Consider the following 144,179-nt stretch of genomic DNA (forward strand, 5'->3'; position numbering starts at 1 on the left):
CAACGTTTTTCAAACATCCGTTGCTCTGGCATGCTTTCACCTAGAGACATGATTCAAACTCTAAAACGTAGGAAAACTTCTCCTCTGTGGATCTGGCATTCAACTTTTCTGCTAGGTTTTACACTTTCGGATCAGGCCCGGTTCAAACGCCATGTGGTTTCTGGGAGAAAATCCGGCTTTTGAATGGGTGTCTATTGCGTTACACACCAGTGAGGGTCGTTACGCTTAGAGTGTAGGCGGCTTCAAAAAAAAGCTCAAACTTTCTCGCTTAAACCGTGTTTTCAGCCACAAATTTCACTCTACAGACATGATTTTCTCAAAAGTAGTAGGAAAACTTGTCCTGATTCACACAATGTGTCTACCTAAACGATAGGATTTACGGTTTTTGAATGACAAGCCTCAAAGTGAGGAGAGCACAGGTGAGCGGCCTCATTGACTCCCAGTATAAACGTTGCTGAAAAGTCACTCGTTTTTAACTCCCTGTAGCGTCCTCATTTTTAACAATACAAACAAAAAAATACATCATTTTATTCAGGAGACCCTTCTAGCGCTCACTGTGAAAGAATTTTGTGAATAGCTGCTTCCGTTGTCGAGTTATTTGTCATTGTTCGAGGCCTGGTCCTTCATAAAAAAAACAGTAGAAAACTCCAGCCCTTGTGTGTCAGCCTCACCTTAGCCGCCCACTTTATTAGGAACACTTCTGTTCGTACATTCAAACTACAAACACTCTTCTTAGAGTTTAGAGTTTATTTTATTTTTAAAAGGGACAGTGCACAAATTAAACATTATCCTTGTGTTAAGGACAGATGTCTGTCCCAGGTTATAGCAGTACATGCTAATTTCCGCCTGTAGGCACTTTGTTCATACTCTTGAATAGGTCTTCTTCATGACGGCTGCTGTCTCGAGCACACACACAATCATTGCATTGAAACATCATTGCGGGTCACACATTCACGGCCAGCAAACATGCGTGACCGAATTGCTTCACGCACTGCATCCTCTCACAATTTCCCCCGGGGAATTGTCCGGTCTAGTTAGGATGCAGTGCTGCAGCACAGCAACCTATGGGCTCCCCTAGGGGAGCCCATAGGTTGCAGTGCAAAGCACTGCAACTATTGTTCTTCTACGTGTTTCTTCTTATTATTAGGATGCAGTGCTGCAGCACAGCAACCTATGGGCTCCCCTAGGGGAGCCCATAGGTTGCAGTGCAAAGCACTGCAACTATTGTTCTTCTACGTATTTCTTCTTCTTCTTCTTATTATTATTATTCCTACGCAAATTTTGATTTCGAATACCTCAATAACCGTACGTCGCACACAGACAAACAATACATCAAAATGTGCGGCTCGATCGGATTCGCTATGCTATTACTTTTCTCTACAGTTTACGATTTTTTCGCGACGTAGTCGCGAAAAAATCGCCCCAAAAAACCCCATTCATTTCTATGGAATTAATTGAAAAAAAATCACTTTTTCAACGTTTTTCAAACATCCGCTGCTCTGGCATGCTTTCACCTAGAGACATGATTCAAACTCTAAAACGTAGGAAAACTTCTCCTCTGTGGATCTGGCATTCAACTTTTCTGCTAGGTTTTACACTTTCGGATCAGGCCCGGTTCAAACGCCATGTGGTTTCTGGGAGAAAATCCGGCTTTTGAATGGGTGTCTATTGCGTTACACACCAGTGAGGGTCATTAAAATTAGAGTGCAGACAGTTTGAAATAAAAGCTCAAACTTTCTCGCTTAAACCGTGTTTTCAGCCACAAATTTCACTCTACAGACATGATTTTCTCAAAAGTAGTAGGAAAACTTGTCCTGATTCACACAATGTGTCAACCTAAACGATAGGATTTACGGTTTTTGAATGACAAGCCTCAAAGTGAGGAGAGCACAGGTGAGCGGCCTCATTGACTCCCAGTATAAACGTTGCTGAAAAGTCACTCGTTTTTAACTCCCTGTAGCGTCCTCATTTTTAACAATACAAACAAAAAAATACATCATTTTATTCAGGAGACCCTTCTAGCGCTCACTGTGAAAGAATTTTGTGAATAGCTGCTTCCGTTGTCGAGTTATTTGTCATTGTTCGAGGCCTGGTCCTTCATAAAAAAAACAGTAGAAAACTCCAGCCCTTGTGTGTCAGCCTCACCTTAGCCGCCCACTTTATTAGGAACACTTCTGTTCGTACATACAAACTACAAACACTCTTCTTAGAGTTTAGATTTTATTTTATTTTTAAAAGGGACAGTGCACAAATTAAACATTATCCTTGTAGGAAAACTTGTCCTGATTCACACAATGTGTCTACCTAAACGATAGGATTTACGGTTTTTGAATGACAAGCGTCAAACTGAGGACAGGGCAGCTGACAGGCTTCATTGAAACCCATTGTAAACATGAGAGAAAAGTCACTCGTTTTTAAATCGCTCTATTGTCGTTATTTTTAAGAGTACAAACAAAAAAATACATCATTTTATTCAGGAGACCCTTCTAGCGCTCACTGTGAAAGAATTTTCTGAATAGAAGCTTTCGTTGTCGAGTTATTTGTGATTGTTCGAGGCCTACTTCTTAGCAAAACACAGCAGAAACCTGACATAATCTTGTGTGTGTCTCTTAACTCTCCTGTTCAGGCCCGTCACCATGCCGATTGGGGCCAGTGACGGGGCAGAGGGAAAAGCTGTCTCAAGCACACACACATCATGCTCAAAATTTCAAACTTAAACTGTTTTCAGCCACAAATTTCACACTACAGACATAATTTTCTCAAAAGTAGTAGTCACACTTGTCCCAAAAAAAACCCATTCATTTCTATGGAATTAATTGGAAAAAAAAAGCACTTTTTCAAACATCCGCTGCTCTGAGAAACTGAGAAGAGATCAGCCGACAGGCCTCACCTTAGCCGCCCACTTTATTAGGAACACTTCTGTTCGTACATACAAACTACAAACACTCTTCTTAGAGTTTATTTTATTTTTAAAAGGGACAGTGCACAAATTAAACATTATCCTTGTGGTAAGGACAGATGTCTGTCCCAGGTTAAAGCAGTACATGCTAATTTCCGCCTGTAGTCACTTTGTTCATACTGTTGAATAGCTCTTCTTCATGATGGCTGCTGTCTCAAGCACACACACAATCATTGCATTGAAACGTCATTGCAGGTCACACGTTCACGGCCAGCGAACATGCGTGACCGAATTGCTTCGCGCACTGCATCCTCTCACAATTTCCCCCGGGGAATTGTCCGGTCTAGTTATTATTTTTATTATTTTTATTATTCCTACGCAAATTTTGATTTCGAATAACTCAATAACCGTACGTTGCACACAGACAAACAATACATCAAAACGTGCGGCTCGATCGGACTCGCTATGCTATTACTTTTCTCTATAGATTGCGATTTTTTCGCGACGTAGTCGCGAAAAAATCGCCCAAAATAACCCCATTCATTTCTATGGAATTAATTGAAAAAAAAGCACTTTTTCAACGTTTTTCAAACATCCGCTGCTCTGGCATGCTTTCACCTAGAGACGTGATTCAAACTCTAAAACGTAGGAAAACTTCTCCTCTGTGGATCTGGCATTAAACTTTTCTGCTAGGTTCTACACTTTCGGATCAGTCCCGGCTCAACCGCCATGTGGTTTCTGGGAGAAAATCCGGCTTTTGAATGGGTGTCTATTGCGTTACACACCAGTGAAGGTCGTTATCTTAGAGTGTAGACAGTTTGAAAAAAAAGGTCAAACTTTCTCGCTTAAACTCTGTTTTCAGCCACAAATTTCACTCTACAGACATGATTTTCTCAAAAGTAGTAGGAAAACTTGTCCTGATTCACACAATGTGTCTACCTAAACGATAGGATTTACGGTTTTTGAATGACAAGCCTCAAAGTGAGGAGAGCACAGGTGAGCGGCCTCATTGACTCCCATTGTAAACGTTGCTGAAAAGTCACTCGTTTTTAACTCCCTGTAGCGTCCTCATTTTTAACAATACAAACAAAAAAATACATCATTTTATTCAGGAGACCCTTCTAGCGCTCACTGTGAAAGAATTTTGTGAATAGCTGCTTTCGTTGTCGAGTTATTTGTCATTGTTTGAGGTCTGGTCCGTAGTAAAAAACAGCACAAAATTCAAGACCTTGTGTGTGTTAGCTCATTGACATGCATTATAAACGGGATAGAAAAGTCACTCGTTTTTAACTCCCTGTAGCGTCCTCATTTTTAACAATACAAACAAAAAAATACATCATTTTATTCAGGAGACCCTTCTAGCGCTCACTGTGAAAGAATTTTGTGAATAGCTGCTTCCGTTGTCGAGTTATTTGTCATTGTTCGAGGCCTGGTCCTTCATAAAAAAAACAGTAGAAAACTCCAGCCCTTGTGTGTCAGCCTCACCTTAGCCGCCCATTTTATTAGGAACACTTCTGTTCGTACATACAAACTACAAACACTCTTCTTAGAGTTTAGAGTTTATTTTATTTTTAAACCGTGTTTTCAGCCACAAATTTCACTCTACAGACATGATTTTCTCAAAAGTAGTAGGAAAACTTGTCCTGATTCACACAATGTGTCTACCTAAACGATAGGATTTACGGTTTTTGAATGACAAGCCTCAAAGTGAGGAGAGCACAGGTGAGCGGCCTCATTGACTCCCAGTATAAACGTTGCTGAAAAGTCACTCGTTTTTAACTCCCTGTAGCGTCCTCATTTTTAACAATACAAACAAAAAAATACATCATTTTATTCAGGAAACCCTTCTAGCGCTCACTGTGAAAGAATTTTGTGAATAGCTGCTTCCGTTGTCGAGTTATTTGTCATTGTTCGAGGCCTGGTCCTTCATAAAAAAACCAGTAGAAAACTCCAGCCCTTGTGTGTCAGCCTCACCTTAGCCGCCCACTTTATTAGGAACACTTCTGTTCGTACATACAAACTACAAACACTCTTCTTAGAGTTTAGAGTTTATTTTATTTTTAAAAGGGACAGTGCACAAATTAAACATTATCCTTGTGTTAAGGACAGATGTCTGTCCCAGGTTATAGCAGTACATGCTAATTTCCGCCTGTAGTCACTTTGGTCATACTCTTGAATAGGTCTTCTTCATGATGGCTGCTGTCTCGAGCACACACACGATCATTGCATTGAAACATCATTGCGGGTCACACATTCACGGCCAGCGAACATGCGTGAGCGAATTGCTTCGCGCACTGCATCCTCTCACAATTTCCCCCGGGGAATTGTCCGGTCTAGTTAGGATGCAGTGCTGCAGCACAGCAACCTATGGGCTCCCCTAGGGGAGCCCATAGGTTGCAGTGCAAAGCACTGCAACTATTGTTCTTCTACGTATTTCTTCTTCTTCTTATTATTCCTACGCAAATTTTGATTTCGAATAACTCAATAACCGTACGTCGCACACAGACAAACAATATATCAAAACGTGCGGCTCGATCGGACTCGCTATGCTATTACTTTTCTCTATAGAATACGATTTTTTCGCGACGTAGTCGCGAAAAAATCGCCCCAAAAAACCCCATTCATTTCTATGGAATTAATTGAAAAAAAAGCACTTTTTCAATGTTTTTCAAACATCCACTGCTCTGGCATGCTTTCACCTAGAGACATGATTCAAACTCTAAAACGTAGGAAAACTTCTCCTCTGTGGATCTGGCATTCAACTTTTCTGCTAGGTTTTACACTTTCGGATCAGGCCCGGTTCAAACGCCATGTGGTTTCTGGGAGAAAATCCGGCTTTTGAATGGGTGTCTATTGCGTTACACACCAGTGAGGGTCGTTAAACTTAGAGTGTAGGCGGCTTCAAAAAAAAGGTCAAACTTTCTCGCTTAAACTCCGTTTTCAGCCACAAATTTCACTCTACAGACATTATTTTCTCAAAAGTAGTAGGAAAACTTGTCCTGATTCACACAATGTGTCTACCTAAACGGTAGGATTTACGGTTTTTGAATGACAAGCCTCAAAGTGAGGAGAGCACAGGTGAGCAGCCTCATTGACTCCCAGTATAAATGTTGCTGAAAAGTCACTCGTTTTTAACTCCCTGTAGCGTCCTCATTTTTAACAATACAAACCAAAAAATACATCATTTTATTCAGGAGACCCTTCTAGCGCTCACTGTGAAAGAATTTTGTGAATAGCTGCTTCCGTTGTCGAGTTATTTGTCATTGTTCGAGGCCTGGTCCTTCATAAAAAAACAGTAGAAAACTCCAGCCCTTGATGTGTCAGCCTCACCTTAGCCGCCCACTTTATTAGGAACACTTCTGTTCGTACATACAAACTACAAACACTCTTCTTAGAGTATAGAGTTTATTTTATTTTTAAGAGGGACAGTGCACAAATTAAACATTATCCTTGTGTTAAGGACAGATGTCTGTCCCAGGTTATAGCAGTACATGCAAACAAACAGTACATTACTTTTCTCTATAGAATACGATTTTTTCGCGACGTAGTCGTGAAAAAATCGCCCCAAAAAACCCCATTCATTTCTATGGAATTAATTGAAAAAAAAGCACTTTTTCAACGTTTTTCAAACATCCGTTGCTCTGGCATGCTTTCACCTAGAGACATGATTCAAACTCTAAAACGTAGGAAAACTTCTCCTCTGTGGATCTGGCATTCAACTTTTCTGCTAGGTTTTACACTTTCGGATCAGTCCCGGTTCAAACGCCATGTGGTTTCTGGGAGAAAATCCGGCTTTTGAATGGGTGTCTATTGCGTTACACACCAGTGAGGGTCTTTAAGCTTAGAGTGTAGGCGGCTTCAAAAAAAAGCTCAAACTTTCTCGCTTAAACCGTGTTTTCCGCCACAAATTTCACTCTACAGACATGATTTTCTCAAAAGTAGTAGGAAAACTTGTCCTGATTCACACAATGTGTCTACCTAAACGATAGGATTTACGGTTTTTGAATGACAAGCCTCAAAGTGAGGAGAGCACAGGTGAGCGGCCTCATTGACTCCCAGTATAAACGTTGCTGAAAAGTCACTCGTTTTTAACTCCCTGTAGCGTCCTCATTTTTAACAATACAAACAAAAAAATACATCATTTTATTCAGGAAACCCATCTAGCGCTCACTGTGAAAGAATTTTGTGAATAGCTGCTTCCGTTGTCGAGTTATTTGTCATTGTTCGAGGCCTGGTCCTTCATAAAAAAAACAGTAGAAAACTCCAGCCCTTGTGTGTCAGCCTCACCTTAGCCGCCCACTTTATTAGGAACACTTCTGTTCGTACATACAAACTACAAACACTCTTCTTAGAGTTTAGAGTTTATTTTATTTTTAAAAGGGACAGTGCACAAATTAAACATTATCCTTGTAGGAAAACTTGTCCTGATTCACACAATGTGTCTACCTAAACGATAGGATTTACTGTTTTTGAATGACAAGCGTCAAACTGAGGACAGGGCAGCTGACAGGCTTCATTGAAACCCATTGTAAACATGAGAGAAAAGTCACTCGTTTTTAAATCGCTCTATTGTCGTTATTTTTAAGAGTACAAACAAAAAAATACATCATTTTATTCAGGAGACCCTTCTAGCGCTCACTGTGAAAGAATTTTGTGAATAGCTGCTTCCGTTGTCGAGTTATTTGTCATTGTTCGAGGCCTGGTCCTTCATAAAAAAAACAGTAGAAAACTCCAGCCCTTGTGTGTCAGCCTCACCTTAGCCGCCCACTTTATTAGGAACACTTCTGTTCGTACATACAAACTACAAACACTCTTCTTAGAGTTTAGAGTTTATTTTATTTTTAAAAGGGACAGTGCACAAATTAAACATTACCCTTGTGTTAAGGACAGATGTCTGTCCCAGGTTATAGCAGTACATGCTAATTTCCGCCTGTAGTCACTTTGGTCATACTCTTGAATAGGTCTTCTTCATGATGGCTGCTGTCTCGAGCACACACACGATCATTGCATTGAAACATCATTGCGGGTCACGCGTTCACGGCCAGCGAACATGCGTGAGCGAATTGCTTCGCGCACTGCATCCTCTCACAATTTCCCCCGGGGAATTGTCCGGTCTAGTGTTATATTTGTTACTCTTCCTACACAAATTTTGATTTCGAGTAACACAATAACCGTATGTCGCACACAGACAAACAATGTATCAAAACGTGCGGCTCGATCGGACTCGCTATGCTATTACTTTTCTCTATAGAATACGATTTTTTCGCGACGTAGTCGCGAAAAAATCGTCCAAAAAAACCCCATTCATTTCTATGGAATTAATTGAAAAAAAGCACGTTTTCAATGTTTTTCAAACATCCACTGCTCTGGCATGCTTTCACCTAGAGACATGATTCAAACTCTAAAACGTAGGAAAACTTCTCCTCTGTGGATCTGGCATTCAACTTTTCTGCTAGGTTTTACACTTTCGGATCAGGCCCGGTTCAAACGCCATGTGGTTTCTGGGAGAAAATCCGGCTTTTGAATGGGTGTCTATTGCGTTACACACCAGTGAGGGTCGTTAAGCTTAGAGTGTAGGCGGCTTCAAAAAAAAGCTCAAACTTTCTCGCTTAAACCGTGTTTTCAGCCACAAATTTCACTCTACAGACATGATTTTCTCAAAAGTAGTAGGAAAACTTGTCCTGATTCACACAATGTGTCTACCTAAATGATAGGATTTACGGTTTTTGAATGACAAGCCTCAAAGTGAGGAGAGCACAGGTGAGCGGCCTCATTGACTCCCAGTATAAACGTTGCTGAAAAGTCACTCGTTTTTAACTCCCTGTAGCGTCCTCATTTTTAACAATACAAACAAAAAAATACATCATTTTATTCAGGAGACCCTTCTAGCGCTCACTGTGAAAGAATTTTGTGAATAGCTGCTTCCGTTGTCGAGTTATTTGTCATTGTTCGAGGCCTGGTCCTTCATAAAAAAAACAGTAGAAAACTCCAGCCCTTGTGTGTCAGCCTCACCTTAGCCGCCCACTTTATTAGGAACACTTCTGTTCGTACATACAAACTACAAACACTCTTCTTAGAGTTTAGAGTTTATTTTATTTTTAAAAGGGACAGTGCACAAATTAAACATTATCCTTGTGGTAAGGACAGATGTCTGTCCCAGGTTATAGCAGTACATGCTAATTTCCGCCTGTAGTCACTTTGGTCATACTCTTGAATAGGTCTTCTTCATGACGGCTGCTGTCTCGAGCACACACACGATCATTGCATTGAAACATCATTGCGGGTCACACATTCACGGCCAGCGAACATGCGTGAGCGAATTGCTTCGCGCACTGCATCCTCTCACAATTTCCCCCGGGGAATTGTCCGGTCTAGTGTTATATTTGTTACTCTTCCTACACAAATTTCGATTTCGAGTAACTCAATAACCGTACGTCGCACACAGCCAAACAATATATCAAAACGTGCGGCTCGATCGGACTCGCTATGCTATTACTTTTCTCTATAGAATAAGATTTTTTCGCGACGTAGTCGCGAAAAAATCGCCCAAAAAAACCCCATTCATTTCTATGGAATTAATTGGAAAAAAAGCACTTTTTCAACGTTTTTCAAACATCTGCTGCTCTGGCATGCTTTCACCTAGAGACATGATTCAAACTCTAAAACGTAGGAAAACTTCTCCTCTGTGGATCTGGCATTCAACTTTTCTGCTAGGTTTTACACTTTCGGATCAGGCCCGGTTCAAACGCCATGTGGTTTCTGGGAGAAAATCCGGCTTTTGAATGGGTGTCTATTGCGTTACACACCAGTGAGGGTCGTTAATCTTAGAGTGTAGGCGGCTTCAAAAAAAAGCTCAAACTTTCTCGCTTAAACCGTGTTTTCAGCCACAAATTTCACTCTACAGACATGATTTTCTCAAAAGTAGTAGGAAAACTTGTCCTGATTCACACAATGTGTCTACCTAAACGATAGGATTTACGGTTTTTGAATGACAAGCCTCAAAGTGAGGAGAGCACAGGTGAGCGGCCTCATTGACTCCCAGTATAAACGTTGCTGAAAAGTCACTCGTTTTTAACTCCCTGTAGCGTCCTCATTTTTAACAATACAAACAAAAAAATACATCATTTTATTCAGGAGACCCTTCTAGCGCTCACTGTGAAAGAATTTTGTGAATAGCTGCTTCCGTTGTCGAGTTATTTGTCATTGTTCGAGGCCTGGTCCTTCATAAAAAAAACAGTAGAAAACTCCAGCCCTTGTGTGTCAGCCTCACCTTAGCCGCCCACTTTATTAGGAACACTTCTGTTCGTACATACAAACTACAAACACTCTTCTTAGAGTTTAGAGTTTATTTTATTTTTAAAAGGGACAGTGCACAAATTAAACATTATCCTTGTGTTAAGGACAGATGTCTGTCTCAGGTTATAGCAGTACATGCTAATTTCCGCCTGTAGTCACTTTGGTCATACTCTTGAATAGGTCTTCTTCATGATGGCTGCTGTCTCGAGCACACACACAATCATTGCATTGAAACATCATTGCGGGTCACACATTCACGGCCAGCGAACATGCGTGAGCGAATTGCTTCGCGCACTGCATCCTCTCACAATTTCCCCCGGGGAATTGTCCGGTCTAGTGTTATATTTGTTACTCTTCCTACACAAATTTTGATTTCGAGTAACACAATAACCGTACGTCGCACACAGACAAACAATGTATCAAAACGTGCGGCTCGATCGGACTCGCTATGCTATTACTTTTCTCTGCAGATTACGATTTTTTCGCGACGTAGTCGCGAAAAAATCGTCCAAAAAAACCCCATTCATTTCTAGGGAATTAATTGAAAAAAAAGCACTTTTTCAACGTTTTTCAAACACCCGCTGCTCTGGCATGCTTTCACCTAGAGACGTGATTCAAACTCTAAAACGTAGGAAAACTTCTCCTCTGTGGATCTGGCATTCAACTTTTCTGCTAGGTTCTACACTTTCGGATCAGTCCCGGGTCAAACGCCATGTGGGTTCTGGGAGAAAATCCGGCTTTTGAATGGGTGTCTATTGCGTTACACACCAGTGTGCCTCGTTAACTCAGAGGGTAGGCGGCTTCAAAAAAAAGCTCAAAATTTCTCACTTAAACTGTGTTTTCATCCACAAATTTCACTCTACAGACATGATTTTCTCAAAAGTAGTAGGAAAACTTGTCCTGATTCACACAATGTGTCTACCTAAACGATAGGATTTACGGTTTTTGAATGACAAGCGTCAAACTGAGGACAGGGCAGCTGACAGGCTTCATTGAAACCCATTGTAAACGTGAGAGAAATGTCACTCGTTTTTAAATCACTCTAGTGTCGTTATTTTTAAGAGTACAAACAATAAAATACATAATTTTATTCAGGAGACCCTTCTAGCACTCAGTGTGAAAGAATTTTGTGAATAGCTGCTTCCGTTGTCGAGTTATTTGTCATTGTTCGAGGCCTGGTCCTTCATAAAAAAAACAGTAGAAAACTCCAGCCCTTGTGTGTCTTAGCCTCACCTTAGCCGCCCACTTTATTAGGAACACTTCTGTTCGTACATACAACCTACAAACACTCTTCTTAGAGTTTAGAGTTTATTTTATTTTTAAAAGGGACAGTGCACAAATTAAACATTATCCTTGTGGTAAGGACAGATGTCTGTCCCAGGTTATAGCAGTACATGCTAATTTCCGCCTGTAGTCACTTTGGTCATACTCTTGAATAGGTCTTCTTCATGACGGCTGCTGTCTCGAGCACACACACGATCATTGCATTGAAACATCATTGCGGGTCACACATTCACGGCCAGCGAACATGCGTGAGCGAATTGCTTCGCGCACTGCATCCTCTCACAATTTCCCCCGGGGAATTGTCCGGTCTAGTGTTATACTTGTTACTCTTCCTACACAAATTTCGATTTCGAGTAACACAATAACCGTACGTCGCACACACACAAACAATGTATCAAAACGTGCGGCTCGATCGGACTCGCTATGCTATTACTTTTCTCTGCAGAATACGATTTTTTCGCGACGTAGTCGTGAAAAAATCGTCCAAAAAAAACCCATTCATTTCTATGGAATTAATTGAAAAAAAAGCACTTTTTCAACGTTTTTCAAACGTCTGCTGCTCTGGCATGCTTTCACCTACAGACGTGATTCAAACTCTAAAACGTAGGAAAACTTCTCCTCTGTGGATCTGGCATTTAACTTTTCTGCTGGGTTCTACACTTTCGGATCAGTCCCAGCTCAAACGCCATGTGGGTTCCGGGAGAAAATCCGGCTTTTGAATGGGTGTCTATTGCGTTACACACCAGTGAGGGTCGTTAAACTTAGAGTGGAGAGTGGTTAAAAAAAAAGGTCAAAATTTCTCGCTTAAACTCTGTTTTCAGCCACAAATTTCACTCTACAGACATGATTTTCTCAAAAGTAGTAGGAAAACTTGTCCTGATTCACACAATGTGTCTACCTAAACGATAGGATTTACGGTTTTTGAATGACAAGCCTCAAAGTGAGGAGAGCACAGGTGAGCGGCCTCATTGACTCCCAGTATAAACGTTGCTGAAAAGTCACTCGTTTTTAACTCCCTGTAGCGTCCTCATTTTTAACAATACAAACAAAAAAATACATCATTTTATTCAGGAGACCCTTCTAGCGCTCACTGTGAAAGAATTTTGTGAATAGCTGCTTCCGTTGTCGAGTTATTTGTCATTGTTTGAGGCCTGGTCCATAGCAATTTACAGCAGACACCTGACATAATCTTGTGTGTGTTTCTTAACTCTCCTGTTCAGGCCCATCACCATGCCAATTGGGGCCAGTGACGGGGCAGAGGGAAAAGCTGTCTCAAGAACACACACATCATGCTCAAAATTTCAAACTTAAACTGTTTTCAGCCACAAATTTCAGACTACAGACATAATTTTCTCAAAAGTAGTAGTCACACTGGTCCCAAAAAAACCCCATTCATTTCTATGGAATTAATTGAAAAAAAAGCACTTTTTCAACGTTTTTCAAACATCCGCTGCTCTGGCATGCTTTCACCTAGAGACGTGATTCAAACTCTAAAACGTAGGAAAACTTCTCCTCTGTGGATCTGGCATTAAACTTTTCTGCTAGGTTCTACACTTTCGGATCAGTCCCGGCTCAACCGCCATGTGGTTTCTGGGAGAAAATCCGGCTTTTGAATGGGTGTCTATTGCGTTACACACCAGTGAAGGTCATTATCTTAGAGTGTAGACAGTTTGAAAAAAAAGGTCAAACTTTCTCGCTTAAACTCTGTTTTCAGCCACAAATTTCACTCTACAGACATGATTTTCTCAAAAGTAGTAGGAAAACTTGTCCTGATTCACACAATGTGTCTACCTAAACGATAGGATTTACGGTTTTTGAATGACAAGCCTCAAAGTGAGGAGAGCACAGGTGAGCGGCCTCATTGACTCCCAGTATAAACGTTGCTGAAAAGTCACTCGTTTTTAACTCCCTGTAGCGTCCTCATTTTTAACAATACAAACAAAAAAATACATCATTTTATTCAGGAGACCCTTCTAGCGCTCACTGTGAAAGAATTTTGTGAATAGCTGCTTCCGTTGTCGAGTTATTTGTCATTGTTCGAGGCCTGGTCCATAGCAATTTACAGCAGACACCTGACATAATCTTGTGTGTGTTTCTTAACTCTCCTGTTCAGGCCCATCACCATGCCAATTGGGGCCAGTGACGGGGCAGAGGGAAAAGCTGTCTCAAGAACACACACATCATGCTCAAAATTTCAAACTTAAACTGTTTTCAGCCACAAATTTCACACTACAGACATAATTTTCTCAAAAGTAGTAGTCACACTTGTCCCAAAAAAAACCCATTCATTTCTATGGAATTAATTGGAAAAAAAGCACTTTTTCAACGTTTTTCAAACGTCCGCTGCTCTGGCATGCTTTAACCTAGAGACGTGATTCAAACTCTAAAACGTAGGAAAACTTCTCCTCTGTGGATCTGGCCTTCAACTTTTCTGCTAGGTTCTACACTTTCGGATCAGTCCCGGCTCAAACGCCATGTTGGTTCCGGGAGAAAATCCGGCTTTTTATGGGTGTCTATTGCGTTACACACCAGTGGACCTCATTAAGCTCAGAGTGTAGACAGCTTGAAAAAAAAGCTCAAACTTTCTCGCTTAAACTGTGTTTTCACCCACGAATTTCACTCTACAGACATGATTTTCTCAAAAGTAGTAGGAAAACTTGTCCTGATTCACACAATGTGTCTACCTAAACGATAGGATTTACACTTTTTGAATGACAAGCCTCAAACTGAGAGAGGGCAGCCGACAGGCCTCACCTTAGCCGCCCACTTCATTAGGAACACTTCTGTTCGTACATACCAACTACAAACACTCTTCTTAGAGTTTAGAGTTTATTTTATTTTTAAAAGGGACAGTGCACAAATTAAACATTATCCTTGTGGTAAGGACAGGTGTCTGTCCCAGGTTATAGCAGTACATGCTAATTTCTGCCTGTAGTCACTATGGTTATAGACTTGAATAGCTCTTCTTCATGACGGCTGCTGTCTCGAGCACACACATAATCATTGCATTGAAACATCATTGCGGGTCACACATTCACGGCCAGCAAACATGCGTGACCGAATTGCTTCGCGCACTGCATCCTCTCACAATTTCCCCCGGGGAATTGTCCGGTCTAGTGTTATATTTGTTACTCTTCCTACACAAATTTTGATTTCGAGTAACACAATAACCGTACGTCGCACACAGACAAACAATGTATCAAAACGTGCGGCTCGATCGGACTCGCTATGCTATTACTTTTCTCTATAGAATACGATTTTTTCGCGACATAGTCGCGAAAAAATCGTCCAAAAAAACCCCATTCATTTCTATGGAATTAATTGAAAAAAAAGCACTTTTTCAACGTTTTTCAAACATCCGCTGCTCTGGCATGCTTTCACCTAGAGACGTGATTCAAACTCTAAAACGTAGGAAAACTTCTCCTCTGTGGATCTGGCATTCAACTTTTCTGCTAGGTTCTACACTTTCGGATCAGTCCCGGGTCAAACGCCATGTGGTTTCTGGGAGAAAATCCGGCATTTGAATGGGTGTCTATTGCGTTACACACCAGTGGACCTCGTTAAGGTCAGAGTGGAGAGAGGTTCAAAAAAAAGGTCAAACTTTCTCGCTTAAACTCTGTTTTCAGCCACAAATTTCACTCTACAGACATGATTTTCTCAAAAGTAGTAGGAAAACTTGTCCTGATTCACACAATGTGTCTACCTAAACGATAGGATTTACGGTTTTTGAATGACAAGCCTCAAAGTGAGGAGAGCACAGGTGAGCGGCCTCATTGACTCCCATTATAAACGTTGCTGATAAGTCACTCGTTTTTAACTCCCTGTAGCGTCCTCATTTTTAACAATACAGACAAAAAAATTACATCAGTCTATTCAGGAGACCCTTCTAGCGCTCACTGTGAAAGAATTTTGTGAATAGCTGCTTCCGTTGTCGAGTTATTTGTCATTGTTCGAGGCCTGGTCCTTCATAAAAAAAACAGTAGAAAACTCCAGCCCTTGTGTGTCTTAGCCTCACCTTAGCCGCCCACTTTATTAGGAACACTTCTGTTCGTACATACAACCTACAAACACTCTTCTTAGAGTTTAGAGTTTATTTTATTTTTAAAAGGGACATCGAGCCGCTCGATCGGACTCCCAGTATAAACGTTGCTGAAAAGTCACTCGTTTTTAACTCCCTGTAGCGTCCTCATTTTTAACAATACAAACAAAAAAATACATCATTTTATTCAGGAAACCCTTCTAGCGCTCACTGTGAAAGAATTTTGTGAATAGCTGCTTCCGTTGTCGAGTTATTTGTCATTGTTCGAGGCCTGTCCCTTAGCAAAATTCAGCAGACACCTGACAAACTCTTGTGTGTGTTTTTTAACCTGCTCAGGCCCTTTACCATGCCGACTGGCTTCAGTAAGCGAGCACAGAGGGGAGGGGCCGGCTGTCTCAAGCACACACATGAATCATGGCATTGTAGCTTCATAGCAGGTCACACAACCGTACGTCGCACACAGACAAACAATATATCAAAACGTGCGGCTTGATTGGACTCGCTATGCTATTACTTTTCTCTACAGAATACGATTTTTTCGCGACGTAGTCGCGAAAAAATCGTCTCAAAAAACCCCATTCATTTCGATGGAATTAATTGAAAAAAAAGCACTTTTCCAACGTTTTTCAAACATCCGCTGCTCTGGCATGCTTTCACCTAGAGGCATGATTCAAACTCTAAAACGTAGGAAAACTTCTCCTCTGTGGATCTGGCATTAAACTTTTCTGCTAGGTTCTACACTTTCGGATCAGTCCCGGCTCAACCGCCATGTGGTTTCTGGGAGAAAATCCGGCTTTTGAATGGGTGTCTATTGCGTTACACACCAGTGGACCTCGTTAAGGTCAGAGTGGAGAGAGGTTCAAAAAAAAGGTCAAACTTTCTCGCTTAAACTGTGTTTTCATCCACAAATTTCACTCTACAGACATGATTTTCTCAAAAGTAGTAGGAAAACTTGTCCTGATTCACACAATGTGTCTACCTAAACGATAGGATTTACGGTTTTTGAATGACAAGCGTCAAACTGAGGACAGGGCAGCTGACAGGCTTCATTGAAACCCATTGTAAACTTGAGAGAAAAGTCACTCGTTTTTAAATCGCTCTAGTGTCGTTATTTTTAAGAGTACAAACAAAAAAATACATAATTTTATTCAGGAGACCCTTCTAGCGCTCACTGTGAAAGAATTTTGTGAATAGCTGCTTCCGTTGTCGAGTTATTTGTCATTGTTCGAGGTCTGGTCTGTAGTAAAACACAGCCCAAAATTCAAGACCTTGTGTGTTTTAGCTCATTGACATGCATTATAAACGGGATAGAAAAGTCACTCGTTTTTAAATCGCTCTAGTGTCGTTATTTTTAAGAGTACAAACAAAAAAATACATAATTTTATTCAGGAGACCCTTCTAGCGCTCACTGTGAAAGAATTTTGTGAATAGCTGCTTCCGTTGTCGAGTTATTTGTCATTGTTCGAGGTCTGGTCTGTAGTAAAACACAGCACAATATTCAAGACCTTGTGTTTCTTAGCTCATTGACTCACATTATAAACGTGAGTGAAAAGTCACTCGTTTTTAAATCGCTCTAGTGTCGTTATTTTTAAGAGTACAAACAAAAAAATACATCATTTTATTCAGGAGACCCTTCTAGCGCTCAGTGTGAAAGAATTTTGTGAATAGCTGCTTCCGTTGTCGAGTTATTTGTCATTGTTCGAGGCCTGGTCCTTCATAAAAAAAACAGTAGAAAACTCCAGCCCTTGTGTGTCAGCCTCACCTTAGCCGCCCACTTTATTAGGAACACATCTGTTCGTACATACAAACTACAAACACTCTTCTTAGAGTTTAGAGTTTATTTTATTTTTAAAAGGGACAGTGCACAAATTAAACATTATCCTTGTGTTAAGGACAGATGTCTGTCCCAGGTTATAGCAGTACATGCTAATTTCCGCCTGTAGTCACTTTGGTCATACTCTTGAATAGGTCTTCTTCATGATGGCTGCTGTCTCGAGCACACACACGATCATTGCATTGAAACAACATTGCGGGTCACACATTCACGGCCAGCGAACATGCGTGAGCGAATTGCTTCGCGCACTGCATCCTCTCACAATTTCCCCCGGGGAATTGTCCGGTCTAGTTAGGATGCAGTGCTGCAGCACAGCAACCTATGGGCTCCCCTAGGGGAGCCCATAGGTTGCAGTGCAAAGCACTGCAACTATTGTTCTTCTACGTATTTCTTCTTCTTCTTCTTCTTCTTATTATTCCTACGCAAATTTTGATTTCGAATAACTCAATAACCGTACGTCGCACACAGACAAACAATATATCAAAACGTGCGGCTCGATCGGACTCGCTATGCTATTACTTTTCTCTATAGAATACGATTTTTTCGCGACGTAGTCGCGAAAAAATCGCCCCAAAAAACCCCATTCATTTCTATGGAATTAATTGAAAAAAAAGCACTTTTTCAATGTTTTTCAAACATCCACTGCTCTGGCATGCTTTCACCTAGAGACATGATTCAAACTCTAAAACGTAGGAAAACTTCTCCTCTGTGGATCTGGCATTCAACTTTTCTGCTAGGTTTTACACTTTCGGATCAGGCCCGGTTCAAACGCCATGTGGTTTCTGGGAGAAAATCCGGCTTTTGAATGGGTGTCTATTGCGTTACACACCAGTGAGGGTCGTTAAACTTAGAGTGTAGGCGGCTTCAAAAAAAAGGTCAAACTTTCTCGCTTAAACTCCGTTTTCAGCCACAAATTTCACTCTACAGACATTATTTTCTCAAAAGTAGTAGGAAAACTTGTCCTGATTCACACAATGTGTCTACCTAAACGGTAGGATTTACGGTTTTTGAATGACAAGCCTCAAAGTGAGGAGAGCACAGGTGAGCGGCCTCATTGACTCCCAGTATAAACGTTGCTGAAAAGTCACTCGTTTTTAACTCCCTGTAGCGTCCTCATTTTTAACAATACAAACAAAAAAATACATCATTTTATTCAGGAGACCCTTCTAGCGCTCACTGTGAAAGAATTTTGTGAATAGCTGCTTCCGTTGTCGAGTTATTTGTCATTGTTCGAGGCCTGGTCCTTCATAAAAAAACAGTAGAAAACTCCAGCCCTTGTGTGTCAGCCTCACCTTAGCCGCCCACTTTATTAGGAACATTTCTGTTCGTACATACAAACTACAAACACTCTTCTTAGAGTTTAGAGTTTATTTTATTTTTAAAAGGAACAGTGCACAAATTAAACATTATCCTTGTGTTAAGGACAGATGTCTGTCCCAGGTTATAGCAGTACATGCAAACAAACAGTACATTACTTTTCTCTATAGAATACGATTTTCTCGCGACGTAGTCGTGAAAAAATCGCCCCAAAAAACCCCATTCATTTCTATGGAATTTATTGAAAAAAAAGCACTTTTTCAACGTTTTTCAAACATCCGTTGCTCTGGCATGCTTTCACCTAGAGACATGATTCAAACTCTAAAATGTAGGAAAACTTCTCCTCTGTGGATCTGGCATTCAACTTTTCTGCTAGGTTTTACACTTTCGGATCAGTCCCGGTTCAAACGCCATGTGGTTTCTGGGAGAAAATCCGGCTTTTGAATGGGTGTCTATTGCGTTACACACCAGTGAGGGTCTTTAAGCTTAGAGTGTAGGCTGCTTCAAAAAAAAGCTCAAACTTTCTCGCTTAAACCGTGTTTTCAGCCACAAATTTCACTCTACAGACATGATTTTCTCAAAAGTAGTAGGAAAACTTGTCCTGATTCACACAATGTGTCTACCTAAACGATAGGATTTACGGTTTTCGAATGACAAGCCTCAAAGTGAGGAGAGCACAGGTGAGCGGCCTCATTGACTCCCAGTATAAACGTTGCTGAAAAGTCACTCGTTTTTAACTCCCTGTAGCGTCCTCATTTTTAACAATACAAACAAAAAAATACATCATTTTATTCAGGAGACCCTTCTAGCGCTCACTGTGAAAGAATTTTGTGAATAGCTGCTTCCGTTGTCGAGTTATTTGTCATTGTTCGAGGCCTGGTCCTTCATAAAAAAAACAGTAGAAAACTCCAGCCCTTGTGTGTCAGCCTCACCTTAGCCGCCCACTTTATTAGGAACACTTCTGTTCGTACATACAAACTACAAACACTCTTCTTAGAGTTTAGAGTTTATTTTATTTTTAAAAGGGACAGTGCACAAATTAAACATTATCCTTGTAGGAAAACTTGTCCTGATTCACACAATGTGTCTACCTAAACGATAGGATTTACGGTTTTTGAATGACAATCGTCAAACTGAGGACAGGGCAGCTGACAGGCTTCATTGAAACCCATTGTAAAAATGAGAGAAAAGTCACTCGTTTTTAAATCGCTCTATTGTCGTTATTTTTAAGAGTACAAACAAAAAAATACATCATTTTATTCAGGAGACCCTTCTAGCGCTCACTGTGAAAGAATTTTGTGAATAGCTGCTTCCGTTGTCGAGTTATTTGTTATTGTTCGAGGCCTGGTCCTTCATAAAAAAACAGTAGAAAACTCCAGGCCTTGTGTGTCTTAGCCTCACCTTAGCCGCCCACTTTATTAGGAACACTTCTGTTCGTACATACATACTCCAAACACTCTTCTTAGTGTTTAGAGTTTATTTTATTTTTAAAAGGGACAGTGCACAAATTAAACATTATCCTTGTGGTAAGGACAGATGTCTGTCCCAGGTTATAGCAGTACATGCTAATTTCCGCCTGTAGTCACTTTGTTCATGCTCTTGAATCGCTCTTCTTCATGATGGCTGCTGTCTAGAGCACACACACAATCATTGCATTGAAACATCATTGCGGGTCACACATTCACGGCCAGCGAACATGCGTGAGCGAATTGCTTCGCGCACTGCATCCTCTCACAATTTCCCCCGGGGAATTGTCCGGTCTAGTGTTATATTTGTTACTCTTCCTACGCAAATTTCGATTTCGATTAACTCAATAACCGTACTTCGCACACAGACTAACAATATATCAAAACGTGCGGCTCGATCGGACTCGCTATGCTATTACATGTCTCTACAGATTACGATTTTTTCGCGACGTAGTCGCGAAAAAATCGTCCAAAAAAACCCCATTCATTTCTATGGAATTAATTGGAAAAAAAGCACTTTTTCAACGTTTTTCAAACATCCACTGCTCTGGCATGCTTTCACCTAGAGACATGATTCAAACTCTAAAACGTAGGAAAACTTCTCCTCTGTGGATCTGGCATTCAACTTTTCTGCTAGGTTTTACACTTTCGGATCAGGCCCGGTTCAAACGCCATGTGGTTTCTGGGAGAAAATCCGGCTTTTGAATGGGTGTCTATTGCGTTACACACCAGTGAGGGTCGTTAAGCTTAGAGTGTAGGCGGCTTCAAAAAAAAGGTCAAACTTTCTCGCTTAAACTCTGTTTTCAGCCACAAATTTCACTCTACAGACATGATTTTCTCAAAAGTAGTAGGAAAACATGTCCTGATTCACACAATGTGTCTACCTAAACGATAGGATTTACGGTTTTTGAATGACAAGCCTCAAAGTGAGGAGAGCACAGGTGAGCGGCCTCATTGACTCCCAGTATAAACGTTGCTGAAAAGTCACTCGTTTTTAACTCCCTGTAGCGTCCTCATTTTTAACAATACAAACAAAAAAATACATCATTTTATTCAGGAGACCCTTCTAGCGCTCACTGTGAAAGAATTTTGTGAATAGCTGCTTCCGTTGTCGAGTTATTTGTCATTGTTCGAGGCCTGGTCCTTCATAAAAAAAACAGTAGAAAACTCCAGCCCTTGTGTGTCAGCCTCACCTTAGCCGCCCACTTTATTAGGAACACTTCTGTTCGTACATACAAACTACAAACACTCTTCTTAGAGTTTAGAGTTTATTTTATTTTTAAAAGGGACAGTGCACAAATTAAACATTATCCTTGTGTTAAGGACAGATGTCTGTCCCAGGTTATAGCAGTACATGCTAATTTCCGCCTGTAGTCACTTTGGTCATACTCTTGAATAGGTCTTCTTCATGATGGCTGCTGTCTCGAGCACACACACGATCATTGCATTGAAACATCATTGCGGGTCACACATTCACGGCCAGCGAACATGCGTGAGCGAATTGCTTCGCGCACTGCATCCTCTCACAATTTCCCCCGGGGAATTGTCCGGTCTAGTGTTATATTTGTTACTCTTCCTACGCAAATTTCGATTTCGATTAACTCAATAACCGTACGTTGCACACAGACAAACAATATATCAAAACGTGCGGCTCGATCGGACTCGCTATGCTATTACTTTTCTCTATAGAAAACGATTTTTTCGCGACGTAGTCGCGAAAAAATCGTCCAAAAAAACCCCATTCATTTCTATGGAATTAATTTGAAAAAAAGCACTTTTTCAACGTTTTTCAAACATCCGCTGCTCTGGCATGCTTTCACCTAGAGACGTGATTCAAACTCTAAAACGTAGGAAAACTTCTCCTCTGTGGATCTGGCATTCAACTTTTCTGCTAGGTTCTACACTTTCGGATCAGTCCCGGGTCAAACGCCATGTGGTTTCTGGGAGAAAATCCGGCTTTTGAATGGGTGTCTATTGCGTTACACACCAGTGCGCCTCGTTAACTCAGAGTGTAGGCGGCTTCAAAAAAAAGGTCAAACTTTCTCGCTTAAACTCTGTTTTCAGCCACAAATTTCACTCTACAGACATGATTTTCTCAAAAGTAGTAGGAAAACTTGTCCTGATTCACACAATGTGTCTACCTAAACGATAGGATTTACGGTTTTTGAATGACAAGCGTCAAACTGAGGACAGTGCAGCTGACAGGCTTCATTGACAACCATTATAAACGTGATAGAAAAGTCACTCGTTTTTAAATCGCTCTAGTGTCGTTATTTTAAAGAGTACAAACAAAAAAATACATCATTTTATTCAGGAGACCCTTCTAGCGCTCAGTGTGAAAGAATTTTGTGAATAGCTGCTTCCGTTGTCGAGTTATTTGTCATTGTTCGAGGCCTGGTCCTTCATAAAAAAAACAGTAGAAAACTCCAGCCCTTGTGTGTCTTAGCCTCACCTTAGCCGCCCACTTTATTAGGAACACTTCTGTTCGTACATACAAACTTCAAACACTCTTCTTAGAGTTTAGAGTTTATTTTATTTTTAAAAGGGACAGTGCACAAATTAAACATTATCCTTGTGGTAAGGACAGATGTCTGTCCCAGGTTATAGCAGTACATGCTAATTTCCGCCTGTAGTCACTTTGTTCATGCTCTTGAATAGGTCTCCTTCATGACGGCTGCTGTCTCAAGCACACACACAATCATTGCATTGAAACATCATTGCTGGTCACACATTCACGGCCGGCAAACATGCATGACCGAATTGCTTCGCGCACTGCATCCTCTCACAATTTCCCCCGGGGAATTGTCCGGTCTAGTGTTATATTTGTTACTCTTCCTACACAAATTTCGATTTCGATTAACTCAATAACCGTACGTCGCACACAGACAAACAATAAATCAAAACGTGCGGGTCGATCGGACTCGCTATGCTATTACCTTTCTCTACAGATTGCGATTTTTTCGCGACGTAGTCGCGAAAAAATGGCCCAAAAAAACCCCATTCATTTCTATGGAATTAATTGAAAAAAAAGCACTTTTTCAACGTTTTTCAAACATCCGCTGCTCTGGCATGCTTTCACCTAGAGACATGATTCAAACTCTAAAACGTAGGAAAACTTCTCCTCTGTGGATCTGGCATTCAACTTTTCTGCTAGGTTTTACACTTTCGGATCAGGCCCGGTTCAAACGCCATGTGGTTTCTGGGAGAAAATCCGGCTTTTGAATGGGTGTCTATTGCGTTACACACCAGTGAGGGTCATTAAAATTAGAGTGCAGACAGTTTGAAATAAAAGCTCAAACTTTCTCGCTTAAACCGTGTTTTCAGCCACAAATTTCACTCTACAGACATGATTTTCTCAAAAGTAGTAGGAAAACTTGTCCTGATTCACACAATGTGTCTACCTAAACGATAGGATTTACGGTTTTTGAATGACAAGCCTCAAAGTGAGGAGAGCACAGGTGAGCGGCCTCATTGACTCCCAGTATAAACGTTGCTGAAAAGTCACTCGTTTTTAACTCCCTGTAGCGTCCTCATTTTTAACAATACAAACAAAAAAATACATCATTTTATTCAGGAGACCCTTCTAGCGCTCACTGTGAAAGAATTTTGTGAATAGCTGCTTCCGTTGTCGAGTTATTTGTCATTGTTCGAGGCCTGGTCCTTCATAAAAAAACAGTAGAAAACTCCAGCCCTTGTGTGTCAGCCTCACCTTAGCCGCCCACTTTATTAGGAACACTTCTGTTCGTACATACAAACTACAAACACTCTTCTTAGAGTTTAGAGTTTATTTTATTTTTAAAAGGGACAGTGCACAAATTAAACATTATCCTTGTGTTAAGGACAGATGTCTGTCCCAGGTTATAGCAGTACATGCTAATTTCCGCCTGTAGTCACTTTGGTCATACTCTTGAATAGGTCTTCTTCATGATGGCTGCTGTCTAGAGCACACACACAATCATTGCATTGAAACATCATTGCGGGTCACACGTTCACGGCCAGCGAACATGCGTGAGCGAATTGCTTCGCGCACTGCATCCTCTCACAATTTCCCCCGGGGAATTGTCCGGTCTAGTTAGGATGCAGTGCTGCAGCACAGCAACCTATGGGCTCCCCTAGGGGAGCCCATAGGTTGCAGTGCAAAGCACTGCAACTATTGTTCTTCTACGTATTTCTTCTTCTTCTTATTATTCCTACGCAAATTTTGATTTCGAATAACTCAATAACCGTACGTCGCACACAGACAAACAATATATCAAAACGTGCGGCTCGATCGGACTCGCTATGCTATTACTTTTCTCTATAGAATACGATTTTTTCGCGACGTAGTCGCGAAAAAATCGCCCCAAAAAACCCCATTCATTTCTATGGAATTAATTGAAAAAAAAGCACTTTTTCAATGTTTTTCAAACATCCACTGCTCTGGCATGCTTTCACCTAGAGACATGATTCAAACTCTAAAACGTAGGAAAACTTCTCCTCTGTGGATCTGGCATTCAACTTTTCTGCTAGGTTTTACACTTTCGGATCAGGCCCGGTTCAAACGCCATGTGGTTTCTGGGAGAAAATCCGGCTTTTGAATGGGTGTCTATTGCGTTACACACCAGTGAGGGTCGTTAAACTTAGAGTGTAGGCGGCTTCAAAAAAAAGGTCAAACTTTCTCGCTTAAACTCCGTTTTCAGCCACAAATTTCACTCTACAGACATTATTTTCTCAAAAGTAGTAGGAAAACTTGTCCTGATTCACACAATGTGTCTACCTAAACGGTAGGATTTACGGTTTTTGAATGACAAGCCTCAAAGTGAGGAGAGCACAGGTGAGCAGCCTCATTGACTCCCAGTATAAATGTTGCTGAAAAGTCACTCGTTTTTAACTCCCTGTAGCGTCCTCATTTTTAACAATACAAACCAAAAAATACATCATTTTATTCAGGAGACCCTTCTAGCGCTCACTGTGAAAGAATTTTGTGAATAGCTGCTTCCGTTGTCGAGTTATTTGTCATTGTTCGAGGCCTGGTCCTTCATAAAAAAACAGTAGAAAACTCCAGCCCTTGATGTGTCAGCCTCACCTTAGCCGCCCACTTTATTAGGAACACTTCTGTTCGTACATACAAACTACAAACACTCTTCTTAGAGTATAGAGTTTATTTTATTTTTAAAAGGGACAGTGCACAAATTAAACATTATCCTTGTGTTAAGGACAGATGTCTGTCCCAGGTTATAGCAGTACATGCAAACAAACAGTACATTACTTTTCTCTATAGAATACGATTTTTTCGCGACGTAGTCGTGAAAAAATCGCCCCAAAAAACCCCATTCATTTCTATGGAATTAATTGAAAAAAAAGCACTTTTTCAACGTTTTTCAAACATCCGTTGCTCTGGCATGCTTTCACCTAGAGACATGATTCAAACTCTAAAACGTAGGAAAACTTCTCCTCTGTGGATCTGGCATTCAACTTTTCTGCTAGGTTTTACACTTTCGGATCAGTCCCGGTTCAAACGCCATGTGGTTTCTGGGAGAAAATCCGGCTTTTGAATGGGTGTCTATTGCGTTACACACCAGTGAGGGTCTTTAAGCTTAGAGTGTAGGCGGCTTCAAAAAAAAGCTCAAACTTTCTCGCTTAAACCGTGTTTTCCGCCACAAATTTCACTCTACAGACATGATTTTCTCAAAAGTAGTAGGAAAACTTGTCCTGATTCACACAATGTGTCTACCTAAACGATAGGATTTACGGTTTTTGAATGACAAGCCTCAAAGTGAGGAGAGCACAGGTGAGCGGCCTCATTGACTCCCAGTATAAACGTTGCTGAAAAGTCACTCGTTTTTAACTCCCTGTAGCGTCCTCATTTTTAACAATACAAACAAAAAAATACATCATTTTATTCAGGAAACCCATCTAGCGCTCACTGTGAAAGAATTTTGTGAATAGCTGCTTCCGTTGTCGAGTTATTTGTCATTGTTCGAGGCCTGGTCCTTCATAAAAAAAACAGTAGAAAACTCCAGCCCTTGTGTGTCAGCCTCACCTTAGCCGCCCACTTTATTAGGAACACTTCTGTTCGTACATACAAACTACAAACACTCTTCTTAGAGTTTAGAGTTTATTTTATTTTTAAAAGGGACAGTGCACAAATTAAACATTATCCTTGTAGGAAAACTTGTCCTGATTCACACAATGTGTCTACCTAAACGATAGGATTTACTGTTTTTGAATGACAAGCGTCAAACTGAGGACAGGGCAGCTGACAGGCTTCATTGAAACCCATTGTAAACATGAGAGAAAAGTCACTCGTTTTTAAATCGCTCTATTGTCGTTATTTTTAAGAGTACAAACAAAAAAATACATCATTTTATTCAGGAGACCCTTCTAGCGCTCACTGTGAAAGAATTTTGTGAATAGAAGCTTTCGTTGTCGAGTTATTTGTGATTGTTCGAGGCCTACTTCTTAGCAAAACACAGCAGAAACCTGACATAATCTTGTGTGTGTCTCTTAACTCTCCTGTTCAGGCCCGTCACCATGCCGATTGGGGCCAGTGACGGGGCAGAGGGAAAAGCTGTCTCAAGCACACACACATCATGCTCAAAATTTCAAACTTAAACTGTTTTCAGCCACAAATTTCACACTACAGACATAATTTTCTCAAAAGTAGTAGTCACACTTGTCCCAAAAAAACCCCATTCATTTCTATGGAATTAATTGGAAAAAAAAAGCACTTTTTCAAACATCCGCTGCTCTGAGAAACTGAGAAGAGATCAGCTGACAGGCCTCACCTTAGCCGCCCACTTTATTAGGAACACTTCTGTTCGTACATACAAACTACAAACACTCTTCTTAGAGTTTATTTTATTTTTAAAAGGGACAGTGCACAAATTAAACATTATCCTTGTGGTAAGGACAGATGTCTGTCCCAGGTTAAAGCAGTACATGCTAATTTCCGCCTGTAGTCACTTTGTTCATACTGTTGAATAGCTCTTCTTCATGATGGCTGCTGTCTCAAGCACACACACAATCATTGCATTGAAACGTCATTGCAGGTCACACGTTCACGGCCAGCGAACATGCGTGACCGAATTGCTTCGCGCACTGCATCCTCTCACAATTTCCCCCGGGGAATTGTCCGGTCTAGTTAGGATGCAGTGCTGCAGCACAGCAACCTATGGGCTCCCCTAGGGGAGCCCATAGGTTGCAGTGCAAAGCACTGCAACTATTGTTCTTCTACGTATTTCTTCTTCTTCTTATTATTCCTACGCAAATTTTGATTTCGAATAACTCAATAACCGTACGTCGCACACAGACAAACAATATATCAAAACGTGCGGCTCGATCGGACTCGCTATGCTATTACTTTTCTCTATAGAATACGATTTTTTCGCGACGTAGTCGCGAAAAAATCGCCCCAAAAAACCCCATTCATTTCTATGGAATTAATTGAAAAAAAAGCACTTTTTCAATGTTTTTCAAACATCCACTGCTCTGGCATGCTTTCACCTAGAGACATGATTCAAACTCTAAAACGTAGGAAAACTTCTCCTCTGTGGATCTGGCATTCAACTTTTCTGCTAGGTTTTACACTTTCGGATCAGGCCCGGTTCAAACGCCATGTGGTTTCTGGGAGAAAATCCGGCTTTTGAATGGGTGTCTATTGCGTTACACACCAGTGAGGGTCGTTAAACTTAGAGTGTAGGCGGCTTCAAAAAAAAGGTCAAACTTTCTCGCTTAAACTCCGTTTTCAGCCACAAATTTCACTCTACAGACATTATTTTCTCAAAAGTAGTAGGAAAACTTGTCCTGATTCACACAATGTGTCTACCTAAACGGTAGGATTTACGGTTTTTGAATGACAAGCCTCAAAGTGAGGAGAGCACAGGTGAGCAGCCTCATTGACTCCCAGTATAAATGTTGCTGAAAAGTCACTCGTTTTTAACTCCCTGTAGCGTCCTCATTTTTAACAATACAAACCAAAAAATACATCATTTTATTCAGGAGACCCTTCTAGCGCTCACTGTGAAAGAATTTTGTGAATAGCTGCTTCCGTTGTCGAGTTATTTGTCATTGTTCGAGGCCTGGTCCTTCATAAAAAAACAGTAGAAAACTCCAGCCCTTGATGTGTCAGCCTCACCTTAGCCGCCCACTTTATTAGGAACACTTCTGTTCGTACATACAAACTACAAACACTCTTCTTAGAGTATAGAGTTTATTTTATTTTTAAGAGGGACAGTGCACAAATTAAACATTATCCTTGTGTTAAGGACAGATGTCTGTCCCAGGTTATAGCAGTACATGCAAACAAACAGTACATTACTTTTCTCTATAGAATACGATTTTTTCGCGACGTAGTCGTGAAAAAATCGCCCCAAAAAACCCCATTCATTTCTATGGAATTAATTGAAAAAAAAGCACTTTTTCAACGTTTTTCAAACATCCGTTGCTCTGGCATGCTTTCACCTAGAGACATGATTCAAACTCTAAAACGTAGGAAAACTTCTCCTCTGTGGATCTGGCATTCAACTTTTCTGCTAGGTTTTACACTTTCGGATCAGTCCCGGTTCAAACGCCATGTGGTTTCTGGGAGAAAATCCGGCTTTTGAATGGGTGTCTATTGCGTTACACACCAGTGAGGGTCTTTAAGCTTAGAGTGTAGGCGGCTTCAAAAAAAAGCTCAAACTTTCTCGCTTAAACCGTGTTTTCCGCCACAAATTTCACTCTACAGACATGATTTTCTCAAAAGTAGTAGGAAAACTTGTCCTGATTCACACAATGTGTCTACCTAAACGATAGGATTTACGGTTTTTGAATGACAAGCCTCAAAGTGAGGAGAGCACAGGTGAGCGGCCTCATTGACTCCCAGTATAAACGTTGCTGAAAAGTCACTCGTTTTTAACTCCCTGTAGCGTCCTCATTTTTAACAATACAAACAAAAAAATACATCATTTTATTCAGGAAACCCATCTAGCGCTCACTGTGAAAGAATTTTGTGAATAGCTGCTTCCGTTGTCGAGTTATTTGTCATTGTTCGAGGCCTGGTCCTTCATAAAAAAAACAGTAGAAAACTCCAGCCCTTGTGTGTCAGCCTCACCTTAGCCGCCCACTTTATTAGGAACACTTCTGTTCGTACATACAAACTACAAACACTCTTCTTAGAGTTTAGAGTTTATTTTATTTTTAAAAGGGACAGTGCACAAATTAAACATTATCCTTGTAGGAAAACTTGTCCTGATTCACACAATGTGTCTACCTAAACGATAGGATTTACTGTTTTTGAATGACAAGCGTCAAACTGAGGACAGGGCAGCTGACAGGCTTCATTGAAACCCATTGTAAACATGAGAGAAAAGTCACTCGTTTTTAAATCGCTCTATTGTCGTTATTTTTAAGAGTACAAACAAAAAAATACATCATTTTATTCAGGAGACCCTTCTAGCGCTCACTGTGAAAGAATTTTGTGAATAGCTGCTTCCGTTGTCGAGTTATTTGTCATTGTTCGAGGCCTGGTCCTTCATAAAAAAAACAGTAGAAAACTCCAGCCCTTGTGTGTCAGCCTCACCTTAGCCGCCCACTTTATTAGGAACACTTCTGTTCGTACATACAAACTACAAACACTCTTCTTAGAGTTTAGAGTTTATTTTATTTTTAAAAGGGACAGTGCACAAATTAAACATTACCCTTGTGTTAAGGACAGATGTCTGTCCCAGGTTATAGCAGTACATGCTAATTTCCGCCTGTAGTCACTTTGGTCATACTCTTGAATAGGTCTTCTTCATGATGGCTGCTGTCTCGAGCACACACACGATCATTGCATTGAAACATCATTGCGGGTCACGCGTTCACGGCCAGCGAACATGCGTGAGCGAATTGCTTCGCGCACTGCATCCTCTCACAATTTCCCCCGGGGAATTGTCCGGTCTAGTGTTATATTTGTTACTCTTCCTACACAAATTTTGATTTCGAGTAACACAATAACCGTATGTCGCACACAGACAAACAATGTATCAAAACGTGCGGCTCGATCGGACTCGCTATGCTATTACTTTTCTCTATAGAATACGATTTTTTCGCGACGTAGTCGCGAAAAAATCGTCCAAAAAAACCCCATTCATTTCTATGGAATTAATTGAAAAAAAGCACGTTTTCAATGTTTTTCAAACATCCACTGCTCTGGCATGCTTTCACCTAGAGACATGATTCAAACTCTAAAACGTAGGAAAACTTCTCCTCTGTGGATCTGGCATTCAACTTTTCTGCTAGGTTTTACACTTTCGGATCAGGCCCGGTTCAAACGCCATGTGGTTTCTGGGAGAAAATCCGGCTTTTGAATGGGTGTCTATTGCGTTACACACCAGTGAGGGTCGTTAAGCTTAGAGTGTAGGCGGCTTCAAAAAAAAGCTCAAACTTTCTCGCTTAAACCGTGTTTTCAGCCACAAATTTCACTCTACAGACATGATTTTCTCAAAAGTAGTAGGAAAACTTGTCCTGATTCACACAATGTGTCTACCTAAATGATAGGATTTACGGTTTTTGAATGACAAGCCTCAAAGTGAGGAGAGCACAGGTGAGCGGCCTCATTGACTCCCAGTATAAACGTTGCTGAAAAGTCACTCGTTTTTAACTCCCTGTAGCGTCCTCATTTTTAACAATACAAACAAAAAAATACATCATTTTATTCAGGAGACCCTTCTAGCGCTCACTGTGAAAGAATTTTGTGAATAGCTGCTTCCGTTGTCGAGTTATTTGTCATTGTTCGAGGCCTGGTCCTTCATAAAAAAAACAGTAGAAAACTCCAGCCCTTGTGTGTCAGCCTCACCTTAGCCGCCCACTTTATTAGGAACACTTCTGTTCGTACATACAAACTACAAACACTCTTCTTAGAGTTTAGAGTTTATTTTATTTTTAAAAGGGACAGTGCACAAATTAAACATTATCCTTGTGGTAAGGACAGATGTCTGTCCCAGGTTATAGCAGTACATGCTAATTTCCGCCTGTAGTCACTTTGGTCATACTCTTGAATAGGTCTTCTTCATGACGGCTGCTGTCTCGAGCACACACACGATCATTGCATTGAAACATCATTGCGGGTCACACATTCACGGCCAGCGAACATGCGTGAGCGAATTGCTTCGCGCACTGCATCCTCTCACAATTTCCCCCGGGGAATTGTCCGGTCTAGTGTTATATTTGTTACTCTTCCTACACAAATTTCGATTTCGAGTAACTCAATAACCGTACGTCGCACACAGCCAAACAATATATCAAAACGTGCGGCTCGATCGGACTCGCTATGCTATTACTTTTCTCTATAGAATAAGATTTTTTCGCGACGTAGTCGCGAAAAAATCGCCCAAAAAAACCCCATTCATTTCTATGGAATTAATTGGAAAAAAAGCACTTTTTCAACGTTTTTCAAACATCTGCTGCTCTGGCATGCTTTCACCTAGAGACATGATTCAAACTCTAAAACGTAGGAAAACTTCTCCTCTGTGGATCTGGCATTCAACTTTTCTGCTAGGTTTTACACTTTCGGATCAGGCCCGGTTCAAACGCCATGTGGTTTCTGGGAGAAAATCCGGCTTTTGAATGGGTGTCTATTGCGTTACACACCAGTGAGGGTCGTTAATCTTAGAGTGTAGGCGGCTTCAAAAAAAAGCTCAAACTTTCTCGCTTAAACCGTGTTTTCAGCCACAAATTTCACTCTACAGACATGATTTTCTCAAAAGTAGTAGGAAAACTTGTCCTGATTCACACAATGTGTCTACCTAAACGATAGGATTTACGGTTTTTGAATGACAAGCCTCAAAGTGAGGAGAGCACAGGTGAGCGGCCTCATTGACTCCCAGTATAAACGTTGCTGAAAAGTCACTCGTTTTTAACTCCCTGTAGCGTCCTCATTTTTAACAATACAAACAAAAAAATACATCATTTTATTCAGGAGACCCTTCTAGCGCTCACTGTGAAAGAATTTTGTGAATAGCTGCTTCCGTTGTCGAGTTATTTGTCATTGTTCGAGGCCTGGTCCTTCATAAAAAAAACAGTAGAAAACTCCAGCCCTTGTGTGTCAGCCTCACCTTAGCCGCCCACTTTATTAGGAACACTTCTGTTCGTACATACAAACTACAAACACTCTTCTTAGAGTTTAGAGTTTATTTTATTTTTAAAAGGGACAGTGCACAAATTAAACATTATCCTTGTGTTAAGGACAGATGTCTGTCTCAGGTTATAGCAGTACATGCTAATTTCCGCCTGTAGTCACTTTGGTCATACTCTTGAATAGGTCTTCTTCATGATGGCTGCTGTCTCGAGCACACACACAATCATTGCATTGAAACATCATTGCGGGTCACACATTCACGGCCAGCGAACATGCGTGAGCGAATTGCTTCGCGCACTGCATCCTCTCACAATTTCCCCCGGGGAATTGTCCGGTCTAGTGTTATATTTGTTACTCTTCCTACACAAATTTTGATTTCGAGTAACACAATAACCGTACGTCGCACACAGACAAACAATGTATCAAAACGTGCGGCTCGATCGGACTCGCTATGCTATTACTTTTCTCTGCAGATTACGATTTTTTCGCGACGTAGTCGCGAAAAAATCGTCCAAAAAAACCCCATTCATTTCTAGGGAATTAATTGAAAAAAAAGCACTTTTTCAACGTTTTTCAAACACCCGCTGCTCTGGCATGCTTTCACCTAGAGACGTGATTCAAACTCTAAAACGTAGGAAAACTTCTCCTCTGTGGATCTGGCATTCAACTTTTCTGCTAGGTTCTACACTTTCGGATCAGTCCCGGGTCAAACGCCATGTGGGTTCTGGGAGAAAATCCGGCTTTTGAATGGGTGTCTATTGCGTTACACACCAGTGTGCCTCGTTAACTCAGAGGGTAGGCGGCTTCAAAAAAAAGCTCAAAATTTCTCACTTAAACTGTGTTTTCATCCACAAATTTCACTCTACAGACATGATTTTCTCAAAAGTAGTAGGAAAACTTGTCCTGATTCACACAATGTGTCTACCTAAACGATAGGATTTACGGTTTTTGAATGACAAGCGTCAAACTGAGGACAGGGCAGCTGACAGGCTTCATTGAAACCCATTGTAAACGTGAGAGAAATGTCACTCGTTTTTAAATCACTCTAGTGTCGTTATTTTTAAGAGTACAAACAATAAAATACATAATTTTATTCAGGAGACCCTTCTAGCACTCAGTGTGAAAGAATTTTGTGAATAGCTGCTTCCGTTGTCGAGTTATTTGTCATTGTTCGAGGCCTGGTCCTTCATAAAAAAAACAGTAGAAAACTCCAGCCCTTGTGTGTCTTAGCCTCACCTTAGCCGCCCACTTTATTAGGAACACTTCTGTTCGTACATACAACCTACAAACACTCTTCTTAGAGTTTAGAGTTTATTTTATTTTTAAAAGGGACAGTGCACAAATTAAACATTATCCTTGTGGTAAGGACAGATGTCTGTCCCAGGTTATAGCAGTACATGCTAATTTCCGCCTGTAGTCACTTTGGTCATACTCTTGAATAGGTCTTCTTCATGACGGCTGCTGTCTCGAGCACACACACGATCATTGCATTGAAACATCATTGCGGGTCACACATTCACGGCCAGCGAACATGCGTGAGCGAATTGCTTCGCGCACTGCATCCTCTCACAATTTCCCCCGGGGAATTGTCCGGTCTAGTTAGGATGCAGTGCTGCAGCACAGCAACCTATGGGCTCCCCTAGGGGAGCCCATAGGTTGCAGTGCAAAGCACTGCAACTATTGTTCTTCTACGTGTTTCTTTTTATTATTATTATTTTTATTTTTATTTTTATTATTCCTACGCAAATTTTGATTTCGAATAACTCAATAACCGTACGTCGCACACAGACAAACAATATATCAAAACGTGCGGCTCGATCGGACTCGCTATGCTATTACTTTTCTCTATAGATTGCGATTTTTTCGCGACGTAGTCGCGAAAAAATCGCCCAAAAAAACCCCATTCATTTCTATGGAATTAATTGAAAAAAAAGCACTTTTTCAACGTTTTTCAAACATCCGCTGCTCTGGCATGCTTTCACCTAGAGACGTGATTCAAACTCTAAAACGTAGGAAAACTTCTCCTCTGTGGATCTGGCATTAAACTTTTCTGCTAGGTTCTACACTTTCGGATCAGTCCCGGCTCAACCGCCATGTGGTTTCTGGGAGAAAATCCGGCTTTTGAATGGGTGTCTATTGCGTTACACACCAGTGAAGGTCATTATCTTAGAGTGTAGACAGTTTGAAAAAAAAGGTCAAACTTTCTCGCTTAAACTCTGTTTTCAGCCACAAATTTCACTCTACAGACATGATTTTCTCAAAAGTAGTAGGAAAACTTGTCCTGATTCACACAATGTGTCTACCTAAACGATAGGATTTACGGTTTTTGAATGACAAGCCTCAAAGTGAGGAGAGCACAGGTGAGCGGCCTCATTGACTCCCAGTATAAACGTTGCTGAAAAGTCACTCGTTTTTAACTCCCTGTAGCGTCCTCATTTTTAACAATACAAACAAAAAAATACATCATTTTATTCAGGAGACCCTTCTAGCGCTCACTGTGAAAGAATTTTGTGAATAGCTGCTTCCGTTGTCGAGTTATTTGTCATTGTTCGAGGTCTGGTCTGTAGTAAAACACAGCCCAAAATTCAAGACCTTGTGTGTTTTAGCTCATTGACATGCATTATAAACGGGATAGAAAAGTCACTCGTTTTTAAATCGCTCTAGTGTCGTTATTTTTAAGAGTACAAACAAAAAAATACATAATTTTATTCAGGAGACCCTTCTAGCGCTCACTGTGAAAGAATTTTGTGAATAGCTGCTTCCGTTGTCGAGTTATTTGTCATTGTTCGAGGTCTGGTCTGTAGTAAAACACAGCACAATATTCAAGACCTTGTGTTTCTTAGCTCATTGACTCACATTATAAACGTGAGTGAAAAGTCACTCGTTTTTAAATCGCTCTAGTGTCGTTATTTTTAAGAGTACAAACAAAAAAATACATCATTTTATTCAGGAGACCCTTCTAGCGCTCAGTGTGAAAGAATTTTGTGAATAGCTGCTTCCGTTGTCGAGTTATTTGTCATTGTTCGAGGTCTGGTCCGTAGTAAAACACAGCACAATATTCAAGACCTTGTGTGTCTTAGGTCATTGACACACATTATAAACATGAGTGAAAAGTCACTCGTTTTTAAATCGCTCTAGTGTCGTTATTTTAAAGAGTACAAACAAAAAAATACATCATTTTATTCAGGAGACCCTTCTAGCGCTCAGTGTGAAAGAATTTTGTGAATAGCTGCTTCCGTTGTCGAGTTATTTGTCATTGTTCGAGGTCTGGTCCGTAGTAAAACACAGCACAATATTCAAGACCTTGTGTTTCTTAGCTCATTGACTCACATTATAAACGTGAGTGAAAAGTCACTCGTATTTAAATCGCTCTAGTGTCGTTATTTTTAAGAGTACAAACAAAAAATTACATCATTTTATTCAGGAGACCTTTCTAGCGCTCACTGTGAAAGAATTTTGTGAATAGCTGCTTCCGTTGTCGAGTTATTTGTCATTGTTCGAGGCCTGGTCCTTCATAAAAAAAACAGTAGAAAACTCCAGCCCTTGTGTGTCAGCCTCACCTTAGCCGCCCACTTTATTAGGAACACTTCTGTTCGTACATACAAACTACAAACACTCTTCTTAGAGTTTAGAGTTTATTTTATTTTTAAAAGGGACAGTGCACAAATTAAACATTATCCTTGTGTTAAGGACAGATGTCTGTCCCAGGTTATAGCAGTACATGCTAATTTCCGCCTGTAGTCACTTTGGTCATACTCTTGAATAGGTCTTCTTCATGATGGCTGCTGTCTCGAGCACACACACGATCATTGCATTGAAACATCATTGCGGGTCACACGTTCACGGCCAGCAAACATGCGTGAGCGAATTGCTTCGCGCACTGCATCCTCTCACAATTTCCCCCGGGGAATTGTCCGGTCTAGTTAGGATGCAGTGCTGCAGCACAGCAACCTATGGGCTCCCCTAGGGGAGCCCATAGGTTGCAGTGCAAAGCACTGCAACTATTGTTCTTCTACGTGTTTCTTTTTATTATTATTTTTATTTTTATTTTTATTATTCCTACGCAAATTTTGATTTCGAATAACTCAATAACCGTACGTCGCACACAGACAAACAATATATCAAAACGTGCGGCTCGATCGGACTCGCTATGCTATTACTTTTCTCTATAGAATACGATTTTTTCGCGACGTAGTCGCGAAAAAATCGCCCCAAAAAACCCCATTCATTTCTATGGAATTAATTGAAAAAAAAGCACTTTTTCAATGTTTTTCAAACATCCACTGCTCTGGCATGCTTTCACCTAGAGACATGATTCAAACTCTAAAACGTAGGAAAACTTCTCCTCTGTGGATCTGGCATTCAACTTTTCTGCTAGGTTTTACACTTTTGGATCAGGCCCGGTTCAAACGCCATGTGGTTTCTGGGAGAAAATCCGGCTTTTGAATGGGTGTCTATTGCGTTACACACCAGTGAAGGTCATTATCTTAGAGTGTAGGCGGCTTCAAAAAAAAGGTCAAACTTTCTCGCTTAAACTCTGTTTTCAGCCACAAATTTCACTCTACAGACATGATTTTCTCAAAAGTAGTAGGAAAACTTGTCCTGATTCACACAATGTGTCTACCTAAACGATAGGATTTACGGTTTTTGAATGACAAGCCTCAAAGTGAGGAGAGCACAGGTGAGCGGCCTCATTGACTCCCAGTATAAACGTTGCTGAAAAGTCACTCGTTTTTAACTCCCTGTAGCGTCCTCATTTTTAACAATACAAACAAAAAAATACATCATTTTATTCAGGAGACCCTTCTAGCGCTCACTGTGAAAGAATTTTGTGAATAGCTGCTTCCGTTGTCGAGTTATTTGTCATTGTTCGAGGCCTGGTCCTTCATAAAAAAACAGTAGAAAACTCCAGCCCTTGTGTGGCAGCCTCACCTTAGCCGCCCACTTTATTAGGAACACTTCTGTTCGTACATACAAACTACAAACACTCTTCTTAGAGTTTAGAGTTTATTTTATTTTTAAAAGGGACAGTGCACAAATTAAACATTATCCTTGTGTTAAGATCAGATGTCTGTCCCAGGTTATAAAAAAAAAAATCGTCACAAAAAAACCCCATTCATTTCTATGGAATTAATTGAAAAAAAGCACTTTTTCAACGTTTTTCAAACGTCTGCTGCTCTGGCATGCTTTCACCTAGAGACGTGATTCAAACTCTAAAACGTAGGAAAACTTCTCCTCTGTGGATCTGTCATTCAACTTTTCTGCTAGGTTCTACACTTACATGCTCAAAATTTCAAACTTAAACTGTTTTCAGCCACAAATTTCACACTACAGACATAATTTTCTCAGAAGTAGTAGTCACACTTGTCCCAAAAAAAACCCATTAATTTCTATGGAATTAATTGGAAAAAAAAGCACTTTTTCAAACATCCGCTGCTCTGAGAAACTGAGAAGAGGGCAGCCGACAGGCCTCACCTTAGCCGCCCACTTTATTAGGAACACTTCTGTTCGTACATACAAACTACAAACACTCATCTTAGTGTTTAGAGTTTATTTTATTTTTAAAAGGGACAGTGCACAAATTAAACATTATCCTTGTGGTAAGGACAGATGTCTGTCCCAGGTTATAGCAGTACATGCTAATTTCCGCCTGTAGTCACTTTGTTCATGCTCTTGAATAGGTCTCCTTCATGACGGCTGCTGTCTCAAGCACACACACGATCATTGCATTGAAACATCATTGCTGGTCACACATTCACGGCCGGCAAACATGCATGACCGAATTGCTTCGCGCACTGCATCCTCTCACAATTTCCCCCGGGGAATTGTCCGGTCTAGTTAGGATGCAGTGCTGCAGCACAGCAACCTATGGGCTCCCCTAGGGGAGCCCATAGGTTGCAGTGCAAAGCACTGCAACTATTGTTCTTCTACGTATTTCTTCTTCTTCTTATTATTCCTACGCAAATTTTGATTTCGAATAACTCAATAACCGTACGTCGCACACAGACAAACAATATATCAAAACGTGCGGCTCGATCGGACTCGCTATGCTATTACTTTTCTCTATAGAATACGATTTTTTCGCGACGTAGTCGCGAAAAAATCGCCCCAAAAAACCCCATTCATTTCTATGGAATTAATTGAAAAAAAAGCACTTTTTCAATGTTTTTCAAACATCCACTGCTCTGGCATGCTTTCACCTAGAGACATGATTCAAACTCTAAAACGTAGGAAAACTTCTCCTCTGTGGATCTGGCATTCAACTTTTCTGCTAGGTTTTACACTTTCGGATCAGGCCCGGTTCAAACGCCATGTGGTTTCTGGGAGAAAATCCGGCTTTTGAATGGGTGTCTATTGCGTTACACACCAGTGAGGGTCATTAAGATTAGAGTGTAGGCGGCTTCAAAAAAAAGGTCAAACTTTCTCGCTTAAACTCCGTTTTCAGCCACAAATTTCACTCTACAGACATGATTTTCTCAAAAGTACTAGGAAAACTTGTCCTGATTCACACAATGTGTCTACCTAAACGATAGGATTTACGGTTTTTGAATGACAAGCCTCAAAGTGAGGAGAGCACAGGTGAGCGGCCTCATTGACTCCCATTGTAAACGTTGCTGAAAAGTCACTCGTTTTTAACTCCCTGTAGCGTCCTCATTTTTAACAATACAAACAAAAAAATACATCATTTTATTCAGGAGACCCTTCTAGCGCTCACTGTGAAAGAATTTTGTGAATAGCTGCTTCCGTTGTCGAGTTATTTGTCATTGTTCGAGGCCTGGTCCTTCATAAAAAAAACAGTAGAAAACTCCAGCCCTTGTGTGTCAGCCTCACCTTAGCCGCCCACTTTATTAGGAACACTTCTGTTCGTACATACAAACTACAAACACTCTTCTTAGAGTTTAGAGTTTATTTTATGTTTAAACCGTGTTTTCAGCCACAAATTTCACTCTACAGACATGATTTTCTCAAAAGTAGTAGGAAAACTTGTCCTGATTCACACAATGTGTCTACCTAAACGATAGGATTTACGGTTTTTGAATGACAAGCCTCAAAGTGAGGAGAGCACAGGTGAGCGGCCTCATTGACTCCCAGTATAAACGTTGCTGAAAAGTCACTCGTTTTTAACTCCCTGTAGCGTCCTCATTTTTAACAATACAAACAAAAAAATACATCATTTTATTCAGGAGACCCTTCTAGCGCTCACTGTGAAAGAATTTTGTGAATAGCTGCTTCCGTTGTCGAGTTATTTGTCATTGTTCGAGGCCTGGTCCTTCATAAAAAAACAGTAGAAAGCTCCAGCCCTTGTGTGGCAGCCTCACCTTAGCCGCCCACTTTATTAGGAACACTTCTGTTCGTACATACAAACTACAAACACTCTTCTTAGAGTTTAGAGTTTATTTTATTTTTAAAAGGGACAGTGCACAAATTAAACATTATCCTTGTGTTAAGATCAGATGTCTGTCCCAGGTTATAAAAAAAAAAATCGTCACAAAAAAACCCCATTCATTTCTATGGAATTTATTGAAAAAAAGCACTTTTTCAACGTTTTTCAAACGTCTGCTGCTCTGGCATGCTTTCACCTAGAGACGTGATTCAAACTCTAAAACGTAGGAAAACTTCTCCTCTGTGGATCTGGCATTCAACTTTTCTGCTAGGTTCTACACTTACATGCTCAAAATTTCAAACTTAAACTGTTTTCAGCCACAAATTTCACACTACAGACATAATTTTCTCAGAAGTAGTAGTCACACTTGTCCCAAAAAAAACCCATTAATTTCTATGGAATTAATTGGAAAAAAAGCACTTTTTCAAACATCCGCTGCTCTGAGAAACTGAGAAGAGGGCAGCCGACAGGCCTCACCTTAGCCGCCCACTTTATTAGGAACACTTCTGTTCGTACATACAAACTACAAACACTCTTCTTAGTGTTTAGAGTTTATTTTATTTTTAAAAGGGACAGTGCACAAATTAAACATTATCCTTGTGGTAAGGACAGATGTCTGTCCCAGGTTATAGCAGTACATGCTAATTTCCGCCTGTAGTTACTTTGTTCATGCTCTTGAATAGGTCTCCTTCATGACGGCTCCTGTCTCAAGCACACACACGATCATTGCATTGAAACATCATTGCTGGTCACACATTCACGGCCGGCAAACATGCATGACCGAATTGCTTCGCGCACTGCATCCTCTCACAATTTCCCCCGGGGAATTGTCCGGTCTAGTGTTATATTTGTTACTCTTCCTACACAAATTTTGATTTCGAATAACACAATAACCGTACGTCGCACACAGACAAACAATGTATCAAAACGTGCGGCTCGATCGGACTCGCTATGCTATTACTTTTCTCTATAGAATACGATTTTTTCGCGACATAGTCGCGAAAAAATCGTCCAAAAAAACCCCATTCATTTCTATGGAATTAATTGAAAAAAAAGCACTTTTTCAATGTTTTTCAAACATCCACTGCTCTGGCATGCTTTCACCTAGAGACATGATTCAAACTCTAAAACGTAGGAAAACTTCTCCTCTGTGGATCTGGCATTCAACTTTTCTGCTAGGTTTTACACTTTCGGATCAGGCCCGGTTCAAACGCCATGTGGTTTCTGGGAGAAAATCCGGCTTTTGAATGGGTGTCTATTGCGTTACACACCAGTGAGGGTCGTTAAGCTTAGAGTGTAGGCGGCTTCAAAAAAAAGGTCAAACTTTCTCGCTTAAACTCTGTTTTCAGCCACAAATTTCACTCTACAGACATGTTTTTCTCAAAAGTAGTAGGAAAACTTGTCCTGATTCACACAATGTGTTTACCTAAACGATAGGATTTACGGTTTTTGAATGACAAGCCTCAAAGTGAGGAGAGCACAGGTGAGCGGCCTCATTGACTCCCAGTATAAACGTTGCTGAAAAGTCACTCGTTTTTAACTCCCTGTAGCGTCCTCATTTTTAACAATACAAACAAAAAAATACATCATTTTATTCAGGAGACCCTTCTAGCGCTCACTGTGAAAGAATTTTGTGAATAGCTGCTTCCGTTGTCGAGTTATTTGTCATTGTTCGAGGCCTGGTCCTTCATAAAAAAAACAGTAGAAAACTCCAGCCCTTGTGTGTCAGCCTCACCTTAGCCGCCCACTTTATTAGGAACACTTCTGTTCGTACATACAAACTACAAACACTCTTCTTAGAGTTTAGAGTTTATTTTATTTTTAAAAGGGACAGTGCACAAATTAAACATTATCCTTGTGTTAAGGACAGATGTCTGTCCCAGGTTATAGCAGTACATGCTAATTTCTGCCTGTAGTCACTTTGGTCATACTCTTGAATAGGTCTTCTTCATGATGGCTGCTGTCTCGAGCACACACACGATCATTGCATTGAAACATCATTGCGGGTCACACGTTCACGGCCAGCGAACGTGCGTGAGCGAATTGCTTCGCGCACTGCATCCTCTCACAATTTCCCCCGGGGAATTGTCCGGTCTAGTGTTATATTTGTTACTCTTCCTACACAAATTTTGATTTCGAGTAACACAATAACCGTACGTCGCACACAGACAAACAATGTATCAAAACGTGCGGCTCGATCGGACTCGCTATGCTATTACTTTTCTCTACAGAATACGATTTTTTCGCGACGTAGTCGCGACAAAATCGTCCAAAAAAAACCCATTCATTTCTATGGAATTAATTGAAAAAAAAGCACTTTTTCAACATTTTTCAAACATCCGCTGCTCTGGCATGCTTTCACCTAGAGACGCCTCAAGCACACACACAATCATTGCATTGAAACATCATTGCGGGTCAAGCATTCACGGCCGGCGAACATGCGTGACCGAATTGCTTCGCGCACTGCATCCTCTCACAATTTCCCCCGGGGAATTGTCCGGTCTAGTTAGGATGCAGTGCTGCAGCACAGCAACCTATGGGCTCCCCTAGGGGAGCCCATAGGTTGCAGTGCAAAGCACTGCAACTATTGTTCTTCTACGTATTTCTTCTTCTTATTAGGATGCAGTGCTGCAGCACAGCAACCTATGGGCTCCCCTAGGGGAGCCCATAGGTTGCAGTGCAAAGCACTGCAACTATTGTTCTTCTACGTGTTTCTTCTTATTATTATTATTCCTACGCAAATTTTGATTTCGAATAACTCAATAACCGTACGTCGCACACAGACAAACAATACATCAAAACGTGCGGCTCGATCGGACTCGCTATGCTATTACTTTTCTCTACAGTTTACGATTTTTTCGCGACGTAGTCGCGAAAAAATCGCCCCAAAAACCCCCATTCATTTCTATGGAATTAATTGAAAAAAAAGCACTTTTTCAAACATCCGCTGCTCTGGCATGCTTTCACCTAGAGACGTGATTCAAACTCTAAAACGTAGGAAAACTTCTCCTCTGTGGATCTGGCATTAAACTTTTCTGCTAGGTTCTACACTTTCGGATCAGTCCCGGCTCAACCGCCATGTGGTTTCTGGGAGAAAATCCGGCTTTTGAATGGGTGTCTATTGCGTTACACACCAGTGAAGGTCATTATCTTAGAGTGTAGACAGTTTGAAAAAAAAGGTCAAACTTTCTCGCTTAAACTCTGTTTTCAGCCACAAATTTCACTCTACAGACATGATTTTCTCAAAAGTAGTAGGAAAACTTGTCCTGATTCACACAATGTGTCTACCTAAACGATAGGATTTACGGTTTTTGAATGACAAGCCTCAAAGTGAGGAGAGCACAGGTGAGCGGCCTCATTGACTCCCAGTATAAACGTTGCTGAAAAGTCACTCGTTTTTAACTCCCTGTAGCGTCCTCATTTTTAACAATACAAACAAAAAAATACATCATTTTATTCAGGAGACCCTTCTAGCGCTCACTGTGAAAGAATTTTGTGAATAGCTGCTTCCGTTGTCGAGTTATTTGTCATTGTTCGAGGTCTGGTCTGTAGTAAAACACAGCCCAAAATTCAAGACCTTGTGTGTTTTAGCTCATTGACATGCATTATAAACGGGATAGAAAAGTCACTCGTTTTTAAATCGCTCTAGTGTCGTTATTTTTAAGAGTACAAACAAAAAAATACATAATTTTATTCAGGAGACCCTTCTAGCGCTCACTGTGAAAGAATTTTGTGAATAGCTGCTTCCGTTGTCGAGTTATTTGTCATTGTTCGAGGTCTGGTCTGTAGTAAAACACAGCACAATATTCAAGACCTTGTGTTTCTTAGCTCATTGACTCACATTATAAACGTGAGTGAAAAGTCACTCGTTTTTAAATCGCTCTAGTGTCGTTATTTTTAAGAGTACAAACAAAAAAATACATCATTTTATTCAGGAGACCCTTCTAGCGCTCAGTGTGAAAGAATTTTGTGAATAGCTGCTTCCGTTGTCGAGTTATTTGTCATTGTTCGAGGTCTGGTCCGTAGTAAAACACAGCACAATATTCAAGACCTTGTGTGTCTTAGGTCATTGACACACATTATAAACATGAGTGAAAAGTCACTCGTTTTTAAATCGCTCTAGTGTCGTTATTTTAAAGAGTACAAACAAAAAAATACATCATTTTATTCAGGAGACCCTTCTAGCGCTCAGTGTGAAAGAATTTTGTGAATAGCTGCTTCCGTTGTCGAGTTATTTGTCATTGTTCGAGGTCTGGTCCGTAGTAAAACACAGCACAATATTCAAGACCTTGTGTTTCTTAGCTCATTGACTCACATTATAAACGTGAGTGAAAAGTCACTCGTATTTAAATCGCTCTAGTGTCGTTATTTTTAAGAGTACAAACAAAAAATTACATCATTTTATTCAGGAGACCTTTCTAGCGCTCACTGTGAAAGAATTTTGTGAATAGCTGCTTCCGTTGTCGAGTTATTTGTCATTGTTCGAGGCCTGGTCCTTCATAAAAAAAACAGTAGAAAACTCCAGCCCTTGTGTGTCAGCCTCACCTTAGCCGCCCACTTTATTAGGAACACTTCTGTTCGTACATACAAACTACAAACACTCTTCTTAGAGTTTAGAGTTTATTTTATTTTTAAAAGTGACAGTGCACAAATTAAACATTATCCTTGTGTTAAGGACAGATGTCTGTCCCAGGTTATAGCAGTACATGCTAATTTCCGCCTGTAGTCACTTTGGTCATACTCTTGAATAGGTCTTCTTCATGATGGCTGCTGTCTCGAGCACACACACGATCATTGCATTGAAACATCATTGCGGGTCACACGTTCACGGCCAGCAAACATGCGTGAGCGAATTGCTTCGCGCACTGCATCCTCTCACAATTTCCCCCGGGGAATTGTCCGGTCTAGTTAGGATGCAGTGCTGCAGCACAGCAACCTATGGGCTCCCCTAGGGGAGCCCATAGGTTGCAGTGCAAAGCACTGCAACTATTGTTCTTCTACGTATTTCTTCTTCTTCTTCTTCTTCTTCTTCCTCCTACGCAAATTTTGATTTCGAATAACTCAAGAACCGTACGTCGCACACAGACAAACAATATATCAAAACGTGCGGCTCGATCGGACTCGCTATGCTATTACTTTTCTCTATAGAATACGATTTTTTCGCGACGTAGTCGCGAAAAAATCGCCCCAAAAAACCCCATTCATTTCTATGGAATTAATTGAAAAAAAAGCACTTTTTCAATGTTTTTCAAACATCCACTGCTCTGGCATGCTTTCACCTAGAGACATGATTCAAACTCTAAAACGTAGGAAAACTTCTCCTCTGTGGATCTGGCATTCAACTTTTCTGCTAGGTTTTACACTTTCGGATCAGGCCCGGTTCAAACGCCATGTGGTTTCTGGGAGAAAATCCGGCTTTTGAATGGGTGTCTATTGCGTTACACACCAGTGAAGGTCATTATCTTAGAGTGTAGACAGTTTGAAAAAAAAGGTCAAACTTTCTCGCTTAAACTCTGTTTTCAGCCACAAATTTCACTCTACAGACATGATTTTCTCAAAAGTAGTAGGAAAACTTGTCCTGATTCACACAATGTGTCTACCTAAACGATAGGATTTACGGTTTTTGAATGACAAGCCTCAAAGTGAGGAGAGCACAGGTGAGCGGCCTCATTGACTCCCAGTATAAACGTTGCTGAAAAGTCACTCGTTTTTAACTCCCTGTAGCGTCCTCATTTTTAACAATACAAACAAAAAAATACATCATTTTATTCAGGAGACCCTTCTAGCGCTCACTGTGAAAGAATTTTGTGAATAGCTGCTTCCGTTGTCGAGTTATTTGTCATTGTTCGAGGCCTGGTCCATAGCAATTTACAGCAGACACCTGACATAATCTTGTGTGTGTTTCTTAACTCTCCTGTTCAGGCCCATCACCATGCCAATTGGGGCCAGTGACGGGGCAGAGGGAAAAGCTGTCTCAAGAACACACACATCATGCTCAAAATTTCAAACTTAAACTGTTTTCAGCCACAAATTTCACACTACAGACATAATTTTCTCAAAAGTAGTAGTCACACTTGTCCCAAAAAAAACCCATTCATTTCTATGGAATTAATTGGAAAAAAAAGCACTTTTTCAACGTTTTTCAAACATCCGCTGCTCTGGCATGCTTTCACCTAGAGACGTGATTCAACCTCTAAAACGTAGGAAAACTTCTCCTCTGTGGATCTGGCATTAAACTTTTCTGCTAGGTTCTACACTTTCGGATCAGTCCCGGCTCAACCGCCATGTGGTTTCTGGGAGAAAATCCGGCTTTTGAATGGGTGTCTATTGCGTTACACACCAGTGAAGGTCATTATCTTAGAGTGTAGACAGTTTGAAAAAAAAGGTCAAACTTTCTCGCTTAAACTCTGTTTTCAGCCACAAATTTCACTCTACAGACATGATTTTCTCAAAAGTAGTAGGAAAACTTGTCCTGATTCACACAATGTGTCTACCTAAACGGTAGGATTTACGGTTTTTGAATGACAAGCCTCAAAGCGAGGAGAGCACAGGTGAGCGGCCTCATTGACTCCCAGTATAAACGTTGCTGAAAAGTCACTCGTTTTTAACTCCCTGTAGCGTCCTCATTTTTAACAATACAAACAAAAAAATACATCATTTTATTCAGGAGACCCTTCTAGCGCTCACTGTGAAAGAATTTTGTGAATAGCTGCTTCCGTTGTCGAGTTATTTGTCATTGTTCGAGGCCTGGTCCTTCATAAAAAAAACAGTAGAAAACTCCAGCCCTTGTGTGTCAGCCTCACCTTAGCCGCCCACTTTATTAGGAACACTTCTGTTCGTACATACAAACTACAAACACTCTTCTTAGAGTTTAGAGTTTATTTTATTTTTAAAAGGGACAGTGCACAAATTAAACATTATCCTTGTGTTAAGGACAGATGTCTGTCCCAGGTTATAGCAGTACATGCTAATTTCCGCCTGTAGTCACTTTGGTCATACTCTTGAATAGGTCTTCTTCATGATGGCTGCTGTCTCGAGCACACACACAATCATTGCATTGAAACATCATTGCGGGTCACACGTTCACGGCCAGCAAACATGCGTGAGCGAATTGCTTCGCGCACTGCATCCTCTCACAATTTCCCCCGGGGAATTGTCCGGTCTAGTGTTATATTTGTTACTCTTCCTACACAAATTTTGATTTCGAGTAACACAATAACCGTACGTCGCACACAGACAAACAATGTATCAAAACGTGCGGCTCGATCGGACTCGCTATGCTATTACTTTTCTCTATAGAATACGATTTTTTCGCGACGTAGTCGCGAAAAAATCGTCCAAAAAAACCCCATTCATTTCGATGGAATTAATTGAAAAAAAAGCACTTTTTCAACGTTTTTCAAACATCCGCTGCTCTGGCATGCTTTCACCTAGAGACGTGATTCAAACTCTAAAACGTAGGAAAACTTCTCCTCTGTGGATCTGACCTTCAACTTTTCTGCTAGGTTCTACACTTTCGGATCAGTCCCGGCTCAAACGCCATGTTGGTTCCGGGAGAAAATCCGGCTTTTTATGGGTGTCTATTGCGTTACACACCAGTGGACCTCGTTATGCTCAGAGTGGAGAGAGGTTAAAAAAAAAGGTCAAACTTTCTCGCTTAAACTCTGTTTTCAGCCACAAATTTCACTCTACAGACATGATTTTCTCAAAAGTAGTAGGAAAACTTGTCCTGATTCACACAATGTGTCTACCTAAACGATAGGATTTACGGTTTTTGAATGACAAGCCTCAAAGTGAGGAGAGCACAGGTGAGCGGCCTCATTGACTCCCAGTATAAACGTTGCTGAAAAGTCACTCGTTTTTAACTCCCTGTAGCGTCCTCATTTTTAACAATACAAACAAAAAAATACATCATTTTATTCAGGAGACCCTTCTAGCGCTCACTGTGAAAGAATTTTGTGAATAGCTCCTTCCGTTGTCGAGTTATTTGTCATTGTTCGAGGCCTGGTCCTTCATAAAAAAAACAGTAGAAAACTCCAGCCCTTGTGTGTCAGCCTCACCTTAGCTGCCCACTTTATTAGGAACACTTCTGTTCGTACATACAAACTACAAACACTCTTCTTAGAGTTTAGAGTTTATTTCATTTTTAAAAGGGACAGTGCACAAATTAAACATTATCCTTGTAGGAAAACTTGTCCTGATTCACACAATGTGTCTACCTAAACGATAGGATTTACGGTTTTTGAATGACAAGCGTCAAACTGAGGACAGGGCAGCTGACAGGCTTCATTGAAACCCATTGTAAACATGAGAGAAAAGTCACTCGTTTTTAAATCGCTCTATTGTCGTTATTTTTAAGAGTACAAACAAAAAAATACATCATTTTATTCAGGAGACCCTTCTAGCGCTCACTGTGAAAGAATTTTGTGAATAGCTGCTTCCGTTGTCGAGTTATTTGTTATTGTTCGAGGCCTGGTCCTTCATAAAAAAACAGTAGAAAACTCCCGCCCTTGTGTGTCTTAGCCTCACCTTAGCCGCCCACTTTATTAGGAACACTTCTGTTCGTACATACAAACTACAAACACTCTTCTTAGTGTTTAGAGTTTATTTTATTTTTAAAAGGGACAGTGCACAAATTAAACATTATCCTTGTGGTAAGGACAGATGTCTGTCCCAGGTTATAGCAGTACATGCTAATTTCCGCCTGTAGTCACTTTGTTCATGCTCTTGAATAGGTCTTCTTCATGATGGCTGCTGTCTAGAGCACACACACAATCATTGCATTGAAACATCATTGCGGGTCACACATTCACGGCCAGCGAACATGCGTGAGCGAATTGCTTCGCGCACTGCATCCTCTCACAATTTCCCCCGGGGAATTGTCTGGTCTAGTTAGGATGCAGTGCTGCAGCACAGCAACCTATGGGCTCCCCTAGGGGAGCCCATAGGTTGCAGTGCAAAGCACTGCAACTATTGTTCTTCTACGTGTTTCCTCTTATTATTATTATTCCTACGCAAATTTTGATTTCGAATAACTCAATAACCGTACGTCGCACACAGACAAACAATACATCAAAACGTGCGGCTCGATCGGACTCGCTATGCTATTACTTTTCTCTATAGAATACGATTTTTTCGCGACGTAGTCGCGAAAAAATCGCCCCAAAAAACCCCATTCATTTCTATGGAATTAATTGAAAAAAAAGCACTTTTTCAATGTTTTTCAAACATCCACTGCTCTGGCATGCTTTCACCTAGAGACATGATTCAAACTCTAAAACGTAGGAAAACTTCTCCTCTGTGGATCTGGCATTCAACTTTTCTGCTAGGTTTTACACTTTCGGATCAGGCCCGGTTCAAACGCCATGTGGTTTCTGGGAGAAAATCCGGCTTTTGAATGGGTGTCTATTGCGTTACACACCAGTGAAGGTCATTATCTTAGAGTGTAGGCGGCTTCAAAAAAAAGGTCAAACTTTCTCGCTTAAACTCTGTTTTCAGCCACAAATTTCACTCTACAGACATGATTTTCTCAAAAGTAGTAGGAAAACTTGTCCTGATTCACACAATGTGTCTACCTAAACGATAGGATTTACGGTTTTTGAATGACAAGCCTCAAAGCGAGGAGAGCACAGGTGAGCGGCCTCATTGACTCCCAGTATAAACGTTGCTGAAAAGTCACTCGTTTTTAACTCCCTGTAGCGTCCTCATTTTTAACAATACAAACAAAAAAATACATCATTTTATTCAGGAGACCCTTCTAGCGCTCACTGTGAAAGAATTTTGTGAATAGCTGCTTCCGTTGTCGAGTTATTTGTCATTGTTCGAGGCCTGGTCCTTCATAAAAAAACAGTAGAAAACTCCAGCCCTTGTGTGGCAGCCTCACCTTAGCCGCCCACTTTATTAGGAACACTTCTGTTCGTACATACAAACTACAAACACTCTTCTTAGAGTTTAGAGTTTATTTTATTTTTAAAAGGGACAGTGCACAAATTAAACATTATCCTTGTGTTAAGATCAGATGTCTGTCCCAGGTTATAAAAAAAAAATCGTCACAAAAAAACCCCATTCATTTCTATGGAATTAATTGAAAAAAAGCACTTTTTCAACGTTTTTCAAACGTCTGCTGCTCTGGCATGCTTTCACCTAGAGACGTGATTCAAACTCTAAAACGTAGGAAAACTTCTCCTCTGTGGATCTGTCATTCAACTTTTCTGCTAGGTTCTACACTTACATGCTCAAAATTTCAAACTTAAACTGTTTTCAGCCACAAATTTCACACTACAGACATAATTTTCTCAAAAGTAGTAGTCACACTTGTCCCCAAAAAAACCCATTCATTTCAATGGAATTAATTGGAAAAAAAAAAGGACTTTTTCAAACATCCGCTGCTCTGAGAAACTGAGAGGAGGGCAGCCGACAGGCCTCACCTTAGCCGCCCACTTTATTAGGAACACTTCTGTTCGTACATACAAACTACAAACACTCTTCTTAGAGTTTAGAGTTTATTTTATTTTTAAAAGGGACAGTGCACAAATTAAACATTATCCTTGTGGTAAGGACAGATGTCTGTCCCAGGTTATAGCAGTACATGCTAATTTCCGCCTGTAGTCACTTTGGTCATACTGTTGAATAGCTCTTCTTCATGACGGCTGCTGTCTCAAGCACACACATAATCATTGCATTGAAACGTCATTGCGGGTCACACATTCACGGCCAGCAAACATGCGTGACCGAATTGCTTCGCGCACTGCATCCTCTCACAATTTCCCCCCGGGGAATTGTCCGGTCTAGTTAGGATGCAGTGCTGCAGCACAGCAACCTATGGGCTCCCCTAGGGGAGCCCATAGGTTGCAGTGCAAAGCACTGCAACTATTGTTCTTCTACGTATTTCTTCTTCTTATTAGGATGCAGTGCTGCAGCACAGCAACCTATGGGCTCCCCTAGGGGAGCCCATAGGTTGCAGTGCAAAGCACTGCAACTATTGTTCTTCTACGTATTTCTTCTTCTTCTTATTATTCCTACGCAAATTTTGATTTCGAATAACTCAATAACCGTACGTCGCACACAGACAAACAATATATCAAAACGTGCGGCTCGATCGGACTCGCTATGCTATTACTTTTCTCTATAGAATACGATTTTTTCGCGACGTAGTCGCGAAAAAATCGCCCCAAAAAACCCCATTCATTTCTATGGAATTAATTGAAAAAAAAGCACTTTTTCAATGTTTTTCAAACATCCACTGCTCTGGCATGCTTTCACCTAGAGACATGATTCAAACTCTAAAACGTAGGAAAACTTCTCCTCTGTGGATCTGGCATTCAACTTTTCTGCTAGGTTTTACACTTTCGGATCAGGCCCGGTTCAAACGCCATGTGGTTTCTGGGAGAAAATCCGGCTTTTGAATGGGTGTCTATTGCGTTACACACCAGTGAGGGTCATTAAGATTAGAGTGTAGGCGGCTTCAAAAAAAAGGTCAAACTTTCTCGCTTAAACTCCGTTTTCAGCCACAAATTTCACTCTACAGACATGATTTTCTCAAAAGTACTAGGAAAACTTGTCCTGATTCACACAATGTGTCTACCTAAACGATAGGATTTACGGTTTTTGAATGACAAGCCTCAAAGTGAGGAGAGCACAGGTGAGCGGCCTCATTGACTCCCATTGTAAACGTTGCTGAAAAGTCACTCGTTTTTAACTCCCTGTAGCGTCCTCATTTTTAACAATACAAACAAAAAAATACATCATTTTATTCAGGAGACCCTTCTAGCGCTCACTGTGAAAGAATTTTGTGAATAGCTGCTTCCGTTGTCGAGTTATTTGTCATTGTTCGAGGCCTGGTCCTTCATAAAAAAAACAGTAGAAAACTCCAGCCCTTGTGTGTCAGCCTCACCTTAGCCGCCCACTTTATTAGGAACACTTCTGTTCGTACATACAAACTACAAACACTCTTCTTAGAGTTTAGAGTTTATTTTATGTTTAAACCGTGTTTTCAGCCACAAATTTCACTCTACAGACATGATTTTCTCAAAAGTAGTAGGAAAACTTGTCCTGATTCACACAATGTGTCTACCTAAACGATAGGATTTACGGTTTTTGAATGACAAGCCTCAAAGTGAGGAGAGCACAGGTGAGCGGCCTCATTGACTCCCAGTATAAACGTTGCTGAAAAGTCACTCGTTTTTAACTCCCTGTAGCGTCCTCATTTTTAACAATACAAACAAAAAAATACATCATTTTATTCAGGAGACCCTTCTAGCGCTCACTGTGAAAGAATTTTGTGAATAGCTGCTTCCGTTGTCGAGTTATTTGTCATTGTTCGAGGCCTGGTCCTTCATAAAAAAACAGTAGAAAGCTCCAGCCCTTGTGTGGCAGCCTCACCTTAGCCGCCCACTTTATTAGGAACACTTCTGTTCGTACATACAAACTACAAACACTCTTCTTAGAGTTTAGAGTTTATTTTATTTTTAAAAGGGACAGTGCACAAATTAAACATTATCCTTGTGTTAAGATCAGATGTCTGTCCCAGGTTATAAAAAAAAAAATCGTCACAAAAAAACCCCATTCATTTCTATGGAATTTATTGAAAAAAAGCACTTTTTCAACGTTTTTCAAACGTCTGCTGCTCTGGCATGCTTTCACCTAGAGACGTGATTCAAACTCTAAAACGTAGGAAAACTTCTCCTCTGTGGATCTGGCATTCAACTTTTCTGCTAGGTTCTACACTTACATGCTCAAAATTTCAAACTTAAACTGTTTTCAGCCACAAATTTCACACTACAGACATAATTTTCTCAGAAGTAGTAGTCACACTTGTCCCAAAAAAAACCCATTAATTTCTATGGAATTAATTGGAAAAAAAGCACTTTTTCAAACATCCGCTGCTCTGAGAAACTGAGAAGAGGGCAGCCGACAGGCCTCACCTTAGCCGCCCACTTTATTAGGAACACTTCTGTTCGTACATACAAACTACAAACACTCTTCTTAGTGTTTAGAGTTTATTTTATTTTTAAAAGGGACAGTGCACAAATTAAACATTATCCTTGTGGTAAGGACAGATGTCTGTCCCAGGTTATAGCAGTACATGCTAATTTCCGCCTGTAGTTACTTTGTTCATGCTCTTGAATAGGTCTCCTTCATGACGGCTCCTGTCTCAAGCACACACACGATCATTGCATTGAAACATCATTGCTGGTCACACATTCACGGCCGGCAAACATGCATGACCGAATTGCTTCGCGCACTGCATCCTCTCACAATTTCCCCCGGGGAATTGTCCGGTCTAGTTAGGATGCAGTGCTGCAGCACAGCAACCTATGGGCTCCCCTAGGGGAGCCCATAGGTTGCAGTGCAAAGCACTGCAACTATTGTTCTTCTACGTATTTCTTCTTCTTATTCCTACGCAAATTTTGATTTCGAATACCTCAATAACCGTACGTCGCACACAGACAAACAATACATCAAAACGTGCGGCTCGATCGGACTCGCTATGCTATTACTTTTCTCTACAGTTTACGATTTTTTCGCGACGTAGTCGCGAAAAAATCGCCCCAAAAAACCCCATTCATTTCTATGGAATTAATTGAAAAAAAAGCACTTTTTCAACGTTTTTCAAACATCCGCTGCTCTGGCATGCTTTCACCTAGAGACATGATTCAAACTCTAAAACGTAGGAAAACTTCTCCTCTGTGGATCTGGCATTCAACTTTTCTGCTAGGTTTTACACTTTCGGATCAGGCCCGGTTCAAACGCCATGTGGTTTCTGGGAGAAAATCCGGCTTTTGAATGGGTGTCTATTGCGTTACACACCAGTGAGGGTCGTTAACTTAGAGTGTAGGCGGCTTCAAAAAAAAGCTCAAACTTTCTCGCTTAAACCGTGTTTTCATCCACAAATTTCACTCTACAGACATGATTTTCTCAAAAGTAGTAGGAAAACTTGTCCTGATTCACACAATGTGTCTACCTAAACGGTAGGATTTACGGTTTTTGAATGACAAGCCTCAAAGTGAGGAGAGCACAGGTGAGCGGCCTCATTGACTCCCATTATAAACGTTGCTGAAAAGTCACTCGTTTTTAACTCCCTGTAGCGTCCTCATTTTTAACAATACAAACAAAAAAATACATCATTTTATTCAGGAGACCCTTCTAGCGCTCACTGTGAAAGAATTTTGTGAATAGCTGCTTTCGTTGTCGAGTTATTTGTCATTGTTCGAGGCCTGGTCCATAGCAATTTACAGCAGACACCTGATAAAATCTTGTGTGTGTTTCATAACCTGCTCAGGCCTGTCACCATGCTTACTGGCTTCAGTAAGCGAGCACAGAGGGGAGGGGCCGGCTGTCTCAAGCACACAAATCATGGCATTGTAGCTTCATAGCAGGTCACACAACCGTACGTCGCACACAGACAAACAATATATCAAAACGTGCGGATCGATCGGACTCGCTATGCTATTAGTTTTCTCTATAGAATACGATTTTTTCGCGACGTAGTCGCGAAAAAATCGCCCCAAAAAACCCCATTCATTTCTATGGAATTAATTGGAAAAAAAGCACTTTTTCAACGTTTTTCAAACATCCGCTGCTCTGGCATGCTTTCACCTAGAGACATGATTCAAACTCTAAAACGTAGGAAACCTTCTCCTCTGTGGATCTGGCATTCAACTTTTCTGCTAGGTTTTACACTTTCGGATCAGGCCCGGTTCAAACGCCATGTGGTTTCTGGGAGAAAATCCGGCTTTTGAATGGGTGTCTATTGCGTTACACACCAGTGAGGGTCGTTACGCTTAGAGTGTAGGCGGCTTCAAAAAAAAGCTCAAACTTTCTCGCTTAAACCGTGTTTTCCGCCACAAATTTCACTCTACAGACATGATTTTCTCAAAAGTAGTAGGAAAACTTGTCCTGATTCACACAATGTGTCTACCTAAACGATAGGATTTACGGTTTTTGAATTACAAGCCTCAAAGTGAGGAGAGCACAGGTGAGCGGCCTCATTGACTCCCAGTATAAACGTTGCTGAAAAGTCACTCGTTTTTAACTCCCTGTAGCGTCCTCATTTTTAACAATACAAACAAAAAAATACATCATTTTATTCAGGAGACCCTTCTAGCGCTCACTGTGAAAGAATTTTGTGAATAGCTGCTTCCGTTGTCGAGTTATTTGTCATTGTTCGAGGCCTGGTCCTTCATAAAAAAACAGTAGAAAACTCCAGCCCTTGTGTGTCAGCCTCACCTTAGCCGCCCACTTTATTAGGAACACTTCTGTTCGTACATACAAACTACAAACACTCTTCTTAGAGTTTAGAGTTTATTTTATTTTTAAAAGGGACAGTGCACAAATTAAACATTATCCTTGTGTTAAGGACAGATGTCTGTCCCAGGTTATAGCAGTACATGCAAACAAACAGTACATTACTTTTCTCTATAGAATACGATTTTTTCGCGACGTAGTCGTGAAAAAATCGCCCCAAAAAACCCCATTCATTTCTATGGAATTAATTGAAAAAAAAGCACTTTTTCAACGTTTTTCAAACATCCGTTGCTCTGGCATGCTTTCACCTAGAGACATGATTCAAACTCTAAAACGTAGGAAAACTTCTCCTCTGTGGATCTGGCATTCAACTTTTCTGCTAGGTTTTACACTTTCGGATCAGGCCCGGTTCAAACGCCATGTGGTTTCTGGGAGAAAATCCGGCTTTTGAATGGGTGTCTATTGCGTTACACACCAGTGAGGGTCGTTACGCTTAGAGTGTAGGCGGCTTCAAAAAAAAGCTCAAACTTTCTCGCTTAAACCGTGTTTTCAGCCACAAATTTCACTCTACAGACATGATTTTCTCAAAAGTAGTAGGAAAACTTGTCCTGATTCACACAATGTGTCTACCTAAACGATAGGATTTACGGTTTTTGAATGACAAGCCTCAAAGTGAGGAGAGCACAGGTGAGCGGCCTCATTGACTCCCAGTATAAACGTTGCTGAAAAGTCACTCGTTTTTAACTCCCTGTAGCGTCCTCATTTTTAACAATACAAACAAAAAAATACATCATTTTATTCAGGAGACCCTTCTAGCGCTCACTGTGAAAGAATTTTGTGAATAGCTGCTTCCGTTGTCGAGTTATTTGTCATTGTTCGAGGCCTGGTCCTTCATAAAAAAAACAGTAGAAAACTCCAGCCCTTGTGTGTCAGCCTCACCTTAGCCGCCCACTTTATTAGGAACACTTCTGTTCGTACATTCAAACTACAAACACTCTTCTTAGAGTTTAGAGTTTATTTTATTTTTAAAAGGGACAGTGCACAAATTAAACATTATCCTTGTGTTAAGGACAGATGTCTGTCCCAGGTTATAGCAGTACATGCTAATTTCCGCCTGTAGGCACTTTGTTCATACTCTTGAATAGGTCTTCTTCATGACGGCTGCTGTCTCGAGCACACACACAATCATTGCATTGAAACATCATTGCGGGTCACACATTCACGGCCAGCAAACATGCGTGACCGAATTGCTTCACGCACTGCATCCTCTCACAATTTCCCCCGGGGAATTGTCCGGTCTAGTGTTATATTTGTTACTCTTCCTACACAAATTTCGATTTCGATTAACTCAATAACCGTACGTCGCACACAGACAAACAATATATCAAAACGTGCGGCTCGATCGGACTCGCTATGCTATTACTTTTCTCTATAGAAAACGATTTTTTCGCGACGTAGTCGCGAAAAAATCACCCCAAAAAACCCCATTCATTTCTATGGAATTAACTGAAAAAAAGCACTTTTTCAACGTTTTTCAAACGTCCGCTGCTCTGGCATGCTTTAACCTAGAGACGTGATTCAAACTCTAAAACGTAGGAAAACTTCTCCTCTGTGGATCTGGCATTCAACTTTCCTGCTAGGTTCTACACTTTTGGATCAGTCCCTGCTCAAACGCCATGTGGGTTCCGGGAGAAAATCCGGCTTTTGAATGGGTGTCTATTGCGTTACACACCAGTGAAGGTCGTTAAGCTTAGAGTGTAGACAGCTTGGAATAAAAGCTCAAACTTTCTCGCTTAAACTGTGTTTTCATCCACAAATTTCACTCTACAGACATGATTTTCTCAAAAGTAGTAGGAAAACTTGTCCTGATTCACACAGTGTGTCTATCTAAATGATAGGATTTTCAATTTTTGAATGAGAAGCCTCAAACTGAGAAGAGGGCAGCCAAATGGCCTCACCTTAGCCGCCCACTTTATTAGGAACACTTCTGTTCGTACATACAAACTACAACCACTCTTCTTAAAGTTTATTCTATTTTTAAAAGGGACAGTGCACAAATTAAACATTATCCTTGTGGTAAGGACAGATGTCTGTCCCAGGTTATAGCAGTACATGCTAATTTCCGCCTGTAGTCACTTTGGTTATACTGTTGAATAGCTCTTCTTCATGACGGCTGCTGTCTCAAGCACACACACACAATCATTGCATTGAAACATCATTGCGGGTCACACGTTCACGGCCAGCGAACATGCGTGACCGAATTGCTTCGCGCACTGCATCCTCTCACAATTTCCCCCGGGGAATTGTCCGGTCTAGTTAGGATGCAGTGCTGCAGCACAGCAACCTATGGGCTCCCCTAGGGGAGCCCATAGGTTGCAGTGCAAAGCACTGCAACTATTGTTCTTCTACGTATTTCTTCTTCTTCTTCTTCTTCTTATTATTCCTACGCAAATTTTGATTTCGAATAACTCAATAACCGTACGTCGCACACAGACAAACAATATATCAAAACGTGCGGCTCGATCGGACTCGCTATGCTATTACTTTTCTCTATAGATTGCGATTTTTTCGCGACGTAGTCGCGAAAAAATCGCCCCAAAAAACCCCATTCATTTCTATGGAATTAATTGAAAAAAAAGCACTTTTTCAATGTTTTTCAAACATCCACTGCTCTGGCATGCTTTCACCTAGAGACATGATTCAAACTCTAAAACGTAGGAAAACTTCTCCTCTGTGGATCTGGCATTCAACTTTTCTGCTAGGTTTTACACTTTCGGATCAGGCCCGGTTCAAACGCCATGTGGTTTCTGGGAGAAAATCCGGCTTTTGAATGGGTGTCTATTGCGTTACACACCAGTGAAGGTCATTATCTTAGAGTGTAGGCGGCTTCAAAAAAAAGGTCAAACTTTCTCGCTTAAACTCTGTTTTCAGCCACAAATTTCACTCTACAGACATGATTTTCTCAAAAGTAGTAGGAAAACTTGTCCTGATTCACACAATGTGTCTACCTAAACGATAGGATTTACGGTTTTTGAATGACAAGCCTCAAAGTGAGGAGAGCACAGGTGAGCGGCCTCATTGACTCCCAGTATAAACGTTGCTGAAAAGTCACTCGTTTTTAACTCCCTGTAGCGTCCTCATTTTTAACAATACAAACAAAAAAATACATCATTTTATTCAGGAGACCCTTCTAGCGCTCACTGTGAAAGAATTTTGTGAATAGCTGCTTCCGTTGTCGAGTTATTTGTCATTGTTCGAGGCCTGGTCCTTCATAAAAAAACAGTAGAAAACTCCAGCCCTTGTGTGGCAGCCTCACCTTAGCCGCCCACTTTATTAGGAACACTTCTGTTCGTACATACAAACTACAAACACTCTTCTTAGAGTTTAGAGTTTATTTTATTTTTAAAAGGGACAGTGCACAAATTAAACATTATCCTTGTGTTAAGATCAGATGTCTGTCCCAGGTTATAAAAAAAAAATCGTCACAAAAAAACCCCATTCATTTCTATGGAATTAATTGAAAAAAAGCACTTTTTCAACGTTTTTCAAACGTCTGCTGCTCTGGCATGCTTTCACCTAGAGACGTGATTCAAACTCTAAAACGTAGGAAAACTTCTCCTCTGTGGATCTGTCATTCAACTTTTCTGCTAGGTTCTACACTTACATGCTCAAAATTTCAAACTTAAACTGTTTTCAGCCACAAATTTCACACTACAGACATAATTTTCTCAGAAGTAGTAGTCACACTTGTCCCAAAAAACCCCCATTAATTTCTATGGAATTAATTGGAAAAAAAAGCACTTTTTCAAACATCCGCTGCTCTGAGAAACTGAGAAGAGGGCAGCCGACAGGCCTCACCTTAGCCGCCCACTTTATTAGGAACACTTCTGTTCGTACATACAAACTACAAACACTCTTCTTAGTGTTTAGAGTTTATTTTATTTTTAAAAGGGACAGTGCACAAATTAAACATTATCCTTGTGGTAAGGACAGATGTCTGTCCCAGGTTATAGCAGTACATGCTAATTTCCGCCTGTAGTCACTTTGTTCATGCTCTTGAATCGCTCTTCTTCATGATGGCTGCTGTCTAGAGCACACACACAATCATTGCATTGAAACATCATTGCGGGTCACACATTCACGGCCAGCGAACATGCGTGAGCGAATTGCTTCGCGCACTGCATCCTCTCACAATTTCCCCCGGGGAATTGTCCGGTCTAGTGTTATATTTGTTACTCTTCCTACACAAATTTTGATTTCGAGTAACACAATAACCGTACGTCGCACACAGACAAACAATGTATCAAAACGTGCGACTCGATCGGACTCGCTATGCTATTACTTTTCTCTATAGAATACGATTTTTTCGCGACGTAGTCACGAAAAAATCGCCCCAAAAAACCCCATTCATTTCTATGGAATTAATTGAAAAAAAAGCACTTTTTCAACGTTTTTCAAACGTCCGCTGCTCTGGCATGCTTTCACCTAGAGACGTGATTCAAACTCTAAAACGTAGGAAAACTTCTCCTCTGTGGATCTGGCATTCAACTTTTCTGCTAGGTTCTACACGTTCGGATCAGTCCCGGGTCAAACGCCATGTGGTTTCTGGGAGAAAATCCGGCTTTTGAATGGGTGTCTATTGCGTTACACACCAGTGGACCTCGTTTAGCTCAGAGTGGAGAGAGGTTCAAAAAAAAGGTCAAACTTTCTCGCTTAAACTCTGTTTTCAGCCACAAATTTCACTCTACAGACATGATTTTCTCAAAAGTAGTAGGAAAACTTGTCCTGATTCACACAATGTGTCTACCTAAACGATAGGATTTACGGTTTTTGAATGACAAGCCTCAAAGTGAGGAGAGCACAGGTGAGCGGCCTCATTGACTCCCAGTATAAACGTTGCTGAAAAGTCACTCATTTTTAACTCCCTGTAGCGTCCTCATTTTTAACAATACAAACAAAAAAATACATCATTTTATTCAGGAGACCCTTCTAGCGCTCACTGTGAAAGAATTTTGTGAATAGCTGCTTCCGTTGTCGAGTTATTTGTCATTGTTCGAGGCCTGGTCCTTCATAAAAAAAACAGTAGAAAACTCCAGCCCTTGTGTGTCAGCCTCACCTTAGCCGCCCACTTTATTAGGAACACTTCTGTTCGTACATACAAACTACAAACACTCTTCTTAGAGTTTAGAGTTTATTTTATTTTTAAAAGGGACAGTGCACAAATTAAACATTATCCTTGTGTTAAGGACAGATGTCTGTCCCAGGTTATAGCAGTACATGCTAATTTCCGCCTGTAGTCACTTTGGTCATACTCTTGAATAGGTCTTCTTCATGATGGCTGCTGTCTCGAGCACACACATAATCATTGCATTGAAACATCATTGCGGGTCACACGTTCACGGCCAGCGAACGTGCGTGAGCGAATTGCTTCGCGCACTGCATCCTCTCACAATTTCCCCCGGGGAATTGTCCGGTCTAGTGTTATATTTGTTACTCTTCCTACACAAATTTTGATTTCGAGTAACACAATAACCGTACGTCGCACACAGACAAACAATGTATCAAAAAGTGCGGCTCGATCGGACTCGCTATGCTATTACTTTTCTCTATAGAATACGATTTTTTCGCGACGTAGTCGCGAAAAAATCGCCCCAAAAAACCCCATTCATTTCTATGGAATTAATTGAAAAAAAAGCACTTTTTCAATGTTTTTCAAACATCCACTGCTCTGGCATGCTTTCACCTAGAGACATGATTCAAACTCTAAAACGTAGGAAAACTTCTCCTCTGTGGATCTGGCATTCAACTTTTCTGCTAGGTTTTACACTTTCGGATCAGTCCCGGGTCAAACGCCATGTGGTTTCTGGGAGAAAATCCGGCTTTTGAATGGGTGTCTATTGCGTTACACACCAGTGGACCTCGTTAAGGTCAGAGTGGAGAGAGGTTCAAAAAAAAGGTCAAACTTTCTCGCTTAAACTCTGTTTTCATCCACAAATTTCACTCTACAGACATGATTTTCTCAAAAGTAGTAGGAAAACTTGTCCTGATTCACACAATGTGTCTACCTAAACGATAGGATTTACGGTTTTTGAATGACAAGCCTCAAAGTGAGGAGAGCACAGGTGAGCGGCCTCATTGACTCCCAGTATAAACGTTGCTGAAAAGTCACTCGTTTTTAACTCCCTGTAGCGTCCTCATTTTTAACAATACAAACAAAAAAATACATCATTTTATTCAGGAGACCCTTCTAGCGCTCACTGTGAAAGAATTTTGTGAATAGCTGCTTCCGTTGTCGAGTTATTTGTCATTGTTCGAGGCCTGGTCCTTCATAAAAAAAACAGTAGAAAACTCCAGCCCTTGTGTGTCAGCCTCACCTTAGCCGCCCACTTTATTAGGAACACTTCTGTTCGTTCATACAAACTACAAACACTCTTCTTAGAGTTTAGAGTTTATTTTATTTTTAAAAGGGACAGTGCACAAATTAAACATTATCCTTGTAGGAAAACTTGTCCTGATTCACTCAATGTGTCTACCTAAACGATAGGATTTACGGTTTTTCAATGACAAGCGTCAAACTGAGGACAGGGCAGCTGACAGGCTTCATTGAAACCCATTGTAAACATGAGAGAAAAGTCACTCGTTTTTAAATCACTCTATTGTCGTTATTTTTAAGAGTACAAACAAAAAAATACATCATTTTATTCAGGAGACCCTTCTAGCGCTCACTGTGAAAGAATTTTGTGAATAGAAGCTTTCGTTGTCGAGTTATTTGTGATTGTTCGAGGCCTACTTCTTAGCAAAACACAGCAGAAACCTGACATAATCTTGTGTGTGTCTCTTAACTCTCCTGTTCAGGCCCGTCACCATGCCGATTGGGGCCAGTGACGGGGCAGAGGGAAAAGCTGTCTCAAGCACACACACATCATGCTCAAAATTTCAAACTTAAACTGTTTTCAGCCACAAATTTCACACTACAGACATAATTTTCTCAAAAGTAGTAGTCACACTTGTCCCAAAAAAACCCCATTCATTTCTATGGAATTAATTGGAAAAAAAAAGCACTTTTTCAAACATCCGCTGCTCTGAGAAACTGAGAAGAGATCAGCTGACAGGCCTCACCTTAGCCGCCCACTTTATTAGGAACACTTCTGTTCGTACATACAAACTACAAACACTCTTCTTAGAGTTTATTTTATTTTTAAAAGGGACAGTGCACAAATTAAACATTATCCTTGTGGTAAGGACAGATGTCTGTCCCAGGTTAAAGCAGTACATGCTAATTTCCGCCTGTAGTCACTTTGTTCATACTGTTGAATAGCTCTTCTTCATGATGGCTGCTGTCTCAAGCACACACACAATCATTGCATTGAAACGTCATTGCAGGTCACACGTTCACGGCCAGCGAACATGCGTGACCGAATTGCTTCGCGCACTGCATCCTCTCACAATTTCCCCCGGGGAATTGTCCGGTCTAGTTATTATTATTATTATTCCTACGCAAATTTTGATTTCGAATACCTCAATAACCGTACGTCGCACACAGACAAACAATACATCAAAACGTGCGGCTCGATCGGACTCGCTATGCTATTACTTTTCTCTACAGTTTACGATTTTTTCGCGACGTAGTCGCGAAAAAATCGCCCCAAAAAACCCCATTCATTTCTATGGAATTAATTGAAAAAAAAGCACTTTTTCAACGTTTTTCAAACATCCGCTGCTCTGGCATGCTTTCACCTAGAGACATGATTCAAACTCTAAAACGTAGGAAAACTTCTCCTCTGTGGATCTGGCATTCAACTTTTCTGCTAGGTTTTACACTTTCGGATCAGGCCCGGTTCAAACGCCATGTGGTTTCTGGGAGAAAATCCGGCTTTTGAATGGGTGTCTATTGCGTTACACACCAGTGAGGGTCGTTAACTTAGAGTGTAGGCGGCTTCAAAAAAAAGCTCAAACTTTCTCGCTTAAACCGTGTTTTCATCCACAAATTTCACTCTACAGACATGATTTTCTCAAAAGTAGTAGGAAAACTTGTCCTGATTCACACAATGTGTCTACCTAAACGGTAGGATTTACGGTTTTTGAATGACAAGCCTCAAAGTGAGGAGAGCACAGGTGAGCGGCCTCATTGACTCCCATTATAAACGTTGCTGAAAAGTCACTCGTTTTTAACTCCCTGTAGCGTCCTCATTTTTAACAATACAAACAAAAAAATACATCATTTTATTCAGGAGACCCTTCTAGCGCTCACTGTGAAAGAATTTTGTGAATAGCTGCTTTCGTTGTCGAGTTATTTGTCATTGTTCGAGGCCTGGTCCATAGCAATTTACAGCAGACACCTGATAAAATCTTGTGTGTGTTTCATAACCTGCTCAGGCCTGTCACCATGCTTACTGGCTTCAGTAAGCGAGCACAGAGGGGAGGGGCCGGCTGTCTCAAGCACACAAATCATGGCATTGTAGCTTCATAGCAGGTCACACAACCGTACGTCGCACACAGACAAACAATATATCAAAACGTGCGGATCGATCGGACTCGCTATGCTATTAGTTTTCTCTATAGAATACGATTTTTTCGCGACGTAGTCGCGAAAAAATCGCCCCAAAAAACCCCATTCATTTCTATGGAATTAATTGGAAAAAAAGCACTTTTTCAACGTTTTTCAAACATCCGCTGCTCTGGCATGCTTTCACCTAGAGACATGATTCAAACTCTAAAACGTAGGAAACCTTCTCCTCTGTGGATCTGGCATTCAACTTTTCTGCTAGGTTTTACACTTTCGGATCAGGCCCGGTTCAAACGCCATGTGGTTTCTGGGAGAAAATCCGGCTTTTGAATGGGTGTCTATTGCGTTACACACCAGTGAGGGTCGTTACGCTTAGAGTGTAGGCGGCTTCAAAAAAAAGCTCAAACTTTCTCGCTTAAACCGTGTTTTCCGCCACAAATTTCACTCTACAGACATGATTTTCTCAAAAGTAGTAGGAAAACTTGTCCTGATTCACACAATGTGTCTACCTAAACGATAGGATTTACGGTTTTTGAATTACAAGCCTCAAAGTGAGGAGAGCACAGGTGAGCGGCCTCATTGACTCCCAGTATAAACGTTGCTGAAAAGTCACTCGTTTTTAACTCCCTGTAGCGTCCTCATTTTTAACAATACAAACAAAAAAATACATCATTTTATTCAGGAGACCCTTCTAGCGCTCACTGTGAAAGAATTTTGTGAATAGCTGCTTCCGTTGTCGAGTTATTTGTCATTGTTCGAGGCCTGGTCCTTCATAAAAAAACAGTAGAAAACTCCAGCCCTTGTGTGTCAGCCTCACCTTAGCCGCCCACTTTATTAGGAACACTTCTGTTCGTACATACAAACTACAAACACTCTTCTTAGAGTTTAGAGTTTATTTTATTTTTAAAAGGGACAGTGCACAAATTAAACATTATCCTTGTGTTAAGGACAGATGTCTGTCTCAGGTTATAGCAGTACATGCTAATTTCCGCCTGTAGTCACTTTGGTCATACTCTTGAATAGGTCTTCTTCATGATGGCTGCTGTCTCGAGCACACACACAATCATTGCATTGAAACATCATTGCGGGTCACACATTCACGGCCAGCGAACATGCGTGAGCGAATTGCTTCGCGCACTGCATCCTCTCACAATTTCCCCCGGGGAATTGTCCGGTCTAGTGTTATATTTGTTACTCTTCCTACACAAATTTTGATTTCGAGTAACACAATAACCGTACGTCGCACACAGACAAACAATGTATCAAAACGTGCGGCTCGATCGGACTCGCTATGCTATTACTTTTCTCTGCAGATTACGATTTTTTCGCGACGTAGTCGCGAAAAAATCGTCCAAAAAAACCCCATTCATTTCTAGGGAATTAATTGAAAAAAAAGCACTTTTTCAACGTTTTTCAAACACCCGCTGCTCTGGCATGCTTTCACCTAGAGACGTGATTCAAACTCTAAAACGTAGGAAAACTTCTCCTCTGTGGATCTGGCATTCAACTTTTCTGCTAGGTTCTACACTTTCGGATCAGTCCCGGGTCAAACGCCATGTGGGTTCTGGGAGAAAATCCGGCTTTTGAATGGGTGTCTATTGCGTTACACACCAGTGTGCCTCGTTAACTCAGAGGGTAGGCGGCTTCAAAAAAAAGCTCAAAATTTCTCACTTAAACTGTGTTTTCATCCACAAATTTCACTCTACAGACATGATTTTCTCAAAAGTAGTAGGAAAACTTGTCCTGATTCACACAATGTGTCTACCTAAACGATAGGATTTACGGTTTTTGAATGACAAGCGTCAAACTGAGGACAGGGCAGCTGACAGGCTTCATTGAAACCCATTGTAAACGTGAGAGAAATGTCACTCGTTTTTAAATCACTCTAGTGTCGTTATTTTTAAGAGTACAAACAATAAAATACATAATTTTATTCAGGAGACCCTTCTAGCACTCAGTGTGAAAGAATTTTGTGAATAGCTGCTTCCGTTGTCGAGTTATTTGTCATTGTTCGAGGCCTGGTCCTTCATAAAAAAAACAGTAGAAAACTCCAGCCCTTGTGTGTCTTAGCCTCACCTTAGCCGCCCACTTTATTAGGAACACTTCTGTTCGTACATACAACCTACAAACACTCTTCTTAGAGTTTAGAGTTTATTTTATTTTTAAAAGGGACAGTGCACAAATTAAACATTATCCTTGTGGTAAGGACAGATGTCTGTCCCAGGTTATAGCAGTACATGCTAATTTCCGCCTGTAGTCACTTTGGTCATACTCTTGAATAGGTCTTCTTCATGACGGCTGCTGTCTCGAGCACACACACGATCATTGCATTGAAACATCATTGCGGGTCACACATTCACGGCCAGCGAACATGCGTGAGCGAATTGCTTCGCGCACTGCATCCTCTCACAATTTCCCCCGGGGAATTGTCCGGTCTAGTTAGGATGCAGTGCTGCAGCACAGCAACCTATGGGCTCCCCTAGGGGAGCCCATAGGTTGCAGTGCAAAGCACTGCAACTATTGTTCTTCTACGTGTTTCTTTTTATTATTATTATTTTTATTTTTATTTTTATTATTCCTACGCAAATTTTGATTTCGAATAACTCAATAACCGTACGTCGCACACAGACAAACAATATATCAAAACGTGCGGCTCGATCGGACTCGCTATGCTATTACTTTTCTCTATAGATTGCGATTTTTTCGCGACGTAGTCGCGAAAAAATCGCCCAAAAAAACCCCATTCATTTCTATGGAATTAATTGAAAAAAAAGCACTTTTTCAACGTTTTTCAAACATCCGCTGCTCTGGCATGCTTTCACCTAGAGACGTGATTCAAACTCTAAAACGTAGGAAAACTTCTCCTCTGTGGATCTGGCATTAAACTTTTCTGCTAGGTTCTACACTTTCGGATCAGTCCCGGCTCAACCGCCATGTGGTTTCTGGGAGAAAATCCGGCTTTTGAATGGGTGTCTATTGCGTTACACACCAGTGAAGGTCATTATCTTAGAGTGTAGACAGTTTGAAAAAAAAGGTCAAACTTTCTCGCTTAAACTCTGTTTTCAGCCACAAATTTCACTCTACAGACATGATTTTCTCAAAAGTAGTAGGAAAACTTGTCCTGATTCACACAATGTGTCTACCTAAACGATAGGATTTACGGTTTTTGAATGACAAGCCTCAAAGTGAGGAGAGCACAGGTGAGCGGCCTCATTGACTCCCAGTATAAACGTTGCTGAAAAGTCACTCGTTTTTAACTCCCTGTAGCGTCCTCATTTTTAACAATACAAACAAAAAAATACATCATTTTATTCAGGAGACCCTTCTAGCGCTCACTGTGAAAGAATTTTGTGAATAGCTGCTTCCGTTGTCGAGTTATTTGTCATTGTTCGAGGTCTGGTCTGTAGTAAAACACAGCCCAAAATTCAAGACCTTGTGTGTTTTAGCTCATTGACATGCATTATAAACGGGATAGAAAAGTCACTCGTTTTTAAATCGCTCTAGTGTCGTTATTTTTAAGAGTACAAACAAAAAAATACATAATTTTATTCAGGAGACCCTTCTAGCGCTCACTGTGAAAGAATTTTGTGAATAGCTGCTTCCGTTGTCGAGTTATTTGTCATTGTTCGAGGTCTGGTCTGTAGTAAAACACAGCACAATATTCAAGACCTTGTGTTTCTTAGCTCATTGACTCACATTATAAACGTGAGTGAAAAGTCACTCGTTTTTAAATCGCTCTAGTGTCGTTATTTTTAAGAGTACAAACAAAAAAATACATCATTTTATTCAGGAGACCCTTCTAGCGCTCAGTGTGAAAGAATTTTGTGAATAGCTGCTTCCGTTGTCGAGTTATTTGTCATTGTTCGAGGTCTGGTCCGTAGTAAAACACAGCACAATATTCAAGACCTTGTGTGTCTTAGGTCATTGACACACATTATAAACATGAGTGAAAAGTCACTCGTTTTTAAATCGCTCTAGTGTCGTTATTTTAAAGAGTACAAACAAAAAAATACATCATTTTATTCAGGAGACCCTTCTAGCGCTCAGTGTGAAAGAATTTTGTGAATAGCTGCTTCCGTTGTCGAGTTATTTGTCATTGTTCGAGGTCTGGTCCGTAGTAAAACACAGCACAATATTCAAGACCTTGTGTTTCTTAGCTCATTGACTCACATTATAAACGTGAGTGAAAAGTCACTCGTATTTAAATCGCTCTAGTGTCGTTATTTTTAAGAGTACAAACAAAAAATTACATCATTTTATTCAGGAGACCTTTCTAGCGCTCACTGTGAAAGAATTTTGTGAATAGCTGCTTCCGTTGTCGAGTTATTTGTCATTGTTCGAGGCCTGGTCCTTCATAAAAAAAACAGTAGAAAACTCCAGCCCTTGTGTGTCAGCCTCACCTTAGCCGCCCACTTTATTAGGAACACTTCTGTTCGTACATACAAACTACAAACACTCTTCTTAGAGTTTAGAGTTTATTTTATTTTTAAAAGTGACAGTGCACAAATTAAACATTATCCTTGTGTTAAGGACAGATGTCTGTCCCAGGTTATAGCAGTACATGCTAATTTCCGCCTGTAGTCACTTTGGTCATACTCTTGAATAGGTCTTCTTCATGATGGCTGCTGTCTCGAGCACACACACGATCATTGCATTGAAACATCATTGCGGGTCACACGTTCACGGCCAGCAAACATGCGTGAGCGAATTGCTTCGCGCACTGCATCCTCTCACAATTTCCCCCGGGGAATTGTCTGGTCTAGTTAGGATGCAGTGCTGCAGCACAGCAACCTATGGGCTCCCCTAGGGGAGCCCATAGGTTGCAGTGCAAAGCACTGCAACTATTGTTCTTCTACGTATTTCTTCTTCTTCTTCTTCTTCTTCCTCCTACGCAAATTTTGATTTCGAATAACTCAAGAACCATACGTCGCACACAGACAAACAATATATCAAAACGTGCGGCTCGATCGGACTCGCTATGCTATTACTTTTCTCTGTAGAATACGATTTTTTCGCGACGTAGTCGCGAAAAAATCGCCCCAAAAAACCCCATTCATTTCTATGGAATTAATTGAAAAAAAAGCACTTTTTCAATGTTTTTCAAACATCCACTGCTCTGGCATGCTTTCACCTAGAGACATGATTCAAACTCTAAAACGTAGGAAAACTTCTCCTCTGTGGATCTGGCATTCAACTTTTCTGCTAGGTTTTACACTTTCGGATCAGGCCCGGTTCAAACGCCATGTGGTTTCTGGGAGAAAATCCGGCTTTTGAATGGGTGTCTATTGCGTTACACACCAGTGCGCCTCATTAACTCAGAGTGTAGGCGGCTTCAAAAAAAAGCTCAAAATTTCTCACTTAAACTGTGTTTTCATCCACAAATTTCACTCTACAGACATGATTTTCTCAAAAGTAGTAGGAAAACTTGTCCTGATTCACACAATGTGTCTACCTAAACGGTAGGATTTACGGTTTTTGAATGACAAGCCTCAAAGTGAGGAGAGCACAGGTGAGCGGCCTCATTGACTCCCAGTATAAACGTTGCTGAAAAGTCACTCGTTTTTAACTCCCTGTAGCGTCCTCATTTTTAACAATACAAACAAAAAAATACATCATTTTATTCAGGAGACCCTTCTAGCGCTCACTGTGAAAGAATTTTGTGAATAGCTGCTTCCGTTGTCGAGTTATTTGTTATTGTTCGAGGCCTGGTCCTTCATAAAAAAACAGTAGAAAACTCCAGCCCTTGTGTGTCAGCCTCACCTTAGCCGCCCACTTTATTAGGAACACTTCTGTTCGTACATACAAACTACAAACACTCTTCTTAGTGTTTAGAGTTTATTTTATTTTTAAACCGTGTTTTCAGCCACAAATTTCACTCTACAGACATGATTTTCTCAAAAGTAGTAGGAAAACTTGTCCTGATTCACTCAATGTGTCTACCTAAATGATAGGATTTACGGTTTTTGAATGACAAGCCTCAAAGTGAGGAGAGCACAGGTGAGCGGCCTCATTGACTCCCAGTATAAACGTTGCTGAAAAGTCACTCGTTTTTAACTCCCTGTAGCGTCCTCATTTTTAACAATACAAACAAAAAAAATACATCATTTTATTCAGGAGACCCTTCTAGCGCTCAATGTGAAAGAATTTTGTGAATAGCTGCTTCCGTTGTCGAGTTATTTGTCATTGTTCGAGGCCTGGTCCTTCATAAAAAAAACAGTAGAAAACTCCAGCCCTTGTGTGTCAGCCTCACCTTAGCCGCCCACTTTATTAGGAACACTTCTGTTCGTACATACAAACTACAAACACTCTTCTTAGAGTTTAGAGTTTATTTTATTTTTAAAAGGGACAGTGCACAAATTAAACATTATCCTTGTGTTAAGGACAGATGTCTGTCCCAGGTTATAGCAGTACATGCAAACAAACAGTACATTACTTTTCTCTATAGAATACGATTTTTTCGCGACGTAGTCGTGAAAAAATCGCCCCAAAAAACCCCATTCATTTCTATGGAATTAATTGAAAAAAAAGCACTTTTTCAACGTTTTTCAAACATCCGTTGCTCTGGCATGCTTTCACCTAGAGACATGATTCAAACTCTAAAACGTAGGAAAACTTCTCCTCTGTGGATCTGGCATTCAACTTTTCTGCTAGGTTTTACACTTTCGGATCAGTCCCGGTTCAAACGCCATGTGGTTTCTGGGAGAAAGTCCGGCTTTTGAATGGGTGTCTATTGCGTTACACACCAGTGAGGGTCTTTAAGCTTAGAGTGTAGGCGGCTTCAAAAAAAAGCTCAAACTTTCTCGCTTAAACCGTGTTTTCAGCCACAAATTTCACTCTACAGACCTGATTTTCTCAAAAGTAGTAGGAAAACTTGTCCTGATTCACACAATGTGTCTACCTAAACGATAGGATTTACGGTTTTTGAATGACAAGCCTCAAAGTGAGGAGAGCACAGGTGAGCGGACTCATTGACTCCCAGTATAAACGTTGCTGAAAAGTCACTCGTTTTTAACTCCCTGTAGCGTCCTCATTTTTAACAATACAAACAAAAAAAATACATCATTTTATTCAGGAGACCCTTCTAGCGCTCACTGTGAAAGAATTTTGTGAATAGCTGCTTCCGTTGTCGAGTTATTTGTCATTGTTCGAGGCCTGGTCCTTCATAAAAAAAACAGTAGAAAACTCCAGCCCTTGTGTGTCAGCCTCACCTTAGCCGCCCACTTTATTAGGAACACTTCTGTTCGTACATACAAACTACAAACACTCTTCTTAGAGTTTATTTTATTTTTAAAAGGGACAGTGCACAAATTAAACATTATCCTTGTGGTAAGGACAGATGTCTGTCCCAGGTTAAAGCAGTACATGCTAATTTCCGCCTGTAGTCACTTTGTTCATACTGTTGAATAGCTCTTCTTCATGATGGCTGCTGTCTCAAGCACACACACAATCATTGCATTGAAACGTCATTGCAGGTCACACGTTCACGGCCAGCGAACATGCGTGAGCGAATTGCTTCGCGCACTGCATCCTCTCACAATTTCCCCCGGGGAATTGTCCGGTCTAGTGTTATATTTGTTACTCTCCCTACGCAAATTTTGATTTCGATTAACTCAATAACCGTACGTCGCACACAGACAAACAATATATCAAAACGTGCGGCTCGATCGGACTCGCTATGCTATTACTTTTCTCTATAGAATACGATTTTTTCGCGACGTAGTCGCGAAAAAATCACCCCAAAAAACCCCATTCATTTCTATGGAATTAATTGAAAAAAAAGCACTTTTTCAATGTTTTTCAAACATCCACTGCTCTGGCATGCTTTCACCTAGAGACATGATTCAAACTCTAAAACGTAGGAAAACTTCTCCTCTGTGGATCTGGCATTCAACTTTTCTGCTAGGTTTTACACTTTCGGATCAGGCCCGGTTCAAACGCCATGTGGTTTCTGGGAGAAAATCCGGCTTTTGAATGGGTGTCTATTGCGTTACACACCAGTGAGGGTCGTTAAGCTTAGAGTGCAGGCGGCTTCAAAAAAAAGCTCAAACTTTCTCGCTTAAACCGTGTTTTCAGCCACAAATTTCACTCTACAGACATGATTTTCTCAAAAGTAGTAGGAAAACTTGTCCTGATTCACACAATGTGTCTACCTAAACGATAGGATTTACGGTTTTTGAATGACAAGCCTCAAAGTGAGGAGAGCACAGGTGAGCGGCCTCATTGACTCCCAGTATAAACGTTGCTGAAAAGTCACTCGTTTTTAACTCCCTGTAGCGTCCTCATTTTTAACAATACAAACAAAAAAATACATCATTTTATTCAGGAGACCCTTCTAGCGCTCAGTGTGAAAGAATTTTGTGAATAGCTGCTTCCGTTGTCGAGTTATTTGTCATTGTTCGAGGCCTGGTCCTTCATAAAAAAACAGTAGAAAACTCCAGCCCTTGTGTGTCTTAGCCTCACCTTAGCCGCCCACTTTATTAGGAACACTTCTGTTCGTACATACAAACTACAAACACTCTTCTTAGAGTTTAGAGTTTATTTTATTTTTAAAAGGGACAGTGCACAAATTAAACATTATCCTTGTGGTAAGGACAGATGTCTGTCCCAGGTTATAGCAGTACATGCTAATTTCCGCCTGTAGTCACTTTGTTCATGCTCTTGAATAGCTCTTCTTCATGACGGCTGCTGTCTCGAGCACACACACAATCATTGCATTGAAACATCATTGCGGGTCACACATTCACGGCCAGCAAACATGCGTGACCGAATTGCTTCGCGCACTGCATCCTCTCACAATTTCCCCCGGGGAATTGTCCGGTCTAGTTAGGATGCAGTGCTGCAGCACAGCAACCTATGGGCTCCCCTAGGGGAGCCCATAGGTTGCAGTGCAAAGCACTGCAACTATTGTTCTTCTACGTGTTTCTTCTTATTATTATTATTCCTACGCAAATTTTGATTTCGAATAACTCAATAACCGTACGTCGCACACAGACAAACAATACATCAAAACGTGCGGCTCGATCGGACTCGCTATGCTATTACTTTTCTCTATAGAATACGATTTTTTCGCGACGTAGTCGCGAAAAAATCGCCCCAAAAAACCCCATTCATTTCTATGGAATTAATTGAAAAAAAAGCACTTTTTCAATGTTTTTCAAACATCCACTTCTCTGGCATGCTTTCACCTAGAGACATGATTCAAATTCTAAAACGTAGGAAAACTTCTCCTCTGTGGATCTGGCATTCAACTTTTCTGCTAGGTTTTACACTTTCGGATCAGGCCCGGTTCAAACGCCATGTGGTTTCTGGGAGAAAATCCGGCTTTTGAATGGGTGTCTATTGCGTTACACACCAGTGAGGGTCGTTAAGCTTAGAGTGCAGGCGGCTTCAAAAAAAAGCTCAAACTTTCTCGCTTAAACCGTGTTTTCAGCCACAAATTTCACTCTACAGACATGATTTTCTCAAAAGTAGTAGGAAAACTTGTCCTGATTCACACAATGTGTCTACCTAAACGATAGGATTTACGGTTTTTGAATGACAAGCCTCAAAGTGAGGAGAGCACAGGTGAGCGGCCTCATTGACTCCCAGTATAAACGTTGCTGAAAAGTCACTCGTTTTTAACTCCCTGTAGCGTCCTCATTTTTAACAATACAAACAAAAAAATACATCATTTTATTCAGGAGACCCTTCTAGCGCTCACTGTGAAAGAATTTTGTGAATAGCTGCTTCCGTTGTCGAGTTATTTGTCATTGTTCGAGGCCTGGTCCTTCATAAAAAAAACAGTAGAAAACTCCAGCCCTTGTGTGGCAGCCTCACCTTAGCCGCCCACTTTATTAGGAACACTTCTGTTCGTACATACAAACTACAAACACTCTTCTTAGAGTTTAGAGTTTATTTTATTTTTAAAAGGGACAGTGCACAAATTAAACATTATCCTTGTGTTAAGGACAGATGTCTGTCCCAGGTTATAGCAGTACATGCTAATTTCCGCCTGTAGTCACTTTGGTCATACTCTTGAATAGGTCTTCTTCATGATGGCTGCTGTCTCGAGCACACACACGATCATTGCATTGAAACATCATTGCGGGTCACACATTCACGGCCAGCGAACATGCGTGAGCGAATTGCTTCGCGCACTGCATCCTCTCACAATTTCCCCCGGGGAATTGTCCGGTCTAGTTAGGATGCAGTGCTGCAGCACAGCAACCTATGGGCTCCCCTAGGGGAGCCCATAGGTTGCAGTGCAAAGCACTGCAACTATTGTTCTTCTACGTATTTCTTCTTCTTCTTATATTTATTATTATTCCTACGCAAATTTTGATTTCGAATAACTCAATAACTGTACGTCGCACACAGACAAACAATATATCAAAACGTGCGGCTCGATCGGACTCGCTATGCTATTACTTTTCTCTATAGATTGCGATTTTTTCGCGACGTAGTCGCGAAAAAATCGCCCAAAAAAACCCCATTCATTTCTATGGAATTAATTGAAAAAAAAGCACTTTTTCAATGTTTTTCAAACATCCACTGCTCTGGCATGCTTTCACCTAGAGACATGATTCAAACTCTAAAACGTAGGAAAACTTCTCCTCTGTGGATCTGGCATTCAACTTTTCTGCTAGGTTTTACACTTTCGGATCAGGCCCGGTTCAAACGCCATGTGGTTTCTGGGAGAAAATCCGGCTTTTGAATGGGTGTCTATTGCGTTACACACCAGTGAGGGTCGTTAAACTTAGAGTGTAGGCGGCTTCAAAAAAAAGGTCAAACTTTCTCGCTTAAACTCCGTTTTCTGCCACAAATTTCACTCTACAGACATGATTTTCTCAAAAGTAGTAGGAAAACTTGTCCTGATTCACACAATGTGTCTACCTAAACGGTAGGATTTACGGTTTTCGAATGACAAGCCTCAAAGTGAGGAGAGCACAGGTGAGCGGCCTCATTGACTCCCAGTATAAACGTTGCTGAAAAGTCACTCGTTTTTAACTCCCTGTAGCGTCCTCATTTTTAACAATACAAACAAAAAAATACATCATTTTATTCAGGAGACCCTTCTAGCGCTCACTGTGAAAGAATTTTGTGAATAGCTGCTTCCGTTGTCGAGTTATTTGTCATTGTTCGAGGCCTGGTCCTTCATAAAAAAAACAGTAGAAAACTCCAGCCCTTGTGTGTCAGCCTCACCTTAGCCGCCCACTTTATTAGGAACACTTCTGTTCGTACATACAAACTACAAACACTCTTCTTAGAGTTTAGAGTTTATTTTATTTTTAAACCGTGTTTTCAGCCACAAATTTCACTCTACAGACATGATTTTCTCAAAAGTAGTAGGAAAACTTGTCCTGATTCACACAATGTGTCTACCTAAACGATAGGATTTACGGTTTTTGAATGACAAGCCTCAAAGTGAGGAGAGCACAGGTGAGCGGCCTCATTGACTCCCAGTATAAACGTTGCTGAAAAGTCACTCGTTTTTAACTCCCTGTAGCGTCCTCATTTTTAACAATACAAACAAAAAAATACATCATTTTATTCAGGAGACCCTTCTAGCGCTCACTGTGAAAGAATTTTGTGAATAGCTGCTTCCGTTGTCGAGTTATTTGTCATTGTTCGAGGCCTGTCCCTTAGCAAAATTCAGCAGACACCTGACAAACTCTTGTGTGTGTTTTTTAACCTGCTCAGGCCCTTTACCATGCCGACTGGCTTCAGTAAGCGAGCACAGAGGGGAGGGGCCGGCTGTCTCAAGCACACACATAAATCATGGCATTGTAGCTTCATAGCAGGTCACACAACCGTACGTCGCACACAGACAAACAATATATCAAAACGTGCGGCTTGATTGGACTCGCTATGCTATTACTTTTCTCTACAGAATACGATTTTTTCGCGACGTAGTCGCGAAAAAATCGTCTCAAAAAACCCCATTCATTTCGATGGAATTAATTGAAAAAAAAGCACTTTTTCAACGTTTTTCAAACATCCGCTGCTCTGGCATGCTTTCACCTAGAGACATGATTCAAACTCTAAAACGTAGGAAAACTTCTCCTCTGTGGATCTGGCATTCAACTTTTCTGCTAGGTTCTACACTTACATGCTCAAAATTTCAAACTTAAACTGTTTTCAGCCACAAATTTCACACTACAGACATAATTTTCTCAAAAGTAGTAGTCACACTTGTCCCAAAAAACCCCATTAATTTCTATGGAATTAATTGGAAAAAAAAGCACTTTTTCAAACATCCGCTGCTCTGAGAAACTGAGAAGAGGGCAGCCGACAGGCCTCACCTTAGCCGCCCACTTTATTAGGAACACTTCTGTTCGTACATACAAACTACAAACACTCTTCTTAGAGTTTATTTTATTTTTAAAAGGGACAGTGCACAAATTAAACATTATCCTTGTGGTAAGGACAGATGTCTGTCCCAGGTTATAGCAGTACATGCTCATTTCCGCCTGTAGTCACTTTTTGTTTTACTCTTGAATAGCTCTTCTTCATGACGGCTGCTGTCTCAAGCACACACATAATCATTGCATTGAAACATCATTGCGGGTCACACATTCACGGCCAGCAAACATGCGTGACCGAATTGCTTCGCGCACTGCATCCTCTCACAATTTCCCCCGGGGAATTGTCCGGTCTAGTTATTATTTTTATTAGGATGCAGTGCTGCAGCACAGCAACCTATGGGCTCCCCTAGGGGAGCCCATAGGTTGCAGTGCAAAGCACTGCAACTATTGTTCTTCTACGTATTTCTTCTTCTTCTTCTTATTATTATTATTCCTACGCAAATTTTGATTTCGAATACCTCAATAACCGTACGTCGCACACAGACAAACAATACATCAAAACGTGCGGCTCGATCGGACTCGCTATGCTATTACTTTTCTCTACAGTTTACGATTTTTTCGCGACGTAGTCGCGAAAAAATCGCCCCAAAAAACCCCATTCATTTCTATGGAATTAATTGAAAAAAAAGCACTTTTTCAACGTTTTTCAAACATCCGCTGCTCTGGCATGCTTTCACCTAGAGACATGATTCAAACTCTAAAACGTAGGAAAACTTCTCCTCTGTGGATCTGGCATTCAACTTTTCTGCTAGGTTTTACACTTTCGGATCAGGCCCGGTTCAAACGCCATGTGGTTTCTGGGAGAAAATCCGGCTTTTGAATGGGTGTCTATTGCGTTACACACCAGTGAGGGTCGTTAACTTAGAGTGTAGGCGGCTTCAAAAAAAAGCTCAAACTTTCTCGCTTAAACCGTGTTTTCATCCACAAATTTCACTCTACAGACATGATTTTCTCAAAAGTAGTAGGAAAACTTGTCCTGATTCACACAATGTGTCTACCTAAACGGTAGGATTTACGGTTTTTGAATGACAAGCCTCAAAGTGAGGAGAGCACAGGTGAGCGGCCTCATTGACTCCCATTATAAACGTTGCTGAAAAGTCACTCGTTTTTAACTCCCTGTAGCGTCCTCATTTTTAACAATACAAACAAAAAAATACATCATTTTATTCAGGAGACCCTTCTAGCGCTCACTGTGAAAGAATTTTGTGAATAGCTGCTTTCGTTGTCGAGTTATTTGTCATTGTTCGAGGCCTGGTCCATAGCAATTTACAGCAGACACCTGATAAAATCTTGTGTGTGTTTCATAACCTGCTCAGGCCTGTCACCATGCTTACTGGCTTCAGTAAGCGAGCACAGAGGGGAGGGGCCGGCTGTCTCAAGCACACAAATCATGGCATTGTAGCTTCATAGCAGGTCACACAACCGTACGTCGCACACAGACAAACAATATATCAAAACGTGCGGATCGATCGGACTCGCTATGCTATTAGTTTTCTCTATAGAATACGATTTTTTCGCGACGTAGTCGCGAAAAAATCGCCCCAAAAAACCCCATTCATTTCTATGGAATTAATTGGAAAAAAAGCACTTTTTCAACGTTTTTCAAACATCCGCTGCTCTGGCATGCTTTCACCTAGAGACATGATTCAAACTCTAAAACGTAGGAAACCTTCTCCTCTGTGGATCTGGCATTCAACTTTTCTGCTAGGTTTTACACTTTCGGATCAGGCCCGGTTCAAACGCCATGTGGTTTCTGGGAGAAAATCCGGCTTTTGAATGGGTGTCTATTGCGTTACACACCAGTGAGGGTCGTTACGCTTAGAGTGTAGGCGGCTTCAAAAAAAAGCTCAAACTTTCTCGCTTAAACCGTGTTTTCCGCCACAAATTTCACTCTACAGACATGATTTTCTCAAAAGTAGTAGGAAAACTTGTCCTGATTCACACAATGTGTCTACCTAAACGATAGGATTTACGGTTTTTGAATTACAAGCCTCAAAGTGAGGAGAGCACAGGTGAGCGGCCTCATTGACTCCCAGTATAAACGTTGCTGAAAAGTCACTCGTTTTTAACTCCCTGTAGCGTCCTCATTTTTAACAATACAAACAAAAAAATACATCATTTTATTCAGGAGACCCTTCTAGCGCTCACTGTGAAAGAATTTTGTGAATAGCTGCTTCCGTTGTCGAGTTATTTGTCATTGTTCGAGGCCTGGTCCTTCATAAAAAAACAGTAGAAAACTCCAGCCCTTGTGTGTCAGCCTCACCTTAGCCGCCCACTTTATTAGGAACACTTCTGTTCGTACATACAAACTACAAACACTCTTCTTAGAGTTTAGAGTTTATTTTATTTTTAAAAGGGACAGTGCACAAATTAAACATTATCCTTGTGTTAAGGACAGATGTCTGTCCCAGGTTATAGCAGTACATGCAAACAAACAGTACATTACTTTTCTCTATAGAATACGATTTTTTCGCGACGTAGTCGTGAAAAAATCGCCCCAAAAAACCCCATTCATTTCTATGGAATTAATTGAAAAAAAAGCACTTTTTCAACGTTTTTCAAACATCCGTTGCTCTGGCATGCTTTCACCTAGAGACATGATTCAAACTCTAAAACGTAGGAAAACTTCTCCTCTGTGGATCTGGCATTCAACTTTTCTGCTAGGTTTTACACTTTCGGATCAGGCCCGGTTCAAACGCCATGTGGTTTCTGGGAGAAAATCCGGCTTTTGAATGGGTGTCTATTGCGTTACACACCAGTGAGGGTCGTTACGCTTAGAGTGTAGGCGGCTTCAAAAAAAAGCTCAAACTTTCTCGCTTAAACCGTGTTTTCAGCCACAAATTTCACTCTACAGACATGATTTTCTCAAAAGTAGTAGGAAAACTTGTCCTGATTCACACAATGTGTCTACCTAAACGATAGGATTTACGGTTTTTGAATGACAAGCCTCAAAGTGAGGAGAGCACAGGTGAGCGGCCTCATTGACTCCCAGTATAAACGTTGCTGAAAAGTCACTCGTTTTTAACTCCCTGTAGCGTCCTCATTTTTAACAATACAAACAAAAAAATACATCATTTTATTCAGGAGACCCTTCTAGCGCTCACTGTGAAAGAATTTTGTGAATAGCTGCTTCCGTTGTCGAGTTATTTGTCATTGTTCGAGGCCTGGTCCTTCATAAAAAAAACAGTAGAAAACTCCAGCCCTTGTGTGTCAGCCTCACCTTAGCCGCCCACTTTATTAGGAACACTTCTGTTCGTACATTCAAACTACAAACACTCTTCTTAGAGTTTAGAGTTTATTTTATTTTTAAAAGGGACAGTGCACAAATTAAACATTATCCTTGTGTTAAGGACAGATGTCTGTCCCAGGTTATAGCAGTACATGCTAATTTCCGCCTGTAGGCACTTTGTTCATACTCTTGAATAGGTCTTCTTCATGACGGCTGCTGTCTCGAGCACACACACAATCATTGCATTGAAACATCATTGCGGGTCACACATTCACGGCCAGCAAACATGCGTGACCGAATTGCTTCACGCACTGCATCCTCTCACAATTTCCCCCGGGGAATTGTCCGGTCTAGTGTTATATTTGTTACTCTTCCTACACAAATTTCGATTTCGATTAACTCAATAACCGTACGTCGCACACAGACAAACAATATATCAAAACGTGCGGCTCGATCGGACTCGCTATGCTATTACTTTTCTCTATAGAAAACGATTTTTTCGCGACGTAGTCGCGAAAAAATCACCCCAAAAAACCCCATTCATTTCTATGGAATTAACTGAAAAAAAGCACTTTTTCAACGTTTTTCAAACGTCCGCTGCTCTGGCATGCTTTAACCTAGAGACGTGATTCAAACTCTAAAACGTAGGAAAACTTCTCCTCTGTGGATCTGGCATTCAACTTTCCTGCTAGGTTCTACACTTTTGGATCAGTCCCTGCTCAAACGCCATGTGGGTTCCGGGAGAAAATCCGGCTTTTGAATGGGTGTCTATTGCGTTACACACCAGTGAAGGTCGTTAAGCTTAGAGTGTAGACAGCTTGGAATAAAAGCTCAAACTTTCTCGCTTAAACTGTGTTTTCATCCACAAATTTCACTCTACAGACATGATTTTCTCAAAAGTAGTAGGAAAACTTGTCCTGATTCACACAGTGTGTCTATCTAAATGATAGGATTTTCAATTTTTGAATGAGAAGCCTCAAACTGAGAAGAGGGCAGCCAAATGGCCTCACCTTAGCCGCCCACTTTATTAGGAACACTTCTGTTCGTACATACAAACTACAACCACTCTTCTTAAAGTTTATTCTATTTTTAAAAGGGACAGTGCACAAATTAAACATTATCCTTGTGGTAAGGACAGATGTCTGTCCCAGGTTATAGCAGTACATGCTAATTTCCGCCTGTAGTCACTTTGGTTATACTGTTGAATAGCTCTTCTTCATGACGGCTGCTGTCTCAAGCACACACACACAATCATTGCATTGAAACATCATTGCGGGTCACACGTTCACGGCCAGCGAACATGCGTGACCGAATTGCTTCGCGCACTGCATCCTCTCACAATTTCCCCCGGGGAATTGTCCGGTCTAGTGTTATATTTGTTACTCTTCCTACACAAATTTTGATTTCGAGTAACACAATAACCGTACGTCGCACACAGACAAACAATGTATCAAAAAGTGCGGCTCGATCGGACTCGCTATGCTATTACTTTTCTCTATAGAATACGATTTTTTCGCGACGTAGTCGCGAAAAAATCGCCCCAAAAAACCCCATTCATTTCTATGGAATTAATTGAAAAAAAAGCACTTTTTCAATGTTTTTCAAACATCCACTGCTCTGGCATGCTTTCACCTAGAGACATGATTCAAACTCTAAAACGTAGGAAAACTTCTCCTCTGTGGATCTGGCATTCAACTTTTCTGCTAGGTTTTACACTTTCGGATCAGTCCCGGGTCAAACGCCATGTGGTTTCTGGGAGAAAATCCGGCTTTTGAATGGGTGTCTATTGCGTTACACACCAGTGGACCTCGTTAAGGTCAGAGTGGAGAGAGGTTCAAAAAAAAGGTCAAACTTTCTCGCTTAAACTCTGTTTTCATCCACAAATTTCACTCTACAGACATGATTTTCTCAAAAGTAGTAGGAAAACTTGTCCTGATTCACACAATGTGTCTACCTAAACGATAGGATTTACGGTTTTTGAATGACAAGCCTCAAAGTGAGGAGAGCACAGGTGAGCGGCCTCATTGACTCCCAGTATAAACGTTGCTGAAAAGTCACTCGTTTTTAACTCCCTGTAGCGTCCTCATTTTTAACAATACAAACAAAAAAATACATCATTTTATTCAGGAGACCCTTCTAGCGCTCACTGTGAAAGAATTTTGTGAATAGCTGCTTCCGTTGTCGAGTTATTTGTCATTGTTCGAGGCCTGGTCCATAGCAATTTACAGCAGACACCTGATAAAATCTTGTGTGTGTTTCATAACCTGCTCAGGCCTGTTACCATGCTTACTGGCTTCAGTAAGCGAGCACAGAGGGGAGGGGCCGGCTGTCTCAAGCACACAAATCATGGCATTGTAGCTTCATAGCAGGTCACACAACCGTACGTCGCACACAGACAAACAATATATCAAAACGTGCGGCTCGATCGGACTCGCTATGCTATTACTTTTCTCTATAGAATACGATTTTTTCGCGACGTAGTCGCGAAAAAATCGCCCCAAAAAACCCCATTCATTTCTATGGAATTAATTGAAAAAAAAGCACTTTTTCAACGTTTTTCAAACATCCGCTGCTCTGGCATGCTTTCACCTAGAGACGTGATTCAACCTCTAAAACGTAGGAAAACTTCTCCTCTGTGGATCTGGCATTAAACTTTTCTGCTAGGTTCTACACTTTCGGATCAGTCCCGGCTCAACCGCCATGTGGTTTCTGGGAGAAAATCCGGCTTTTGAATGGGTGTCTATTGCGTTACACACCAGTGAAGGTCATTATCTTAGAGTGTAGACAGTTTGAAAAAAAAGGTCAAACTTTCTCGCTTAAACTCTGTTTTCAGCCACAAATTTCACTCTACAGACATGATTTTCTCAAAAGTAGTAGGAAAACTTGTCCTGATTCACACAATGTGTCTACCTAAACGATAGGATTTACGGTTTTTGAATGACAAGCCTCAAAGTGAGGAGAGCACAGGTGAGCGGCCTCATTGACTCCCAGTATAAACGTTGCTGAAAAGTCACTCGTTTTTAACTCCCTGTAGCGTCCTCATTTTTAACAATACAAACAAAAAAATACATCATTTTATTCAGGAGACCCTTCTAGCGCTCACTGTGAAAGAATTTTGTGAATAGCTGCTTCCGTTGTCGAGTTATTTGTCATTGTTCGAGGCCTGGTCCATAGCAATTTACAGCAGACACCTGACATAATCTTGTGTGTGTTTCTTAACTCTCCTGTTCAGGCCCATCACCATGCCAATTGGGGCCAGTGACGGGGCAGAGGGAAAAGCTGTCTCAAGAACACACACATCATGCTCAAAATTTCAAACTTAAACTGTTTTCAGCCACAAATTTCACACTACAGACATAATTTTCTCAAAAGTAGTAGTCACACTTGTCCCAAAAAAAACCCATTCATTTCTATGGAATTAATTGGAAAAAAAGCACTTTTTCAACGTTTTTCAAACGTCCGCTGCTCTGGCATGCTTTAACCTAGAGACGTGATTCAAACTCTAAAACGTAGGAAAACTTCTCCTCTGTGGATCTGGCATTCAACTTTTCTGCAAGGTTCTACACTTTCGGATCAGGCCCGGCTCAAACACGATGTGAGTTCTGGGAGAAAATCCGGCTTTTGAATGGGTGTCTATTGCGTTACACACCAGTGATGGTCGTTAATCTTAGAGTGTAGGCGGCTTCAAAAAAAAGCTCAAACTTTCTCGCTTAAACCGTGTTTTCAGCCACAAATTTCACTCTACAGACATGATTTTCTCAAAAGTAGTAGGAAAACTTGTCCTGATTCACACAATGTGTCTACCTAAACGATAGGATTTACGGTTTTCGAATGACAAGCCTCAAAGTGAGGAGAGCACAGGTGAGCGGCCTCATTGACTCCCAGTATAAACGTTGCTGAAAAGTCACTCGTTTTTAACTCCCTGTAGCGTCCTCATTTTTAACAATACAAACAAAAAAATACATCATTTTATTCAGGAGACCCTTCTAGCGCTCACTGTGAAAGAATTTTGTGAATAGCTGCTTCCGTTGTCGAGTTATTTGTCATTGTTCGAGGCCTGGTCCTTCATAAAAAAAACAGTAGAAAACTCCAGCCCTTGTGTGTCAGCCTCACCTTAGCCGCCCACATTATTAGGAACACTTCTGTTCGTACATACAAACTACAAACACTCTTCTTAGAGTTTAGAGTTTATTTTATTTTTAAACCGTGTTTTCAGCCACAAATTTCACTCTACAGACATGATTTTCTCAAAAGTAGTAGGAAAACTTGTCCTGATTCACACAATGTGTCTACCTAAACGATAGGATTTACGGTTTTTGAATGACAAGCCTCAAAGTGAGGAGAGCACAGGTGAGCGGCCTCATTGACTCCCAGTATAAACGTTGCTGAAAAGTCACTCGTTTTTAACTCCCTGTAGCGTCCTCATTTTTAACAATACAAACAAAAAAATACATCATTTTATTCAGGAGACCCTTCTAGCGCTCACTGTGAAAGAATTTTGTGAATAGCTGCTTCCGTTGTCGAGTTATTTGTCATTGTTCGAGGCCTGGTCCTTCATAAAAAAAACAGTAGAAAACTCCAGCCCTTGTGTGTCAGCCTCACCTTAGCCGCCCACTTTATTAGGAACACTTCTGTTCGTACATACAAACTACAAACACTCTTCTTAGAGTTTAGAGTTTATTTTATTTTTAAAAGGGACAGTGCACAAATTAAACATTATCCTTGTGTTAAGGACAGATGTCTGTCCCAGGTTATAGCAGTACATGCTAATTTCCGCCTGTAGTCACTTTGGTCATACTCTTGAATAGGTCTTCTTCATGATGGCTGCTGTCTCGAGCACACACACGATCATTGCATTGAAACATCATTGCGGGTCACACATTCACGGCCAGCGAACATGCGTGAGCGAATTGCTTCGCGCACTGCATCCTCTCACAATTTCCCCCGGGGAATTGTCCGGTCTAGTTAGGATGCAGTGCTGCAGCACAGCAACCTATGGGCTCCCCTAGGGGAGCCCATAGGTTGCAGTGCAAAGCACTGCAACTATTGTTCTTCTACGTGTTTCTTCTTCTTCTTATTATTATTATTAAACTTATTATTCCTACGCAAATTTTGATTTCGAATACCTCAATAACCGTACGTCGCACACAGACAAACAATACATCAAAACGTGCGGCTCGATCGGACTCGCTATGCTATTACTTTTCTCTACAGTTTACGATTTTTTCGCGACGTAGTCGCGAAAAAATCGCCCCAAAAAACCCCATTCATTTCTATGGAATTAATTGAAAAAAAAGCACTTTTTCAACGTTTTTCAAACATCCGCTGCTCTGGCATGCTTTCACCTAGAGACATGATTCAAACTCTAAAACGTAGGAAAACTTCTCCTCTGTGGATCTGGCATTCAACTTTTCTGCTAGGTTTTACACTTTCGGATCAGGCCCGGTTCAAACGCCATGTGGTTTCTGGGAGAAAATCCGGCTTTTGAATGGGTGTCTATTGCGTTACACACCAGTGCGCCTCGTTAACTCAGAGTGTAGGCGGCTTCAAAAAAAAGCTCAAAATTTCTCACTTAAACTGTGTTTTCATCCACAAATTTCACTCTACAGACATGATTTTCTCAAAAGTAGTAGGAAAACTTGTCCTGATTCACACAATGTGTCTACCTAAACGGTAGGATTTACGGTTTTTGAATGACAAGCCTCAAAGTGAGGAGAGCACAGGTGAGCGGCCTCATTGACTCCCAGTATAAACGTTGCTGAAAAGTCACTCGTTTTTAACTCCCTGTAGCGTCCTCATTTTTAACAATACAAACAAAAAAATACATCATTTTATTCAGGAGACCCTTCTAGCGCTCACTGTGAAAGAATTTTGTGAATAGCTGCTTCCGTTGTCGAGTTATTTGTCATTGTTCGAGGTCTGGTCTGTAGTAAAACACAGCCCAAAATTCAAGACCTTGTGTGTTTTAGCTCATTGACATGCATTATAAACGGGATAGAAAAGTCACTCGTTTTTAAATCGCTCTAGTGTCGTTATTTTTAAGAGTACAAACAAAAAAATACATAATTTTATTCAGGAGACCGTTCTAGCGCTCACTGTGAAAGAATTTTGTGAATAGCTGCTTCCGTTGTCGAGTTATTTGTCATTGTTCGAGGTCTGGTCCGTAGTAAAACACAGCACAATATTCAAGACCTTGTGTTTCTTAGCTCATTGACTCACATTATAAACGTGAGTGAAAAGTCACTCGTTTTTAAATCGCTCTAGTGTCGTTATTTTTAAGAGTACAAACAAAAAAATACATCATTTTATTCAGGAGACCCTTCTAGCGCTCAGTGTGAAAGAATTTTGTGAATAGCTGCTTCCGTTGTCGAGTTATTTGTCATTGTTCGAGGTCTGGTCCGTAGTAAAACACAGCACAATATTCAAGACCTTGTGTGTCTTAGGTCATTGACACACATTATAAACATGAGTGAAAAGTCACTCGTTTTTAAATCGCTCTAGTGTCGTTATTTTAAAGAGTACAAACAAAAAAATACATCATTTTATTCAGGAGACCCTTCTAGCGCTCAGTGTGAAAGAATTTTGTGAATAGCTGCTTCCGTTGTCGAGTTATTTGTCATTGTTCGAGGTCTGGTCCGTAGTAAAACACAGCACAATATTCAAGACCTTGTGTTTCTTAGCTCATTGACTCACATTATAAACGTGAGTGAAAAGTCACTCGTATTTAAATCGCTCTAGTGTCGTTATTTTTAAGAGTACAAACAAAAAAATACATCATTTTATTCAGGAGACCCTTCTAGCGCTCACTGTGAAAGAATTTTGTGAATAGCTGCTTCCGTTGTCGAGTTATTTGTCATTGTTCGAGGCCTGGTCCTTCATAAAAAAAACAGTAGAAAACTCCAGCCCTTGTGTGTCAGCCTCACCTTAGCCGCCCACTTTATTAGGAACACTTCTGTTCGTACATACAAACTACAAACACACTTCTTAGAGTTTAGAGTTTATTTTATTTTTAAAAGTGACAGTGCACAAATTAAACATTATCCTTGTGTTAAGGACAGATGTCTGTCCCAGGTTATAGCAGTACATGCTAATTTCCGCCTGTAGTCACTTTGGTCATACTCTTGAATAGGTCTTCTTCATGATGGCTGCTGTCTCGAGCACACACACGATCATTGCATTGAAACATCATTGCGGGTCACACATTCACGGCCAGCGAACATGCGTGAGCGAATTGCTTCGCGCACTGCATCCTCTCACAATTTCCCCCGGGGAATTGTCCGGTCTAGTGTTATATTTGTTACTCTTCCTACACAAATTTCGATTTCGATTAACTCAATAACCCTACGTCGCACACAGACAAACAATATATCAAAACGTGCGGCTCAATTGGACTCGCTATGCTATTACTTTGCTCTATAGAATAAGATTTTTTCGCGACGTAGTCGCGAAAAAATCGTCCCAAAAAACCCCATTCATTTCTATGGAATTAATTGAAAAAAAGCACTTTTTCAACGTTTTTCAAACGTCCGCTGCTCTGGCATGCTTTCACCTAGAGACGTGATTCAAACTCTAAAACGTAGGAAAACTTCTCCTCTGTGGATCTGGCATTCAATTTTTCTGCTAGGTTATACACTTTCGGATCAGTCCCGGGTCAAACGCCATGTGGTTTCTGGGAGAAAATCCGGCTTTTGAATGGGTGTCTATTGCGTTACACACCAGTGAAGGTCATTATCTTAGAGTGTAGACAGTTTGAAAAAAAAGGTCAAACTTTCTCGCTTAAACTCTGTTTTCAGCCACAAATTTCACTCTACAGACATGATTTTCTCAAAAGTAGTAGGAAAACTTGTCCTGATTCACACAATGTGTCTACCTAAACGATAGGATTTACGGTTTTTGAATGACAAGCCTCAAAGTGAGGAGAGCACAGGTGAGCGGCCTCATTGACTCCCAGTATAAACGTTGCTGAAAAGTCACTCGTTTTTAACTCCCTGTAGCGTCCTCATTTTTAACAATACAAACAAAAAAATACATCATTTTATTCAGGAAACCCTTCTAGCGCTCACTGTGAAAGAATTTTGTGAATAGCTGCTTCCGTTGTCGAGTTATTTGTCATTGTTCGAGGCCTGTCCCTTAGCAAAATTCAGCAGACACCTGACAAACTCTTGTGTGTGTTTTTTAACCTGCTCAGGCCCTTTACCATGCCGACTGGCTTCAGTAAGCGAGCACAGAGGGGAGGGGCCGGCTGTCTCAAGCACACACATGAATCATGGCATTGTAGCTTCATAGCAGGTCACACAACCGTACGTCGCACACAGACAAACAATATATCAAAACGTGCGGCTCGATTGGACTCGCTATGCTATTACCTTTCTCTACAGAATACGATTTTTTCGCGACGTAGTCGCGAAAAAATCGTCTCAAAAAACCCCATTCATTTCGATGGAATTAATTGAAAAAAAAGCACTTTTCCAACGTTTTTCAAACATCCGCTGCTCTGGCATGCTTTCACCTAGAGGCATGATTCAAACTCTAAAACGTAGGAAAACTTCTCCTCTGTGGATCTGGCATTCAACTTTTCTGCTAGGTTCTACACTTTCGGATCAGTCCCGGGTCAAACGCCATGTGGTTTCTGGGAAAAAATCCGGCTTTTGAATGGGTGTCTATTGCGTTACACACCAGTGGACCTCGTTAAGGTCAGAGTGGAGAGAGGTTCAAAAAAAAGGTCAAACTTTCTCGCTTAAACTGTGTTTTCATCCACAAATTTCACTCTACAGACATGATTTTCTCAAAAGTAGTAGGAAAACTTGTCCTGATTCACACAATGTGTCTACCTAAACGATAGGATTTACGGTTTTTGAATGACAAGCCTCAAAGTGAGGAGAGCACAGGTGAGCGGCCTCATTGACTCCCAGTATAAACGTTGCTGAAAAGTCACTCGTTTTTAACTCCCTGTAGCGTCCTCATTTTTAACAATACAAACAAAAAAATACATCATTTTATTCAGGAGACCCTTCTAGCGCTCACTGTGAAAGAATTTTGTGAATAGCTGCTTTCGTTGTCGAGTTATTTGTGATTGTTCGAGGCCTGGTCCTTCATAAAAAAACAGTAGAAAACTCCAGCCCTTGTGTGTCTTAGCCTCACCTTAGCCGCCCACTTTATTAGGAACACTTCTGTTCGTACATACAAACTACAAACACTCTTCTTAGAGTTCAGAGTTTATTTTATTTTTAAAAGGGACAGTGCACAAATTAAACATTATCCTTGTGGTAAGGACAGATGTCTGTCCCAGGTTATAGCAGTACATGCTAATTTCCGCCTGTAGTCACTTTGTTCATAATCTTGAATAGTTCTTATTCTGTTCGTACATACAAACTACAAACACTCTTCTTAGAGTTTAGAGTTTATTTTCTTTTTAAAAGGGACAGTGCACAAATTAAACATTATCCTTGTGGTAAGGACAGATGTCTGTCCCAGGTTATAGCAGTACTTGCTAATTTCCGCCTGTAGTCACTTTGTTCATAATCTTGAATAGTTCTTATTCATGACGGCTGCTGTCTCAAGCACACACATGATCATTGCACTGAAACATCATTGCGGGTCACACATTCACGGCCAGCAAACATGCGTGAGCGAATTGCTTCGCGCACTGCATCCTCTCACAATTTCCCCCGGGGAATTGTCCGGTCTAGTGTTATATTTGTTACTCTTCCTACACAAATTTCGATTTCGAGTAACTCAATAACCGTACGTCGCACACAGCCAAACAATATATCAAAACGTGCAGCTCGATCGGACTCGCTATGCTATTACTTTTCTCTATAGAATAAGATTTTTTCGCGACGTAGTCGCGAAAAAATCGTCCAAAAAAAACCCATTCATTTCTATGGAATTATTTGAAAAAAAGCACTTTTTCAACGTTTTTCAAACATCCGCTGCTCTGGCATGCTTTCACCTAGAGACGTGATTCAAACTCTAAAACGTAGGAAAACTTCTCCTCTGTGGATCTGGCATTCAACCTCTTCTGCTAGGTTCTACACTTTCGGATCAGTCCCAGTTCAAACACCATGTGGGTTCCGGGAGAAAATCCGGCATTTGAATGGGTGTCTATTGCGTTACACACCAGTGGACCTTGGTAAGTCAGAGTGGAGAGAGGTTGAAAATAAAGCTCAAACTTTCTCGCTTAAATTGTGTTTTTCAGCCAAAAATTTCACTCTACAGACATGATTTTCTCAAAAGTTGTAGTAAAACTTGTCCTGATTCACACAATGTGTCTACCTAAACGATAGGATTTACAGTTTTTGAATGACAAGCCTCAAACTGAGAGGAGGGCAGCCGACAGGCCTCACCTTAGCCGCCCACTTTATTAGGAACACTTCTGTTCGTACATACAAACTACAAACACTCTTCTTAGAGTTTAGAGTTTATTTTATTTTTAAAAGGGACAGTGCACAAATTAAACATTATCCTTGTGGTAAGGACAGATGTCTGTCCCAGGTTATAGCAGTACATGCTAATTTCCGCCTGTAGTCACTTTGTTCATGCTTTTGAATAGCTCTTCTTCATGACGGCTGCTGTCTCAAGCACACACATGATCATTGCATTGAAACATCATTGCGGGTCACACATTCACGGCCAGCAAACATGCGTGACCGAATTGCTTCGCGCACTGCATCCTCTCACAATTTCCCCCGGGGAATTGTCCGGTCTAGTTAAATTTATTATTCCTACGCAAATTTTGATTTCGAATACCTCAATAACCGTACGTCGCACACAGACAAACAATACATCAAAACGTGCGGCTCGATCGGACTCGCTATGCTATTACTTTTCTCTACAGTTTACGATTTTTTCGCGACGTAGTCGCGAAAAAATCGCCCCAAAAAACCCCATTCATTTCTATGGAATTAATTGAAAAAAAAGCACTTTTTCAACGTTTTTCAAACATCCGCTGCTCTGGCATGCTTTCACCTAGAGACATGATTCAAACTCTAAAACGTAGGAAAACTTCTCCTCTGTGGATCTGGCATTCAACTTTTCTGCTAGGTTTTACACTTTCGGATCAGGCCCGGTTCAAACGCCATGTGGTTTCTGGGAGAAAATCCGGCTTTTGAATGGGTGTCTATTGCGTTACACACCAGTGCGCCTCGTTAACTCAGAGTGTAGGCGGCTTCAAAAAAAAGCTCAAAATTTCTCACTTAAACTGTGTTTTCATCCACAAATTTCACTCTACAGACATGATTTTCTCAAAAGTAGTAGGAAAACTTGTCCTGATTCACACAATGTGTCTACCTAAACGGTAGGATTTACGGTTTTTGAATGACAAGCCTCAAAGTGAGGAGAGCACAGGTGAGCGGCCTCATTGACTCCCAGTATAAACGTTGCTGAAAAGTCACTCGTTTTTAACTCCCTGTAGCGTCCTCATTTTTAACAATACAAACAAAAAAATACATCATTTTATTCAGGAGACCCTTCTAGCGCTCACTGTGAAAGAATTTTGTGAATAGCTGCTTCCGTTGTCGAGTTATTTGTCATTGTTCGAGGTCTGGTCTGTAGTAAAACACAGCCCAAAATTCAAGACCTTGTGTGTTTTAGCTCATTGACATGCATTATAAACGGGATAGAAAAGTCACTCGTTTTTAAATCGCTCTAGTGTCGTTATTTTTAAGAGTACAAACAAAAAAATACATAATTTTATTCAGGAGACCGTTCTAGCGCTCACTGTGAAAGAATTTTGTGAATAGCTGCTTCCGTTGTCGAGTTATTTGTCATTGTTCGAGGTCTGGTCCGTAGTAAAACACAGCACAATATTCAAGACCTTGTGTTTCTTAGCTCATTGACTCACATTATAAACGTGAGTGAAAAGTCACTCGTTTTTAAATCGCTCTAGTGTCGTTATTTTTAAGAGTACAAACAAAAAAATACATCATTTTATTCAGGAGACCCTTCTAGCGCTCAGTGTGAAAGAATTTTGTGAATAGCTGCTTCCGTTGTCGAGTTATTTGTCATTGTTCGAGGTCTGGTCCGTAGTAAAACACAGCACAATATTCAAGACCTTGTGTGTCTTAGGTCATTGACACACATTATAAACATGAGTGAAAAGTCACTCGTTTTTAATTCGCTCTAGTGTCGTTATTTTAAAGAGTACAAACAAAAAAATACATCATTTTATTCAGGAGACCCTTCTAGCGCTCAGTGTGAAAGAATTTTGTGAATAGCTGCTTCCGTTGTCGAGTTATTTGTCATTGTTCGAGGTCTGGTCCGTAGTAAAACACAGCACAATATTCAAGACCTTGTGTTTCTTAGCTCATTGACTCACATTATAAACGTGAGTGAAAAGTCACTCGTATTTAAATCGCTCTAGTGTCGTTATTTTTAAGAGTACAAACAAAAAAATACATCATTTTATTCAGGAGACCCTTCTAGCGCTCACTGTGAAAGAATTTTGTGAATAGCTGCTTCCGTTGTCGAGTTATTTGTCATTGTTCGAGGCCTGGTCCTTCATAAAAAAAACAGTAGAAAACTCCAGCCCTTGTGTGTCAGCCTCACCTTAGCCGCCCACTTTATTAGGAACACTTCTGTTCGTACATACAAACTACAAACACTCTTCTTAGAGTTTAGAGTTTATTTTATTTTTAAAAGTGACAGTGCACAAATTAAACATTATCCTTGTGTTAAGGACAGATGTCTGTCCCAGGTTATAGCAGTACATGCTAATTTCCGCCTGTAGTCACTTTGGTCATACTCTTGAATAGCTCTTCTTCATGATGGCTGCTGTCTAGAGCACACACACAATCATTGCATTGAAACATCATTGCGGGTCACACATTCATGGCCAGCGAACATGCGTGACCGAATTGCTTCGCGCACTGCATCCTCTCACAATTTCCCCCGGGGAATTGTCCGGTCTAGTTAGGATGCAGTGCTGCAGCACAGCAACCTATGGGCTCCCCTAGGGGAGCCCATAGGTTGCAGTGCAAAGCACTGCAACTATTGTTCTTCTACGTATTTCTTCTTCTTCTTATTATTCCTACGCAAATTTTGATTTCGAATAACTCAATAACCGTACGTCGCACACAGACAAACAATATATCAAAACGTGCGGCTCGATCGGACTCGCTATGCTATTACTTTTCTCTATAGATTGCGATTTTTTCGCGACGTAGTCGCGAAAAAATCGCCCCAAAAAACCCCATTCATTTCTATGGAATTAATTGAAAAAAAAGCACTTTTTCAATGTTTTTCAAACATCCACTGCTCTGGCATGCTTTCACCTAGAGACATGATTCAAACTCTAAAACGTAGGAAAACTTCTCCTCTGTGGATCTGGCATTCAACTTTTCTGCTAGGTTTTACACTTTCGGATCAGGCCCGGTTCAAACGCCATGTGGTTTCTGGGAGAAAATCCGGCTTTTGAATGGGTGTCTATTGCGTTACACACCAGTGAAGGTCATTATCTTAGAGTGTAGGCGGCTTCAAAAAAAAGGTCAAACTTTCTCGCTTAAACTCTGTTTTCAGCCACAAATTTCACTCTACAGACATGATTTTCTCAAAAGTAGTAGGAAAACTTGTCCTGATTCACACAATGTGTCTACCTAAACGATAGGATTTACGGTTTTTGAATGACAAGCCTCAAAGTGAGGAGAGCACAGGTGAGCGGCCTCATTGACTCCCAGTATAAACGTTGCTGAAAAGTCACTCGTTTTTAACTCCCTGTAGCGTCCTCATTTTTAACAATACAAACAAAAAAATACATCATTTTATTCAGGAGACCCTTCTAGCGCTCACTGTGAAAGAATTTTGTGAATAGCTGCTTCCGTTGTCGAGTTATTTGTCATTGTTCGAGGCCTGGTCCTTCATAAAAAAACAGTAGAAAACTCCAGCCCTTGTGTGGCAGCCTCACCTTAGCCGCCCACTTTATTAGGAACACTTCTGTTCGTACATACAAACTACAAACACTCTTCTTAGAGTTTAGAGTTTATTTTATTTTTAAAAGGGACAGTGCACAAATTAAACATTATCCTTGTGTTAAGATCAGATGTCTGTCCCAGGTTATAAAAAAAAAATCGTCACAAAAAAACCCCATTCATTTCTATGGAATTAATTGAAAAAAAGCACTTTTTCAACGTTTTTCAAACGTCTGCTGCTCTGGCATGCTTTCACCTAGAGACGTGATTCAAACTCTAAAACGTAGGAAAACTTCTCCTCTGTGGATCTGTCATTCAACTTTTCTGCTAGGTTCTACACTTACATGCTCAAAATTTCAAACTTAAACTGTTTTCAGCCACAAATTTCACACTACAGACATAATTTTCTCAGAAGTAGTAGTCACACTTGTCCCAAAAAACCCCCATTAATTTCTATGGAATTAATTGGAAAAAAAAGCACTTTTTCAAACATCCGCTGCTCTGAGAAACTGAGAAGAGGGCAGCCGACAGGCCTCACCTTAGCCGCCCACTTTATTAGGAACACTTCTGTTCGTACATACAAACTACAAACACTCTTCTTAGTGTTTAGAGTTTATTTTATTTTTAAAAGGGACAGTGCACAAATTAAACATTATCCTTGTGGTAAGGACAGATGTCTGTCCCAGGTTATAGCAGTACATGCTAATTTCCGCCTGTAGTCACTTTGTTCATGCTCTTGAATAGGTCTCCTTCATGACGGCTGCTGTCTCAAGCACACACACGATCATTGCATTGAAACATCATTGCTGGTCACACATTCACGGCCGGCAAACATGCATGACCGAATTGCTTCGCGCACTGCATCCTCTCACAATTTCCCCCGGGGAATTGTCCGGTCTAGTGTTATATTTGTTACTCTTCCTACACAAATTTTGATTTCGAGTAACACAATAACCGTACGTCGCACACAGACAAACAATGTATCAAAACGTGCGGCTCGATCGGACTCGCTATGCTATTACTTTTCTCTATAGAATACGATTTTTTCGCGACGTAGTCGCGAAAAAATCGTCCAAACAATCCCCATTCATTTCTATGGAATTAATTGAAAAAAAAGCACTTTTTCAACGTTTTTCAAACATCCGCTGCTCTGGCATGCTTTCACCTAGAGACGTGATTCAAACTCTAAAACGTAGGAAAACTTCTCCTCTGTGGATCTGGCCTTCAACTTTTCTGCTAGGTTCTACACTTTCGGATCAGTCCCGGCTCAAACGCCATGTTGGTTCCGGGAGATAATCCGGCTTTTTATGGGTGTCTATTGCGTTACACACCAGTGGACCTCGTTATGCTCAGAGTGGAGAGAGGTTAAAAAAAAAGGTCAAACTTTCTCGCTTAAACTCTGTTTTCAGCCACAAATTTCACTCTACAGACTTGATTTTCTCAAAAGTAGTAGGAAAACTTGTCCTGATTCACACAATGTGTCTACCTAAACGATAGGATTTACAGTTTTTTAATGACAAGCCTCAAACTGAGAAGAGGGCAGCCGAATGGCCTCATTGACACCCATTATAAACGTGACAGAAAAACAGCCTCGGTCAGCATGACACTTCACCTTAGCCGCCCACTTTATTAGGAACACTTCTGTTCGTACATACAAACTACAACCACTCTTCTTAGAGTTTAGAGTTCATTTTATTTTTAAAAGGGACAGTGCACAAATTAAACATTATCCTTGTGGTAAGGACAGATGTCTGTCCCAGGTTATAGCAGTACATGCTAATTTCCGCCTGTAGTCACTTTGTTCATACTCTTGAAAAGCTCTTCTTCATGACGGCTGCTGTCTCAAGCACACACATGATCATTGCATTGAAACATCATTGCGGGTCACACATTCACGGCCAGCGAACATGCGTGACCGAATTGCTTCGCGCACTGCATCCTCTCACAATTTCCCCCGGGGAATTGTCCGGTCTAGTGTTATATTTGTTACTCTTCCTACACAAATTTTGATTTCGAGTAACACAATAACCGTACGTCGCACACAGACAAACAATGTATCAAAACGTGCGGCTCGATCGGACTCGCTATGCTATTACTTTTCTCTATAGAATACGATTTTTTCGCGACGTAGTCGCGAAAAAATCGTCCAAAAAAACCCCATTCATTTCTATGGAATTAATTGAAAAAAAAGCACTTTTTCAACGTTTTTCAAACGTCCGCTGCTCTGGCATGCTTTCACCTAGAGACGTGATTCAAACTCTAAAACGTAGGAAAACTTCTCCTCTGTGGATCTGTCATTCAACTTTTCTGCTAGGTTCTACACTTACATGCTCAAAATTTCAAACTTAAACTGTTTTCAGCCACAAATTTCACACTACAGACATAAGTTTCTCAAAAGTAGTAGTCACACTTGTCCCAAAAAAACCCCATTAATTTCTATGGAATTAATTGGAAAAAAAAGCACTTTTTCAAACATCCGCTGCTCTGAGAAACTGAGAAGAGGGCAGCCGACAGGCCTCACCTTAGCCGCCCACTTTATTAGGAACACTTCTGTTCGTACATACAAACTACAAACACTCTTCTTAGAGTTTAGAGTTTATTTTATTTTTAAAAGGGACAGTGCACAAATTAAACATTATCCTTGTGGTAAGGACAGATGTCTGTCCCAGGTTATAGCAGTACATGCTAATTTCGGCCTGTAGTCACTTTGGTTGTACTGTTGAATAGCTCTTCTTCATTACGGCTGCTGTCTCAAGCACACACACGATCATTGCATTGAAACATCATTGCGGGTCACACGTTCACGGCCAGCGAACGTGCGTGACCGAATTGCTTCGCGCACTGCATCCTCTCACAATTTCCCCCGGGGAATTGTCCGGTCTAGTGTTATATTTGTTACTCTTCCTACGCAAATTTCGATTTCGATTAACTCAATAACCGTACGTTGCACACAGACAAACAATATATCAAAACGTGCGGCTCGATCGGACTCGCTATGCTATTACTTTTCTCTATAGAAAACGATTTTTTCGCGACGTAGTCGCGAAAAAATCGTCCAAAAAAACCCCATTCATTTCTATGGAATTAATTTGAAAAAAAGCACTTTTTCAACGTTTTTCAAACATCCGCTGCTCTGGCATGCTTTCACCTAGAGACGTGATTCAAACTCTAAAACGTAGGAAAACTTCTCCTCTGTGGATCTGGCATTAAACTTTTCTGCTAGGTCTACACTTTCGGATCAGTCCCGGGTCAAACGCCATGTGGTTTCTGGGAGAAAATCCGGCTTTTGAATGGGTGTCTATTGCGTTACACACCAGTGCGCCTCGTTAACTCAGAGTGTAGGCGGCTTCAAAAAAAAGCTCAAACTTTCTCGCTTAAACTGTGTTTTCATCCACAAATTTCACTCTACAGACATGATTTTCTCAAAAGTAGTAGGAAAACTTGTCCTGATTCACACAATGTGTCTACCTAAACGATAGGATTCACGGTTTTTGAATGAGAAGCCTCAAAGTGAGGAGAGCACAGGTGAGCGGCCTCATTGACTCCCAGTATAAACGTTGCTGAAAAGTCACTCGTTTTTAACTCCCTGTAGCGTCCTCATTTTTAACAATACAAACAAAAAAATACATCATTTTATTCAGGAGACCCTTCTAGCGCTCACTGTGAAAGAATTTTGTGAATAGAAGCTTTCGTTGTCGAGTTATTTGTGATTGTTCGAGGCCTACTTCTTAGCAAAACACAGCAGAAACCTGACATAATCTTCTGTGTGTCTCTTAACTCTCCTGTTCAGGCCCGTCACCATGCCGATTGGGGCCAGTGACGGGGCAGAGGGGGGCTGCTGTCTCAAGCACACACACAAATCATGCTCAAAATTTCAAACTTAAACTGTTTTCAGCCACAAATTTCACACTACAGACATAATTTTCTCAAATGTAGTAGTCACACTTGTCCCAAAAAAACCCCATTCATTTCTATGGAATTAATTGGAAAATAAAGCACTTTTTCAAACATCCGCTGCTCTGAGAAACTGAGAAGAGGGCAGCCAACAGGCCTCACCTTAGCCGCCCACTTTATTAGGAACACTTCTGTTCGTACATACAAACTACAAACACTCTTCTTAGAGTTTATTTTATTTTTAAAAGGGACAGTGCACAAATTAAACATTATCGTTGTGGTAAGGACAGATGTCTGTCCCAGGTTAAAGCAGTACATGCTAATTTCCGCCTGTAGTCACTTTGTTCATACTGTTGAATAGCTCTTCTTCATGATGGCTGCTGTCTCAAGCACACACACAATCATTGCATTGAAACGTCATTGCAGGTCACACGTTCACGGCCAGCGAACATGCGTGAGCGAATTGCTTCGCGCACTGCATCCTCTCACAATTTCCCCCGGGGAATTGTCCGGTCTAGTTAGGATGCAGTGCTGCAGCACAGCAACCTATGGGCTCCCCTAGGGGAGCCCATAGGTTGCAGTGCAAAGCACTGCAACTATTGTTCTTCTACGTATTTCTTCTTCTTCTTCTTATTATTATTATTCCTACGCAAATTTTGATTTCGAATACCTCAATAACCGTACGTCGCACACAGACAAACAATACATCAAAACGTGCGGCTCGATCGGACTCGCTATGCTATTACTTTTCTCTACAGTTTACGATTTTTTCGCGACGTAGTCGCGAAAAAATCGCCCCAAAAAACCCCATTCATTTCTATGGAATTAATTGAAAAAAAAGCACTTTTTCAACGTTTTTCAAACATCCGCTGCTCTGGCATGCTTTCACCTAGAGACATGATTCAAACTCTAAAACGTAGGAAAACTTCTCCTCTGTGGATCTGGCATTCAACTTTTCTGCTAGGTTTTACACTTTCGGATCAGGCCCGGTTCAAACGCCATGTGGTTTCTGGGAGAAAATCCGGCTTTTGAATGGGTGTCTATTGCGTTACACACCAGTGAGGGTCGTTAACTTAGAGTGTAGGCGGCTTCAAAAAAAAGCTCAAACTTTCTCGCTTAAACCGTGTTTTCATCCACAAATTTCACTCTACAGACATGATTTTCTCAAAAGTAGTAGGAAAACTTGTCCTGATTCACACAATGTGTCTACCTAAACGGTAGGATTTACGGTTTTTGAATGACAAGCCTCAAAGTGAGGAGAGCACAGGTGAGCGGCCTCATTGACTCCCATTATAAACGTTGCTGAAAAGTCACTCGTTTTTAACTCCCTGTAGCGTCCTCATTTTTAACAATACAAACAAAAAAATACATCATTTTATTCAGGAGACCCTTCTAGCGCTCACTGTGAAAGAATTTTGTGAATAGCTGCTTCCGTTGTCGAGTTATTTGTCATTGTTCGAGGCCTGGTCCATAGCAATTTACAGCAGACACCTGACATAATCTTGTGTGTGTTTCTTAACTCTCCTGTTCAGGCCCATCACCATGCCAATTGGGGCCAGTGACGGGGCAGAGGGAAAAGCTGTCTCAAGAACACACACATCATGCTCAAAATTTCAAACTTAAACTGTTTTCAGCCACAAATTTCACACTACAGACATAATTTTCTCAAAAGTAGTAGTCACACTTGTCCCAAAAAAAACCCATTCATTTCTATGGAATTAATTGGAAAAAAAGCACTTTTTCAACGTTTTTCAAACGTCCGCTGCTCTGGCATGCTTTAACCTAGAGACGTGATTCAAACTCTAAAACGTAGGAAAACTTCTCCTCTGTGGATCTGGCATTCAACTTTTCTGCAAGGTTCTACACTTTCGGATCAGGCCCGGCTCAAACACGATGTGAGTTCTGGGAGAAAATCCGGCTTTTGAATGGGTGTCTATTGCGTTACACACCAGTGATGGTCGTTAATCTTAGAGTGTAGGCGGCTTCAAAAAAAAGCTCAAACTTTCTCGCTTAAACCGTGTTTTCAGCCACAAATTTCACTCTACAGACATGATTTTCTCAAAAGTAGTAGGAAAACTTGTCCTGATTCACACAATGTGTCTACCTAAACGATAGGATTTACGGTTTTCGAATGACAAGCCTCAAAGTGAGGAGAGCACAGGTGAGCGGCCTCATTGACTCCCAGTATAAACGTTGCTGAAAAGTCACTCGTTTTTAACTCCCTGTAGCGTCCTCATTTTTAACAATACAAACAAAAAAATACATCATTTTATTCAGGAGACCCTTCTAGCGCTCACTGTGAAAGAATTTTGTGAATAGCTGCTTCCGTTGTCGAGTTATTTGTCATTGTTCGAGGCCTGGTCCTTCATAAAAAAAACAGTAGAAAACTCCAGCCCTTGTGTGTCAGCCTCACCTTAGCCGCCCACATTATTAGGAACACTTCTGTTCGTACATACAAACTACAAACACTCTTCTTAGAGTTTAGAGTTTATTTTATTTTTAAACCGTGTTTTCAGCCACAAATTTCACTCTACAGACATGATTTTCTCAAAAGTAGTAGGAAAACTTGTCCTGATTCACACAATGTGTCTACCTAAACGATAGGATTTACGGTTTTTGAATGACAAGCCTCAAAGTGAGGAGAGCACAGGTGAGCGGCCTCATTGACTCCCAGTATAAACGTTGCTGAAAAGTCACTCGTTTTTAACTCCCTGTAGCGTCCTCATTTTTAACAATACAAACAAAAAAATACATCATTTTATTCAGGAGACCCTTCTAGCGCTCACTGTGAAAGAATTTTGTGAATAGCTGCTTCCGTTGTCGAGTTATTTGTCATTGTTCGAGGCCTGGTCCTTCATAAAAAAAACAGTAGAAAACTCCAGCCCTTGTGTGTCAGCCTCACCTTAGCCGCCCACTTTATTAGGAACACTTCTGTTCGTACATACAAACTACAAACACTCTTCTTAGAGTTTAGAGTTTATTTTATTTTTAAAAGGGACAGTGCACAAATTAAACATTATCCTTGTGTTAAGGACAGATGTCTGTCCCAGGTTATAGCAGTACATGCTAATTTCCGCCTGTAGTCACTTTGGTCATACTCTTGAATAGGTCTTCTTCATGATGGCTGCTGTCTCGAGCACACACACGATCATTGCATTGAAACATCATTGCGGGTCACACATTCACGGCCAGCGAACATGCGTGAGCGAATTGCTTCGCGCACTGCATCCTCTCACAATTTCCCCCGGGGAATTGTCCGGTCTAGTTAGGATGCAGTGCTGCAGCACAGCAACCTATGGGCTCCCCTAGGGGAGCCCATAGGTTGCAGTGCAAAGCACTGCAACTATTGTTCTTCTACGTATTTCTTCTTCTTCTTCTTCTTCTTCTTTTTTTTTATTATTATTATTCCTACGCAAATTTTGATTTCGAATACCTCAATAACCGTACGTCGCACACAGACAAACAATACATCAAAACGTGCGGCTCGATCGGACTCGCTATGCTATTACTTTTCTCTATAGATTGCGATTTTTTCGCGACGTAGTCGCGAAAAAATCGCCCAAAAAAGCCCCATTCATTTCTATGGAATTAATTGAAAAAAAAGCACTTTTTCAACGTTTTTCAAACATCCGCTGCTCTGGCATGCTTTCACCTAGAGACATGATTCAAACTCTAAAACGTAGGAAAACTTCTCCTCTGTGGATCTGGCATTCAACTTTTCTGCTAGGTTTTACACTTTCGGATCAGGCCCGGTTCAAACGCCATGTGGTTTCTGGGAGAAAATCCGGCTTTTGAATGGGTGTCTATTGCGTTACACACCAGTGCGCCTCGTTAACTCAGAGTGTAGGCGGCTTCAAAAAAAATCTCAAAATTTCTCACTTAAACTGTGTTTTCATCCACAAATTTCACTCTACAGACATGATTTTCTCAAAAGTAGTAGGAAAACTTGTCCTGATTCACACAATGTGTCTACCTAAACGGTAGGATTTACGGTTTTTGAATGACAAGCCTCAAAGTGAGGAGAGCACAGGTGAGCGGCCTCATTGACTCCCAGTATAAACGTTGCTGAAAAGTCACTCGTTTTTAACTCCCTGTAGCGTCCTCATTTTTAACAATACAAACAAAAAAATACATCATTTTATTCAGGAGACCCTTCTAGCGCTCACTGTGAAAGAATTTTGTGAATAGCTGCTTCCGTTGTCGAGTTATTTGTCATTGTTCGAGGCCTGGTCCTTCATAAAAAAAACAGTAGAAAACTCCAGCCCTTGTGTGTCAGCCTCACCTTAGCCGCCCACTTTATTAGGAACACTTCTGTTCCTACATACAAACTACAAACACTCTTCTTAGAGTTTAGAGTTTATTTTATTTTTAAAAGGGACAGTGCACAAATTAAACATTATCCTTGTAGGAAAACTTATCCTGATTCACACAATGTGTCTACCTAAACGATAGGATTTACTGTTTTTGAATGACAAGCGTCAAACTGAGGACAGGGCAGCTGACAGGCTTCATTGAAACCCATTGTAATCATGAGAGAAAAGTCACTCGTTTTTAAATCGCTCTATTGTCGTTATTTTTAAGACTACAAACAAAAAAATACATCATTTTATTCAGGAGACCCTTCTAGCGCTCACTGTGAAAGAATTTTGTGAATAGAAGCTTTCGTTGTCGAGTTATTTGTGATTGTTCGAGGCCTACTTCTTAGCAAAACACAGCAGAAACCTGACATAATCTTGTGTGTGTCTCTTAACTCTCCTGTTCAGGCCCGTCACCATGCCAATTGGGGCCAGTGACGGGGCAGAGGGAAAAGCTGTCTCAAGCACACACACATCATGCTCAAAATTTCAAACTTAAACTGTTTTCAGCCACAAATTTCACACTACAGACATAATTTTCTCAAAAGTAGTAGTCACACTTGTCCCAAAAAAAACCCATTCATTTCTATGGAATTAATTGGAAAAAAAAGCACTTTTTCAAACATCCGCTGCTCTGAGAAACTGAGAAGAGATCAGCCGACAGGCCTCACCTTAGCCGCCCACTTTATTAGGAACACTTCTGTTCGTACATACAAACTACAAACACTCTTCTTAGAGTTTATTTTATTTTTAAAAGGGACAGTGCACAAATTAAACATTATCCTTGTGGTAAGGACAGATGTCTGTCCCAGGGTAAAGCAGTACATGCTAATTTCCGCCTGTAGTCACTTTGTTCATACTGTTGAATAGCTCTTCTTCATGATGGCTGCTGTCTCAAGCACACACACAATCATTGCATTGAAACGTCATTGCAGGTCACACGTTCACGGCCAGCGAACATGCGTGAGCGAATTGCTTCGCGCACTGCATCCTCTCACAATTTCCCCCGGGGAATTGTCCGGTCTAGTGTTATATTTGTTACTCTTCCTACACAAATTTTGATTTCGATTAACTCAATATCCGTACGTCGCACACAGACAAACAATACATCAAAACGTGCGGCTCGATCGGACTCGCTATGCTATTACTTTTCTCTACAGTTTATGATTTTTTCGCGACGTAGTCGCGAAAAAATCGCCCCAAAAAACCCCATTCATTTCTATGGAATTAATTGAAAAAAAAGCACTTTTTCAATGTTTTTCAAACATCCGCTGCTCTGGCATGCTTTCACCTAGAGACATGATTCAAACTCTAAAACGTAGGAAAACTTCTCCTCTGTGGATCTGGCATTCAACTTTTCTGCTAGGTTTTACACTTTCGGATCAGGCCCGGTTCAAACGCCATGTGGTTTCTGGGAGAAAATCCGGCTTTTGAATGGGTGTCTATTGCGTTACACACCAGTGAGGGTCGTTAAACTTAGAGTGTAGGCGGCTTCAAAAAAAAGGTCAAACTTTCTCGCTTAAACTCCGTTTTCAGCCACAAATTTCACTCTACAGACATTATTTTCTCAAAAGTAGTAGGAAAACTTGTCCTGATTCACACAATGTGTCTACCTAAACGATAGGATTTACGGTTTTTGAATGACAAGCCTCAAAGTGAGGAGAGCACAGGTGAGCGGCCTCATTGACTCCCAGTATAAATGTTGCTGAAAAGTCACTCGTTTTTAACTCCCTGTAGCGTCCTCATTTTTAACAATACAAACAAAAAAATACATCATTTTATTCAGGAAACCCTTCTAGCGCTCACTGTGAAAGAATTTTGTGAATAGCTGCTTCCGTTGTCGAGTTATTTGTCATTGTTCGAGGCCTGGTCCTTCATAAAAAAAACAGTAGAAAACTCCAGCCCTTATGTGTCAGCCTCACCTTAGCCGCCCACTTTATTAGGAACACTTCTGTTCGTACATACAAACTACAAACACTCTTCTTAGAGTTTAGAGTTTATTTTATTTTTAAAAGGGACAGTGCACAAATTAAACATTATCCTTGTGTTAAGGACAGATGTCTGTCCCAGGTTATAGCAGTACATGCAAACAAACAGTACATTACTTTTCTCTATAGAATACGATTTTTTCGCGACGTAGTCGTGAAAAAATCGCCCCAAAAAACCCCATTCATTTCTATGGAATTAATTGAAAAAAAAGCACTTTTTCAACGTTTTTCAAACATCCGTTGCTCTGGCATGCTTTCACCTAGAGACATGATTCAAACTCTAAAACGTAGGAAAACTTCTCCTCTGTGGATCTGGCATTCAACTTTTCTGCTAGGTTTTACACTTTCGGATCAGTCCCGGTTCAAACGCCATGTGGTTTCTGGGAGAAAATCCGGCTTTTGAATGGGTGTCTATTGCGTTACACACCAGTGAGGGTCGTTACGCTTAGAGTGTAGGCGGCTTCAAAAAAAAGCTCAAACTTTCTCGCTTAAACCGTGTTTTCCGCCACAAATTTCACTCTACAGACATGATTTTCTCAAAAGTAGTAGGAAAACTTGTCCTGATTCACACAATGTGTCTACCTAAACGATAGGATTTACGGTTTTTGAATGACAAGCCTCAAAGTGAGGAGAGCACAGGTGAGCGGCCTCATTGACTCCCAGTATAAACGTTGCTGAAAAGTCACTCGTTTTTAACTCCCTGTAGCGTCCTCATTTTTAACAATACAAACAAAAAAATACATCATTTTATTCAGGAGACCCTTCTAGCGCTCACGGTGAAAGAATTTTGTGAATAGCTGCTTCCGTTGTCGAGTTATTTGTCATTGTTCGAGGCCTGGTCCTTCATGAAAAAAACAGTAGAAAACTCCAGCCCTTGTGTGTCAGCCTCACCTTAGCCGCCCACTTTATTAGGAACACTTCTGTTCGTACATACAAACTACAAACACTCTTCTTAGAGTTTAGAGTTTATTTTATTTTTAAAAGGGACAGTGCACAAATTAAACATTATCCTTGTGTTAAGGACAGATGTCTGTCCCAGGTTATAGCAGTACATGCTAATTTCCGCCTGTAGTCACTTTGGTCATACTCTTGAATAGGTCTTCTTCATGATGGCTGCTGTCTCGAGCACACACACGATCATTGCATTGAAACATCATTGCGGGTCACGCGTTCACGGCCAGCGAACATGCGTGAGCGAATTGCTTCGCGCACTGCATCCTCTCACAATTTCCCCCGGGGAATTGTCCGGTCTAGTGTTATATTTGTTACTCTTCCTACGCAAATTTCGATTTCGATTAACTCAATAACCGTACGTTGCACACAGACAAACAATGTATCAAAACGTGCGGCTCGATCGGACTCGCTATGCTATTACTTTTCTCTATAGAAAACGATTTTTTCGCGACGTAGTCGCGAAAAAATCGTCCAAAAAAACCCCATTCATTTCTATGGAATTAATTTGAAAAAAAGCACTTTTTCAACGTTTTTCAAACATCCGCTGCTCTGGCATGCTTTCACCTAGAGACGTGATTCAAACTCTAAAACGTAGGAAAACTTCTCCTCTGTGGATCTGGCCTTCAACTATTCTGCTAGGTTCTACACTTTCGGATCAGTCCCGGGTCAAACGCCATGTGGGTTCTGATAGAAAATCCGGCTTTTGAATGGGTGTCTATTGCGTTACACACCAGTGCGCCTCGTTAACTCAGAGTGTAGGCGGCTTCAAAAAAAAGCTCAAAATTTCTCACTTGTTTTCATCCACAAATTTCACTCTACAGACATGATTTTCTCAAAAGTAGTAGGAAAACTTGTCCTGATTCACACAATGTGTCTACCTAAACAGTAGAATTTACGGTTTTTGAATGACAAGCGTCAAACTGAGGACAGGGAAGCTGAGAGGCTTCATTGACATCCATTATAAACCTGAGAGAAAAGTCACTCGTATTTAAATCGCTCTACTGTCGTTATTTTTAAGAGTACAAACAAAAAAATACATCATTTTATTCAGGAGACCCTTCTAGCACTCAGTGTGAAAGAATTTTGTGAATAGCTGCTTCCGTTGTCGAGTTATTTGTCATTGTTCGAGGCCTGGTCCTTCATAAAAAAAACAGTAGAAAACTCCAGCCCTTGTGTGTCTTAGCCTCACCTTAGCCGCCCACTTTATTAGGAACAGTTCTGTTCGTACATACAAACTACAAACGCTCTTCTTAGAGTTTAGAGTTTATTTTATTTTTAAAAGGGACAGTGCACAAATTAAACATTATCCTTGTGGTAAGGACAGATGTCTGTCCCAGGTTATAGCAGTACATGCTAATGTCAAACTGAGGACAGTGCAGCTGACAGGCTTCATTGACATCCATTATAAACGTGATAGAAAAGTCACTCGTTTTTAAATCGCTCTAGTGTCGTTATTTTAAAGAGTACAAACAAAAAAATACATCATTTTATTCAGGAGACCCGTCTAGCGCTCAGTGTGAAAGAATTTTGTGAATAGCTGCTTCCGTTGTCGAGTTATTTGTCATTGTTCGAGGCCTACTCCTTAGCAATTTACAGCAGACACCTGATAAAATCTTGTGTGTGTGTCTTAACTCTCCTGTTCAGGCCCGTCACCATGCCGATTGGGGCCAGTGACGGGGCAGAGGGGGGCTGCTGTCTCAAGCACACACACAAATCATGCTCAAAATTTCAAACTTAAACTGTTTTCAGCCACAAATTTCACACTACAGACATAATTTTCTCAAAAGTAGTAGTCACACTTGTCCCAAAAAAACCCCATTCATTTCTATGGAATTAATTGGAAAAAAAAGCACTTTTTCAAACATCCGCTGCTCTGAGAAACTGAGAAGAGGGCAGCCGACAGGCCTCACCTTAGCCGCCCACTTTATTAGGAACACTTCTGTTCGTACATACAAACTACAAACACTCTTCGTAGAGTTTATTTTATTTTTAAAAGGGACAGTGCACAAATTAAACATTATCCTTGTGGTAAGGACAGATGTCTGTCCCAGGTTAAAGCAGTACATGCTAATTTCCGCCTGTAGTCACTTTGTTTATACTGTTGAATAGCTCTTCTTCATGACGGCTGCTGTCTCGAGCACACACATAATCATTGCATTGAAACATCATTGCGGGTCACACATTCACGGCCAGCGAACATGCGTGACCGAATTGCTTCGCGCACTGCATCCTCTCACAATTTCCCCCGGGGAATTGTCCGGTCTAGTGTTATATTTGTTACTCTTCCTCCACAAATTTTGATTTCGAGTAACACAATAACCGTACGTCGCACACAGACAAACAATGTATCAAAACGTGCGGCTCTATCGGACTCGCTATGCTATTACTTTTCTCTACAGTTTACGATTTTTTCGCGACGTAGTCGCGAAAAAATCGTCCAAAAAAACCCCATTCATTTCTATGGAATTAATTTGAAAAAAAGCACTTTTTCAACGTTTTTCAAACATCCGCTGCTCCAGCATGCTTTAACCTAGAGACGTGATTCACACTCTAAAACGTAGGAAAACTTCTCCTCTGTGGATCTGGCATTCAACTTTTCTGCAAGGTTCTACACTTTCGGATCAGGCCCGGCTCAAACACGATGTGAGTTCTGGGAGAAAATCCGGCTTTTGAATGGGTGTCTATTGCGTTACACACCAGTGGACCTCGTTATGCTCAGAGTGGAGAGAGGTTAAAACAAAAGGTCAAACTTTCTCGCTTAAACTCTGTTTTCAGCCACAAATTTCACTCTACAGACATGATTTTCTCAAAAGTAGTAGGAAAACTTGTCCTGATTCACAGAATGTGTCTACCTAAACGATAGGATTTATGGTTTTTGAATGACAAGCGTCAAACTGAGGACAGGGCAGCCGACAGGCTTCATTGAAACCCATTGTAAACGTGAGAGAAAAGTCACTCGTTTTTAAATCGCTCTAGTGTCGTTATTTTTAAGAGTACAAACAAAAAAATACATAATTTTATTCAGGAGACCCTTCTAGCGCTCACTGTGAAAGAATTTTGTGAATAGCTGCTTCCGTTGTCGAGTTATTTGTCATTGTTTGAGGTCTGGTCTGTGGTAAAACACAGCCCAAAATTCAAGACCTTGTGTGTTTTAGCTCATTGACATGCATTATAAACGGGATAGAAAAGTCACTCGTTTTTAAATCGCTCTAGTGTCGTTATTTTTAAAACTACAAACAAAAAAATACATCATTTTATTCAGGAGACCCTTCAAGCGCTCACTGTGAAAGAATTTTGTGAATAGCTGCTTCCGTTGTCGAGTTATTTGTCATTGTTTGAGGCCTGGTCCTTCATAAAAAAACAGTAGAAAACTCCAGGCCTTGTGTGTCTTAGCCTCACCTTAGCCGCCCACTTTATTAGGAACACTTCTGTTCGTACATACAAACTACAAACACTCTTCTTAGAGTTTAGAGTTTATTTTATTTTTAAAAGGGACAGTGCACAAATTAAACATTATCCTTGTGGTAAGGACAGATGTCTGTCCCAGGTTATAGCAGTACATGCTAATTTCCGCCTGTAGTCACTTTGTTCATGCTCTTGAATAGCTCTTCTTCATGATGGCTGCTGTCTCGAGCACACACACAATCATTGCATTGAAACATCATTGCGGGTCACACATTCACGGCCAGCGAACATGCGTGACCGAATTGCTTCGCGCACTGCATCCTCTCACAATTTCCCCCGGGGAATTGTCCGGTCTAGTGTTATATTTGTTACTCTCCCTACGCAAATTTTGATTTCGATTAACTCAATAACCGTACGTCGCACACAGACAAACAATATATCAAAACGTGCGGCTCGATCGGACTCGCTATGCTATTACTTTTCTCTATAGAATACGATTTTTTCGCGACGTAGTCGCGAAAAAATCACCCCAAAAAACCCCATTCATTTCTATGGAATTAATTGAAAAAAAAGCACTTTTTCAATGTTTTTCAAACATCCACTGCTCTGGCATGCTTTCACCTAGAGACATGATTCAAACTCTAAAACGTAGGAAAACTTCTCCTCTGTGGATCTGGCATTCAACTTTTCTGCTAGGTTTTACACTTTCGGATCAGGCCCGGTTCAAACGCCATGTGGTTTCTGGGAGAAAATCCGGCTTTTGAATGGGTGTCTATTGCGTTACACACCAGTGAGGGTCGTTAAGCTTAGAGTGCAGGCGGCTTCAAAAAAAAGCTCAAACTTTCTCGCTTAAACCGTGTTTTCAGCCACAAATTTCACTCTACAGACATGATTTTCTCAAAAGTAGTAGGAAAACTTGTCCTGATTCACACAATGTGTCTACCTAAACGATAGGATTTACGGTTTTTGAATGACAAGCCTCAAAGTGAGGAGAGCACAGGTGAGCGGCCTCATTGACTCCCAGTATAAACGTTGCTGAAAAGTCACTCGTTTTTAACTCCCTGTAGCGTCCTCATTTTTAACAATACAAACAAAAAAATACATCATTTTATTCAGGAGACCCTTCTAGCGCTCACTGTGAAAGAATTTTGTGAATAGCTGCTTCCGTTGTCGAGTTATTTGTCATTGTTCGAGGCCTGGTCCTTCATAAAAAAAACAGTAGAAAACTCCAGCCCTTGTGTGTCAGCCTCACCTTAGCCGCCCACTTTATTAGGAACACTTCTGTTCGTACATACAAACTACAAACACTCTTCTTAGAGTTTAGAGTTTATTTTATTTTTAAAAGGGACAGTGCACAAATTAAACATTATCCTTGTGTTAAGGACAGATGTCTGTCCCAGGTTATAGCAGTACATGCTAATTTCCGCCTGTAGTCACTTTGGTCATACTCTTGAATAGGTCTTCTTCATGATGGCTGCTGTCTCGAGCACACACACGATCATTGCATTGAAACATCATTGCGGGTCACACATTCACGGCCAGCGAACATGCGTGAGCGAATTGCTTCGCGCACTGCATCCTCTCACAATTTCCCCCGGGGAATTGTCCGGTCTAGTTAGGATGCAGTGCTGCAGCACAGCAACCTATGGGCTCCCCTAGGGGAGCCCATAGGTTGCAGTGCAAAGCACTGCAACTATTGTTCTTCTACGTATTTCTTCTTCTTCTTATATTTATTATTATTCCTACGCAAATTTTGATTTCGAATAACTCAATAACTGTACGTCGCACACAGACAAACAATATATCAAAACGTGCGGCTCGATCGGACTCGCTATGCTATTACTTTTCTCTATAGATTGCGATTTTTTCGCGACGTAGTCGCGAAAAAATCGCCCAAAAAAACCCCATTCATTTCTATGGAATTAATTGAAAAAAAAGCACTTTTTCAACGTTTTTCAAACATCCGCTGCTCTGGCATGCTTTCACCTAGAGACGTGATTCAACCTCTAAAACGTAGGAAAACTTCTCCTCTGTGGATCTGGCATTAAACTTTTCTGCTAGGTTCTACACTTTCGGATCAGTCCCGGCTCAACCGCCATGTGGTTTCTGGGAGAAAATCCGGCTTTTGAATGGGTGTCTATTGCGTTACACACCAGTGAAGGTCATTATCTTAGAGTGTAGACAGTTTGAAAAAAAAGGTCAAACTTTCTCGCTTAAACTCTGTTTTCAGCCACAAATTTCACTCTACAGACATGATTTTCTCAAAAGTAGTAGGAAAACTTGTCCTGATTCACACAATGTGTCTACCTAAACGATAGGATTCACGGTTTTTGAATGACAAGCCTCAAAGTGAGGAGAGCACAGGTGAGCGGCCTCATTGACTCCCAGTATAAACTTTGCTGAAAAGTCACTCGTTTTTAACTCCCTGTAGCGTCCTCATTTTTAACAATACAAACAAAAAAATACATCATTTTATTCAGGAGACCCTTCTAGCGCTCACTGTGAAAGAATTTTGTGAATAGCTGCTTCCGTTGTCGAGTTATTTGTCATTGTTCGAGGCCTGGTCCATAGCAATTTACAGCAGACACCTGACATAATCTTGTGTGTGTTTCTTAACTCTCCTGTTCAGGCCCATCACCATGCCAATTGGGGCCAGTGACGGGGCAGAGGGAAAAGCTGTCTCAAGAACACACACATCATGCTCAAAATTTCAAACTTAAACTGTTTTCAGCCACAAATTTCACACTACAGACATAATTTTCTCAAAAGTAGTAGTCACACTTGTCCCAAAAAAAACCCATTCATTTCTATGGAATTAATTGGAAAAAAAGCACTTTTTCAACGTTTTTCAAACGTCCGCTGCTCTGGCATGCTTTAACCTAGAGACGTGATTCAAACTCTAAAACGTAGGAAAACTTCTCCTCTGTGGATCTGGCATTCAACTTTTCTGCAAGGTTCTACACTTTCGGATCAGGCCCGGTTCAAACGCCATGTGGGTTCTGGGAGAAAATCCGGCTTTTGAATGGGTGTCTATTGCGTTACACACCAGTGATGGTCGTTAATCTTAGAGTGTAGGCGGCTTCAAAAAAAAGCTCAAACTTTCTCGCTTAAACCGTGTTTTCAGCCACAAATTTCACTCTACAGACATGATTTTCTCAAAAGTAGTAGGAAAACTTGTCCTGATTCACACAATGTGTCTACCTAAACGATAGGATTTACGGTTTTCGAATGACAAGCCTCAAAGTGAGGAGAGCACAGGTGAGCGGCCTCATTGACTCCCAGTATAAACGTTGCTGAAAAGTCACTCGTTTTTAACTCCCTGTAGCGTCCTCATTTTTAACAATACAAACAAAAAAATACATCATTTTATTCAGGAGACCCTTCTAGCGCTCACTGTGAAAGAATTTTGTGAATAGCTGCTTCCGTTGTCGAGTTATTTGTCATTGTTCGAGGCCTGGTCCTTCATAAAAAAAACAGTAGAAAACTCCAGCCCTTGTGTGTCAGCCTCACCTTAGCCGCCCACATTATTAGGAACACTTCTGTTCGTACATACAAACTACAAACACTCTTCTTAGAGTTTAGAGTTTATTTTATTTTTAAACCGTGTTTTCAGCCACAAATTTCACTCTACAGACATGATTTTCTCAAAAGTAGTAGGAAAACTTGTCCTGATTCACACAATGTGTCTACCTAAACGATAGGATTTACGGTTTTTGAATGACAAGCCTCAAAGTGAGGAGAGCACAGGTGAGCGGCCTCATTGACTCCCAGTATAAACGTTGCTGAAAAGTCACTCGTTTTTAACTCCCTGTAGCGTCCTCTTTTTTAACAATACAAACAAAAAAATACATCATTTTATTCAGGAGACCCTTCTAGCGCTCACTGTGAAAGAATTTTGTGAATAGCTGCTTCCGTTGTCGAGTTATTTGTCATTGTTCGAGGCCTGGTCCTTCATAAAAAAAACAGTAGAAAACTCCAGCCCTTGTGTGTCAGCCTCACCTTAGCCGCCCACTTTATTAGGAACACTTCTGTTCATACATACAAACTACAAACACTCTTCTTAGAGTTTAGAGTTTATTTTATTTTTAAAAGGGACAGTGCACAAATTAAACATTATCCTTGTGTTAAGGACAGATGTCTGTCCCAGGTTATAGCAGTACATGCTAATTTCCGCCTGTAGTCACTTTGGTCATACTCTTGAATAGGTCTTCTTCATGATGGCTGCTGTCTCGAGCACACACACGATCATTGCATTGAAACATCATTGCGGGTCACACATTCACGGCCAGCGAACATGCGTGAGCGAATTGCTTCGCGCACTGCATCCTCTCACAATTTCCCCCGGGGAATTGTCCGGTCTAGTTAGGATGCAGTGCTGCAGCACAGCAACCTATGGGCTCCCCTAGGGGAGCCCATAGGTTGCAGTGCAAAGCACTGCAACTATTGTTCTTCTACGTATTTCTTCTTCTTATTAGGATGCAGTGCTGCAGCACAGCAACCTATGGGCTCCCCTAGGGGAGCCCATAGGTTGCAGTGCAAAGCACTGCAACTATTGTTCTTCTACGTGTTTCTTCTTCTTCTTCTTATTCTTATATTTATTATTCCTACGCAAATTTTGATTTCGAATAACTCAATAACCGTACGTCGCACACAGACAAACAATATATCAAAACGTGCGGCTCGATCGGACTCGCTATGCTATTACTTTTCTCTATAGAATACGATTTTTTCGCGACGTAGTCGCGAAAAAATCGCCCCAAAAAACCCCATTCATTTCTATGGAATTAATTGAAAAAAAAGCACTTTTTCAATGTTTTTCAAACATCCACTGCTCTGGCATGCTTTCACCTAGAGACATGATTCAAACTCTAAAACGTAGGAAAACTTCTCCTCTGTGGATCTGGCATTCAACTTTTCTGCTAGGTTTTACACTTTCGGATCAGGCCCGGTTCAAACGCCATGTGGTTTCTGGGAGAAAATCCGGCTTTTGAATGGGTGTCTATTGCGTTACACACCAGTGAGGGTCGTTAAACTTAGAGTGTAGGCGGCTTCAAAAAAAAGGTCAAACTTTCTCGCTTAAACTCCGTTTTCAGCCACAAATTTCACTCTACAGACATTATTTTCTCAAAAGTAGTAGGAAAACTTGTCCTGATTCACACAATGTGTCTACCTAAACGATAGGATTTACGGTTTTTGAATGACAAGCCTCAAAGTGAGGAGAGCACAGGTGAGCGGCCTCATTGACTCCCAGTATAAACGTTGCTGAAAAGTCACTCGTTTTTAACTCCCTGTAGCGTCCTCATTTTTAACAATACAAACAAAAAAATACATCATTTTATTCAGGAGACCCTTCTAGCGCTCACTGTGAAAGAATTTTGTGAATAGCTGCTTCCGTTGTCGAGTTATTTGTCATTGTTCGAGGCCTGGTCCTTCATAAAAAAAACAGTAGAAAACTCCAGCCCTTGTGTGTCAGCCTCACCTTAGCCGCCCACTTTATTAGGAACACTTCTGTTCGTACATACAAACTACAAACACTCTTCTTAGAGTTTAGAGTTTATTTTATTTTTAAACCATGTTTTCAGCCACAAATTTCACTCTACAGACATGATTTTCTCAAAAGTAGTAGGAAAACTTGTCCTGATTCACACAATGTGTCTACCTAAACGATAGGATTTACGGTTTTTGAATGACAAGCCTCAAAGTGAGGAGAGCACAGGTGAGCGGCCTCATTGACTCCCAGTATAAACGTTGCTGAAAAGTCACTCGTTTTTAACTCCCTGTAGCGTCCTCATTTTTAACAATACAAACAAAAAAATACATCATTTTATTCAGGAGACCCTTCTAGCGCTCACTGTGAAAGAATTTTGTGAATAGCTGCTTCCGTTGTCGAGTTATTTGTCATTGTTCGAGGCCTGGTCCATAGCAATTTACAGCGGACACCTGACATAATCTTGTGTGTGTTTCTTAACTCTCCTGTTCAGGCCCATCACCATGCCAATTGGGGCCAGTGACGGGGCAGAGGGAAAAGCTGTCTCAAGAACACACACATCATGCTCAAAATTTCAAACTTAAACTGTTTTCAGCCACAAATTTCACACTACAGACATAATTTTCTCAAAAGTAGTAGTCACACTTGTCCCAAAAAAAACCCATTCATTTCTATGGAATTAATTGGAAAAAAAGCACTTTTTCAACGTTTTTCAAACGTCCGCTGCTCTGGCATGCTTTAACCTAGAGACGTGATTCAAACTCTAAAACGTAGGAAAACTTCTCCTCTGTGGATCTGGCATTCAACTTTTCTGCAAGGTTCTACACTTTCGGATCAGGCCCGGCTCAAACACGATGTGAGTTCTGGGAGAAAATCCGGCTTTTGAATGGGTGTCTATTGCGTTACACACCAGTGATGGTCGTTAATCTTAGAGTGTAGGCGGCTTCAAAAAAAAGCTCAAACTTTCTCGCTTAAACCGTGTTTTCAGCCACAAATTTCACTCTACAGACATGATTTTCTCAAAAGTAGTAGGAAAACTTGTCCTGATTCACACAATGTGTCTACCTAAACGATAGGATTTACGGTTTTTGAATGACAAGCCTCAAAGTGAGGAGAGCACAGGTGAGCGGCCTCATTGACTCCCAGTATAAACGTTGCTGAAAAGTCACTCGTTTTTAACTCCCTGTAGCGTCCTCATTTTTAACAATACAAACAAAAAAATACATCATTTTATTCAGGAGACCCTTCTAGCGCTCACTGTGAAAGAATTTTGTGAATAGCTGCTTCCGTTGTCGAGTTATTTGTCATTGTTCGAGGCCTGGTCCTTCATAAAAAAAACAGTAGAAAACTCCAGCCCTTGTGTGTCAGCCTCACCTTAGCCGCCCACTTTATTAGGAACACTTCTGTTCGTACATACAAACTACAAACACTCTTCTTAGAGTTTATTTTATTTTTAAAAGGGACAGTGCACAAATTAAACATTATCCTTGTGTTAAGGACAGATGTCTGTCCCAGGTTATAGCAGTACATGCTAATTTCCGCCTGTAGTCACTTTGGTCATACTCTTGAATAGGTCTTCTTCATGACGGCTGCTGTCTCGAGCACACACACGATCATTGCATTGAAACATCATTGCGGGTCACACGTTCACGGCCAGCGAACAGGCGTGAGCGAATTGCTTCGCGCACTGCATCCTCTCACAATTTCCCCCGGGGAATTGTCCGGTCTAGTGTTACATTTGTTACTCTTCCTCCACAAATTTTGATTTCGAGTAACTCAATAACCGTACGTCGCACACAGACAAACAATATATCAAAACGTGCGGCTCGATCGGACTCGCTATGCTATTACTTTTCTCTACAGTTTACGATTTTTTCGCGACGTAGTCGCGAAAAAATCGCCCCAAAAAACCCCATTCATTTCTATGGAATTAATTAAAAAAAAAGCACTTTTTCAACGTTTTTCAAACATCCGCTGCTCTGGCATGCTTTCACCTAGAGACATGATTCAAACTCTAAAACGTAGGAAAACTTCTCCTCTGTGGATCTGGCATTCAACTTTTCTGCTAGGTTTTACACTTTCGGATCAGGCCCGGTTCAAACGCCATGTGGTTTCTGGGAGAAAATCCGGCTTTTGAATGGGTGTCTATTGCGTTACACACCAGTGAGGGTCGTTAAGCTTAGAGTGTGGGCGGCTTCAAAAAAAAGCTCAAACTTTCTCGCTTCAACCGTGTTTTCAGCCACAAATTTCACTCTACAGACATGATTTTCTCAAAAGTAGTAGGAAAACTTGTCCTGATTCACACAATGTGTCTACCTAAACGATAGGATTTACGGTTTTTGAATGACAAGCCTCAAAGTGAGGAGAGCACAGGTGAGCGGCCTCATTGACTCCCAGTATAAACGTTGCTGAAAAGTCACTCGTTTTTAACTCCCTGTAGCGTCCTCATTTTTAACAATACAAACAAAAAAATACATCATTTTATTCAGGAGACCCTTCTAGCGCTCACTGTGAAAGAATTTTGTGAATAGCTGCTTTCGTTGTCGAGTTATTTGTGATTGTTCGAGGCCTACTCCTTAGCAAAACACAGCAGACAGACACCTGACAAACTCTTGTGTGTGTGTTTTAACCTGCTCAGGCCCTTCACCATGCCGACTGGATTCAGTAAGCGAGCACAGAGGGGAGGGGCCGGCTGTCTCAAGCACACACATAAATCATGGCATTGTAGCTTCATAGCAGGTCACACAACCGTACGTCGCACACAGACAAACAATATATCAAAACGTGCGGCTCGATTGGACTCGCTATGCTATTAATTTTCTCTACAGAGTGTAGACAGTTTGAAAAAAAAAGCTCAAACTTTCTCGCTTAAACTGTGTTTTCACCCACAAATTTCACTCTACAGACATGATTTTCTCAAAAGTAGTAGGAAAACTTGTCCTGATTCACACAATGTGTCTACCTAAACGATAGGATTTACACTTTTTGAATGACAAGCCTCAAACTGAGAGGAGGGCAGCCGACAGGCCTCACCTTAGCCGCCCACTTTATTAGGAACACTTCTGTTCGTACATACAACCTACAAACACTCTTCTTAGAGTTTAGAGTTTATTTTATTTTTAAAAGGGACAGTGCACAAATTAAACATTATCCTTGTGGTAAGGACAGATGTCTGTCCCAGGTTATAGCAGTACATGCTAATTTCCGCCTGTAGTCACTTTGTTCATGCTCTTGAATAGCTCTTCTTCATGATGGCTGCTGTCTCGAGCACACACACAATCATTGCATTGAAACATCACTGCGGGTCACACATTCACGGCCAGCGAACATGCGTGACCGAATTGCTTCGCGCACTGCATCCTCTCACAATTTCCCCCGGGGAATTGTCCAGTCTAGTGTTATATTTGTTACTCTTCCTACACAAATTTTGATTTCGAGTAACACAATAACCGTACGTCGCACACAGACAAACAATGTATCAAAACGTGCGGCTCGATCGGACTCGCTATGCTATTACTTTTCTCTATAGAATACGATTTTTTCGAGACGTAGTCGCGAAAAAATCGTCCAAAAAAAACCCCATTCATTTCTATGGAATTAATTGAAAAAGAAGCACTTTTTCAACGTTTTTCAAACATCCGCTGCTCTGGCATGCTTTCACCTAGAGACGTGATTCAAACTCTAAAACATAGGAAAACTTCTCCTCTGTGGATCTGGCATTCAACTTTTCTGCTAGATTCTACACTTTCGGATCAGTCCCGGGTCAAACGCCATGTGGTTTCTGGGAGAAAATCTGGCTTTTGAATGGGTGTCTATTGCGTTACACACCAGTGGACCTCGTTAAGGTCAGAGTGGAGAGAGGTTCAAAAAAAAGGTCAAACTTTCTCGCTTAAACTCTGTTTTCAGCCACAAATTTCACTCTACAGACATGATTTTCTCAAAAGTAGTAGGAAAACTTGTCCTGATTCACACAATGTGTCTACCTAAACGATAGGATTTACGGTTTTTGAATGACAAGCCTCAAAGTCAGGAGAGCACAGGTGAGCGGCCTCATTGACTCCCAGTATAAACGTTGCTGAAAAGTCACTCGTTTTTAACTCCCTGTAGCGTCCTCATTTTTAACAATACAAACAAAAAAATACATCATTTTATTCAGGAGACCCTTCTAGCGCTCACTGTGAAAGAATTTTGTGAATAGCTGCTTTCGTTGTCGAGTTATTTGTGATTGTTCGAGGCCTACTCTTTGCAAAACTCAGCAGACACCTGACATAATCTTGTGTGTGTCTCTTAACTCTCCTGTTCAGGCCCGTCACCATGCCAATTGGGGCCAGTGACGGGGCAGAGGGAAAAGCTGTCTCAAGCACACACACATCATGCTCAAAATTTCAAACTTAAACTGTTTTCAGCCACAAATTTCACACTACAGACATAATTTTCTCAAAAGTAGTAGTCACACTTGTCCCAAAAAAAACCCCATTCATTTCTATGGAATTAAATGGAAAAAAAAGCACTTTTTCAAACATCCGCTGCTCTGAGAAACTGAGAGGAGGGCAGCCGACAGGCCTCACCTTAGCCGCCCACTTTATTAGGAACACTTCTGTTCGTACATACAAACTACAAACACTCTTCTTAGAGTTTATTTTATTTTTAAAAGGGACAATGCACAAATTAAACATTATCCTTGTGGTAAGGACAGATGTCTGTCCCAGGTTATAGCAGTACATGCTAATTTCCGCCTGTAGTCACTTTGGTTGTACTGTTGAATAGCTCTTCTTCATGACGGCTGCTGTCTCAAGCACACACAATCATTGCATTGAAACGTCATTGCGGGTCACACGTTCACGGCCAGCGAACGTGCGTGAGCGAATTGCTTCGCGCACTGCATCCTCTCACAATTTCCCCCGGGGAATTGTCCGGTCTAGTGTTATATTTGTTACTCTTCCTACACAAATTTTGATTTCGAGTAACACAATAACCGTACGTCGCACACAGACAAACAATGTATCAAAACGTGCGGCTTGATCGGACTCGCTATGCTATTACTTTTCTCTATAGAATACGATTTTTTCGCGACGTAGTCGCGAAAAAATCGTCCAAAAAACCCCATTCATTTCTATGGAATTAATTGAAAAAAAAGCACTTTTTCAACGTTTTTCAAACGTCCGCTGCTCTGGCATGCTTTCACCTAGAGACGTGATTCAAACTCTAAAACGTAGGAAAACTTCTCCTCTGTGGATCTGGCATTCAACTTTTCTGCTAGGTTCTACACTTTCGGATCAGTCCCGGGTCAAACGCCATGTGGTTTCTGGGAGAAAATCCGGCTTTTGAATGGGTGTCTATTGCGTTACACACCAGTGGACCTCGTTAAGGTCAGAGTGGAGAGAGGTTCAAAAAAAAGGTCAAACTTTCTCGCTTAAACTCTGTTTTCAGCCACAAATTTAACTCTACAGACATGATTTTCTCAAAAGTAGTAGGAAAACTTGTCCTGATTCACACAATGTGTCTACCTAAACGATAGGATTTACGGTTTTTGAATGACAAGCCTCAAAGTGAGGAGAGCACAGGTGAGCGGCCTCATTGACTCCCAGTATAAACGTTGCTGAAAAGTCACTCGTTTTTAACTCCGTGTAGCGTCCTCATTTTTAACAATACAAACAAAAAAATACATCATTTTATTCAGGAGACCCTTCTAGCGCTCACTTTGAAAGAATTTTGTGAATAGCTGCTTCCGTTGTCGAGTTATTTGTCATTGTTCGAGGCCTGGTCCTTCATAAAAAAAACAGTAGAAAACTCCAGCCCTTGTGTGTCTTAGCCTCACCTTAGCCGCCCACTTTATTAGGAACACTTCTGTTCGTACATGCAAACTACAAACACACTTCTTAGAGTTCAGAGTTTATTTTATTTTTAAAAGGGACAGTGCACAAATTAAACATTATCCTTGTGGTAAGGACAGATGTCTGTCCCAGGTTATAGCAGTACATGCAAACAAACAGTACATTACTTTTCTCTATAGAATACGATTTTTTCGCGACGTAGTCGTGAAAAAATCGCCCCAAAAAACCCCATTCATTTCTATGGAATTAATTGAAAAAAAAGCACTTTTTCAACGTTTTTCAAACATCCGTTGCTCTGGCATGCTTTCACCTAGAGACATGATTCAAACTCTAAAACGTAGGAAAACTTCTCCTCTGTGGATCTGGCATTCAACTTTTCTGCTAGGTTTTACACTTTCGGATCAGTCCCGGTTCAAACGCCATGTGGTTTCTGGGAGAAAATCCGGCTTTTGAATGGGTGTCTATTGCGTTACACACCAGTGAGGGTCGTTACGCTTAGAGTGTAGGCGGCTTCAAAAAAAAGCTCAAACTTTCTCGCTTAAACCGTGTTTTCCGCCACAAATTTCACTCTACAGACATGATTTTCTCAAAAGTAGTAGGAAAACTTGTCCTGATTCACACAATGTGTCTACCTAAACGATAGGATTTACGGTTTTTGAATGACAAGCCTCAAAGTGAGGAGAGCACAGGTGAGCGGCCTCATTGACTCCCAGTATAAACGTTGCTGAAAAGTCACTCGTTTTTAACTCCCTGTAGCGTCCTCATTTTTAACAATACAAACAAAAAAATACATCATTTTATTCAGGAGACCCTTCTAGCGCTCACGGTGAAAGAATTTTGTGAATAGCTGCTTCCGTTGTCGAGTTATTTGTCATTGTTCGAGGCCTGGTCCTTCATGAAAAAAACAGTAGAAAACTCCAGCCCTTGTGTGTCAGCCTCACCTTAGCCGCCCACTTTATTAGGAACACTTCTGTTCGTACATACAAACTACAAACACTCTTCTTAGAGTTTAGAGTTTATTTTATTTTTAAAAGGGACAGTGCACAAATTAAACATTATCCTTGTGTTAAGGACAGATGTCTGTCCCAGGTTATAGCAGTACATGCTAATTTCCGCCTGTAGTCACTTTGGTCATAGTCTTGAATAGCTCTTCTTCATGATGGCTGCTGTCTCGAGCACACACACAATCATTGCATTGAAACATCATTGCGGGTCACACATTCACGGCCAGCGAACATGCGTGAGCGAATTGCTTCGCGCACTGCATCCTCTCACAATTTCCCCCGGGGAATTGTCCGGTCTAGTGTTATATTTGTTACTCTTCCTACACAAATTTTGATTTCGAGTAACACAATAACCGTACGTCGCACACAGACAAACAATGTATCAAAACGTGCGGCTCGATCGGACTCGCTATGCTATTACTTTTCTCTATAGAATACGATTTTTTCGCGACGTAGTCGCGAAAAAATCGTCCAAAAAAAACCCCATTCATTTCTATGGAATTAATTGAAAAAGAAGCACTTTTTCAACGTTTTTCAAACATCCGCTGCTCTGGCATGCTTTCACCTAGAGACGTGATTCAAACTCTAAAACGTAGGAAAACTTCTCCTCTGTGGATCTGGCATTCAACTTTTCTGCTAGGTTCTACACTTTCGGATCAGTCCCGGGTCAAACGCCATGTGGTTTCTGGGAGAAAATCTGGCTTTTGAATGGGTGTCTATTGCGTTACACACCAGTGGACCTCGTTAAGGTCAGAGTGGAGAGAGGTTCAAAAAAAAGGTCAAACTTTCTCGCTTAAACTCTGTTTTCAGCCACAAATTTCACTCTACAGACATGATTTTCTCAAAAGTAGTAGGAAAACTTGTCCTGATTCACACAATGTGTCTACCTAAACGATAGGATTTACGGTTTTTGAATGACAAGCCTCAAAGTCAGGAGAGCACAGGTGAGCGGCCTCATTGACTCCCAGTATAAACGTTGCTGAAAAGTCACTCGTTTTTAACTCCCTGTAGCGTCCTCATTTTTAACAATACAAACAATACATCATTTTATTCAGGAGACCCTTCTAGCGCTCACTGTGAAAGAATTTTGTGAATAGCTGCTTCCGTTGTCGAGTTATTTGTGATTGTTCGAGGCCTGGTCCTTCATAAAAAAAACAGTAGAAAACTCCAGCCCTTGTGTGTCAGCCTCACCTTAGCCACCCACTTTATTAGGAACACTTCTGTTCGTACATACAAACTACAAACACTCTTCTTAGAGTTTAGAGTTTATTTTATTTTTAAAAGGGACAGTGCACAAATTAAACATTATCCTTGTGTTAAGGACAGATGTCTGTCCCAGGTTATAGCAGTACATGCTAATTTCCGCCTGTAGTCACTTTGGTCATACTCTTGAATAGGTCTTCTTCATGATGGCTGCTGTCTCGAGCACACACACGATCATTGCATTGAAACATCATTGCGGGTCACGCGTTCACGGCCAGCGAACATGCGTGAGCGAATTGCTTCGCGCACTGCATCCTCTCACAATTTCCCCCGGGGAATTGTCCGGTCTAGTGTTATATTTGTTACTCTTCCTACACAAATTTTGATTTCGAGTAACACAATAACCGTACGTCGCACACAGACAAACAATGTATCAAAACGTGCGGCTCGATCGGACTCGCTATGCTATTACTTTTCTCTGCAGAATACGATTTTTTCGCGACATAGTCGCGAAAAAATCGTCCAAAAAAACCCCATTCATTTCTATGGAATTAATTGAAAAAAAAGCACTTTTTCAACGTTTTTCAAACATCCGCTGCTCTGGCATGCTTTCACCTAGAGACGTGATTCAAACTCTAAAACGTAGGAAAACTTCTCCTCTGTGGATCTGGCCTTCAACTTTTCTGCTAGGTTCTACACTTTCGGATCAGTCCCGGCTCAAACGCCATGTTGGTTCCGGGAGAAAATCCGGCTTTTTATGGGTGTCTATTGCGTTACACACCATTGGACCTCGTTATGCTCAGAGTGGAGAGAGGTTAAAAAAAAAGGTCAAACTTTCTCGCTTAAACTCTGTTTTCAGCCACAAATTTCACTCTACAGACATGATTTTCTCAAAAGTAGTAGGAAAACTTGTCCTGATTCACACAATGTGTCTACCTAAACGATAGGATTTACGGTTTTTGAATGACAAGCGTCAAACTGAGGACAGGGCAGCTGACAGGCTTCATTGAAACCCATTGTAAACGTGAGAGAAAAGTCACTTGTTTTTAAATCGCTCTGGTGTCGTTATTTTTAAGAGTACAAACAAAAAAATACATAATTTTATTCAGGAGACCCTTCTAGCGCTCACTGTGAAAGAATTTTCTGAATAGCTGCTTCCGTTGTCGAGTTATTTGTCATTGTTTGAGGTCTGGTCCGTAGTAAAACACAGCACAAAATTCAAGACCTTGTGTGTGTTAGCTCATTGACATGCATTATAAACGGGATAGAAAAGTCACTCGTATTTAAATCGCTCTAGTGTCGTTATTTTTAAGAGTACAAACAAAAAAATACATCATTTTATTCAGGAGACCCTTCTAGCGCTCACTGTGAAAGAATTTTGTGAATAGCTGCTTCCGTTGTCGAGTTATTTGTCATTGTTCGAGGCCTGGTCCTTCATAAAAAAACAGTAGAAAACGCCAGCCCTTGTGTGTCAGCCTCACCTTAGCTGCCCACTTTATTAGGAACACTTCTGTTCGTACATACAAACTACAAACACTCTTCTTAGAGTTTAGAGTTTATTTTATTTTTAAAAGGGACAGTGCACAAATTAAACATTATCCTTGTGGTAAGGACAGATGTCTGTCCCAGGTTATTGCACTACATGCTAATTTCCGCCTGTAGTCACTTTGGTCATACTCTTGAATAGGTCTTCTTCATGATGGCTGCTGTCTCGAGCACACACACGATCATTGCATTGAAACATCATTGCGGGTCACACATTCACGGCCAGCGAACATGCGTGAGCGAATTGCTTCGCGCACTGCATCCTCTCACAATTTCCCCCGGGGAATTGTCCGGTCTAGTTAGGATGCAGTGCTGCAGCACAGCAACCTATGGGCTCCCCTAGGGGAGCCCATAGGTTGCAGTGCAAAGCACTGCAACTATTGTTCTTCTACGTGTTTCTTCTTATTAGGATGCAGTGCTGCAGCACAGCAACCTATGGGCTCCCCTAGGGGAGCCCATAGGTTGCAGTGCAAAGCACTGCAACTATTGTTCTTCTACGTGTTTCTTCTTCTTATTATTATTATTATTAAACTTATTATTCCTACGCAAATTTTGATTTCGAATACCTCAATAACCGTACGTCGCACACAGACAAACAATACATCAAAACGTGCGGCTCGATCGGACTCGCTATGCTATTACTTTTCTCTACAGTTTACGATTTTTTCGCGACGTAGTCGCGAAAAAATCGCCCCAAAAAACCCCATTCATTTCTATGGAATTAATTGAAAAAAAAGCACTTTTTCAACGTTTTTCAAACATCCGCTGCTCTGGCATGCTTTCACCTAGAGACATGATTCAAACTCTAAAACGTAGGAAAACTTCTCCTCTGTGGATCTGGCATTCAACTTTTCTGCTAGGTTTTACACTTTCGGATCAGGCCCGGTTCAAACGCCATGTGGTTTCTGGGAGAAAATCCGGCTTTTGAATGGGTGTCTATTGCGTTACACACCAGTGCGCCTCGTTAACTCAGAGTGTAGGCGGCTTCAAAAAAAAGCTCAAAATTTCTCACTTAAACTGTGTTTTCATCCACAAATTTCACTCTACAGACATGATTTTCTCAAAAGTAGTAGGAAAACTTGTCCTGATTCACACAATGTGTCTACCTAAACGGTAGGATTTACGGTTTTTGAATGACAAGCCTCAAAGTGAGGAGAGCACAGGTGAGCGGCCTCATTGACTCCCAGTATAAACGTTGCTGAAAAGTCACTCGTTTTTAACTCCCTGTAGCGTCCTCATTTTTAACAATACAAACAAAAAAATACATCATTTTATTCAGGAGACCCTTCTAGCGCTCACTGTGAAAGAATTTTGTGAATAGCTGCTTCCGTTGTCGAGTTATTTGTCATTGTTCGAGGTCTGGTCTGTAGTAAAACACAGCCCAAAATTCAAGACCTTGTGTGTTTTAGCTCATTGACATGCATTATAAACGGGATAGAAAAGTCACTCGTTTTTAAATCGCTCTAGTGTCGTTATTTTTAAGAGTACAAACAAAAAAATACATAATTTTATTCAGGAGACCGTTCTAGCGCTCACTGTGAAAGAATTTTGTGAATAGCTGCTTCCGTTGTCGAGTTATTTGTCATTGTTCGAGGTCTGGTCCGTAGTAAAACACAGCACAATATTCAAGACCTTGTGTTTCTTAGCTCATTGACTCACATTATAAACGTGAGTGAAAAGTCACTCGTTTTTAAATCGCTCTAGTGTCGTTATTTTTAAGAGTACAAACAAAAAAATACATCATTTTATTCAGGAGACCCTTCTAGCGCTCAGTGTGAAAGAATTTTGTGAATAGCTGCTTCCGTTGTCGAGTTATTTGTCATTGTTCGAGGTCTGGTCCGTAGTAAAACACAGCACAATATTCAAGACCTTGTGTGTCTTAGGTCATTGACACACATTATAAACATGAGTGAAAAGTCACTCGTTTTTAATTCGCTCTAGTGTCGTTATTTTAAAGAGTACAAACAAAAAAATACATCATTTTATTCAGGAGACCCTTCTAGCGCTCAGTGTGAAAGAATTTTGTGAATAGCTGCTTCCGTTGTCGAGTTATTTGTCATTGTTCGAGGTCTGGTCCGTAGTAAAACACAGCACAATATTCAAGACCTTGTGTTTCTTAGCTCATTGACTCACATTATAAACGTGAGTGAAAAGTCACTCGTATTTAAATCGCTCTAGTGTCGTTATTTTTAAGAGTACAAACAAAAAAATACATCATTTTATTCAGGAGACCCTTCTAGCGCTCACTGTGAAAGAATTTTGTGAATAGCTGCTTCCGTTGTCGAGTTATTTGTCATTGTTCGAGGCCTGGTCCTTCATAAAAAAAACAGTAGAAAACTCCAGCCCTTGTGTGTCAGCCTCACCTTAGCCGCCCACTTTATTAGGAACACTTCTGTTCGTACATACAAACTACAAACACTCTTCTTAGAGTTTAGAGTTTATTTTATTTTTAAAAGTGACAGTGCACAAATTAAACATTATCCTTGTGTTAAGGACAGATGTCTGTCCCAGGTTATAGCAGTACATGCTAATTTCCGCCTGTAGTCACTTTGGTCATACTCTTGAATAGCTCTTCTTCATGATGGCTGCTGTCTAGAGCACACACACAATCATTGCATTGAAACATCATTGCGGGTCACACATTCATGGCCAGCGAACATGCGTGACCGAATTGCTTCGCGCACTGCATCCTCTCACAATTTCCCCCGGGGAATTGTCCGGTCTAGTGTTATATTTGTTACTCTTCCTACACAAATTTTGATTTCGAGTAACACAATAACCGTACGTCGCACACAGACAAACAATGTATCAAAACGTGCGGCTCGATCGGACTCGCTATGCTATTACTTTTCTCTATAGAATACGATTTTTTCGCGACGTAGTCGCGAAAAAATCGTCCAAAAAAACCCCATTCATTTCTATGGAATTAATTGAAAAAAAAGCACTTTTTCAACGTTTTTCAAACGTCCGCTGCTCTGGCATGCTTTCACCTAGAGACGTGATTCAAACTCTAAAACGTAGGAAAACTTCTCCTCTGTGGATCTGTCATTCAACTTTTCTGCTAGGTTCTACACTTACATGCTCAAAATTTCAAACTTAAACTGTTTTCAGCCACAAATTTCACACTACAGACATAAGTTTCTCAAAAGTAGTAGTCACACTTGTCCCAAAAAAACCCCATTAATTTCTATGGAATTAATTGGAAAAAAAAGCACTTTTTCAAACATCCGCTGCTCTGAGAAACTGAGAAGAGGGCAGCCGACAGGCCTCACCTTAGCCGCCCACTTTATTAGGAACACTTCTGTTCGTACATACAAACTACAAACACTCTTCTTAGAGTTTAGAGTTTATTTTATTTTTAAAAGGGACAGTGCACAAATTAAACATTATCCTTGTGGTAAGGACAGATGTCTGTCCCAGGTTATAGCAGTACATGCTAATTTCGGCCTGTAGTCACTTTGGTTGTACTGTTGAATAGCTCTTCTTCATTACGGCTGCTGTCTCAAGCACACACACGATCATTGCATTGAAACATCATTGCGGGTCACACGTTCACGGCCAGCGAACGTGCGTGACCGAATTGCTTCGCGCACTGCATCCTCTCACAATTTCCCCCGGGGAATTGTCCGGTCTAGTTATTATTCCTACGCAAATTTTGATTTCGAATAACTCAATAACCGTACGTCGCACACAGACAAACAATATATCAAAACGTGCGGCTCGATCGGACTCGCTATGCTATTACTTTTCTCTGTAGAATACGATTTTTTCGCGACGTAGTCGCGAAAAAATCGCCCCAAAAAACCCCATTCATTTCTATGGAATTAATTGAAAAAAAAGCACTTTTTCAATGTTTTTCAAACATCCACTGCTCTGGCATGCTTTCACCTAGAGACATGATTCAAACTCTAAAACGTAGGAAAAGTTCTCCTCTGTGGATCTGGCATTCAACTTTTCTGCTAGGTTTTACACTTTCGGATCAGGCCCGGTTCAAACGCCATGTGGTTTCTGGGAGAAAATCCGGCTTTTGAATGGGTGTCTATTGCGTTACACACCAGTGAGGGTCGTTTAGCTTAGAGTGTAGGCGGCTTCAAAAAAAAGGTCAAACTTTCTCGCTTAAACTCCGTTTTCAGCCACAAATTTCACTCTACAGACATTATTTTCTCAAAAGTAGTAGGAAAACTTGTCCTGATTCACACAATGTGTCTACCTAAACGATAGGATTTACGGTTTTCGAATGACAAGCCTCAAAGTGAGGAGAGCACAGGTGAGCGGCCTCATTGACTCCCAGTATAAACGTTGCTGAAAAGTCACTCGTTTTTAACTCCCTGTAGCGTCCTCATTTTTAACAATACAAACAAAAAAATACATCATTTTATTCAGGAGACCCTTCTAGCGCTCACTGTGAAAGAATTTTGTGAATAGCTGCTTCCGTTGTCGAGTTATTTGTCATTGTTCGAGGCCTGGTCCTTCATAAAAAAAACAGTAGAAAACTCCAGCCCTTGTGTGTCAGCCTCACCTTAGCCGCCCACTTTATTAGGAACACTTCTGTTCGTACATACAAACTACAAACACTCTTCTTAGAGTTTAGAGTTTATTTTATTTTTAAACCGTGTTTTCAGCCACAAATTTCACTCTACAGACATGATTTTCTCAAAAGTAGTAGGAAAACTTGTCCTGATTCACACAATGTGTCTACCTAAACGATAGGATTTACGGTTTTTGAATGACAAGCCTCAAAGTGAGGAGAGCAGAGGTGAGCGGCCTCATTGACTCCCAGTATAAACGTTGCTGAAAAGTCACTCGTTTTTAACTCCCTGTAGCGTCCTCATTTTTAACAATACAAACAAAAAAATACATCATTTTATTCAGGAGACCCTTCTAGCGCTCACTGTGAAAGAATTTTGTGAATAGCTGCTTCCGTTGTCGAGTTATTTGTCATTGTTCGAGGTCTGGTCTGTAGTAAAACACAGCACAATATTCAAGACCTTGTGTTTCTTAGCTCATTGACTCACATTATAAACGTGAGTGAAAAGTCACTCGTTTTTAAATCGCTCTAGTGTCGTTATTTTTAAGAGTACAAACAAAAAAATACATCATTTTATTCAGGAGACCCTTCTAGCGCTCAGTGTGAAAGAATTTTGTGAATAGCTGCTTCCGTTGTCGAGTTATTTGTCATTGTTCGAGGTCTGGTCCGTAGTAAAACACAGCACAATATTCAAGACCTTGTGTGTCTTAGGTCATTGACACACATTATAAACATGAGTGAAAAGTCACTCGTTTTTAAATCGCTCTAGTGTCGTTATTTTAAAGAGTACAAACAAAAAAATACATCATTTTATTCAGGAGACCCTTCTAGCGCTCAGTGTGAAAGAATTTTGTGAATAGCTGCTTCCGTTGTCGAGTTATTTGTCATTGTTCGAGGTCTGGTCCGTAGTAAAACACAGCACAATATTCAAGACCTTGTGTTTCTTAGCTCATTGACTCACATTATAAACGTGAGTGAAAAGTCACTCGTATTTAAATCGCTCTAGTGTCGTTATTTTTAAGAGTACAAACAAAAAATTACATCATTTTATTCAGGAGACCTTTCTAGCGCTCACTGTGAAAGAATTTTGTGAATAGCTGCTTCCGTTGTCGAGTTATTTGTCATTGTTCGAGGCCTGGTCCTTCATAAAAAAAACAGTAGAAAACTCCAGCCCTTGTGTGTCAGCCTCACCTTAGCCGCCCACTTTATTAGGAACACTTCTGTTCGTACATACAAACTACAAACACTCTTCTTAGAGTTTAGAGTTTATTTTATTTTTAAAAGTGACAGTGCACAAATTAAACATTATCCTTGTGTTAAGGACAGATGTCTGTCCCAGGTTATAGCAGTACATGCTAATTTCCGCCTGTAGTCACTTTGGTCATACTCTTGAATAGGTCTTCTTCATGATGGCTGCTGTCTCGAGCACACACACGATCATTGCCTTGAAACATCATTGCGGGTCACACATTCACGGCCAGCAAACATGCGTGAGCGAATTGCTTCGCGCACTGCATCCTCTCACAATTTCCCCCGGGGAATTGTCCGGTCTAGTGTTATATTTGTTACTCTTCCTTCACAAATTTTGATTTCGAGTAACACAATAACCGTACGTCGCACACAGACAAACAATGTATCAAAACGTGCGGCTCGATCGGACTCGCTATGCTATTACTTTTCTCTATAGAATACGATTTTTTCGCGACATAGTCGCGAAAAAATCGTCCAAAAAAATCCCCATTCATTTCTATGGAATTAATTGAAAAAAAAGCACTTTTTCAACGTTTTTCAAACGTCCACTGCTCTGGCATGCTTTCACCTAGAGACGTGATTCAAACTCTAAAACGTAGGAAAACTTCTCCTCTGTGGATCTGGCATTCAACTTTTCTGCTAGGTTCTACACTTTCGGATCAGTCCCGGGTCAAACGCCATGTGGGTTCTGATAGAAAATCCGGCTTTTGAATGGGTGTCTATTGCGTTACACACCAGTGCGCCTCGTTAACTCAGAGTGTAGGCGGCTTCAAAAAAAAGCTCAAACTTTCTCGCTTAAACTGTTTTCAGCCACAAATTTCACTCTACATACATGATTTTCTCAAAAGTAGTAGGAAAACTTGTCCTGATTCACACAATGTGTCTACCTAAACGATAGGATTTACGGTTTTTGAATGAGAAGCCTCAAACTGAGAAGAGGGCAGACGAGAGGCTTCATTGACACCTATTATAAACGGGACAGAAAAGTCACTCATATTTAACTTGCTCTAGTGTCGTCATTTTTAATACTACAGAGAAACAAATACATCATTTTATTCAGGAGACCCTTCTAGCGCTCACTGTGAAAGAATTTGGTGAATAGCTGCTTCCGTTGTCGAGTTATTTGTCATTGTTCGAGGCCTGGTCATTCATATAAAACAGCACAAAACTCCAAAAAAAAAAACAGCCTCGGTCGGCATGACACTTCACCTTAGGCGCCCACTTTATTAGGAACACTTCTGTTCGTACATACAAACTACAAACACACTTCTTAGAGTTCAGAGTTTATTTTATTTTTAAAAGGGACAATGCACAAATTAAACATTATCCTTGTGGTAAGGACAGATGTCTGTCCCAGGTTATAGCAGTACATGCTAATTTCCGCCTGTAGTCACTTTGTTCATACTCTTGAAAAGCTCTTCTTCATGACGGCTGCTGTCTCAAGCACACACATGATCATTGCATTGAAACATCATTGCGGGTCACACATTCACGGCCAGCGAACATGCGTGACCGAATTGCTTCGCGCACTGCATCCTCTCACAATTTCCCCCGGGGAATTGTCCGGTCTAGTGTTATATTTGTTACTCTTCCTACACAAATTTTGATTTCGAGTAACACAATAACCGTACGTCGCACACAGACAAACAATGTATCAAAACGTGCGGCTCGATCGGACTCGCTATGCTATTACTTTTCTCTATAGAATACGATTTTTTCGCGACGTAGTCGCGAAAAAATCGTCCAAAAAAACCCCATTCATTTCTATGGAATTAATTTGAAAAAAAGCACTTTTTCAACGTTTTTCAAACATCCGCTGCTCTGGCATGCTTTAACCTAGAGACGTGATTCAAACTCTAAAACGTAGGAAAACTTCTCCTCTGTGGATCTGGCATTCAACTTTTCTGCAAGGTTCTACACTTTCGGATCAGGCCCGGCTCAAACACGATGTGAGTTCTGGGAGAAAATCCGGCTTTTGAATGGGTGTCTATTGCGTTACACACCAGTGGACCTCGTTATGCTCAGAGTGGAGAGAGGTTAAAACAAAAGGTCAAACTTTCTCGCTTAAACTCTGTTTTCAGCCACAAATTTCACTCTACAGACATGATTTTCTCAAAAGTAGTAGGAAAACTTGTCCTGATTCACACAATGTGTCTACCTAAACGATAGGATTTACGGTTTTTGAATGACAAGCGTCAAACTGAGGACAGGGCAGCTGACAGGCTTCATTGAAACCCATTGTAAACATGATAGAAAAGTCACTCGTTTTTAAATCGCTCTATTGTCGTTATTTTTAAGAGTACAAACAAAAAAATACATCATTTTATTCAGGAGACCCTTCTAGCGCTCACTGTGAAAGAATTTTGTGAATAGAAGCTTTCGTTGTCGAGTTATTTGTGATTGTTCGAGGCCTACTTCTTAGCAAAACACAGCAGAAACCTGACATAATCTTGTGTGTGTCTCTTAACTCTCCTGTTCAGGCCCGTCACCATGCCGATTGGGGCCAGTGACGGGGCAGAGGGAAAAGCTGTCTCAAGCACACACACATCATGCTCAAAATTTCAAACTTAAACTGTTTTCAGCCACAAATTTCACACTACAGACATAATTTTCTCAAAAGTAGTAGTCACACTTGTCCCAAAAAAAACCCATTCATTTCTATGGAATTAATTGGAAAAAAAAAGCACTTTTTCAAACATCCGCTGCTCTGTGAAACTGAGAAGAGATCAGCCGACAGGCCTCACCTTAGCCGCCCACTTTATTAGGAACACTTCTGTTCGTACATACAAACTACAAACACTCTTCTTAGAGTTTATTTTATTTTTAAAAGGGACAGTGCACAAATTAAACATTATCCTTGTGGTAAGGACAGATGTCTGTCCCAGGTTAAAGCAGTACATGCTAATTTCCGCCTGTAGTCACTTTGTTCATACTGTTGAATAGCTCTTCTTCATGATGGCTGCTGTCTCAAGCACACACCCAATCATTGCATTGAAACGTCATTGCAGGTCACTCGTTCACGGCCAGCGAACATGCGTGACCGAATTGCTTCGCGCACTGCATCCTCTCACAATTTCCCCCGGGGAATTGTCCGGTCTAGTGTTATATTTGTTACTCTTCCTACACAAATTTCGATTTCGATTAACTCAATAACCGTACGTCGCACACAGACAAACAATATATCAAAACGTGCGGCTCGATCGGACTCGCTATGCTATTACTTTTCTCTATAGAATACGATTTTTTCGCGACGTAGTCGCGAAAAAATCGCCCCAAAAAACCCCATTCATTTCTATGGAATTAATTGAAAAAAAAGCACTTTTTCAATGTTTTTCAAACATCCACTGCTCTGGCATGCTTTCACCTAGAGACATGATTCAAACTCTAAAACGTAGGAAAACTTCTCCTCTGTGGATCTGGCATTCAACTTTTCTGCTAGGTTTTACACTTTCGGATCAGGCCCGGTTCAAACGCCATGTGGTTTCTGGGAGAAAATCCGGCTTTTGAATGGGTGTCTATTGCGTTACACACCAGTGAGGGTCGTTAAGCTTAGAGTGTAGGCGGCTTCAAAAAAAAGCTCAAACTTTCTCGCTTAAACCGTGTTTTCAGCCACAAATTTCACTCTACAGACATGATTTTCTCAAAAGTAGTAGGAAAACTTGTCCTGATTCACACAATGTGTCTACCTAAACGATAGGATTTACGGTTTTTGAATGACAAGCCTCAAAGTGAGGAGAGCACAGGTGAGCGGCCTCATTGACTCCCAGTATAAACGTTGCTGAAAAGTCACTCGTTTTTAACTCCCTGTAGCGTCCTCATTTTTAACAATACAAACAAAAAAATACATCATTTTATTCAGGAGACCCTTCTAGCGCTCACTGTGAAAGAATTTTGTGAATAGCTGCTTCCGTTGTCGAGTTATTTGTCATTGTTCGAGGCCTGGTCCTTCATAAAAAAAACAGTAGAAAACTCCAGCCCTTGTGTGTCAGCCTCACCTTAGCCGCCCACTTTATTAGGAACACTTCTGTTCGTACATACAAACTACAAACACTCTTCTTAGAGTTTAGAGTTTATTTTATTTTTAAACCGTGTTTTCTGCCACAAATTTCACTCTACAGACATGATTTTCTCAAAAGTAGTAGGAAAACTTGTCCTGATTCACACAATGTGTCTACCTAAACGATAGGATTTACGGTTTTTGAATGACAAGCCTCAAAGTGAGGAGAGCACAGGTGAGCGGCCTCATTGACTCCCAGTATAAACGTTGCTGAAAAGTCACTCGTTTTTAACTCCCTGTAGCGTCCTCATTTTTAACAATACAAACAAAAAAATACATCATTTTATTCAGGAGACCCTTCTAGCGCTCACTGTGAAAGAATTTTGTGAATAGCTGCTTCCGTTGTCGAGTTATTTGTCATTGTTCGAGGCCTGGTCCTTCATAAAAAAAACAGTAGAAAACTCCAGCCCTTGTGTGTCAGCCTCACCTTAGCCGCCCACTTTATTAGGAACACTTCTGTTCGTACATACAAACTACAAACACTCTTCTTAGAGTTTAGAGTTTATTTTATTTTTAAAAGGGACAGTGCACAAATTAAACATTATCCTTGTGTTAAGGACAGATGTCTGTCCCAGGTTATAGCAGTACATGCTAATTTCCGCCTGTAGTCACTTTGGTCATACTCTTGAATAGGTCTTCTTCATGATGGCTGCTGTCTCGAGCACACACACGATCATTGCATTGAAACATCATTGCGGGTCACACATTCACGGCCAGCGAACATGCGTGAGCGAATTGCTTCGCGCACTGCATCCTCTCACAATTTCCCCCGGGGAATTGTCCGGTCTAGTTATTATTATTATTATTCCTACGCAAATTTTGATTTCGAATAACTCAATAACCGTACGTCGCACACAGACAAACAATATATCAAAACGTGCGGCTCGATCGGACTCGCTATGCTATTACTTTTCTCTATAGAATACGATTTTTTCGCGACGTAGTCGCGAAAAAATCGCCCCAAAAAACCCCATTCATTTCTATGGAATTAATTGAAAAAAAAGCACTTTTTCAATGTTTTTCAAACATCCACTGCTCTGGCATGCTTTCACCTAGAGACATGATTCAAACTCTAAAACGTAGGAAAACTTCTCCTCTGTGGATCTGGCATTCAACTTTTCTGCTAGGTTTTACACTTTCGGATCAGGCCCGGTTCAAACGCCATGTGGTTTCTGGGAGAAAATCCGGCTTTTGAATGGGTGTCTATTGCGTTACACACCAGTGAGGGTCGTTCATCTTAGAGTGTAGGCGGCTTCAAAAAAAGGTCAAACTTTCTCGCTTAAACTCCGTTTTCAGCCACAAATTTCACTCTACAGACATGATTTTCTCAAAAGTAGTAGGAAAACTTGTCCTGATTCACACAATGTGTCTACCTAAACGGTAGGATTTACGGTTTTTGAATGACAAGCCTCAAAGTGAGGAGAGCACAGGTGAGCGGCCTCATTGACTCCCAGTATAAATGTTGCTGAAAAGTCACTCGTTTTTAACTCCCTGTAGCGTCCTCATTTTTAACAATACAAACAAAAAAATACATCATTTTATTCAGGAGACCCTTCTAGCGCTCACTGTGAAAGAATTTTGTGAATAGCTGCTTCCGTTGTCGAGTTATTTGTCATTGTTCGAGGCCTGGTCCTTCATAAAAAAACAGTAGAAAACTCCAGCCCTTGATGTGTCAGCCTCACCTTAGCCGCCCACTTTATTAGGAACACTTCTGTTCGTACATACAAACTACAAACACTCTTCTTAGAGTTTAGAGTTTATTTTATTTTTAAAAGGGACAGTGCACAAATTAAACATTATCCTTGTGTTAAGGACAGATGTCTGTCCCAGGTTATAGCAGTACATGCAAACAAACAGTACATTACTTTTCTCTATAGAATACGATTTTTTCGCGACGTAGTCGTGAAAAAATCGCCCCAAAAAACCCCATTCATTTCTATGGAATTAATTGAAAAAAAAGCACTTTTTCAACGTTTTTCAAACATCCGTTGCTCTGGCATGCTTTCACCTAGAGACATGATTCAAACTCTAAAACGTAGGAAAACTTCTCCTCTGTGGATCTGGCATTCAACTTTTCTGCTAGGTTTTACACTTTCGGATCAGTCCCGGTTCAAACGCCATGTGGTTTCTGGGAGAAAATCCGGCTTTTGAATGGGTGTCTATTGCGTTACACACCAGTGAGGGTCGTTACGCTTAGAGTGTAGGCGGCTTCAAAAAAAAGCTCAAACTTTCTCGCTTAAACCGTGTTTTCCGCCACAAATTTCACTCTACAGACATGATTTTCTCAAAAGTAGTAGGAAAACTTGTCCTGATTCACACAATGTGTCTACCTAAACGATAGGATTTACGGTTTTTGAATGACAAGCCTCAAAGTGAGGAGAGCACAGGTGAGCGGCCTCATTGACTCCCAGTATAAACGTTGCTGAAAAGTCACTCGTTTTTAACTCCCTGTAGCGTCCTCATTTTTAACAATACAAACAAAAAAATACATCATTTTATTCAGGAGACCCTTCTAGCGCTCACGGTGAAAGAATTTTGTGAATAGCTGCTTCCGTTGTCGAGTTATTTGTCATTGTTCGAGGCCTGGTCCTTCATGAAAAAAACAGTAGAAAACTCCAGCCCTTGTGTGTCAGCCTCACCTTAGCCACCCACTTTATTAGGAACACTTCTGTTCGTACATACAAACTACAAACACTCTTCTTAGAGTTTAGAGTTTATTTTATTTTTAAAAGGGACAGTGCACAAATTAAACATTATCCTTGTGTTAAGGACAGATGTCTGTCCCAGGTTATAGCAGTACATGCTAATTTCCGCCTGTAGTCACTTTGGTCATAGTCTTGAATAGCTCTTCTTCATGATGGCTGCTGTCTCGAGCACACACACAATCATTGCATTGAAACATCATTGCGGGTCACGCGTTCACGGCCAGCGAACATGCGTGAGCGAATTGCTTCGCGCACTGCATCCTCTCACAATTTCCCCCGGGGAATTGTCCGGTCTAGTGTTATATTTGTTACTCTTCCTACACAAATTTTGATTTCGAGTAACACAATAACCGTACGTCGCACACAGACAAACAATGTATCAAAACGTGCGGCTCGATCGGACTCGCTATGCTATTACTTTTCTCTATAGATTGCGATTTTTTCGCGACGTAGTCGCGAAAAAATCGTCCAAGAAAACCCCATTCATTTCTATGGAATTAATTGAAAAAAATGCACTTTTTCAACGTTTTTCAAACGTCCGCTGCTCTGGCATGCTTTCACCTAGAGACGTGATTCAAACTCTAAAACGTAGGAAAACTTCTCCTCTGTGGATCTGGCATTCAACTTTTCTGCTAGGTTCTACACTTTCGGATCAGTCCCGGGTCAAACGCCATGTGGTTTCTGGGAGAAAATCCGGCTTTTGAATGGGTGTCTATTGCGTTACACACCAGTGGACCTCGTTAAGGTCAGAGTGGAGAGAGGTTCAAAAAAAAGGTCAAACTTTCTCGCTTAAACTCTGTTTTCAGCCACAAATTTCACTCTACAGACATGATTTTCTCAAAAGTAGTAGGAAAACTTGTCCTGATTCACACAATGTGTCTACCTAAACGATATTATTTACGGTTTTTGAATGACAAGCCTCAAAGTGAGGAGAGCACAGGTGAGCGGCCTCATGGACTCCCATTATAAACGTTGCTGAAAAGTCACTCGTTTTTAACTCCCTGTAGCGTCCTCATTTTTAACAAGACAGACAAAAAAATTACATCAGTCTATTCAGGAGACCCTTCTAGCGCTCAGTGTGAAAGAATTTTGTGAATAGCTGCTTCCGTTGTCGAGTTATTTGTCATTGTTCGAGGCCTGGTCCTTCATAAAAAAACAGTAGAAAACTCCAGCCCTTATGTGTCTTAGCCTCACCTTAGCCGCCCACTTTATTAGGAACACTTCTGTTCGTACATACAAACTACAAACACTCTTCTTAGAGTTTAGAGTTTATTTTATTTTTAAAAGGGACAGTGCACAAATTAAACATTATCCTTGTGGTAAGGACAGATGTCTGTCCCAGGTTATAGCAGTACATGCTAATTTCCGCCTGTAGTCACTTTGGTCATACTCTTGAATAGGTCTTCTTCATGATGGCTGCTGTCTCGAGCACACACACAATCATTGCATTGAAACATCATTGCGGGTCACACATTCACGGCCAGCGAACATGCGTGAGCGAATTGCTTCGCGCACTGCATCCTCTCACAATTTCCCCCGGGGAATTGTCCGGTCTAGTGTTATATTTGTTACTCTTCCTACACAAATTTTGATTTCGAGTAACACAATAACCGTACGTCGCACACAGACAAACAATGTATCAAAACGTGCGGCTCGATCGGACTCGCTATGCTATTACTTTTCTCTACAGAATACGATTTTTTCGCGACGTAGTCGCGAAAAAATCGTCCAAACAAACCCCATTCATTTCTATGGAATTAATTGAAAAAAAAGCACTTTTTCAACGTTTTTCAAACATCCGCTGCTCTGGCATGCTTTCACCTAGAGACGTGATTCAAACTCTAAAACGTAGGAAAACTTCTCCTCTGTGGATCTGGCATTCAACTTTTCTGCTAGGTTCTACACTTTCGGATCAGTCCCGGGTCAAACGCCATGTGGGTTCTGGGAGAAAATCCGGCTTTTGAATGGGTGTCTATTGCGTTACACACCAGTGAAGCTCGTTAACTTAGAGTGGAGAGAGGTTGAAAAAAAGCTCAAACTTTCTCGCTTAAACTGTGTTTTCAGCCACAAATTTCACTCTACAGACATGATTTTCTCAAAAGTAGTAGGAAAACTTGTCCTGATTCACATAATGTGTCTACCTAAACGATAGGATTTACAGTTTTTGAATGACAAGTGTCAAACTGAGGACAGGACAGCTGACAGGCTTCATTGACACCCATTATAAACGTGAGAGAAAAGTCACTCATTTTGAAATCGCTCTAGTGTCGTTATTTTTAAGACTACAGACAAAAAAATACATCATTTTATTCAGGAGACCCTTCTAGCGCTCACTGTGAAAGAATTTTGTGAATAGCTGCTTCCGTTGTCGAGTTATTTGTCATTGTTCGAGGCCTGTTCCTTAGCAAAATTCAGCAGACACCTGACAAAATCTTGTATGTGTGTCTTAACCTGCTCAGGCCCGTCACCATGCCGACTGGCTTCAGTAAGGGAGCACAGAGGGGAGGGGGCGGCTGTCTCAAGCACACACATAAATCATGGCATTGTAGCTTCATAGCAGGTCACACAACCGTACATCGCACACAGACAAACAATATATCAAAACGTGCGGCTCGATCGGACTCGCTATGCTATTACTTTTCTCTACAGAATACAAAAAAACCCATTCATTTCTATGGAATTAATTGAAAAAAAAGCACTTTTTCAACGTTTTTCAAACGTCTGCTGCTCTGGCATGCTTTCACCTAGAGACATGATTCAAACTCTAAAACGTAGGAAAACTTCTCCTCTGTGGATCTGGCATTCAACTTTTCTGCTAGGTTCTACACTTTCGGATCAGTCCCGGCTCAAACGCCATGTGGGTTCCGGGAGAAAATCCGGCTTTTGAATGGGTGTCTATTGCGTTACACACCAGTGAAGCTCGTTAAGTCAGAGTGGAGATGGCTTGGAAAAAAAGCTCAAACTTTCTCACTTAAACTGTGTTTTCATCCACAAATTTTACTCTACAGACATGATTTTTTTCAAAAGTAGTAGGAAAACTTGTCCTGATTCACACAATGTGTCTATCTAAACGATAGGATTTACAGTTTTTGAATGAGAAGCCTCAAACTGAGAAGAGGGCAGCCGAATGGCCTCATTGACACCCATTATAAACGTGACAGAAAAACAGCCTCGGTCGGCATGACACTTCTCCTTAGCCGCCCACTTTATTAGGAACACTTCTGTTCATACATACAAACTACAAACACTCTTCTTAGAGTTTAGAGTTCATTTTATTTTTAAAAGGGACAGTGCACAAATTAAACATTATCCTTGTGGTAAGGACAGATGTCTGTCCCAGGTTATAGCAGTACATGCTAATTTCCGCCTGCAGTCACTTTTTGTTTATACTCTTGAATAGCTCTTCTTCATGACGGCTGCTGTCTCGAGCACACACACGATCATTGCATTGAAACATCATTGCGGGTCACACATTCACGGCCAGCGAACATGCGTGAGCGAATTGCTTCGCGCACTGCATCCTCTCACAATTTCCCCCGGGGAATTGTCCGGTCTAGTGTTATATTTGTTACTCTTCCTACACAAATTTTGATTTCGAGTAACACAATAACCGTACGTCGCACACAGACAAACAATGTATCAAAACGTGCGGCTCGATCGGACTCGCTATGCTATTACTTTTCTCTATAGAATACAATTTTTTCGCGACGTAGTCGCGAAAAAATCGTCCAAACAATCCCCATTCATTTCTATGGAATTAATTGAAAAAAAAGCACTTTTTCAACGTTTTTCAAACATCCGCTGCTCTGGCATGCTTTCACCTAGAGACGTGATTCAAACTCTAAAACGTAGGAAAACTTCTCCTCTGTGGATCTGGCCTTCAACTTTTCTGCTAGGTTCTACACTCTCGGATCAGTCCCGGCTCAAACGCCATGTTGGTTCTGGGAGAAAATCCGGCTTTTTATGGGTGTCTATTGCGTTACACACCAGTGGACCTCGTTATGCTCAGAGTGGAGAGAGGTTAAAAAAAAAGGTCAAACTTTCTCGCTTAAACTCTGTTTTCAGCCACAAATTTCACTCTACAGACTTGATTTTCTCAAAAGTAGTAGGAAAACTTGTCCTGATTCACACAATGTGTCTACCTAAACGATAGGATTTACACTTTTTTAATGACAAGCCTCAATCTGAGAAGAGGGCAGCCGAATGGCCTCATTGACACCCATTATAAACGTGACAGAAAAACAGCCTCGGTCAGCATGACACTTCACCTTAGCCGCCCACTTTATTAGGAACACTTCTGTTCGTACATACAAACTACAACCACTCTTCTTAGAGTTTAGAGTTCATTTTATTTTTAAAAGGGACAGTGCACAAATTAAACATTATCCTTGTGGTAAGGACAGATGTCTGTCCCAGGTTATAGCAGTACATGCTAATTTCCGCCTGTAGTCACTTTGTTCATACTCTTGAAAAGCTCTTCTTCATGACGGCTGCTGTCTCAAGCACACACATGATCATTGCATTGAAACATCATTGCGGGTCACACATTCACGGCCAGCGAACATGCGTGACCGAATTGCTTCGCGCACTGCATCCTCTCACAATTTCCCCCGGGGAATTGTCCGGTCTAGTGTTATATTTGTTACTCTTCCTACACAAATTTCGATTTCGATTAACTCAATAACCGTACGTCGCACACAGACAAACAATATATCAAAACGTGCGGCTCGATCGGACTCGCTATGCTATTACTTTTCTCTATAGAATACGATTTTTTCGCGACGTAGTCGCGAAAAAATCGCCCCAAAAAACCCCATTCATTTCTATGGAATTAATTGGAAAAAAAGCACTTTTTCAATGTTTTTCAAACATCCACTGCTCTGGCATGCTTTCACCTAGAGACATGATTCAAACTCTAAAACGTAGGAAAACTTCTCCTCTGTGGATCTGGCATTCAACTTTTCTGCTAGGTTTTACACTTTCGGATCAGGCCCGGCTCAAACACGATGTGAGTTCTGGGAGAAAATCCGGCTTTTGAATGGGTGTCTATTGCGTTACACACCAGTGAGGGTCGTTAATCTTAGAGTGTAGGCGGCTTCAAAAAAAAGCTCAAACTTTCTCGCTTAAACCGTGTTTTCAGCCACAAATTTCACTCTACAGACATGATTTTCTCAAAAGTAGTAGGAAAACTTGTCCTGATTCACACAATGTGTCTACCTAAACGATAGGATTTACGGTTTTCGAATGACAAGCCTCAAAGTGAGGAGAGCACAGGTGAGCGGCCTCATTGACTCCCAGTATAAACGTTGCTGAAAAGTCACTCGTTTTTAACTCCCTGTAGCGTCCTCATTTTTAACAATACAAACAAAAAAATACATCATTTTATTCAGGAGACCCTTCTAGCGCTCACTGTGAAAGAATTTTGTGAATAGCTGCTTCCGTTGTCGAGTTATTTGTCATTGTTCGAGGCCTGGTCCTTCATAAAAAAAACAGTAGAAAACTCCAGCCCTTGTGTGTCAGCCTCACCTTAGCCGCCCACATTATTAGGAACACTTCTGTTCGTACATACAAACTACAAACACTCTTCTTAGAGTTTAGAGTTTATTTTATTTTTAAACCGTGTTTTCAGCCACAAATTTCACTCTACAGACATGATTTTCTCAAAAGTAGTAGGAAAACTTGTCCTGATTCACACAATGTGTCTACCTAAACGATAGGATTTACGGTTTTTGAATGACAAGCCTCAAAGTGAGGAGAGCACAGGTGAGCGGCCTCATTGACTCCCAGTATAAACGTTGCTGAAAAGTCACTCGTTTTTAACTCCCTGTAGCGTCCTCATTTTTAACAATACAAACAAAAAAATACATCATTTTATTCAGGAGACCCTTCTAGCGCTCACTGTGAAAGAATTTTGTGAATAGCTCCTTCCGTTGTCGAGTTATTTGTCATTGTTCGAGGCCTGGTCCTTCATAAAAAAAACAGTAGAAAACTCCAGCCCTTGTGTGTCAGCCTCACCTTAGCTGCCCACTTTATTAGGAACACTTCTGTTCGTACATACAAACTACAAACACTCTTCTTAGAGTTTAGAGTTTATTTCATTTTTAAAAGGGACAGTGCACCAATTAAACATTATTCTTGTAGGAAAACTTGTCCTGATTCACACAATGTGTCTACCTAAACGATAGGATTTACGGTTTTTGAATGACAAGCGTCAAACTGAGGACAGGGCAGCTGACAGGCTTCATTGAAACCCATTGTAAACATGAGAGAAAAGTCACTCGTTTTTAAATCGCTCTATTGTCGTTATTTTTAAGAGTACAAACAAAAAAATACATCATTTTATTCAGGAGACCCTTCTAGCGCTCAGTGTGAAAGAATTTTGTGAATAGCTGCTTCCGTTGTCGAGTTATTTGTCATTGTTCGAGGCCTGGTCCTTCATAAAAAAAACAGTAGAAAACTCCAGCCCTTGTGTGTCAGCCTCACCTTAGCCGCCCACTTTATTAGGAACACTTCTGTTCGTACATACAAACTACAAACACTCTTCTTAGAGTTTAGAGTTTATTTTATTTTTAAAAGGGACAGTGCACAAATTAAACATTATCCTTGTGTTAAGGACAGATGTCTGTCCCAGGTTATAGCAGTACATGCTAATTTCCGCCTGTAGTCACTTTGGTCATACTCTTGAATAGGTCTTCTTCATGATGGCTGCTGTCTCGAGCACACACACGATCATTGCATTGAAACATCATTGCGGGTCACACGTTCACGGCCAGCGAACATGCGTGAGCGAATTGCTTCGCGCACTGCATCCTCTCACAATTTCCCCCGGGGAATTGTCCGGTCTAGTTAGGATGCAGTGCTGCAGCACAGCAACCTATGGGCTCCCCTAGGGGAGCCCATAGGTTGCAGTGCAAAGCACTGCAACTATTGTTCTTCTACGTATTTCTTCTTATTATTATTAGGATGCAGTGCTGCAGCACAGCAACCTATGGGCTCCCCTAGGGGAGCCCATAGGTTGCAGTGCAAAGCACTGCAACTATTGTTCTTCTACGTGTTTCTTCTTCTTCTTCTTATTCTTATATTTATTATTATTTTTATTATTCCTACGCAAATTTTGATTTCGATTAACTCAATAACCGTACGTCGCACACAGACAAACAATATATCAAAACGTGCGGCTCGATCGGACTCGCTATGCTATTACTTTTCTCTATAGATTACGATTTTTTCGCGACGTAGTCGCGAAAAAATCGTCCAAAAAAGCCCCATTCATTTCTATGGAATTAATTGAAAAAAAAGCACTTTTTCAACGTTTTTCAAACGTCCACTGCTCTGGCATGCTTTCACCTAGAGACGTGATTCAAACTCTAAAACGTAGGAAAACTTCTCCTCTGTGGATCTGGCATTCAACTTTTCTGCTAGGTTCTACACTTTCGGATCAGTCCCGGGTCAAACGCCATGTGGGTTCTGATAGAAAATCCTGCTTTTGAATGGGTGTCTATTGCGTTACACACCAGTGCGCCTCGTTAACTCAGAGTGTAGGCGGCTTCAAAAAAAAGCTCAAAATTTCTCACTTAAACTGTGTTTTCATCCACAAATTTCACTCTACAGACATGATTTTCTCAAAAGTAGTAGGAAAACTTGTCCTGATTCACACAATGTGTCTACCTAAACGATAGGATTCACGGTTTTTGAATGAGAAGCCTCAAAGTGAGGAGAGCACAGGTGAGCGGCCTCATTGACTCCCAGTATAAACGTTGCTGAAAAGTCACTCGTTTTTAACTCCCTGTAGCGTCGTCATTTTTAAAAATACAAACAAAAAAATACATCATTTTATTCAGGAGACCCTTCTAGCGCTCACTGTGAAAGAATTTTGTGAATAGCTGCTTCCGTTGTCGAGTTATTTGTCATTGTTCGAGGCCTGGTCCTTCATAAAAAAAACAGTAGAAAACTCCAGCCCTTGTGTGTCAGCCTCACCTTAGCCGCCCACTTTATTAGGAACACTTCTGTTCGTACATACAAACTACAAACACTCTTCTTAGAGTTTAGAGTTTATTTTATTTTTAAAAGGGACAGTGCACAAATTAAACATTATCCTTGTAGGAAAACTTGTCCTGATTCACACAATGTGTCTACCTAAACGATAGGATTTACGGTTTTTGAATGACAAGCGTCAAACTGAGGACAGGGCAGCTGACAGGCTTCATTGAAACCCATTGTAAACATGAGAGAAAAGTCACTCGTATTTAAATCGCTCTATTGTCGTTATTTTTAAGAGTACAAACAAAAAAATACATCATTTTATTCAGGAGACCCTTCTAGCGCTCACTGTGAAAGAATTTTGTGAATAGCTGCTTCCGTTGTCGAGTTATTTGTTATTGTTCGAGGCCTGGTCCTTCATAAAAAAACAGTAGAAAACTCCAGCCCTTGTGTGTCTTAGCCTCACCTTAGCCGCCCACTTTATTAGGAACACTTCTGTTCGTACATACATACTACAAACACTCTTCTTAGTGTTTAGAGTTTTATTTTATTTTTAAAAGGGACAGTGCACAAATTAAACATTATCCATGTGGTAAGGACAGATGTCTGTCCCAGGTTATAGCAGTACATGCTAATTTCCGCCTGTAGTCACTTTGTTCATGCTCTTGAATAGCTCTTCTTCATGATGGCTGCTGTCTAGAGCACACACACAATCATTGCATTGAAACATCATTGCGGGTCACACATTCACGGCCAGCAAACGTGCGTGAGCGAATTGCTTCGCGCACTGCATCCTCTCACAATTTCCCCCGGGGAATTGTCCGGTCTAGTTAGGATGCAGTGCTGCAGCACAGCAACCTATGGGCTCCCCTAGGGGAGCCCATAGGTTGCAGTGCAAAGCACTGCAACTATTGTTCTTCTACGTATTTCTTCTTCTTCTTCTTCTTCTTCCTCCTACGCAAATTTTGATTTCGAATAACTCAATAACCGTACGTCGCACACAGACAAACAATATATCAAAACGTGCGGCTCGATCGGACTCGCTATGCTATTACTTTTCTCTATAGAATACGATTTTTTCGCGACGTAGTCGCGAAAAAATCGCCCCAAAAAACCCCATTCATTTCTATGGAATTAATTGAAAAAAAAGCACTTTTTCAA

Source organism: Neoarius graeffei, chromosome 12 (assembly GCF_027579695.1).
Source record: "Neoarius graeffei isolate fNeoGra1 chromosome 12, fNeoGra1.pri, whole genome shotgun sequence".
In the NCBI taxonomy this organism is placed as follows: domain Eukaryota; kingdom Metazoa; phylum Chordata; class Actinopteri; order Siluriformes; family Ariidae; genus Neoarius; species Neoarius graeffei.